Source organism: Quercus robur, chromosome 8 (assembly GCF_932294415.1).
Source record: "Quercus robur chromosome 8, dhQueRobu3.1, whole genome shotgun sequence".
Classification (NCBI taxonomy): Eukaryota; Viridiplantae; Streptophyta; class Magnoliopsida; order Fagales; family Fagaceae; genus Quercus; species Quercus robur.
In genome coordinates this window covers 18390007-18534185 of record NC_065541.1, presented here as the reverse complement: position 1 = coordinate 18534185, position 144179 = coordinate 18390007, and the positions used below count along the sequence as shown (strand labels likewise).

The window sequence follows — 144179 nt, the reverse complement described above, 5'->3', positions numbered from 1 at the left end:
GTCACTGCCAAATATCTGAAAATATTTAACAACAGGCTTCTTTCCTCTCCAAAGTTCATAGGGAGTTTGCTTGGAATCAGGTCTGAAATACACTCGATTGAGTGTATGGCAAGCAGTGTTAACTACTTCTTCTCAGAAGGATTTGGGCATCTTTTTATTGTGTAGCATAAAATGTGTCATCTCTTGAACAACCCTATTATTCTGTTCCACTATTCCATTCTGTTGTGGTGTCTTGGGTGATGAGAACTCTTGATATGTGCCTTGATCATTGTAGAAGGTAGCCAGCTTTGTGTTTTCAAATTCTCTTCCATGATCACTTCTGATTATGGCTATAACAATACCTTTCTCAACTTGCAATTTCTTGCACAAATATATCATCTTCTCAGGAGCCTCAGCTTTATCTCTCAAAAGCACAACCCATGTATATCTAGTAAAATCATCTACAACAACTAGAATATACTTCTTTCCACCTAAACTCTGAACTCTGGCAGGACCCATGAGATCAATGTGCAACAACTCAAGAGGTCTGGAAGTTTGAACTTCAGTTACAGACAGATGCTTGGACTTCACTTGTTTACCCATCTGATATGGTCCACATATGCACTTTTCTATCTTCTCAAACTTGGGCAAACCAATAACTGCATCACACTTGGAAATTTTCTCTAATTGCTTGTGACTTACATGTCCCAACCGTTGATGCCATAAGTCAACTTAATTGATCTTTTCACTAAAACACTTGTTGCTTATACTCTGTGTTATACCATAACAGTTGTTAGCTGTCCTTACATCAATACACATACAGTCACCTCCTCCATCAAGTATCTCACATTCATACTTAGTGAAGAGAACATTCAGTCCATTATCACAAATCTAACTGATGCTGAGTAAGTTAGCTTTCAACCCATCTACATACCAAACATCTTCAAAAACCGGCAACCCTGGAATGTCCACAATTTCGATGCCTCTGATCACAAATTTGCTTTCATCTCCAAACATGACTGTCCCAATCTTTCCTTCAAAGAGTGTCTTGAATAAAGCTTTATTTCCTATCATATGCCTGGAACAACCACTATCCAAATACCAAAGATAAGAATCACGTGCCTTTAAGGCGGTTAAAGCAGTAAAACATAAATAATTCTCATCACATGTAATTATACCAAGATGTTCAAGGAAAGATTTAACAAAAGCAACAAAAGACAAAAACAAGTAGACAAGATGGCATATTAGCAATAAGATCTTCCAAGAATTCATGACAACAGGGGTCAAGGATCAACTCTTAGATCAAATTATCTAAACACTAGAGCTAACCCGCTCTGATACCACTTGTACGTTTTTAGACCCCTTAAAACACAGCCAAATTAACCTAGTTAATTAGTCAAGTGATTAACTTAGGTAAATTATGCAGATTTAGGTTAACACAGATAAATCATATCATTGAAACAGTGCGGAATATAAATAGCACAATGATATGATAACTTAGGAAAACCAAACCGGTAAAAAACCTGAGAAGGATTTAACCTAGCTATCCTCAAGGTAAAACAAATCCACTATGAAAGAATTGAAGTTTACACAATAGCGACTTAGACCACTAACATCCTATTACTATCTCGAGTAGGAAACTTACTACCAAGATCATGTGACAGCTCCGAGTTCACAGACTACTTCTTTCTTGGATTCACAGCAAGTATAAGCACTCTCGCTTGTGTATCTTTAAGCTCTTGAAACAACAACTGAATTGATCACCAAGCTCTCGACATCAATCTTGAAATTGGAAACCTTAAGTGTGTATGAAGGAAAACACTTCTAAATCTCACAAAAAATCCACATACACAACATAAAGAGCAACCTCAAAACATGGTTAGGGTTTTTCCTTTTATACTTAAGGCAAAACATAAAACCCTACACGTCAAATGGGCTTGGGCTTGGGCTTGAGCTGAGTTGGAAAATTCTACAGAAAAACAATCTGCACGAGCTTCAATCGATCGAGTCTAATTCTCGATTGATTGAGCCAGGAAAATTTACACGGTAAATCCTGCAGTACACTCGATTCTAACTTTACACATAAACATACTTTGAGCAAGTCTAAAAAAAGTCTAAAACAAGACTAAACGTTTTGATCATGGTTTGCCAACATTACAATTGAAGTTCTAATACTGTTTGTTTTTAGACCCCTTAAAAACACAATCGGATTAACCTAGTAAATTAGCCAAGTGATTACTTAGTCCAAATTTCAGATCTAGGTTAACACAATCATATAATCATATCAATGTAAAATGCTGAATATAAAAAAACACAAAGATATGATGACCCAGGAAACCACACCGGTAAAAACCTAGGGAGGATTTAACCTAACTATCCTCAAGGTAAACCTGAATCCACTATGAAAGAATTGAAGTTTTACAATAGCAACTTAGACCACTAACATCCTATTGCTACCCACCAGTAGAAAACTTACTGACATGACCACGTGCAAGCTCCGAGACCACGAACTCCTTCTTTCTTGGATTCTCCAGCAAGTACAAGCACTCCCGCTTGTATATCTTTAAGCTTTTATTACAGCAACTGAATCGATCACCAAGTTCTTGACATAATCTTGAATCTTGGAAACCCTAAATATGTGTGAAGGCAACCACCTCTTGATCTTACAAAAGATTCACACACACAGCATAAGGAGCAACCGCAAAACATGGCTAAGGTTTTTTCTTTTATACTTAGACAAAACATAAAATCCTACACATCAAACGGGCTTGGGCTGAGTTGGAAAATTCTGCAAAAAAACATTATGCCCGAGTTTCGATCAATCAAGTCTAATTCTCAATCGATCGAGCCAGACAGAATTGCACAATAAATTCTGCAGTAACTCGATTCCAACTTTACATAAAACGCATACACTTTGAGCAAGTCTAAACAAGACTAAAACCTGCTTTGATCATGGTTTACCAACAATACAAATTAGAGTTCTAATACATTAGTTTCTAATCCTTAGAACCTAACAAATACATTTAAACCTAAAGTCTTAGAATCCAACAGTTATTTTTAACTTGCAATTGATCGTGTATGTCTAATGCTAACTTGTCTAAATTTAACTTATCTAAATTTTAGGGCCCGTTTGGATTGAAGGGAGAGGAAGGGGGAGTGGAGGGGAGCAGATCCACCACTGCTGATCCCAAATTACGACCATCGATCCCAATTAGCACCACCACTAACCCAAATCCATCACCACCAAACTTGAATTAGCACCACACTACTGAAACTAGATCCATCACCAACAAATCCGAAAATCATATTTCAACCACAAACTCAGACATATTTTGAACCATTAAACAACCCAAACCCTTACCCCATCACAGATCGAAGAAAAAGAGACTGAATGGGTGAGTCCAAGTCACTAACGGTGTTTAAACAACGAAAAATGTTGTTTAAACACCATAACATGCATTTCTACACACTTTTTCATTTATACATATTTCCACAAAACTTAAACAATGTTACTAGAAATCTCTTACCGAATAGGCCCTAAATTTTGTAAAACCCAAACAGAGAGAGCACCCGAAGAAATTAGGATGAGAGAGAGAAATGGCATGGAGCTCTATTGGGATGCTGTGTTTCTCCTTCCCTTTCATTTCCAAACAAAACACAAACCCACAAAACCAATTCTAATGGAAATTGTTATACTTTAATAGATACAAGGGATGGGAGCACGTGGTGGGTTTGGGAGCTGTGTTCATGTATCAGCTCATCAAATGTAAAATAACCCAGATCTCTATTTCAAGCTTCTTCTTTTTCTTTTCTTTTTTTGTGTTTTTCATGTACTAATCGTTTTGGTGCTGGTGGTTTGCCTTTTTTTAATTTGAGTTTTTCCTAATTTTTTTTTTTTTTTTATTTAGATGGTGATATGGCATTTTATTAAATGTCATTTTTTTTAATATTACTTTATATGGCACATAAGCTTCAAGTGTGCCACGCCGTGAACATTTTTCGTTAGAACACTAGCATTGGAGGGTATCAACACCCCCAGTTGCTATTTTACATTCAAAACCTCAAAATTGTTGCTCCATCTGGGTATGGATTCTTAAAAAATTTTAGAACTTGTGAACAGTTGGTTCTTATATATAGAACCAACTATTCACTTAGATGTAAAAAAATACCATTATTTTAATTGAGAAATATGAAGAAAGGAAAAAGAAATGAAAGAGAAGAGAGAGAAACATGATTTTTTATATTATTTGATGTTGTAATTTATATTATTTTAATGAGTTGTATATAAAAATAGAAACTGGGATGTTAGGTGAATTGTAAAATGAGATGGTGAAATAAATAAAATAGGTTTTGAAGTTGTAAAATAAAACTTTTTTGGAATCCCGGATGGGAATATTCTTAGTGGGTTAATAGTAAGAATCAAATTGACTGCAAGTTAAAAATAATAAAGACTAAATTGACTGTTACCAAAATGTAGAGACAAAATTGACTATAACCCTAAAACATAAGAACTAGAATAATATTTTTTCAAAAAAAAAAAAACAACAACAACAAAAATAATCATAAACAATAGCAGTGTTTTTCACGCATCTTTTCCTATATTTGTTTATACTTACATATATGTAGATAAATACGAAGTAATAAAAAGGAATTTGGAACGAGTTCCTACCTCGAAATTGTGGAATGAGACTATGGAGCAGAAAGTTGAATCCCCACTAATCGAAGACACACTACACTCCGGAGCAAAAAATTGAATCCCCACTGGTCGAAAAAATGCTACACGCAATCAAATCATCATCAGAAAAATTCAAACTAATCTAATCAGCCAGATCATTGTCAAAAAAGAATTTTTCTGAATGAAAATGCAGAAAATGAGAAGATAATTGCCAAAATGAAGTGGAAAATGCATTTTAAAGGTGAAATGCGAATTTTGAGATTTGGCGCATACTTAATGTGCGTTTAAATGTTGTTTATTTTGCTGAAAATTGAAAACTAAAAACAATAAAAAAATAATAATAATTTTTGCAACACTGTTCACTCTTTTAACACTATAGCTTTGCCTACTTGCACTGTTCATATCCCATGAACCTTGCAAGAGGTGCTGGTCAAGAAAAAAAAAAAAAAAAAAGGGCTGATGCAAACGTGAACGTGGAACGGGCAATCCAAACGGTGCTTTAGTGTGCACCGAAATCTCACTTGGTCAAAGGTTGACCAATTTGATGGGTAAACCCCTAAACACACACACACACACACACACACAAAAATAAAAGGGAAACTTTTTTTTTTTTAATATATATAGAAAATGGCAAGGAGATTTTATTTGGTGTAAAAATACACTAGTTTAAAGAGAGAGGCCTCGAAACTGCACACCCAAAAAAAAAAAAGACCGGATATTAAAGGTGAAGATTGTGCATGTAGCGCTAAATTTTTAAAAGAACAACTATTTTGGCTAGGGGTGGCAAAATTTGACATGACCCATGAACCCGATACGACTAACCCATTTATAAATATGCCATAAGTTGAGGCTAATCAGGTTCGGGTCAAATTTGGATTGACACAGTTGACCCATCTAATAAACGAGTCGTGTTTGTGTTCAACATGTAAACCAGTCTGACCCATTTGAATCGTTTAGCTTATAAAATATTCAAATTTGTTATTATTGCTTAATTTTTTGTTCTAATTATATGTTTATTACTATATTTATGGTTGTAATTGTATTTTAATTTTAGATATATATGGAAATTGATAGTAGGTTATTCAGATCAGGTATAACATATTAGTCAAATAAGTTATTAAATGGGTCATTTGTATTGACCTTTACATGATTTGTTAATTAAATGAGTTAAACATGTCTTGTTAGGTCGACTTGTTTAATAAACGAGTCAGGTTAGGATTGAGGATTCTTGACACATTTACTAAACAGGTCAGGTTCAAGTCAACCCATATAGTCGAGTACTCATAGCTCGACACAATACGAACCTGACCCCCATGAATATGAATTGCCACCCCTACTTTGGCTTCCTAATTCAACCAAGATACTTGATCCAGTCACAATGGACTTGTTCAGAGACAACCAAGTCTTCTCTAGCAACCCAATTTTTATCGGTGTAAGACCAGTATTGAGCCATGGGTAGTGCAGTTTTTACTTGAAATTTGGGATAACAAAATGCGAAATCACGTTCTTTATCCAATACCTCTTATTGCAATCAAGATATTAAATAAATAAGGGATAACTGTTAACATTGTATTTTCTCTGCCATTTGCATACCGGACTTCGGAAATTTCAAAAAATTCGTTTTCTCACTAAGAATCGTGGGAAAATCTAAATCATCATGTTTTATCTCGTTTGGATATTGGAGCATTCAAAGTGCCAATTCAAGTCAAATGACCAAAATACTCCCGATTCACCAAGAGTTGACCAAAAATCCAAATTAGTTAAAACTTCACCCAAATTACACTTTCTATGTTTTCATATCAAATCCAAGGTTTTTTTGGACTTTTCGTCAACTTTGACCAAATTTGACCTAAGTTGACTTTTTGGTGGCGATCGAGAAGTGACTTTTAATCCAACCGTCTGATCAAGATAAATCCAAGGTCGTTGCGAAGAATATAAAATTCCCTTTAAAACAACTACTCACAAGTCAAAATCAGAGTTAAAATGGTTCAAATATCATAAAAATACTCAAAATAGTGTCAAACACGTCAGTCCGCTTCTAAGGCCCACAACATTTTGGTCCGTGGTTTGATTTTCAAAAGCTCAGATGATCAAGAAACTAACATCTGTATTTTTCTAATTCCTGTGGAATTCGGTCAATCAAAGTTCGAGAAGACTTCCAGACAGGAGCCCAAAGTTGAAAACTAAAAAAGCACGCGAACTGAGAAATGGCGCAAGAGAGAAAGGAGCACTCAGAAAATTCTAAGTATATATTTTGATTCTCGAATTCTCCATCATTATTCTTGTTTGACTACTACAGAAGTTATAGACATACATATGCTAGGAGTCTTAATTGATAAGGTGTAAGACTTCCTTGATAATCCCTATCAATATGAACTCCAAATTAAAATCAAACTCTAGAACTCCCATATTTCTGATAGCCTATGGCCTATGTGCGCGCTCCATAGCTCATGGGTCGAGTAAAACTGACCTAGTTACTAGCACAATAGAATGCATGTGAAGGTCAAGTGACACCACAACATTTCATGCACAAACGTATAATCTGCAATCTTGTAAACATGTTGGTGAAATGAGAGCAGTTTGGTCATTCAACAAGTCAAAATCACTGCTAGTGTAGCTACCATGATGTAGTATGATTTAACTGGCAATTCGAATAGAGATGATTTCTTAGCATGCATCTTCCTCTCAAAAGTCTCACTATTCCTTTATGTACTAACGATACTGAAATTGATATTTCAATCAGTTAGTCCAGAATCCAGCAAAAGCTATCAAGTAATAGACTCTAAAGCTAAGAGCCAAAAATAAAATCTATATTAATTACCCTGTTGTAAAGGAAATAATAACAAAACTGATGCAGAGATTACATAATGGATTTGATGATTCTATGAAATTTCTATGATGTTATGGTCATGTAGATTGGAAGCCTCAGTTCCTTAGTCATACAACATTTTGGCAGATTGTGTTTTCAACTTTTTTCCTTCATGCTTTAAAGTTTTCTCAACACACTTCTCATTTTTAGATATAGCTTTTGCAATGGCTTTCATCTTTCGAGCATTCTTTGCTCTCTTCATTGGTCTTCCCTTCACCTTTCTGTTTAGAAAAGAGTCCCATGATTAGAGGAGAAATAAAGGATTCAAATAGCAATCACATATGAAACCAAAGGCAAGCAAGGAAAAGAATTAGAAACATTTGTCAATAAGTAGGTGAATGAATTTGTCGTCAACAGATTTTAATATTACCTTTATTTCTTATATAAATAAAAGAAAACATTTTGAATCCATACATCCATTAAAAAAAATAGTAATCAGACAGAGCACACACAAACATACAAATAAATAAAAGTCTAACAATTCAGGGCAAAAAATCATACCCATTTAAATGCTCATAAACTATATCATGCCAGAATAAAGGAAAGGTAACCCATGCATTTAAAATGTAAGATTAATATCCCACAAAGGTCAGAGATAGAAAACAACAGAGTTGCTACAGAAGAAAGCACACCTCCAGAATAGTCAGGATTCCTACTCCCCAACTTCAAAGGTGCCATATAATGAAGCAAAAATAACCCTAACACCAGAACTGGTTTTGGTTTGGAACTCTAAAAAATGGTCCCAACTCCCAATACACAGGGCATCAAAAGTCGTCCAAGTCATAACCAATCCAAGAAGTAAGCCACCATATGCTGTTAGACAAAGAATAAAAACTTAACAGAAACATTTTTTTATCCTATTCTCACATGGAAAAATTTGAAAGGCTCTAGAGATCAGCCTCTTCAATTAGGATTCATCCTCATCAAACTTCACAAATCTGAAGAAGCAAAACTAAGTGTTCAAGTTACCAAGTGATTCAGTGGGTTACACACCTCTTATCTCCAGAATTAGTGATTCAGAGGGTTACGCCTTGGGAGTGTGCCTAATTTGCTAGCTTATCAGCAAGGTCGGTTTGGTCAACACTGCAGCATAGGCATCTAGAATGTGATTTCTATGTGCCTCATGTGATGCATTTGGAGAGAAAGAATGCTTGGAGCTTTGAAGGACATGAAAAATCAATTTTAAAGCTGGAATTTAGCTTCTTTGGATCCATATATGACTGGAAATCAGCTTCAAGATGGCACTCTCTCTCTCTCTAATTTACTAAAGTTGATTGATCTTTGTAATTTTCATTAAGAAATATTGGTGTACCGTGTGTCTCATGTATACTTTCCATATACATGACTTGCACCCCTTTGCGCTTTTTAATTAATTATTTTCTCATTAAAGAAAGTTACACGCATCCGATGGGTCATGAACCCATAACCTTACCCTCTACCTTGCTCCTTTTTATTTTTTAAGTCAGCCTCTACCTTGCTCTTGCAAAAGGAAGAGGTGTCATTGATCTAAAACTCATTGTCTGTTGCAGATCTACACTTTCTTGACAACCCAGAAATTACCACCAATCTTTCACCTTTTACAAATATTTTATACAACAAGTTTTTAAACCTCAGACGCCTCCATATCCAAAAGTATGAAAACATTCAAGCATAATAAACAAATGCTTGTCAGCAAACTGAAAAGACATAACTATAGCATACTCCATGCATATCTCTCAAACATGTAAAGACATTATGACCTGGATATGGTGGTACATTCCTTATTACTGGACCATAAAAACATAGACTGACAGAAATGTCAACCAAGACCCATCTTTCTCTGCCCAAATTCTGATTGAAAAACCAGAATAAATTATCTAATGTTTCACCATATAATTAGTTAGAGCTCCTCTGCCTTGTATTGTTGACCGAAAATTAGAAACTATCAGCTGAGCAGTTAAGATTGAACTCAATAATAGTCTAGGATTACATGAAAAGATAAGAAGCTTTAACTGATATATACATACCCGTGTGTGTCAGTTTTTCATTGGTCAATTGGTAAGTTACACACACACACACACACACACGTATATATGTAAAAAGTTTTATTAGAAAAATAAGGAACACCTAGTACACAAGATGTCTACTAGATGTATATCACATCTAAGATTTAAGAGTACAATTATTATCAAGAAACTCTAAAAAAGTTCAAGAAAGAGAAACTTCCCAAGGCTGATAACGATTCAAATAGAGTTCTCAACAATAAGTTACACACATATGATGAGTGCTGAATTCATGACCTACCCCTTATCTCATTCTCTTTTTTTTTTTTGATAAATTTTTTGTGTGTATACAAAAGGCAGGGACGTAATCAACGCAAGATGATGACTCGCGCTTACTAGGAATTCCTTGTTGAACCCCTTATCTCATTCTTACTAGGAAGGAAGAACATATTGAACTAGAGCTCATTGGCACAGTTCCATTATATATATAACAAGCTTTCTATTTTCTCAGCAATAAGTTGCACACATATTATGAGCGTCGAATTCATGACCTGCCCAATATCTCATTCTTACTGGGAAGGAAGAACAATTTGAACTAGAGCTCATAACAAGGTTTCTATCATAACCCATCACTCTTAAATTACTTGCTAGTTGCTACAATTGGGGAAACAAAAATTCAAGATGCTAGTAGAATGGTACATATAAATATAATCCAAAAAAAAAAAAAAAAAGTTATAAATATAAAAAGGGTTTAAGACTAAATTACAATAAACCATCTAAAATTGTCAGACAACATAAATAGAACACAACACATACACAAATATAAAACACACATAAACATAGTACAAAGGATATTTCACAAATTTTCATTTTCCAATACTTACTTTACGTGAGCAGCAGAGGCTGAGATCTTAGCAACAGATTCTGACGTGTCCATTGCTGCAAAAAAAAAAAAAAAAAAAGTTTAAATTTTACTTCAGCAATAAAACTAAAATAGTATAACATAAATTAAAATTTCAAAAAAAAAAAAAAAAATTCGATGCTGGGAGTACCTTGAGGGATATCTGAAACGTTAACTTCGGTGGTGTCCATTGAATCGGCAGCGTTTCGCTTCTTCTTGTTCCTGTTCTTCGCCATTGTTCAGAGATCTGTCGAGGGTTTTTTTTTTTTTTTTTGGGTTACGAAGTTTAGGCAAAAACCCTAGCTTAATGAAAGGTCCGCAATGGGCTGAGCCCACCTTAGTACTTGCTGGGTTCTTAATTTAGAGCCCGGCCCGTTGTATATTTCATATAAATCCAAACCTAAATGTATTTTAATTTTAATTTTGGGCTGGGCTTAAGAGTTTGAAAGCCCAGGAAAAATAAGAGAGAAATGCAGAGGTAAAAAATGTTGGGGATCGTAATGTGTTTTGTTTACCAAAAACCCAAAAAAAAAAAAAAAAAAAAAAAAAAAATGAGAGAGAAAGACAATGTACAACTTTATTTTGGCTGATAATTATCAAAAAATATACCTAACATGAATTGAAGGGTCGGTTTTTGGTACAACCAATTAGCTGTGTAAGGTACTAAGGTCATCAATTGAACTGTTGAAGTGTCGATTTTTTTTAATGTAGTAAATATATGAAAAAAAAAGTTTTGATGAAAAGGTATTGAAAAAATGGTCATTCAACATTTCTACTAACACACTTTTTTTTTTAATGTACCATACCTACTCAGTTTTAATCTTTCATTTGTTATAATAAAATAAATATTAAATAAGACAGTATCTTCTTATATTAACAACTAAGATTAAGTAGGTACAATAGAATTATCATTGAAAAAAAAAAAATATATATATATATATATATATACACACATATTATTTAAATTTAAGGTCTACCTTCTAAGTTCAAATCACCATGACAAATTGTAAATTTTAAGGTAGGTGGTTCAATTTGGTCAATTTCTCCACTAAAAAAAATGAAGGGAAGAAAAGAAAACATTGATTCAATTGGTTTTTTTTTTTATTGAATATCTAATATAATAGAAATATATGAAATTGAAAATCCAACCATGGGTTTCAGTTCAACGATTAATAATTTCTTTGTTGTACACAGACTGTTTTACGAAATTTTACACATAATCTAAAAAATAACTAAAACTTTGATTTAAATTCACGATTTTCAGCTTGAAAATCGTATTTTTAAGTTATTGACTTATTGTTTTAATTGTTTTTTAGGTTGTATGTAAAATTGTATAAAACAGTTTATGTAACACAGTCCTTGCTAGTGAGCCGTAGCATGTACAAAACAGGCATTAATTTAACACGTCCTTCGCAATGGTTCCAACTGTGACCAAATCCCAGTGATATTAAAACTGGGCCATTTGCTATTTATAGTCACTCATAGAAACATAGCCCTCACACAATCTTGTTGGGGTGTCATAAATGATGTATATATCCACCAATACTATTTATGGTTTCAAGATAATTAATTTTGCATGCCTTAACGGCATGTGATTTAGGCTTTTAGCAAGTAACATTATTAATGGCCAGGCCAGATCGTGTGTCCCATCATCATAGAAATTATTGCTATGCAAAAACAGCGGCTACTTCCAACGTTTATTGGGGTTTTTCTTGTTGGCAATAACCGGCTAGGTATTTTTCATGGCCCCCATAGTTTGTTAGGTGTCACACATTCTGGCAAAGTTTTGATCTCAATTGGGCTCAGTCTTTTCGAATTCAAATGATTTATGATCAATTATGTGTTGACTACAAAGTTAATTGAGATTATTACACAAAGAAGAATGTTGGATACAGTAATCTAAAGTGGTTTCACAGTGGGCTCCATGACCAAGTGTGAAGCATTATCAAGCAACTATAGCATATTGGCCTTAATAGTTGTGAGAGTTGTAACTTTGCTGATTGATAGAGCAGGCTTGTTTTAAAGGGGAGCGCAATATAATATGTGGACCATTTGTCCATTTGCATAAAGAAACTACATTTTGGGTTTCTTTGGAAATGGGGATTGAACTTTGTTCTCGTTCATACCCTCTTTTCTTTGGCGGGCCCTGCTTGTCCTTGTATACAGTGCACGTTTCTGTTATGTCACACATCAAATATGTTCCTATCAGTAGAAATAATGGAAATAAATAGAAAATACTAACCACTGCGGGATGTAGCTTGATAGTAAAAGTTTTAGGATCGCTTCACTTGATAAGCGGTTTGAGCGACAATTCTAACAAGATCCATGTGATACACGTAGTATTATTTATTACCATCACGTAGTGTGAAGTCGATAAATCCACACAAGAAACCTATTTTTCATTTAGCAAAAAAAGAAAAGAAATAAATACTGAATTACCAGCTTATTATTATTATTATATCTTTCTTTCTTTTTCTTGTTTCTGCCATATCCTTGACTTGATTTTTACTCAAGCAGGATAAGAGAACTGAGAAGCCTAACTTTAGAGACTCATCACTTTTAAGACCAACTGACACTATCATTCCATTATACTCAGAAAAGCCAGTACATTGTCAGAAACTTCATCCTCCTTAATGATGTTCAATGATTGTAAGGTATCTTGGCACATGACAAAGGAAAAGAAGTGTTAATCTAAATTATCTAATTGCATTTACACATGCCCTGGTGTGAAAATAGTCCCCAGTCTTTACTTGCTTTTTGTGGCTAGCTAGGATTTCTAGTTCAATCAAAAACCTTAACTAGCATCTAGCAAGTAACAACTTTTACTAAAGCATGAATCCTAAATACCACAGATTGTTTACCAAATTGAATTGATGTGAATTTAGGGTGATTGGTATTGCATGAAAGGGCGTTTAGTCAAACAATTGGTGGGAAATTAAATAATAATATTAATAAAAACTCTCACATGAAGTAATTATTGGACCCCTTTTGGAAGGGGCATGATTACTTTTGTGTAATATTTTCTAAGGCTTTGTGTAACTGCCGAGAATATTGGTAAACTGGTTGTGATATTCCAGACAAAGCTTCTGGTGCATTGCCATTTGCCATGGGGTCCATTTGGAATACATGTTCATGAATTGGTCACTTTTCTCTAAAATGTTGCTAATCCAGAGGTTTTATCGTGCATGGCACTATTAGATTAGATTTATCACCTGCTAGATTGATTCATGAGGTTGATGCCCAAGACTTGGCGAGAATATCCAGTTTTTGGAACTAACACAGTTCATCGATTAAGTAAAAAGGTTTTTATAAAATAAAAAAAGTCATCATTTTTATTATTTTTCTTAGATTTCATACCCCTAATTATTGATTTTCTAATAGGCAGAGCAGAAACTTTGCAGAAAAGGCAAATTACCAATGAGCGCTGTTAGGAGAAATATTGTTTATGTAAAGGTCATACATGATTCTTCAATTACATATACGAATGATCAGTGTGCTATATACAGTTAAAAAAAAAAAAAAAAAAAAATTAGAAAGATTCAGTGTGCTAAAGTATAGTTCATTTCTAGTTTTTTGTAACTTTGTTACTAATGGACTATGGAGTATGGAGTACAGTTTGAACTATTCGACTCCCTATAATTAAAGGGTTCTACTTCTTTTCTTTTCTTTTTGTGTAACAGTAAAATTATGTCTAAACCCAACAGAACAGCTTTGAATGGTATAAATTACGTCAACATTTTCATTTAATTGGTGGCCTAAGTAAAGTCATGTATTATCTAAAATTTTAGATAGCCATGCCTAAAGTTAGATAGCACAGTGTTCAATTCATGGAAAGGTGAAGATGAGTTTTCATCCTATAAAGTTATTTATACCATTCGAAAAGATAAAACATATCTATGATAACGTGTTAGAAAAGGACAATGCATAACTTTGATTTCAAGATAAAGTGTATGGGAGTGTATATAAAATTAATAATAATAATATTAGAGAGAATTCAAAAAAAAAAAAAAAAATCAATGTGGCTTAACCTCAGAGATTTACATTGATCACTGAAAGCTATTGATGAAATCTTTACTATTAAGCTCCATATTACATTTATAGTAGGTTAAATCATATTATACCAAACCAAATTCTAATACTTGCATTTCAAGCAGTATTATAATTAATTTGTTTGCACTTCAATTAAAATTAAATACAATGAGAAGTTAAAAGTGTTACTTTCACAACATTTTCATAACACTTTCATAACAAATCCCGGTTGGCAAATTGCTACAAGTTTTTAATTTGAATCTATCACTAAAATTATTTTTTTACCCACTAGTAAAAGCATGTAACAATCTGCCACATAAATTTGTTATGAAAATATTGTAAACATAACATATCTCGGATACAATTAACCGAAATTAAAATTATATTATAACAAACTCGGCCTTCAATGGGATTGGTTCTTGATATCCTTCAGACCATTTAATTTTATTCTGAAAAGGTATTGCTTCATTAAATGTGTGGATGAGGGTGAGGCGGAATCTAATATATGACAATGACTTTGTTTATTCAATTTATATTTTAATTAATGTATTTTTTTATCTATTTTATTATACATTTAATTTTTAAAAATCTCAATTTCTTAGGTATACTAGTATAATTACAACTGTAACTTTATAAGATATACTTTCTAAACAAAATAAATTAATAAAAGTAATCTTTTGTGGAATTCTTGTCTCTTTTTTTCTCTTCTTTTTTTGGGTTAAAGACCAATTGACCTATGACTTCACAATAAAAATGTAGTCTTTATTGTATATAGAATTACGATCATTGCTACAACTTTTATTAAATGATGAAAAGGGAAAAGAGAGAAGGTTCTCGCGCATTCTAAATCCTAATCCTTATCAGAGACCATAGCACTAGTCACTGTTATCCAGAATATTATTCTAACCATGCAATCATACTAAGCATTTGTTATGCAAGTATGCAACCAAACCATGCGGGGTCACAATATCTTCTTTTTGCTGAACAAAAAATATAATGGGGTCACAATATCACAGCAACCAAAAGATGTTTTAGCAATGAAATTGGGAAAAAAACAGAGAAAAAGACCAAGCATTAAGTTCCAATGCCCCCGGGGATTAGGTGGGTTTTGCTCATTCAGACCAACCAGAGAAAAAAGTGGCTTTTCTTGTTGCTTCTGATTTGTTACAAGTTACAACTTGCTAAGGAAACAAAAAAATTCTCACAATTATTGTAACAACTCATCTTACAGCAAGCTATGAATAGTAGAGGTCAAATGGTGAGTTTACACCTTAACCATTCATAGCTCTCACATGACGAGTTGTAACAAAAATTGTGAAATTTTTTGTGTTATTACATTGCTCTTGATTTATTCATCTGCCGCCCTCCTTTTCCACCCTAATCATGGGGGGGCCACATTACCGTTATGATAATTTTCCTTCAATTAATTTATTAAAATTCTTGATTTGTGATTGAAGTTATTCAAATTACCGAATTATCCTTACCTGAAAACATACTAATAATTCAAACTTGGTCATCATTTCTCTATTTGAAAAGTGTTGTGCGAGTGAAATTTTCGTTATAGTTGGCCACCTGGCCTCATTTAGTATTCTCTTTACCTTCTTTTTCATCCAAAGAATGCTATTCTTTAGTATTTTTTATTCAATATATATCTATATTTTAATTTTCCACAACTACTTAAGTAGCTTGTTGTGGTATTGTAACATAATAAAAGTAGCGTCAATTATGAACATATATAAAAATTATATTACTTTAATCATATTTTCATCACCTTAACAAGTTGATCAAAAGTCAAAAAAAAAAAAAGGAAAAAAAAAAGACCATGATTAAAAATTAAAATATTTGTAGCGTATGGTGCAGGTAACAATGTGAAATATTTGTGTGTATCAAACACCTATAAAAAATGCAGTTGATGTTGAAGTCTAGAAGATATATAATATTCACAAAGTGCTTTATACACGCACACCACACCAAATAGATGACTGCCGATGATTGCTGCCATAGAAGCAAATTAATTAATGTTTTGTAAATAATTAACCACTACTGCCCTTTTGTTCAATCGTGTGTTGGAACCAGCATCTTCTTGAGCTTAAAGGTGGCTAACTAAATCAAGTATTCGAACTGATATATTCATCAAACTAATGGCCTGTTTGGATGAAGAGGGGGAAGGAGGGGAGTAGAGTAGTGTTGGTTAAAAAGAAGCTAATTTTGTATTAAATCTACTATATTTTACTTTACTCTACTCTCTCTCCCTCTCTCTCAATCCAAACTGACCATAAAAGACAAAACTTGAACTTAGACTTTAGAATACACCTAAACTTAAACTTTTCAAACTCACACAGAAATTTAAATATGATGACATTGACTTAATACCAAATGTTTTCAAAAACAAACTGTGAAATGAGCAGTCTAATATGCAGTTTACATCGAATGGAGGAGTGGAGGAGGACTTGTGTAAGGTCAAAAGCGGTTTAGTGATAAAGTCAAATCGAATTGGTGGTGGTGGAGTAGTAATTATCATTTTTTTTTTTTTAGTAAACAGTAGTACTTATTAGAACACACACGAAAATAATAATAATAATAATAATAATAGTGGTTTAAACCGAGTTTATAATACATTACATAACCAGAAGTACAATTACAAAATGGCATAACCTTTGTAGTTGTAGACTGAGGTTATAAACAGCAGACACTAGACACACACAACCAATGTGGGATAAGCATCCATATTTTTTTTTTTTGGTAAACAGTAATATTTATTAGAACACACACGAAAATAATAATAATAGTGTTCTAAACCGAATTTATAATATATTACATAAAAATAATAATAATAATGTTTTAAACCGAGTTTATAATATATTACATAACCAGAGTACAACTACAAAAAGGGTCTAACCTTTGTAGCTGTAGACTGAGGTTATAAACAGCGGACACTAAACACACACAACCAATGTGGGGATAAACATCCTTTTTTTTTTTTTGAGTAAACAGTAATACTTATTAGAACACACATGAAAATAATTATAATAGTGTTTTAAAATCGGGTTTATAATACATTACATAACTAGAGTACAACTTCAAAAAATTAACCTTTATAGTTGAGGTTATAAACAGCAGACACTAGACTCACACAACCAATGTGGGATAAACATCCCTAATAATTATCATTTGATTGATACATAATGTTATAAAAAATTCTAGGACTAACATAAAAATATAAATATAAATACAATTTTTGTCACATTTATATATGTTTTATGTGATAGATTGTGAGTGTTGAGTCCATTTAAAAGTGATATACAGTCAATTATAATTTGTCACGTAAGAGCGTTATGAATAAAATTGTGTTGATTTATGAGACAGTAGGTTACTTCCTATGTTTTCCTTCAAATGATTTATAGGATTTAGATTAAATGCAATTTAAATTTATCAGTTAATTTTTAAAGTTTAGTGTACAACACATAACTAAAACTAGTCTAATCCGCCAAGCCAAAACAACCAAAATTTTCAATTGACACACCGTTTTTGGAGTTTTGTAGGTCAACGATGGTTTGTAATTTTTCCAACCGCCAATGGTCGTTTGGTTGAAATTTGCTCCCTCAACCCACTCAATCCGATCTGCACACAATCCTACTTTGAGGTCTATTTCCAAATTCCAAATGACCTCAATTTGTTCTTTGATAGTGGGCTCTTTGTGGCAAGCTTTGACGAGGAGAACCTCTTCTAGTCTCTAGACCTACATGGACCTCGAGAAGCTCTGATCCAAACCCGATTGCCACAAACTCAGCACCCAAACTTGACAATGCGAGTGAAGAAGGAAAAGGAGATCAAAGCTTAAGAATGAGACAACGACATAGCAATTTTGTGGATGGGCTTCCTTCGGCTCGTGGACAATGGAGAATGGGGGAGACGATATTACGGGCAATGAAAGGAGTCAAGTTAGGCAACAATGGAGACCGTGTTGAGGGGAGGGGGCTGTCCAGATGTAGGTTTTGTGACTTTTTTTTTTTTTTTTTTTTTTTTTTACTGTTGAGCTTTCATAAAACATTTTCTACTCATGCAAAGTGAAACAAAAATTTCCACTAAAAATGCGAAGTTTTCTATTGATTAAGCCCGTTAAGGTCCTCATTTTCGTTGACTTTATTATTGTTTTTTTATTAAATACCAAAAAACTTAGAAATTTCCGTAAAAAAATAGAAGAAGAAAGAGTTACGAAGGGGGAGGGGGCACAAACAGAATAGAAAACCATAATAATAATTAGTAATAACAACAACAGCAATAAAAATAAAAATAAAATAAAAAGTCAAAAAAAGATTGTTGAAAATGAATCTATTCAAATTTCAAAGCACAAGACGATAGTGGAATGATAATTTGAGGTTGTCACGTTACGTTAGCTCCTTTGGGTTTTTTTTTTTTTTTGATAGGTTTTGGGTTTTTTTTTTTTGTTTTGGCTGAAGGTTGTCACGTTCGCTCGGTTTATTTGTCATGTAATAATAATGCATTAATAGTTAATACTACTAAAGACACGTATGCAGGATTTAAGACATAGGCTGCGATTGGTTCGATATAAATTGAATTTCGAGTGTAAAATGAATGCAAGAAAAAATTGATGCAGATCGGTTAAGGGAGAATAAAATATTTTAATATTTTATGTTGTTTTATTATTCCCAGTGGAATTAGGATTTATTTGCTTTTATAAGTTCAATTAAAATTTTTTTCCTCATTGAATTAGGATTTTAATTGTTTTTCTTTTTCTAGTTAAATTGCTTTTCCTTTCTCAAATAGAAGTAGGTTTATTATTTCTTTTCCTAAAAGGAGTAGGAGAAATTATGCTCCTATAAATACTCTTTAAAGAGAGGTTGATTATGTTATGCGTTGATTAATAAAAGTTTGTTCGAAATGTTTTCTCTATTATTTTGCCTACTAGCCTAGTGTTCTTGTCGAACTTAGGTTTCGTGGAAGAGTTGTAATAATTGTGTATTTTAAATTCTACTTCTACACGCCTACACTGCATCAAAAATGAATTCACGTAAGGAAATTAGAATCCAGGTGTTTGGGTGTGCAATGGAAAATAGTCCGGAAAACGATTTCCAGTGTTTGGTAACATTCTGAAAATGCTATTTTCTTACAAACTTTTCACATTTTCTCAACCATTTTCTCATCTTCCAAACAAATTTTATATCAGAAAATCCACCACCACCCACACACCACCACCCACAGAAAATCCACTACTATCCACACAAAACCCACCACCACACAACACAAAAACCACCAAAACACCACCACCCACACCACCACAACAACAACAAAAAAATCAGAGATCAAAGAGAGAAAGATTGAGAGATTGAGGGAAAGAGAGATCGGTCTTCAGCGGTGGCGACGATCTTTAGCAGTGGCAACGAGATCGGTTTTGGGTGGGTCGAGATTGATATGGGTCTTGGGTGGATCGGGTATTGTAAAGGGTGGGTTTGAGAGAAGTGTTTTGGTGGCGACGTGGGAGTGACGGATCGGAGATGTTAGAGGTGAGATGGGCTTCGCCAACGTGAGGGAGAGTTTTGCCTTGGTGTATCAAGTACATGCAGAGCTCAACGTGGGCGGAGGTGAGGTTAAGTGGATCGGGTACGGCGGCACTGCTCGTCGGAGTGTAGGGGACCTTGGACCGACGTCTACGTGTGGGGTGGAGCTACGTCTCTCTTGTTGGTGCGTGGGGTGGAGCTAAGGGGAGATGGGTTTCGGACCCCTGTGCTCTCTCTCTCTCTCTCTCTCTCTCTCTCTCTCTCTCTCTCTCTCTCTCTCTCTCTCTCTCTCTCTCTCTCTCTCTCTCTCTCTGTTTGTGAGTCCTGGAAATCATTTGAAGGTAAAATGAGGGTGTAATTGATTTTATGGCTAAAGTGGGTGATTTTACAGCCAAAGCAGAAATGATTTTCCGTTAACCGTATTTTTCGTAGCTGCCAAACACATACAAGGGTGTAAAATAATTTCCTGAAAGTGTTTTCAGGCGAAACAAATGCAACCGTAAACACCTAGTATTAACTCAATTAGGGGAAATTATTGTGTACTTCTAGAGTACCATAAATGTATACTCTCTCCTCTCACATGAATGGTGGGTCCCACTAATTAAATTCATGATGGGACTCATCATTCATGTGAAAGGGGACTATGCATTTATAGTACTTCGAGAGTACCTAATAATTTTCTCTCAAGTGGATGGATGTCATTTATAACATTTGTCTTGCTATCGCTAATCTAATAATGTAATGAACTAGGGGTGTTCGTGATGCGGTGCGATTTTAGGCCATTTTTAGCACCGCACTTTGCGGTGCGGTTTAGCTAAAATTATAATCGCACCGCACCTTATTTTTGTTGTCACATATGTGATGCGGTGCGGTGCGGTGTGGTGCAGTTTAGAGTTTAACCAAAATCATAATCGCACTGCACCTCATTTTGCAGTCACATGTGTAGTGCTATATATAAGATGAGATTTGAAATTGGTATATTTTTCAAATTTTGGGCATTTCCTACCCATCCCAAAACTAAATTTTCCATTTTTTGTTTTGGCCAAGTTTTAAATTATTTAGCTAATTTTTCTTTATTTTGGGTTGGCTTTTCTAGTCAACATTTGTTATGGTTATCAAACTTTTTTTTTTTTTTAAACTAGGGTTATTAAACTATTAATAATATATTTAATATTAAAAATAAATAAATATATTAATATATAGAGAGGGTGTGGTGCGGTGTGGTTTGTGCGGTTTTTTTTATTATAAAACAGCAAATTGCGTTACACCATGCGATGCGGTGTATTGTTACATGCGATGCGGTGTATTGTTACTTGCGGTCCGGTGCAGTTATGCTATTTTGAGGGCAGTTTTGGTGCGGTTTTTGCGGTTTGTGCAGTTTATACAGTTTGGTGAACACCCAGGATGTAATCTATGAAAAAGTGTTACATTGACAATATTTTCATAAAAACTTTTAAGTGGTAATTAAGTTGTTGGTTTTAATTTGAATGTATCATTGAAATTAATTTTTTGCTTATTAGTAACAATGTGCCACTTAAAATTTGTTATCAAAATGTTGTGAAAATGTTGTACATATAATATTTCTCATAACGAACTAAAAAAGATCAAGGAGAAAAAAAGCTATTATGTGAACATATCATCCTTATAGAATAAAATTTGCATAACTTGAGGTTGTCACATAAACCATATTAAATAGCAGGTGTCAAGAGTCTAGTATTATCTCTAAAATTCAAATTTCTCATTCTTCAATTATCAAACTTTTTTTAATACAAATTTAAATATGAGTTTTAATGTTTTATCATATGAATAAGTAAAGTAACACAAAATTTCAAAATTTTGATAACTTAACTAGCACTTCTTAGTGTATTCATCGAAAACATTGAATTTCAAATCCCCCGACTATTGATTTATGGAAAAAAAAAAACAAAATATTAAAAATATTTTTTACAATTGTTAAGATGATATATTGTGATTAATAATTAATAATTAATAAAGTAATATCAACAACAAATTTAGATGAAAATGATGTTCTACTGATCAAAACTTGCCAGTTACCACCTTAACAAATTTTTTATTAAAAAAAAATTATGTTCTCTCTCTCTTTATGTGTGTGTATATATATATATATATATATATATATTTTTTTTTTGTTATAGGCCTCTCCTCTCTTTTTTACTTATTTATGGGAATTATGTCCTCTTTGATCATATAGTCATCATACTTGTACGATATTTAGGGGAAAACATCCTTAAGTAGTATTCTAAATCTTCTTATAATTTAAATTAATAGCAAACTTTACAATATATATATATAATTTGTACTTGTATTTTATACCTATGAAAGCCCCTTTCATTTGATCATAATTGGAATGAATTCACTTAGATTATCATAACCATTGAACATGATTCCACACTCATAACTGTTCTATAGGTCCATCATCATAGTCAGTGGCGGAGCTAGGATTTTAGGTTAGGGGGGGCGAGATCAAAAGTCAAGATTGGAGTAAAATTAAATTGAAAATGTATTAATTGATATTAATAACAAAATAAATAAACAACTATATGCAAATGTAATTGTCGTCCACAATTACAATTTGGGTTTGTAAAAAAACTTGTTCTTGAGACTAAAAAATGTTGGTAAAGAAAGAAAAATTTGTTATATGAAACAAAGGTGTTATGAGTAGTTCTAGATCACAAATTATTTCACAATTTTTTTGTCAAAACCCTGACATGAGAAACTATGAGTGGTTAACCAATACTAACACATAAACCCACCATTTTTTTTTTTCAACAATCACACTTTGCCATATAACAATTATGACAAGAAGTTGGAAAAAAATTTATGTTCCTCGACTTTTTCAAGATGCTTTAGTGACTAGAGAGTGAAGGTAAATATTTTTTTTTCTCATAATTCTATTCAGGAAAATAGTGGTGGAGAAGTAGGCTGTACAAATGGTTTTATTTTATTATAATATTATTTAAGGTGGGACCCATTATTCTTCTAAAATAATTGCAGTGGGCCGTGGGAATGTGAAATGGGGGTTTTCTTGTGAAACTAATACACAGTATTATATTTATGTAAAAAAGCTGATTATCCTTGTGTATACTAATAATTATTACTTGTACTATATACAATACTAGTACTTAAGAATTTTGGGGGCGTCAGAGGGGGCATTTGCCCCCCCCCCCCCCCCCCCCCCCTCGCCCCCCCTTCCCTCCGCCCCTGATCATAGTCACAGCCTCAGAGGACAATCATATACTGGAGTTAAAACCTTATTGACTCCTTTTAATTTTTTAATTACCAAGAGGACCACCATCACCTTATATACAATATAATTTTTTTATTGGAATTTTTTTTTAGAAACAAACTAATTGTTAAATACACACACATAATTATTAGAATTTTTCAAGAGAATATATATGGTATAATTTTGAACCAGTTTTTTTTTTTTAACTTAAATATTTACTAAATTAAAAATAATTTAAACCAATTGTACATTCAAGAGTTAAGTCCTTTTTGAGTGTGTACCATATTTAAACACTTTTTGATGTGTGGGTTATAGTTGTTGAATAATATATTTAGAATTAAATCTTGATTATACAAAATGAATAAAAAGCTCACGGTTTTAAAAATTGGAACGGTCAAAGAACTGGAAAAGATATCAGTTCCCGATTCTGATTAGTTTTTTTTGTTGGTTTTCCTGATTTTGATCAACCCTGAAACTGGCTAGTCCTATATGGCTTTTAAAATATTGAAAAATTTCTTAATGTCTTCTTATAAAAAAGAATAATCACTCATCTTGTCCCATTTTGTTAGTATTGTTTAAGAAATTATACTCTTTAAGGGAACATTATTTAATGGTTTTTCAAGTTAAAAATATAAAAAATTTCAAAACTTTTTTTTTTTTTAAAGAATTCTACTCTCATTAATTTAGTCTATAATAAAAGAATGTTATGACTTTTTTAACTAAAGTCAGGAGTAATTTAGCAAATTTATCTATTTACATTTCTTTTCTTTTCTTTTAGAGATAGTTTCGATAAGAGATTTTATCAGTTGAGCTAACTTGAACTCATTTTTTATTTATATTATTATTTAAGGGGTTTCTCCTGTTTGGATTCCTCATTTTGGATGCCCAAAGTACCCTCATCCTATTCCCTTACAAGTTTTAAACCAACGAGAATAAATATGTAAAAAAAAACTGCCAACTATTGTCCTAAATTTTAGTTGTTCAAAAAGAAAACTACCAATTGTTTAGCATGTTGAATTTAAGATAATTGTGAATTACTATCTTAACTCCCACAAACAAAAATGCCCTAAAAAAAAGGAGCCCACTCTCCCGGACATAAACACAAATTCAATGAATAGTGCACTCTCCTAATTCTTCAATTTTCTTCTAAAAAAAAAAAGAAGAAGAAGAAGAAGATAGATCTTCACTTTTGACAAAAATTTCCTCATTCTCTCTCATGTTGGCCGTCCTTATTATTTCCTCTTCATTAGATTAATGGCCACTACAATGATGGTGAGTGTTTTGATCCAATTTTTTTCTACATATTTTTTAGACATTGTATATTGGCATTGCTGTTTTTGGGATTTTTGCATAACAAGAGATCAATGTGACGAGAGTATGTTATATTTTGTCAAATTTCTCAACAATGGTGGGTCTCTTATCCTATTAACACATATATCTCCTTTGCGCATTCAGTTCATTGGTGAGGTGTTGGCTGTGTAACTATGACTCTATTGTTTGGAATTGTTTGATAGTTGTCCTAATTGTTACTACGTTTTTTGATGCAACCACGCAGAACACGCTTGATGATACATCAAGTAGGGAATTACCAGGGCTACTAAGGTAAGTTACTACTTATTGTATGAATTGGCCTTATTTACAATGTTGTTTGACGTTGAATGTTATGCCTACTTGATGGTAAAATAATATTATTTGTGAATTTGGAATCTTTTTCTTTTTTTTTGTCTTCTTTTTTTTTTTTGTTAAATGAAAAGCATCCAAGATCCACGTTTGTTTTTGTTTGGATGTTGTTTTCGGTGTTGTTTTTTTTAATTTAATTTTATTTAAAATCTCCTTGCTGCTATTCTGCTTCTTCTACTCACGGCCATACAAACTCTATGGCCTGTAAAGTTCATATTAGATGTGGATCACTTTATCTTTTCTTTTCAGTTGTTACCCTTTTGAATAAGAGGTTAACTTATGATCATCCCTAACATTAGGAAGTCTTTTGAGTGTGTTAGTGTTGGAATTGGATCAGATAAGCATAGTGCTTATCTATATCCGTTTAATTGTATGGTGCCTGGGATTTTCGGGTTGGTAAAGGAGAGGAGGGATTTTTTGTTTTGTGTTAGTGAAGATGTAAAAAGGAAGGATTTTTGGGGTTCTATTTTGAAAGCTTGCTATGAGGTTACCTAAGGAACAGTATCTAAGTACTGTACCTAAGTCTTACTCTTCAATTTAAGCCTCACATGAAGTGATTGTTATCTAAGAAATTGTTGTAAAAAAATTTATTTGTAACATAAATTATATTTATCATTTGTATAATTCTATGTAAAATTCAATTTACATTTTTTTATAGTAATTATTAATTTACTACTCCATAAAAAATGTTACGTACCTTGTCTCAGTTTTAAGGGTAGCTGATATCTTTGAAATTTAAACTATTTTTAACTTTTTTATGGATGTGCAATAAGTGACTAACTATTAGGATTAAAACACTACATTTTAGGATTAAAATTGATCCATTTACCATAAAAGAAATATATTTGAAATTTAAACTCTTTTTAACTTTTGTTATGGATGTGTAGTAAGTGGATAACTTTTAGGATTAAAACAGTACATGTAGTTATCCACAAATGTGTATTATTTTTAAACTTTGAATTTGAAAAAAAAAAGGGTGGTCGAGTAGTGTTTTCTGGATAGAATGTGGGATTTTTAAAAAAATAGTTTAATTCAAAATTTTTAAACATGTACTTTTTCTTTTTTAACTTTTTATTATGGATGTGTACTACATTACTAAATTTTAGGATTAAATCACTACATTTTATGATTAAATTCAACTTGATCACTGTCATAAATAAATACTGATGAGTATTATGTGTGATGAAATAATTTTTCATCACACTCCTAGATTTTTTTGTAATTAAAAAATGTAGTAATTTCAAATTATAATAAATGTTCTAAATTAACCTTTACCCAAAAAATAGAAGAGCCTCTGAGCACGTGCATGAGCGTGTGCTCAGAGGCTAGTTATCTATTAAAATTTTGAACATAAATATATTTTGGAACATTCGAAAAATAACATAGAGAATCGAAAATTTAATAAAAGAATTTTATGACTTTTTAACTAAAGTCAACACTAATCTAGCAAATTTATCTACTAACTTTTTTTGGTTTAGAGATAGTTTCGATAAAATATTTTACTAATTGAGCTAACTGAAACTCATTTTTATCTATTAACTTTTTAAAAATAACTATATTTTGGGACATTCCAAAAATAAAATAAAGAACAAAAATTTAGGACATACAAAATATTATTGAATTCTGATTCCAATCTTATCTATAGAACACCCTATAATGCAAATAATTTTTTTCATTACCTATTCATACAAAACTCCCTTAATAAAAAGGGTGCTATTGCAATTGGTTGCCAATAATTCAAAGTTCCCTCCAATATTACAATGTCACGTTTAACAAATTTTGACTTTGATATAATTTTTTGTATATGTCACAATCTTTATTCTTAAAGGTCATTTTCATTAAAAAAAAAATTAAAATTTCAAAGCACTTTTGTCCGCATAAACAAAATTAAAAAGAAGAGGCGCTCAGGCATAGCCCCACGGTGACAGAACACATTTTCCTTATCCTTTAATTCTTCGAACGTTGATTGAAACAGGGCTGTTATGATTTATGACTTAGTGCCATTTATTTTATTTTATTTGTCCGACATCCGAAAATATTAATAGTAAATATTACCCTTAGACTATACTATATTTACATATGTGCCACTGAGGCATAAAAGGCATAATTAAGAACTTATTATATCCAATGTATTTATGTATTTATTTACTGGGAGGGACCACATTACCCTCCTATATGTGGTGCTTGGATTTTCATCTTCTTGTGCTTAGATATAAATGAAAAATTGCAGTATATTAAATTTTTTTTTTTACGAAATTATAATTTATTTTACATAGGTAATAAGGATATTGATTTTTTTTAAGTATTATGGATATTTTTTAAGCAAAACAAAATATATCAAATACTTTTTAACTTCTTGTATTAATATTTTTTATTTAAAACATTTTTTCTTTAAATATTCACAATTACTAATTAAAACATTTACTTTTTAATGGATAATATAATTAATTCACTTAATCTTCTTGTGATATAATTAATTTCACATAGTCACTTAGAAAAAATTTCAAGTATGATTTTATCAATTTAAATTTTGAAAATTTTGCTTTTGAAAAACATTGTACAAATATTGTTAGTCAAATTATGTTAGTGATACATGCATATGGAAAAGAATCTAATTATATAATCAAGGATTGTTATATTACATGTTTGAATGTCATTGTAATTATTTTCATTTTCATTGTCATTTTCTATTATTTCATTGTCTTCTAAGTGTGTGTTTGGGTTGGACTTAAGTTGCGTTGCGTTGCGTTTCTGGTTTTTTTTTTTTTTTTTTTTTTTTTTTTTTTCACGCGTTTTGTTTTGGAGTAATGCGGTTACTGTTCATTGAACAGTAACCGCAAATATTGACTTCCTGCAGTGAACAGTGTATATATGCACTGTTCACGGACCCACAAATTACACTTTTTATCAACTTTTTCATTAAAAATGGGTCCCACAGCACTATTCACACATTTAAAAATTATTTTGCTACAGTGTTTTCAGTTTTAAGTTTTCAGTTTCAGCAAAATAAGTTCTATCCAAACAGACCCTAAATCTTTTTTATGATTTCTTTTTTGTTCATTTGTGAAAATTTTATCTAAAAAATATGTTATATTTTCTATATTTCTTGCTAATAACAAAATCATCAAGCATTTATGTTTGATATTCAATTAATTATTATTATCTCTCTCTCTCTCTCTCTAAATTTTTCATATGTAGATTTATTTTTATATAATAAATATATAATTCAAAAATATTTTCAATTAAAAGAAACACTTTTTACAAAAAAAAAAAAATAATAATAATATATATATATATATATATATATATATATATATATATATATATAATAGGATAGGAATGCAACAAAAGTTAAACCATAGAAAAATGCAGTCTAATTTGTGAAGGAAAATATTGCAATTTCACTTAACAATAGAATCACCCAATAACCTTAACATGCTTAAGCAAAGATGGATTCAACATATAACTTGATGAATCAATTCTAACTAAACCAAAATGAATTTCACATAAGATTTATATATATATATATATATATATATATATTTAGGTGTAAAATTTAACAAAAAATAGATTTGTTTTATTAAAAAAAAAAAGATTTTCCTTTGCTAGTGGAAAAATTTTTTAAATCTAAGTGTGCATTTGGGAAGCACGTTTTGCGCTTCCCAAGTCCACATTTTGCGTTTTTTTTTTTTTTTTTTTAAAGCTGTGATTGTTGACTTTTCTCCCGTGACAGGACCCATAAACTTCACTTTCTAGCAATTTTTTCATAAAAATGGGTTCCACGGTACTATTCACACATTTAAAAATTATTTTGCTACAGTGTTTTTAGTTTTCAGCTGTATCCAAACGGACCATAATTTTCAATTTTGATTTGGTGTCATGTGTGTTTGCATGAGAGAGAGAGAGAGAGAGAGACTTTGGTGTCTAGCCATGTAAGAGATTTCATGGCCAAAATGTTTTTTTTTTTTTAGATCAAAGATAGAAAGCTTTATTGAGATAGCAAATATTACAAGCTGGACTATATAGCATACACAGTGGACCCCGACAAGTAAAACACAGGTCAATGAAACAAAGGCCACGAGTAAAACATACAACAGTGAAACGGCACACTAGAACAGAGTATACTCAAGTTGTTTGTGCTGCCATGAGGTGCTGGTAATCTGTTAGGAGACCCGACGCAACATCGTAGATGTGCCTTGGCTGAAGTTGAGTCCTTTCGAAGTAGAATTTGTTTTGTGCATTCCATAGAGCCCACACGATAACTGCCCAAGTCTTATGGTCTTGCTGGTTCAGTCTAGTTACCATAGTCCAAAACAATTTGAAGAAGTCTGATACATTGTTCGAACACTTTTGAATTAGTCTACTTGCCATGGACCAGACATTCCTAACAAAAGGGCACTCCCACAACACAGGGGGTCTCTAAGTGTTGGTGGCAAATTTGGCATCGCGTTTCGACCTTCACTTTACGGAGCTGCAAGTTGTCTTTTGTGGGTAGGATGTTTGAACAAGCCCTCCACAGAAGGGTCCAGACCTTAGGGGGCACATTCAATTTCCATACCTTCTTCCAAAGTTCGCCATGTTGCCATGCTTGTGAGTGCTCACCTTGTGCTTGATTTTTGAGTCCAAGAGCACTTTTATAGGCTGTCTTCATTGTGAAGTTTTGGGTGCTATTTTCCTTCCATACTAATTCATCACTGGAATTCAAATTGTTCAAGGGTACTGCCAGGATCTCTTGTAGAGTTGATGGAGCAAACAAGGCTTGAATTTTTTCACGGTCCCACTGTTTGGTTTCTTCATCGATGAGGTCCCTAACAAAGAGTCGATTTGGAGGAGAGCCCAGAAAGATAGGATCATGAGCTAACCATTTATGGGCAGCCACCTCAGTGTGGCGCCCATCCCCAACCCACCATCTAGTGCCCTTCCGGATAATTTCTCTAGCCATGAGTAAACTTCGCCACACATACGATGGATTACTCCCAAGTTCAGCCTCCATGAAAGAGAAATTCGGAAAGTATCGAGCTTTGTACACCTTATAAAATAGTGAATAAGTGTGTTTTATCAATCTCCAAGCTTGTTTAGTTAGCATAGCTAAGTTGAGAGCATGGATATCTCTAAAACTCATTCCTAGATTTGTTTTTGGGCTACAAAGTTTATTCCAATTGATCCAATGAATTTTTTTATCATTCTTTGTCTGCCCCCACCAATATTTTGCAAAGGTTGAATTAATACCGTCACACAAGGTCATTGGGATTTTGAAAATGCCCATTGTATACGTAGGAATTGCTTGAGCCACTATTTTAATCAGTATCTCCCGTCCTGCTTTTGAGATATACTTCTCCTTCCACCTTAGCACCCGCTTTGTAATTTTTTCCTTTAGCCCCTGAAGGTATGTACCTTGGATTTGCCAATCACCATGGGTAACCCAAGATATTTTTCACAATCAGTCATGACTTGAGCTCCCAATATACCTTGTATTGTATCTCGCACCTCTGCCCTTGTATTTTTACTGAAGAATAGAGATGTTTTATCCCTCTCGACCCGATGCCCTCTCATATTGCTCAAGGATGGTTATTAGCTGCTGGCATTCCTCAATTGATGCTTGGCAAAATAGCAAGCTGTCATTAGCAAATAGCAGGTGAGAAATCTGGACTCCATTCCTACATGATAAGATACCTTGTAATTGCTTCCTCTCCTCCACCCTTCGCAACATGGCTGACATACCCTCTGCACACATTAGAAACAAATAAGGTGATAAATGGTCGACCTATTTAATTCCCCTGGATGGGTTAATGAAGCCCCTAGGCTCTCCATTGATAAGCATGAAGTATGAAGCCGTGGTGACAGTTTCCATTACCAAATATACCCATTGTTCATCCAAGCCCAAGTATAGCATCATTTTTTCAAGGAAGTCTCATTCCACCCTATTATACGCCTTACTTATATCTAGCTTTATTGCCATCTGACCATTTTTCCCCTCCCACGATTTTGCATCCTATGCAACACCTCAAAAGCTACAGTTGTATTATTTATGATCAGTCTATCTGGCATAAAAGCATTCTGAACATCAGATATCATTTTTGGTAAAATAATTTTAAGCTGGTTAGCAAGAACTTTAGAATATATACGTGAAATCACATTGCCCAAACTGATGGGACGGAACTCCAAGAGGTATTGGGGATCATTTTTTTTTTTTTTGGATCAACACAATATAGGTGTAATTCATTTTGTGCAATAGGTGACCCGAATTTAGTACAGACAAAATAGCTTCAATAACATCAAGTCCAACTATATGCCAATATTTTTGGAAGAAGAAAGGGGATATACCATTAGGACCTGGTGACTTTGAAGGATGCATCTGGAAGAGAGCTTGTTTAACCTCACTAGCTGTGTAAGGTTGTAATAAAATATGGTTCATATTAGCTGTAACCCGTCTGTCCATTGAGTCGAGCACAACCTCCATATTTGCATTATCTGTATGTGTCGTTGTAAACAGCGTTTTGAAATAATTATCTGCCACTGCTGCAATCTCATTTTCTTCAGTACACCAGCTACCTACATCGTTGAATACCCCCATAATCTAATTTTTTTTCTTCTTTGTTGACTTGCCATTTGGTGGAAAAATTTTGTATTTTTGTCCCCTACTGGTAACCAAATTGCCCTTGATCGTTGTCTCCAGGCTACTTCCTCCTGGTAACAACCTATTTATTTCTCTTCTAACCATTTTGATCCTTTCCACCTGATCTCCATGATTTTGACGCGTTAAGTCCTCCAATTGCCTATGCTTCTCCTCAATTTTTGCTTTAGTATTTCCAAAAGCAAACTGTGACCAACCCATCAATGAAGTCTTGCAATTTTTAATTTTTTCAAATAGCCTAAACATCGGACTGCCATGAGGATTAGACCGGTTCCAGGCTTTTTGAATGACCCATTCACACTCAGGGTGTGCTGCCCATTTTTCCTCAAACCTATGGGGAATTTTTTTACTACGAACAAAAATATTTGGGCCATGAGTAGTGAGGAATATTGGGTCGTGATCAGAGTAAGAAACCTGAAGGTGTGTGACTCGGTAGTGAGGGAAAAGATCCCTCCATTCAATTGTTGCACAAGCTTAGTCGGACATATGCGTCGTCATGCCGTCCATTATTCCAGGTGAAGATGTTTCCAACATACCTAAGGTCAATCAAGTTACAATGGAGCAGAGTAGTTTTGAAAGCTTGCATAAAGGTATGTGATTTGGGTAATCTACCTTGTTTCTCCTCCGATGATAAAATCTCACTGTAGTCCCCGATACATATCCATGGCATTGAGTATCGAGAGTGGAGATGCCGCAACAAACTCCAAGTTTCATGATGATGAGATCAGTCTGGTTGGCCATAGAAACCTATTATTCTCCAAGGGGGACCCATGGGGCTGAACACAATGGCATCAATGTGATTCTGGGAAAAGGTTTGAACATGCAAGTCGATTTCTTCCTTCCAAAACATTGTCAATCCACCGCTCCTCCCCAAACTAAGAATTGTAAAAACTACTTGATACTGTAGGTCTTCTTTCATATTTCTCATCTCCTCCACCAATTTTTTGGTCTCCATGAGAAACAGAACCTTAGGCGCTTTACCTCTCATAAGATGCGAGAGAATTTTTACTGCTCGAGGGTTCCCAAGCCCCCAGTAGTTCCAACTGAGGATATTCGTTGTGATCGGTGGGGCTGTATCGCAGCCTCCACCATTAGGTATGATGATTTTGTGTTGCCAGCCAAAATCCTAAGCCTTTTTCTGTCAATCTCCTCCATCTCCGAATCTCCCTTAGGTTTGTCATTGTGTGCTCGTTCTTGCTTGCGAAACTCAGTCCAATCAGAGAGTCCAGTACCATATCAATTCGTGTTCTGCGAGTTATTTTTTTCCCCTTCCTCGACTTTACTGAGTCACATGGTGTATAAAACTCCTTAGTTGTCTCACGTGACTCCTTAACAGAGACGTGTGTTTGCTAGTCTTTAACTCCTTATCAGATATTGCTTCAATTATGTAATCAATAGGGACACTAATTAGATCAATCCCAAGAATTTTGGACTTATTGATGTTGCTATTATTCTTCATATCAATGGGATTTAAAGCTACTGTTTCAACATTAATAAGCCTTTCCATTTCAGTTCCTTGATTTTCGTGCTTGTCATGCTGCGCAATAACTTCTAAAATAACTCCCTGGTTTGGTTCTGGCTGTGGCGGACCCCTAGCATGTGTTTTGTCCATTTTGGTTTCGCGTCGGTTGGGTGGACTGGGTGGCTTCCTCCCTGAACTATCAGGCTTCCTCCTGTTTCTTGCTCATAACCATTCCACGTAAGGGAGCTCGCCCCCTTCATGTATTTTCTCCTTTGAACAGTCCTATACCTCATGGCCCAACATGCCACAGTTGTAGCACAGTCTTACGAGTCGCTCATATTTAAAGGTGACCTTAACTTCATCTCCCTCCTGACTGATAATAGGAGCCCCGCGACGAATAGGTTTGGTCAATGAAATTTCAATACGGATCCTTAAGAAACATGCTTGGTCGGATGCAATGGCCTTACAATCCACCTCCACCACATGGCCTAGACCACTCCCAATATCTTGGCCTACTTCTTCATTTATGAGGTCAAATGGTAGTCCCCAAACCTGAACCCAAATTGGTAAGACTAGAAAAGACATTGACCTCGCCGTCATGCCTTTTCCCATCTTATGAGCACCAGAAGCTGATCGTCAAAACTCCACGATCCATTATTCATAACCCATCTCAATTGGCTTTCCATGGTAAACTTAAATTGGATTAAGCCATCTCCAACGTCCACCATCTTCAAATCGTTCCCCATTTTCCACACCGACCGTAAGAACTCCTTCATTTCTCTTTGGTTAAGTGGTTAAGGGGTGAGAAACTTTCCTATAACACTAAGTGAATGTTCTGCAAGTGTCCTAACTCGATGGACTGGTCGGATAGTGATTGCTTCCCCTTCCTCTGACGTGAGTTTTATCCTCTCCATACGTTCTAAAATGTTAACAATTTATCGTGTGGGAGAGTGAATTACAAAATTCAAGGCCTTAAACTATTGGCAGAAGTTAATCATTAATCATGATTTGGGACACTTACAACATTTTATTTTAATAAGCAAGTTAGGATTGCAATTAGATTGGATTTTTTTTAACTCAAAATTTTGGGGCCTTATTATCAAGGGTAAGGGCCTAGCAATTTTATCCAAGGGAAAACCCCATAATTTTGATCATGGATTTTCAAAAATTTCATTGAAAATAAATTTAGAAGTCATAACAGTCAAAATAATATATCATATGCTTAAATCAGACCACCAAATTAAAAGATATAGTTAAATCGATGTATATGCATCCTATGATTAGAACTAGACAAGTGTGATTGTGATTAATTAATTGTGATCGGCCATTTAAATGATTACTTATGATTAAAAATGTGTCCTAATCCATTTATCTAGGCTTAGAACAAGGGTGCACCTGATAAGCATGGGATTGTTTGATTCTAATGGATTAATAATAAAGTTTTTTGTATTTTAATTAATTTTTTTTACAAATAAGTATATATTAAGATTAGATACTTATTAGAGATCCACTAGCATCATTTGAACCTAAAAAGGGTATATTTTGTGTTCCAAAGTTGGATAAAACTATATATAAATAAAACCCGTCAAAATCACAAATAAAATAAAGTCAAAGAGTCAAACCAGCACTCAGGGTCCAACTGCTATTCCTGGCTTTGAGTGCCAATCAAAACTTGCCACTTAAACTTTGAATACAAATCCTTTGTATTATTTGTTGAGTTCTGTAGGGACACGATTTTGGAGCCCAAACCCCTATTTTGTGAGTCTTGGTCCAAAAAGCCTAACACAATGAATTTTTTGTAGAGTATGGATCAAAGAACTAGATTTTAGCAAGTTAAATGGGGTATTGCACGGAATAAAGTAACACATAAACAAGAACAAAAGCCATTATATTGAAAGACCACACCATCTAATAGAGCTAAACACTTAGTTTGTATATACGAATCAATGCAGTGGGGTTCCTTTGCATGCTACAGTTCCCTCTCCTCCTTTTTCCGTCCCTCTCTTATGGGAGCTTTTACACATTATATAGGCATTTTCCGATCATCTAGGCTTTACACTTGTCGATCATCCAAACCTCCACTTGAGCATCTGTCCCATCAGACACCTCTTTTAATTCTTTGTGAGTTGCGGTAGCCAAGGTAGCACTGCTCAGGGGTCTTCTCCACATTAATGCGGCCAGGAAAGTAGCTGTAGTGTATTCAATGTGGCGGTGGCAGCTTTTGCTTAGATATTTTGTGTTTCCTTCCTTTTCACGTATTTAGGGGATGGGCTTTAGTGCTTAGGATGTCCTTTCGCTTCGAATTTTCAGTGTCCGAGGATAAATTCCTCCTCGGACCTGTTTTCTTTGTTTCCAGTGATGTTTAACATGAGTTGCTTAAGCCACGTTAACTCCTCGGATGGGTTGGTGTCCTCGGACGGGTCCAAGGCCCAACCTGTTATTTTAGGCCATAGTCCCCACAAGTTCCATTTTATATTTCACCAATCGTAGTATGCCATGTGTTTATTATTATTATTATTATTTTTTCATTTTAATTTTTTTAATAAATAAAGTCAAATAAATACATGATAAGTTATAATTGGTGGAGTATAGGGGTCCGTTTGGTTGGGAGGATGGAAAATTGAGAGGATAGAAAATAGAGGGAGGATGGAAAAGTAGGAGGATAGAAAAGTTTTTAGTTTTCCTCATTTGTATTTGGTTGAGAGGGTGGAAAAGTGGAAGGATGAAATTTTTTTTGGTTTGGTTGAAAATAAAGTTTGTATAAATTTACCATCATGTCCCTCTTAAATAAAACAAAAAATAATGCATTATACTTTTTTTAAAAATTGTGTATAGATGAAAGTGGACATTTCAAAAAATAGCATAAGAAATTATCCAAAAGTGTTTTCTTAAAAAAATAATAAAAAAATTAAGAAAAAAAGAAAAGAAAAGAAGGAAAAGAAGAACCCACCACCTGACAAAACCAAAGAAAGAAAAAAGAAAAAAGAAAAAACGAAAAGCCAACGTTACAAAGGAAAAGTCGAAGGAAAAAAAGGAAGAAAAAAAAGAGAGCCAGAAACATAAAAAAAGGTGGGGCAGTTTTGTTCAAATATTTTTCCCACTTTTCACTCCAATTTTCTCTCCAATTTGGAGAGATTGTATTTTGAAGGTGGAGGAGAGAAAACTTGTGGGCCTCACCACTTTTCTCTCCCCCTCTTCCTCTCAACCAAACAGTGAAAAATGTCATTTTACACCCTATTTTCCTCTTCTTATTTTTCATTCTTCCTGTTTTCATCCCAACCAAACATACCCTAAAGTCGAACATAAAAAGTGGAATAGATTATTTTATTTGTATTCTTCAAACTCCAAATTTGCCATTTTATGATTTTTTTTTTCTCAATTCATCTTGTGAAGCTTTTTGACTTGATATTCTATATATTTAAGTATTGGGGACTTTGAGTCTCACTCAAACTCATCAACCAAAACCTTTCCTCCTCTATAAATAGGGGGGGTTTACCGTTCAAAGCACACAAATTATTGGAAAACCAAAGAAATCTTTCAGGAACCCTCAATTGCTTGAATTCCCCGCTCTCCAAGGCTTAAAATCATACTAAATAACTACCCGATTTATCCTAAACACAAACATTTAGTGTTAGAATCATCTATCTAACCCTAAGTCAATAGGTAGAATTTTTCAAACTTTTGGTTGTTTAATCTTTATCCTTGCTTCCAAACGGTTAAAATTTTGCTGGTCTCTGATAATATGGACTAAATTAGGATCAAGCATGCTAAATTCTAATTCTAAATTTCAAATGTTTACATGTTCAAAACACTTTTTTTTTTTTTTTTTTCTTTTCAAGAACCTAGATGTCAGTCCAAGTTTAATGAATGACACGTTGATTATTTGTTTGTTATTATTAGTAATACATGTTGGACGATTGGGTGGCATGTCATGGTGATTGTTACCATACTTTAGAAGGTTGATTACATTTGTTGGAGTGGGTGGCTAACACCTTTCTACTTCATAAATTAGTCCTTAATCTTAGATCAATGGTTCTTAGATTAGACTTTATCATATAATTTTCATTTATTTTAATAATGCAACAAGGATATTTAGCCATGTATTTTTCTTAAATTTTACCTAAGTTCAAGTCCATGATATTTTACTTCTTTATTTTTTTTTATATTCAATGAAATGTAAATATATATTTTTAATTAATAATGTGATTTATTTTTTACATTATAGTTTTCTTATTATATTTCTTTCAATTAAAATAAATGGTGGCTCCAAATGTCCAGCCTTCGACCTATGGGGTCAAATATCGTTAATCAAATCTCCATAGTAAGCTCATATTATGTATAATTGTGATTGTTTTTAATTGTATCTGTACATATGTACAAGGCTACACACTAATTATAATAAGGAAAAGAAACATAACGTCATTTTAAATTTATAGTAAATGAGTAGGTTTGATTCATAATTACCATAATCTAATTGTTAAGAGACTTATGGTTCAATAACATTTTTCAAATTTCTCTCATGTGGGGACTTGCGTTTGAATTCCCCCTCTTCTATTTTGTTATAAGAAAAAATAAAACCATAATATAATTGAAGTGATGGTTAATAACTTATTCATTATAAAACTACATTAATCCTTCAATTTGTTAGAAGAATAAATTGATTCCATCTCCAAAAATACAAATTGAAAATGAACTTTTTGAGTAGCGAAGCAATGGTAATAAGTGATAAACACAAAAATCAACATGTCATAATAACTACTAAGCTAAAGGTCATCATTACATTAATTAATTTAATCACCTAATTTCAAGAATAGTTTATACTCCTCATTTCTCATAATATCCTTGCTACCTTCATTGCCTTAAGCTCTCATTCCTTTCTTCAAAGATTAATATAGTACTGCTGCATTGATGTTTAATGCTACATTTCCAACTTTGCAAGACAGATAAATACTTTTCTTGAGAGGAAAAATAAAGACAGATATAGAGTTTAATCTCGAGTTATTCAATTAATTTATCCTATTCTAATCCTTTTCTTGCGGTAAGAAATAACATAACGATTTTAATGCTTCTTCAAACATGAAACATTTATGTAAAATATTATTAACATGTGAAATTATGGAAAATAGAAAACTGTTGTATGTATCACACTATTTTCTTGAATAATGCAAAGCAATAAAGCAGCTCACGCACTTGCCAAAAGAGGCAACAGGTAGAAGATTTTGTTATTTATAGTTTCATACAACCCATCCTCCAGAGGTAGCTTTTGATCATTTTTGATGTAACTGCTATTTGGCTTGTCCGATTTTAATGTTCAAATGAAAAATTTGAATTTTAAAAAAGAAACCGTAAAAATCTGAAGTTCGTTTGGTACATGTGTTTAAAAATTGAAAATTGTTGTTTAAAAACATTTGTGGAAATACGTATGGGTGAAAAAGTGTGTGAAAATACATGTAATATTGTTTAAAAACTGAAAATTGTTGTTTAAAAACACAAACCAAACATCCTATCTCATAGGTTTATAGCTTAGTACTAAAGGTCATGGATTGTGTTATTAACCTTAAAAAAAAGAAATTCAACAAAAGTACAGTTTTATATAATTTAAAAATGATAAAACACAGTATTTTAAGTGCTGTTTCTTAAATTTCAGAACCTAAGACATTGTACCTATACCTAAGTTTTTCCATTTTAAAAATATACATAAGCTATAAGATGAACAAAAACATCTTTAATTTCATCCTACACCTCATCAAAACACGTGTTAATAACAAAAACAAACTGATTGCCCAAAAAAGAAAAGGAGTAGTTTCTCAAAAAGAAGAAGAAGAGAAGGGTACAAAGGGAAATTAGACAAGATTTAGTAAAGAACATACCAAATTAGTAAATATCTGCAAAATCCATGGGTAATCAAAACGACCCAATTTCCAAATTTGCAACAACTCTCAGCTTTTCAGGTCCCAACCCCCAAGTGTCTCTGTGCTACTTCTTCCATCCAGCCCAGCCTCTCAGGTCTAAAAACTCCTCTTACTTGCTTCCAACTTTTTTAAATTTTTTTTATTTTATTACAATTTATATATATATATATATAAAATTCTAACCCCTGTCAGATCCAAACGGTTTTCTCAAGAAACGTATGCTCATGTTCAACCCCACCTACCTGAAACAAAAAAAATTTGAATTTCTTCACGCAACAACAAAAACAGAGCAACGGCAACGAATCCCTCCTCAAAGTAAGTCCCCCACAAAAAAAAATTTGATTTCAAAAAACATAAAAAACAAAACAGTGGCCTTTCTTTGTGTTTTGTGTTTTGTGTTTGTGTTTGTGGTGTTGTTTACAAAAACAACCGCAACAGCTTTGTTTGGCTTTCATTTCTGTTTTCCTTTTCCTCTCTTCACAAGGTTTGTTTCTCTCTCTCTCAACAGCAAACAACCTTAACCTCTCAAAATCACTCTCTCTTTACCTCGTAACTCACGCTTTTTATTTTTATTTTTATTTTTTCATTTTCACTACGCTCCTCTGGATTTTGTTAGCCAAATGCGGTGCCTTTTTTTTATTTGTTTTCTGAAAATTTTTTTAAGAAGTGTTTTCAGAAAACAAGAAAAACAGTTTTTAAAAATTTGCTTTTCGTAGCAATTTTTATTTTTTTATTTTTACGTTGAAATTAGAGCTCTCAGGTATAATTTCTAACGTATCGTTTGGGATTAGGGTTTTTTCCTCCGACGAATGCAGGGATTGGTGTTGAATTTGAGCTTGTGAGAGAGCGGAATTCGGATTCGTGAAAAAAAAAAAATTTGTGAAAATTGGAGAATTCGGCGACGACGAAGATGGCGAGGAGCTCGTTGGAGGAGATGCTGGACTCGCTGCGGCGGAGAGACGAGTCCGATAAGCCGAAGGACATGCCGCCGGCATTGCCGTCTCGGCCGCTGTCGAGAGCTCGGCTTCCGTCGGCTCGCCGCTCTCTGCCGAACAACTTCAAGGTCGGCGACGGCGGCGGCGGCGGCGGCATGGGAGAGTATTCGCCGAGGGCGTTGAATGTGAAGGAGGAAGGGAAGAGGAAAGAGAGCGATTTCGGGACTAAGAGAGGGAGCTTTGGGAGCAAGAAGATGAAGAAAGATCAGAATGCGGAGTCGCCGTACGCTTTGGAGACCGTTGCGGAGGAGGGAGAGGGTGGTAGGAATGCCCGAAAGGAGGTTTCGGGTTCGGATCGTGGCTCCGCCGTGACGTGTGTCTCGCCGCCACCAACGATGAAGTCGAAGGAATTGGATTGGAACGATAACATTGGTTATTTCATCAAAAAGGTAATTGACAATGGTAAAAAAAAAAAAAAAAACTGAGAATGATTTGGAGTGATATTGTAAAATGTTTTAGTTCTGATTGATTATTTCTGATACTGTTAATTTAGTTTGGTAGCTGTGGTAAATGAAGTGGTAAGAGTAGGAGTGATCAATAAAAAGTGATTTAATTTAATTTAATTTTTTAATTTTTTTTTTTGGTTTTTGATTAGTGGGATTTTGTTATTTCATCAAGAAGTTGATCTAGTACTAAACGAGGTTAAGAGTTTTTGGCTGTACAATTAATTTCAAGAATAAGGCTGCTTTTTGTTACTGGGTCTTTTATTAATGGTAAAAGTCAGAAAAAAAATGTGGGGTTTTGTTGTGATTTATGGTGGGTTGGTTGGGCCTTGATGGAAAATACATTTTCATTTTGTCATTTTGTTTTGATGGATTGGTTAGTGCACCTAATGCAAAGGACACTTTCTTTCTAAGGGTATAACCCATTTGATATTCTGGACCAGCGTTGAGTCTGTTCCTTCAATAGGTTGAAAATTTAGCAATGATATCCTTGAATTCTTGTTGTGGTTTAATCTGTAGGATTTCTGAAAATGTGCATTTATGTTGAAAGTAAATTTTCTTTGCAGAAACTTCATGTTTGGTGTCAGCTCCCAAGTGGGCAGTGGGAGTCAGGAACAATACAATCAACTTTAGGGGATGAAGCACTTGTTTCACTCTTTAATGGAAATGTAAGTTTCTTTTTTATTGGTTGATTGAATGATGGAAGTGTAAGTTTCTTAAACTCTTACAGATAAAAAAAAATAGTTTCATAAATTTTTGCCGTTTCTGGAAATCTGTTTTAACCATCTTCTGTACTTTAGTCATTATGTTGTAATTGCACTTATGCTGTGTCATTACTTATTACCATAGGTGATAAAAGTGCTCACAGGAGAACTCATACCTGCAAACCCAGATATATTGGATGGTGTAGAGGATCTTATACAGCTTAGTTATTTGAATGAGCCATCAGTTCTATACAATCTTCGATACAGATATTCTCGGGATATGATTTATGTAAGTATGATATGGTCCTTTTGCTCATGCTTGCCAGTCAGAGTCATCTCTTTTCTCACTCTCCTTTGACAGTTTTTGTGGTTTTCTTTCTGTAGAGTAAAGCCGGTCCAGTTTTAATTGCAGTTAATCCCTTCAAAGTTGTACAAATTTATGGAAACGATTTTGTCACAGCTTATCGACAGAAACTTACAGATGCCCCTCATGTTTACGCCATAGCAGACTCTGCTTATAATGAGATGATGAGAGGTGGAAGAATCCATCTTTTTTTCTTTAATTTGTACTAGAAAAAAATGGTTTCTGAATTGTGCATGTGTAAATTCTATCTGAAGCCTTTTCTTCTTGTTATAATTTTATTTTGCAGATGAAGTAAATCAATCCATAATCATAAGGTTAGAATGTCTTCAATTAAGTTTTCTATTTACTAGGGGCTTGGTTATGGACATTTTCCTTACTGTTTTTTGTTTTTTTTTTTATTATATGTTTTGTTCATCTATTTTGGTCTCGATCTCATTTCAAATATTTCATTTGGTAGTCAGCATACAGAATAATCTTTTAATTGTGTTTCTTGCAGTGGGGAAAGTGGAGCTGGGAAAACTGAGACGGCTAAAATTGCAATGCAATACTTGACTGCTCTTGGTGGTGGCAGTTGTGGGATAGAGTCTGAAATACTTCAGACAAATTATATACTGGAAGCATTTGGGAATGCAAAAACTTCAAGAAATGACAACTCTAGCCGATTTGTGAGTTTCTTTCTTTTCTTCATTGCGGAAGGTTCTCTCAGGTTTATCACGGTTTATAGCTGAAAATTCCTGTTGGGAGATGATTGTTAAGGTTTTGCATTGATAATTAATGACTACCCTCAGTTTTCACAATTTTTAAATAGGAGAAGAGCTATGCAAATTGGTTTAATGGTATAAATATGTTGATTATGTTCTGATTTGTGCAGGGGAAGTTGATTGAGATTCATTTTAGTTCACTGGGGAAGATTTGTGGTGCTAAAATCCAAACTTGTAAGCATGTTTGATATTGAATAATTGTTGTCATGTTATGCTATTTTTGTGATGCATATCAATCGAGTTTACTGACTTAATTTCTGTTATAACCTCATGCTTACAAATGTCAACTTACCGACAATAATTATGGACAGTTCTGTTAGAAAAGGTAACCTGTTGCTCCATCTGAGTTCCTGGAACTTCTATATATATTCATGTTTCACTTCTGAACTTATCACTCTCCTTTGAGCAGTCAAGAGTAGTGCAACTGGTCAATGGCGAGAGGTCATACCATGTCTTTTACCAACTTTGTGCTGGTGCTTCATCAGTTCTTAAAGGTAGGACTTTTCATTTTTAATCATTCCACTCAAGTTTCTTAAAGTTTAATTTCTAGTTTGGCTGATTCACATTCCTTCAGCGTGCTAATTGTTATCCACTCTGACAAATATGGCTATATACATTGTATCGTTCCGGTAAAGGCCCCGAACCTTTTCCTGCTTTTATGTATTGGTTTGTTTATGGGAAATTTAGGGTTTCAGGTCTCTATGAAGTCATTGTATCATAGCCTTTAGCCTGTGTCTGCTTCTACATGTACTCTTGCCATATGACAGTTGGTATTCAGCCTACATGTACTCTTGCCTTATGACAAGCATTATCAAAAAATAAAGCTAGAACCAGCCATTGTGTTCCTCATTCTTCTAATATGCTCATTATTCATTTGAACGACTTTGTAGAGAAGTTTTTCTCTCATACTTGGAATTAATTTATGTTTTTCTTTGCAGAGAAACTGAACCTAAGAATGGCTAGTGAGTACAGGTATCTTAATCACAGTGATTGCTTGGCAATTCATGGTGTTGATGATGCTCGGAAATTTCATATGCTCATGGTAAGTTTACATGTAGTTGTTTTCGTCATTCTGGTTCACATTCCCTATTCCATTTCATTTTGTCTCCTAGTATCCTTATTGTTGTTTTCTTATTTCTCCAGGAAGCCCTAGACATTATTCAAATTAGCCAAGAAGATCAAGAGCACACATTTAGAATGCTTGCTGCAGTATTGTGGCTGGGGAACATATCATTCCAAGTGATTGACAATGAAAACCATGTAGAGGTGTTGGCAGATGAAGGTAAGATTTATGTGTTTGGCTTTGTGACCTTGATGAATGTCTTGCATGTAACGCTGTTTCTATATTGGCAGTGTCAATGGTAATGTTAGTTGTATCCATCAAAAATTATTTCTCTAAGTCCTAAACTGGTATTTTTGAATTGGACCTTTTGAGGTTTAGGAATCACATGGTGATATTTGAGCCGTGATAAGGTGCTTGGTACATATAGATGGAGGGCATAAGATTAATGTGTCAATAGCAGTTCATCAGTCCTCAGCAGAGTATGTTTGTTGCTAGACATGTAAATTTCTTTGGTTGGCTGCTAGAAATGTTGAGAGATCTAGAATCTGTGGTTGAAACCCTAAGAGGTGGTTCAATCAGCTAGGGACCAAGTCTCATGAAGTGGAGGTTACTAGTTTGAATCTCTCCTTCCCCTCCCTCTGGAGCCAAAACTTATAAAAAAAAGAGAATATCTATTATGATTGGAAGCTTAGAAAAAATTATGTTCTTATGCCAGTTAATATGAACAGAATGATTACTGTTTAGATTCCTTGGCTTGGACCTTAATTTTCTGGAGATAGATGTGTCATAGTGTGAGTTGAACTCAAACTTTGGAAAGCGCTAGAAGAAACTTTGATAGAGCAAAAGTAATGCTGCATGGTAGTGTTTTTCTTCCCCTCTCTTTCTTTGTGTCCTCTTTATTAAGATATGAAATATCTGTGTCCAAAAGTCTATGTTATCCCCTCTAAATTGGAAACTCCTGTTGTATTTTTTGTATTTACCTATGGACATTGTTTAGTTTCATTTTATTCGATCTAAAACTTGGTTTAAGCTGTCTGCTTTTTCTGTGTGCTGGCAAACTATACATGTATTCTTTAAAGAATTTCTTATATAAACTTACTTTGAAGTGACTTTTACTCACTTTTCCTTTTGGCAGCTATAACCAATGCTGCTGGGTTGTTGGGTTGCAGTTCCCAGGAACTGATGGTAGCTTTATCTACCCGTAAAATCCAAGCAGGCAAGGATAGTATTGCTAAAAGATTGACATTGCAGCAGGTCTGTTTAGCTCTCACTTAACAAGACTATCCCTCTATTCCAAGCAGATCTGAAATGCACTCTTTTGGGGTTGCATTCTTTTTTTATCTCCATTCTATTATTATAACACAAATCACCTGTTGTGTGACATGTGCCCATTTATTACCTCAAATTCAGGCGATTGATGCAAGAGATGCATTGGCAAAACTTATATATGCAAGCATGTTTGACTGGCTTGTAGAACAAATCAATAAGTCACTTGAAGTGCGCAAACAATGTACTGGGAGATCCATAAGTATCCTTGATATATATGGGTTTGAGTCATTCAAGGTATATGGTTTATGTTCATCTATAATTGATGTTTTTAGTGCAGTATATTCCCATTTGTATTGATGATATCATCTCCTCATTTTCAGAGGAATAGCTTTGAACAATTTTGCATAAATTATGCAAATGAGAGGCTGCAACAGCATTTCAACAGGCATCTATTTAAACTTGAGCAGGAGGTGAGCATATCAAATTATTGTGACTATTTTTCATTAAAAAACAATGCATATTTTAAGAATTCTTCTTTAATACAAAAGAATGAAGGAAGCATGGTAGTGTACACGGAAATTGAATTCATGGGTCAACATGTCTGCTCTCTCTGATGCTTTTTCTTGATTTGAGGGCCTGGTTTAAGACCCACATCTTTTCAATAAATAAATAATAACTTATAAAAAAAAAGTTATTCTTTAATAACATGATGCTTAAAGAATCACAAATGTTTCTTGTCATATATAGTCAACCCTGTTCTCTTAGTGGTGTTTGCTTAACTACAGATCTATCTGGAAGCACAAAGAGATATTTATTTTAAATTAGTTTTATTTAATTTAGGAATTCACTTGCAAATTTATTTTAGGTCTTTGTAGTTAATTAGGCTATTAGCATTATATTTCCTAGAGTCAAGGTTGTATGTGCAAGTGTAATAGTGAATCTATTGACCATCTTTTCCTTCATTGCCCGGTTGCTTCGGAGTTGTGGGATATGGTTTTTGGGTTATTTGGAGTTTGCTGGGTTATGCCATTTTCTGTTGTTGGGCTTTTGGCTTGCTGGCAAGGTCGTTTTGGCCGCCATCGTAATGGAGATATTTGGATGGTTGTTCCTCACTGTTTGATGTGGTGTATTTGGAAGGAGAGAAATAGTAGGTGTTTTGAAGACAATGAGCGTTCCATGCCCGATCTCAAGCTTCTTTTCTTTAGAACCTTACTTGATTGGTTCTCTATGTGGAGAAACCATCAGTTTTCTTCTATTTTGGATTTTCTTGATTTTTGTAATGTTCATTTTTGATTTGTTCTCCCCTGTATACCCCCGGTGTACTTGGGTGTCTTTCTCTTTTTGATATCAATGAATTTTTATTACTTATAAAAAAAAAAGGTTATTTTTGTAATTCAATGTGTGGGAACAGATCAGTTCTGACATCATTTAGAATTAAGTTTCCCTAGTTAATTAGAATTAGGGTTTTCCTGTCAGTGTTGGTAAAAGCGAGTGGCACAATTAAGCGCAAAGGCCTCTTGGAGCCTAGGTGCAAAGCGCAAGCGCGCGCCTGATTGAAGTGAAGTGCACATTTTAAAAAAATAATTTAAAAAAATTGAAAAATTAGTATTAACGAGAAATGTAACAATCAAATGATCATATAAATTAAAATAATTTTTTTTTTATATATAATTCATATAACATTCAGATATGCCCTACTTTTGCAATTTTAACACAAAAATTGCAAGTCAAGTCATTTTTTTTTTTTTTGGATAAGCTAGATATGAGTACTTCCATTTAATATCCTTTGTTAAATCTCCTATATCCATAATGACCTATGACTAATTAGTAATGACTAATTAGTAATATTAGTTAATAATTTAATCACTTAATGATTAACTCTATAAGAATTAGTCTGCTATGTTCAACATCAACCACTAAAGCAACTAAACAATTACCACGTATATTATATCATACGTTTTTTTTTTCATGAATGAGCTTAAGAATATGAGGACATTGCAACATGGTAATTGGTACCAAGGAGCTAGGTGGATTACTGTTTCAAGGAGAAAAAATAAAAATAGAGAAGAATTGGGAGGTTGTGGGTTGGTTTTAGGACAAGTTATACTCTTTTTTTTTTTATAAGTAACACTAAAAATATGCAAAATCAATGGTTTATATCAATAATGTCAAGATCCTATAGTTTTAATTCAGCTTTGAGCTTTTTGAAAAACGCACTTCTTTGAATGAGCCTAGCTTTTGAGGCAAAAAGCGCTGGAGCCTTAGGGCTTTGAGCTTTGAGCTTAAGCGCGCTTTTAACAACACTGTTTTCTATGCCAGTTAGATTTAGAGTTTAGTAGTGTATTTAAGCGTAGTGTTGTACTCCTATGAAGACAGATTTTTTTGAAGATGAATAAAATTTCTCTTGAAATTCTTCAAATGGTTTGGCGCTGACTCCTAGTGGTTTTCTCTTGTTTGGTGTTGATTACTAGGCTATCCATCTTTTATTTTCTGTCCTTCAGTTTCTATTTTTTCTATTGTTGCATCGTTTTGGTTTTGTCTTGCGTCCATTCTTTGAGTGGCTCTCACATACTTAGACTTTGTGAATGACAAGGATGGAAAGGAGACAATGAGTATAAGGGAAGGGAAAGGGGGAAGATATGTAATTTGACTACCATACCCTTCTCCTATATAATATCTTTTATTAGTTGAGGGGTAAAAGTGGGATTTCATACCAAGTAATAGGGGAAGTGAAGCATTCCACCTACTTTTGGGCGGAGTACAAAAGTGGGCATGGGATGGAATCCAACATTCCATTCTACCCGTTTCTTTCCTTTAAGATTCACCCCAAAAGGAGGAATTCCATTATCCCTATCCTCCCCTCCCCTTTAATAAAGGTTAAAAAAAATATGATCTCTAGAGAAGTCCATGATAAATTATTGCACACCCTAAAACACGAATGAAGATTTTTTTGTTTAATCACCCAGCAATTCTGACATTCCATGTGTGCATTAGGATTAGGATGTTTTCACGATATAGACATTTGAAATGAAGTTGACATTGATGTAACATCACGATCAGACTATGATGTGACTTTTACTTCTCAAAATTTAACAATCTCACTGTTTTTCTCTTGGTATAATTACTCCCTAGAAGAATATCCAGCTGTGCACTTAGTATATTGAACCCCTTTTTGTAGATGGAAGGTTCTGTGGGAAATAAAAGTAGAAGGATAGAAAAAGTAGGGAGGAGAGAAAAGTAGGAAGGATGGAGAAATATTAGTTATCCATGATGCGTGTTGATAGAATGGATGGAAAAGTTGAAAGATTGAAAATAACAATAAATTTCCTTTGTATGGTTGAGAAGAAGAATGGAAGGAAGGGAAATGCATTGTAATTTGTATTAAGTTATTGTTATGCCTTATCACATGAGAAATTTTTTTTTCCCATTATTTTTATAGTTCTTGAAGGTTTATTTCAATAACATTTGGACAGGATTTTCCTCCAAAGAAAGTTCCTCCAACCCATTACGTAGGAACTCAAAAGATTATCATGTACTTTTAGTCACATGACCTACGTAATGAGTATGCGGCTTATTTAAATGATCATGTTATATGATACTTGTGGATGGTCTTTGGAACTACTACATAATGGATTGGAGGGGATTCCTGCAACCCATTTCAGAGGAAAGCTTTGTCCATAACATTAATGATGCAATACAGCAACAGTAGATTGCATCTTACTTATCAAAAAAAGAAGAAGGTAGATTGCATCAATAAATGAATTTCAAAAAGCATGCCTCAAATCCATCAGGGAGTGTTATAATATATGTACAATGAGATATGTTTGTTTATTATTATGAATTAATTTATTTATTTATAAAGAAAAATTTCTTTCCATTTGTTTTAGCTTAAAATCTAGCTTATTTTCACTACCAACTTAAGCTCAGCATTTTAGAGCCTCACTTTTCCTAGGGGTAATTGTACTTTACCCAACTTATTATAAAAACAAAATAAGCCAATGAAATAAGTTCGTCCAAACTCAAGCTTGCAATAATTTTACAATGATATCTTCATACATACCCAAAAAAAAAACAATGGTGTAGGCATAAATAATAATGAGAAATTATATAGTAGGGTGAAATAATAAATTTTGATTAGGGGGTAAAATAGTAAATTTTGATTCCCCCCCTTCTTTTATTTTATACCAAACATGTGAAAGCACCCATCTTCTCTCCCTTTTCTTTTTCCTATTTTCCGTCCTCCATAAAATCACCCCAACCAAACAGGCTCAGAGTATCATTTACTTTTCACTTTTCACTGACTACATTTCATTTGTCGGTGACAATAGAGTGTGCATTTTCATTAGTGTTTTGAGGTGGACACTGCAAAAGTGGTGGGGAATGAACAAAGCTAATCATAATTCAACTTTTCTGTTTGTTTTCTTATTCCTTAGAACAAGGATCCTATGCTTTATCCTCAAATAAATTGTAGTTGAGGATTCTAGATGCTGACCATGAGCCCAATTTTAAATTTTAAATAATTAGGCATATGTACTTGAAGACATTCTGCAAAGTGTTGAGGGTTCTGTAGTGTTTCTGGTTAGACCAATTAATTTTGCAATTAGAAGTTCTTGTTTAAATTATCCTTCTTGACGTGCTTTTATTAGATTCCTTTTTGTTGTCTACTGCTTCAAATAAGCCTTCCTAACTAGCCATACGATATAATTTTTATAATGGCAATGTCTCAATTTCCTTGTTTATTTCAGGACTATGAATTGGATGGGGTTGATTGGACAAAAGTTGAGTTCGAAGACAATCAGGAGTGCTTAGATCTCTTTGAGAAGGTATTTCTGGGTTTCACCTTCGTATCATTCATGTGTTACCTTGTAGTCACAAGTTGTTTGGAACATTTTCAAAAATTTCTTTTGATTTGACTTTCTTAGTGTACCTTTTGATATTAAGAGAGTGGGTCCTTACGCCTTCTGGTATATGCCCCCCCCCCCCCCCCCCCCCCCCCCCCCCCCCTCCAACCCCCCCCCCCAACAAAAAAAAAAAAAGATTCTGATTGCCTTCATTTATATACTCTATACTGTATAGATATTTTTTCACTATAGCTTCAAAAAACACTCAGTCTCAGGTGCTGATGATGCGCTTATTATTTCTTCTTGATTTGTTTCTTCAATATGAAACCATTCTATGTATCTTTGTAGGTAAATCATTCACTTTTTATTGTGTGGTGGATTGTGCAGAAACCTTTGGGTCTACTAACTTTGTTAGATGAGGAATCAAATTTCCCTAAGGCCACTGATTTGACATTCGCCTCTAAGCTTAAGCAGCACCTAAATTCTAATTCTTGCTTTAAAGGAGAACGAGGCAGGGCTTTTAGCATACGTCACTATGCTGGCGAGGTTAGTTAATGCTCAGTTTTTGAGGAGGTTACCAATACTGTGTTTTATGATGATTTAACCTGCACTTTCCAAATTCTAATAGTGAAATTTGACTCATATGACTCATTTGAGTGTTGTGCCTATTTTGTGATAGCAGGGGTGAAAGTACTGTGTGTAAAGAAGTTAAATATCTTCTACTTAAAAAGAACTTATATATGAGTGTTTTTGGCGAACCATACAACCATATCTGACACTGGCATGATACTAAATTAGACCAGGCTTTGATTTATTTGAGTTTGTCTAAACCACACAGGAATCATGTTTTAGCTTTCTATGGAAATATGCTGCACTATTTTGAGGATACATAAATAGAATAATTAGAAACAGTTCTACATATTACAAAATAGAACAGATTTGGATTGGCTTAATTTGGTGGTTTATTAATACCCCATGTACTAATAACATGAACAATTACATTGTTACAAAAATGTGCAAGGGAGAATCTCCTTCCATTTTTTTTTTCTTTTCTTTTGCTATTCTCTTCCAAGCAACATCCTTCTCTAATTCTGCAAGTGTTTACATTGCAACATAGTCACCAGGAAAGGCAGAGCTTTCTAAAGCATTCATGCAAGATTGTGAACAAAGAAAGTCATTTTTCACTTCAAAATGTGTTTATTGTTTTTCTAACATTTGGAGTTCTATTAGGTTCTGTATGATACAAATGGCTTCCTGGAAAAGAACAGAGACCTGCTGCCCGCTGATTCCATCCGACTTCTCTCATCATGCAGTTGCCAACCACTACGGTTGTTTTCCTCCAAAATCCCTGACCAGTCCCAGAAACCAGCAAAGTCGTGTCAGATTACTGCATTGGACCCCCCAAAACAGAGTGTTGGTGCAAAGTTTAAGGTAAACATTCTTTTTTCATTCTTTTGAATTGTATGTATGAATAGCTTTAGCGTGCTTAAAATTAGAAGTGGAATTCATGGAATTTATAACAGCAGCATGTGACCATATGAGATGATTTAGGAATTATACTCTGTTTTGATATTACAGTATTTTTAGAAGTATGAAAAATACAAAATTTGTGGTACTATAAGTCAGCTGGAGTTCCTGTTGCAAAATCTCAAGGAATCTTGTGGGTTATTGTAGGGCCAACTGTTCAAACTTATGCAACAGCTTGAGAATACCACACCTCACTTCATTCGCTGCATAAAGCCAAATAGCAAGCAGCTTCCTGGCATATATGAAGAGGACCTTGTCATGCAACAGCTCAGGTGTTGTGGAGTTTTGGAGGTTGTTAGGATCTCAAGATCTGGATATCCTACTAGAATGGCGCATCAACAGTTTGCTGGAAGGTTGTGGGTTTAAACCTCCCTTCGTTCTTTAATGGTTCTTTATAATTTTTTTTTCTTAAACATATGCTTAATTCTTCTATTTTGCTGTTATATTTAGGTATGGGTTCCTACTTTCAGAGACCAATGCATCTCAGGATCCATTAAGTATGTCTGTTGCAGTGCTAAAGCAATTTAATGTCCTCCCTGAAATGTACCAAGTTGGTTATACCAAAGTGTATCTCAGAACAGGGCAGGTAATTTCCTCCATATATATGTGTGTGTCCTCTCTCTGTCCTATGTTGTTGATCCTCTGTTCCAATTTGTGATTTCCGAAAATTCTGGTCCTCTTTGAAAAGTCAATAAGCATAAGATTGATGAATTTCCTAATTTACCCTTTATTTGAAAAGTTAATATCCCTTTTTCATTAGTTTTATTTGAGTTTAAATTAAGGAAGGTACTTTTGGAAACTTATTTCATTTTATTTGAAAGACAGTGTATTAATTGATAAGCCCTTAAAAGAGTAGGATTTTCAAAATAGGACTGCAATATGGGGTAAAAGGCGTGCGTGTGTGTATATATATTAAGGTGTAGCTTTTGGAACAATTGGTAATTTAACATGGTATCAGAGCAGGAGATCCTGAGTTCGATCCCTAGCTTTACTCTACCTCCTATTTAAAATGTTAAATTCCCACTTGTTGGCCCCCCACTTATTAAGGGGAAGTTTAGGCCCATAAGTGAGGGGGAGTGTTAGACTTATGGTTAAGTGATTAAATTCACCATTTCCTAACAGCTTAAGCTTTTAGGACAATCGATAATTCAACAGTCTGCATTCTGCATAAACCTTGAAGCAAAACTCTAGATTGATTCAACTTTGTGGTTGTAATCAATAAGGTTTCTTTTCTTTGTTCTGAGTGAAAATAATTAGACTAAATTGGAGTTTTGATTTGTATCTGACACTAGCAAGCATCTTCGATGCTGCCTTTCCCAAAAGAAAAAGAAAGGGGGGTGGGGGAGTTGGAAAAGTCAATAAGCATAAGATTGATGAATTTCCTAATTTAGCCTTTATTTGAAAAGTTAATATCCCATTTTCATTAGTTTTATTTGAGTTTAAATTAAGGAGGGTACTGTTGGAAACTTATTTCATTTTATTTGAAAGACAGTGTATTAACTGATAAGCCCTTAAAAGAGTAGGATTTTCAAAATAGGACCGCAATATGGGGTAAAAGGCGTGCGTGCGTGTGTATAAGGTGTCTGCATTCTGCATAAACCTTGAAGCAAAACTCTAGATTGATTCAACTTTGTGGTTGTAATCAATAAGGTTTCTTTTCTCTGTCCCGAGTGAAAATAATTAGACTGAATTGGAGTTTTGATTTGTATCTGACACTAGCAAGCATCTCCGATGCTGCCTTTCTCAAAAGAAAAAGAAAGGGGGGTGGGGGAGTTGGGAAGACTTTCCTACAAAATTGCAAGAGAAAGCCATCTTCGCGCTTTGTCTATGAATATCAAGAACCATTCATTGAAACTCATAATTGCCATGGCCCATAAAGAGAGGTGATTTATGGGACAACTTACGACTGCTTCTGCTAACTAATGTCAGTCTGAATTATTGACTGTACCTTTTCTACAGAAATAATCAACAATCCCTATCATCCTATCAGTTAAAATCAAATGAACCATAAAATTGCAAATCAAGCCCCAAAAGCTTTTTTAAGTTGTCTTATGATGGTATGGACTGATTTTTATGTTTTCTACTTAGAAATTCATAAAATAATAAACAAAAAATGTGAAACAGTGCCCAAAAATTCTGGATTAGTTAGAACAGTCTACAATAAGAGGTGAACCGTAGAGTTTATATTCTTAATGTTTTGTATGTCTGAAAATAATTAAGCACTGTACAATGCTCATTCATCGCTACTAAAACTTGCCTTCTACCGGCAGTACTTGTGCTTCTGGTTCCATTGTTGTTGCCCCAATATTCAGCTGGCTTTATGGGGTCCCTGACTGTAAGGATGTCCATGAGAAGAAGGAAGATTAGAAGGAAAAGGCTAGAGTAGGAAAAGAAAAAAGTATTGGGTTGTTGGGGCATGGCCATTGCTGTGTTACTTGAAGCATGACTATGGAATGAAACCAATTTTAACATTTGACTGAAAGGGTAATCCGTCAAGTGAAATGAATATCTGTACCCTGGAACAGTTTTAACTTTTATCTTTCCATTTGAATGAGATTATTTTATCTAATAAAAAAGTGACTTATTCTAATATAATATTTACCTGATGCTGTTATTTCTTAATGGTTTTTAGATTGGTGCGCTGGAGAATATAAGAAAACAAGCTCTGCAAGGCATACTTGGTTTTCAGAAATGCTTCCGTGGTCACCAGGCTCGTCGTTTATTCCATGAACTCAAGGAAGGAGTGACAACATTACAATCATGTAATGCATGCGTTTCTTTACCTTTAAATGTTTCAATTGAAAGCAATTGTTTGCTCCTATAATCTTGTTCATGTTAAATTTATTCTGCACCTGTTTGGACTCTCTTCAGGGCCTTGTGGTTTTCTAGGCCTTATTACAGATATTTTTTCTGTAAAGTGCCTAAAATTCTTGAATTTGTTTCTTGAAGTCTGAATTGGTTTCAGGGATTCCTTTGATATTTTTGGATCTTTAGCTGCTTTTTTGCCCCGTACCTTCTTTTAATTAGAACTTTTGATTAAACTAATGGAACCAATGCAGTTGTTCGTGGTGAAAATGCCAGAAGGAAGTATAATATAATGATAACGTGTTCCACATCTAGTGCTCCTGAAACACTTGATGAATTGCATGCGGCTGTGCATTTACAATCTGGTAAAACTTATTTCGTTCATTTCTTTTGTGGCGGTTCAATTGCATACAGTTTTCTTATTGTTCATTTTCAACAATCATAGTAATACGAGGATGGCTGGTTCGGAGGCATGTCAATGGTATGCGTAATTTGAGGAAGGTACATCCTGAGAAAGCAAAATCCAGACGGAGGTCAAGCAGAAATATTTCAGAAGTTAAGGTACTCTTTTGTGAAGCACTTATCAGCTAAGATTTTTTACTCCTGTTCTTCTTTCCTTCTAGTAAAATGATGTCTGTAGCTACTATATCCACAGGTATAGCCAAGTGAACTCTTTCATCTATTTTAGTCCTTTAACTGTTATTTGTAGGTTGTAGAATATACATATATTTTTCATTTTAAGAGGTGTTTTCGTTTTTTATCACTTTCATCAGACCATGAAGTTTTGCTGGACATTTGGAACTGCAAGATTCCCATTATCTGGAATCTTTTCAATTTCTTGAAGCTGAATTTAGAAATTAGATTTAGTTTTCCCTTGATTCCCTTGAAGTGTGTTTTCTGAAAAAGCAAAACCAAGTTTATTGCCAATGAGTTTTGGCTCAATTGATACTTTGTCCACGCATAAGAATGGGGTGTAGGGTGCTAGTGAGCTCTAGCTCAGATAGTACTTCTTTTCCTATAATAATGGGTGGAGGATGAGGCCCTGGGTTCAAGACCAACTAGGTGTGTGTAACCTTGGCAGATTAGGGTAGATGAGAAGAGAGAAGACTGAAAGAGAAGACAAAATAGTAAAAGGTTTAGGGCTTACTTATTTAGTCCCTTCATTTTAGCATTTATTTATTTTAGAGTGATATTTTATTTTATGATTACATGAATACACAAGTTAAAACAGGGATAACAGGCCAATTATAAAACAGCCACAATCACTGACGCTAGTACTCCCTCTCATGAGCTAACAACCTTGTAAGGTGTCACTAGGCTAAGCATCTGAGAGAACATGAGGTGTGAAAATAAGTCTCAAATAAAATGACAGTCAATCTTGATATTTTTGGTGTGTTCATGAGGGACTAGTTTGTTAGCAACAAAGATAGTGGTGTGATGATCTCAATACATCTCCATAAAAATAGGAATAGTAAACACTTGGAGAAAATGAACTCAAAACATTTCTGAAACAGTATGAGGCTATGAGCCATAGCTCTATAGTCAACTTCAACATAGAGCAAGCAATGATATTATGATTTTTACTACACCAAGTAATTAGATTACTTCTAATAAAGGTACAATAGCTATAAGTACACCACCTATCAGAGTGACTACCATCCCAGTTAGTATCACTGAAACCAGTAATTGACAGGGAAAAGGAAGGCCTGTAAGAAATAATGTAAGATATGGCAAACAAACTCAATGAGAAGGAACATGCATATATTGATCAACCACACCAATGACATAAGTGATCTCAAGATCAACATCGGTGAATAGTTCACCATGCTCACCATCAAATTTAACAGTGGAGTTCATAGGAATATCAACAGGATGAGCACCTAAGAGCCTAGTTTCAGACAATAGATCAAGCACATATTTCTTTTGAGAGAGAAGGATATGAGTAATGGTATGATAAATCAACTTCCCAATTAGCTGTTGGAATCTGCCAACATCAGCAAACTGTTCACCCAAGAGCCCATAGGACTTTCACAGTAGAATCCATAGGAGTTTCAACAATACGAGAGTACCTAAGAGCCAGTTTCAGACAAAAGATCTAGAACATTTTTTCTTTTGATAGAGAGAGGCCCTAAAAAGAACATGCAACTTTAATTCCAAGGAAATAGTGAAGAGCACCCAGGTCTTTTGTATTCAGCTGTTGACCCAAATATCGTTTCAATTTAGCAATACAGATGCAGTCACTTTCAAAAATGAGAATATTGTCCACATAAAGAATCAAGACAGGTGCTGGTGGAAAATTGTGGTATACAAGAACAATATAATCAAAGGTAAAACATTGGAAACTGTACCCAAACACAACGAAACTAAATCTATCAAATTAGACATGAGGTGAACACTTCAAAGTTTCAAACCATACAAAAACTTTGACAGGTGACATACAAGGTTTTCACTATTGGCTACAACATATCCTGGCAGTTGATCCATGTACACCTCTTTTTGAAAATCTCCATCAAGGAAGGCATTCTTGATACCAAGCTGGTATAAAGGCTAAGAACAACTAATAGCAACAGAAAGCAAAATTCGAACATGATTGAGATGAGCAACATGATAGAATTTCTATATAATTAACACCATAAGTTGGTGTGTACCCTTTGGCAACAACCTTGCCTTAAGATGGTTAATAGAACCATCAAGAAGATACTTAACAGTCTAAAGCCAATGACAACCTATGGTTTGTTTCTTGGAAGAGTAGTATGCTATCAGGTTTGATTCTTCTGAAGAACACTCATTTCCTCATCCCATAGCATGTTTTCACCCAAATGAAGATAGTATCACCTTATAAGTGGGACACAATTGTAGGATACAAATGGAGTAATTGGGTTTAAGTTCAAGAACATTTACCTTGGCGTAAAGCAATAGGTGGGTCATTAGTGTTTGGAGTAGAGAAGAAAGTAGGAACCTTTGACAAGGAGGATGGAAGTATCAGAGTTATAAGAAACAATGTGCATGTCTTGAGATCTTTGATAAACTTACACTTTAGGATTAGATAAGGATACCAGAAGATTAGGAGAGGGTATTGAAGAATCCCCCCCATGACTGAAGATGAGATCAATAGAAAAATTCTAACCTAACGAAGAAAATAAGGTGGTGGATTCAGAAAATGTAACATCAACAACCACATAGTAGTGTTGGGAGTCAGAATTATGACAATGATAACCCTTATGAGCATGAGAGTATCCAAGAAAAACACACTTGCAAGGGGAAAGTTTATCCTGGCTATCCAAGCACAAGGAGTGAGCGGAAAGGGTGAGTGATTAGGATCTAAAAGAGAAAATATAGACTTATGACTCAAAACAATAAGAAGGTATATGAGTAATGAAATTCCATGTAGTGAGGACAACATCACCTAAAAAATGTTTGGGTACTTGCGTAGTGAATAATAAGGTGCAGGTAACGTCTAATAAATAGCGATGAGTTTGTTCAGCAACACGATTTTGTTGAGAGGTGTGTGCACAACTAGTTTGATGGATAAGACCACGATTATCACAAACGGAATTTATAACAAGTTGCGTATATTCTAAGGCATTATTAGAGTGAAGAATTTTAATGCACCTATTAAATTGAACAAAGATCTCAATATAGAATTTAGAAACAATATGAGGTAACTTAGATCTTTTCTTCATAAAAAATTACCACTTTATACAAGATTAATCATAGAAAAATATCACAAAATTACGAAATCCATTTAAAGTAGGAGTGCGTGACAGATACCATATGTCCATGTGGATTGCCTAAAAACTAAGGGAAATTATTGTGTACTTTCGGAGTACCATAAATACGTACTCTTTCCTCTCATCTGAATGGTAGGTCTCACTAATTAAATTCACGGTGGGACTCAGCATTTATGTGAGAGGGGGGAGTACGCATTTATGGTACTCCGGGAGTACTTAATAATTTTCCAATAACTAAGACGGACAACTATGACTACTACTAAAAAAAATTATGATGATGTTTTGCTAATTGGCACTTTTCACATTCAAGGTTAGACACGACTCAATGAAAGAATTGCAGATTTTAGTTTTGGTGTAGGACCTGTAGGTGAAAGGCAAAATTTTATTTATTTATTTTTTTTTGATAAGTAAAAGGCAAAATATAGAAGAACAAAATAGAAACCCTAGGCTTCACCACCTTAGGGTGCTTGGCATCACCACCAAACATAGAACACAAATGAATCAAAATCATCTATCCCACTCTCCCTATCCCATTCCATGCTCCACAAATCAAAATATGCCACTTGTCCACTAATTCCTAATTTTTTGTTATTTTATTTGACTTACCTAAAATAAATTTTAAAAAGAAAAAAAAAAAAAAATCCAATCCATTTGCAACCCCACCCCTAACCACCAATCTCAGCCCAACACCACTAACATGAGTTCGTCGGCATCATCAACTCCAGTCACAACCACCAAGTTGAGGTAGATCTGAAGTTGATTTGAACGCCCATGACCACCATTGTCATACGGTGACACCACTAGCAAGGAACCACCACCATGGTTTCTTATTCTGCTCTTCCGCTACTCAACTCCTCCAAAATTAAAAAGGTTTACAGATAATATATTTCTTAAGAAAGATTAAAATATAGTTGGAAATGTCAACTATTCAAATCAAAATTAAGAAGAATAAGGGGTCTAGGACTACCACCACCATGTTCTATTTAAAGAATCAAAACCTTTTTAAAGTTGTGTTCAGGTTGTGCTCCTTAGGGACGTTAATGGCAAGAAAACATGGAGTAGATAGAGGCAGTGGCTGTGGTCTAGGAATAATGAAAAGTCAGCAGTGATGTTGTTCGTGGCCATAACTGGAGTTGATGGCGAGGAACTCATGTCAGTGGGGGTGGGCGAACGTTGGTTGTCACAGTGGGGATGATTATGTGTTGGTTTATTTTTTATTAAAAAAATTATTTTAAGTAAGTCAAATAAAATAGTATAAAATTAGGAATCGGTGGACAAGTGGCATAAATTGATTTGGGGAGCATAGAGGGAGACAGAAAAAGTGAGATAGAAGATTTGGACTCCTTTTAATAGGCTCCAGATTACAATCAATAATAAATGCAAAATTATTTCCTTAATCATAATAAGGAGAAATAATCTGAAAGTCAACTTGTACAAAAAGAGAAATAATCTGAAAATATTAAAATAAAAGGTTAGTAGTAGTACATTCCCCATATGGAAACTGAGAATAAAAATCTCTGCCTATGCTCTGGTGTCCGCAATAATTTTTTCCAAAGATGAGTGACCCAAACGAAAATGCCACTAGAGAGGAGACACAACAACACTCATAGCTGAAAAAGTGAGGGAGAACGAGCCATCAGGATCCAGATAATTCAGGCCATCCTTCCCATGCTCCAAACCAATCATCTTCTTGGACTTGATTTTGTGAACGACACATGAAGTAGGATCAAAAGTTATAGAACAGTGTAAAGATTTAGTCAATTGACTAGTAGAGAGCAAATTAAAGGGAAAGTCAGGGACATAGTGACTAGATGCTAAAGATAATGACTTGGTGGGGTGAATAACACGTTTTCCAAAAATAGGTTGAGGAAAGCCATCAGTTAAAATTATATTGTGTCTTAAAGGATGCAAATTGGAAAATATAAATAATATACCAGATAGCTGTTTCTTAGTATCGAAGTCAATGACTCAGGACAGAGAAGATTGGGCTACACAGGTAACATTACCTGAATTACCTGTTGTACAATGGAAGAAGGTAGGGCAATAATTAATTTCTGAATGAGCTAGCTAGGTTGATAAGTGAGTGCATCACGAGAACCTGTATTAGGAGTTGTATGTCCATATGTCCAGTTGGAATAGAAGTAGACCGTGACTGTGTAGCATTATCGAGGACAAGATGCACAGAAATCAACCTTCTGTGTTTCGCCTAACAATAAGATTTAGTAAGATTGGTTCAATGACAATCATTACACTTGTTGTTACCATGTCCACCATTACGACCGTTGCCAAAAAAAAAAAACCACCAAAGGAACTACGGCCTCCATGGAAGCCATGACATTTACTACTATAAACTAGAGCAGAATATTCTAAAGTGGAGTCAATAGAGCCTCAGGCTAAGGATGAGTGCAATAAGGGAGAATAAGCATTGGTAGCTAAAGGTATGGTTTCACTAGCAAGAATCTGATTTTGAAACCTAGTAGATCAGAATCTAAACTAGATAGTAAGATAGCAATCACAAATTTCTCCCAATGTCGTTTTTGTTGCTCCAAGTTTGGAGTGAAGGGTTGATGCTATAGTAATTAGTTTCATCAATTGTTACTTATTAAAGAAAAAGAAAATTAATTTCATAAATTCTGGAGGGTATGGTAGTTCTAAGAAAATTATTTTCCAAACTACTGAATTTTTTTTTTTTTTTTTCTCATATATCTCATAAATCCAAGAAAACATTACTTTGATGTGATAAAAGATTTTGCATTAGAGTCTCAAATTTCCTTGGAAGAGTTACAAAATTCAACTGTGGTAGCAATCTGGGGTTCCATATTATGTGACATCCATCCTATAACAACAGAATCCTCACTCATCCAATTCTCATAAGTCCTGTATTTTTTGGCGGATTATCTGCAAATATTCAAATATTTTAATTTTTGTTTCCCATGTAGAAAAACTTTCAGTGTGCCCAATTTATAGTTTAAATATCTTAATTTCTTGGAGGTAATTGATTTAGGCACATCATCCTTTGGCAAGGAATGTTTTACCTGGTACATTACTATAGACTTTTCTTCGGGCATACCAAATACAACGAATCAAGAACACAATCCAACAAACCAGCCAAACTTCTTAAACCCAAGGAAGATAGAAATCTAAAAAATTGGATCACAATCACAGACCTAAACCAGAATACTCAATAGTTGTAGCAATCAGCCAGTACTTAACTTGTAGAGTGAAAACCGGCAATGTTACTTTGGGAAACACACTCCCACAGCAGGCCAAGAACCCGAGATTCATAAACCAAAGTGAAAACCACACCAAGGTAATAAACAACCAACAGTTAAAGTACTTCTACAGGCTATTCGGCCTTTATGGAGAGGATCCCAATCCCTAAAACATTAAAGAGTCTGCAAAATTGTTGATAGATAGAGAGGGTTGCATATTTGAAAATAGAAAAGAAAATAAACTCATATAAGATGGCTTCAAAGAATCACCACAATAATCAAGTGAGAGAGATGAGTCGGTCCATGTAGTCACTGGACATGGTTGACAGTACTGATGTCATCGAATCGGTGCTGACATCAGTATGGCTCTGTTATCTGACAATTTAGCGTCTTCTAGGATTGGATCGGTTGCTCTAATACCAAATTGAGTTGTAAACTTTGGAAGATTAGGGTTAGATGAGAATAGGGAGAAAAAGGTTTAGGGTTTAATCATTTTATGATTTTATCCCTTGACCACAGCGTATTTTATATTAGAGTGAGTGATAGATATATCATGATTACAAGAATACCCTTAAGCTAATACAAGGATAACAAGCCAATTATAAAATAACAACACAACTAGTAATTCTTAAGTACTCCCGGAGCACGGAGAATGATACTCCCTCTTTTCATATTTATGGTAGGATCCACTCATTAAATTTATAGCGGGGTCCATAAATGTGAGAGAAGGAAGTACCATTTATCCATGCTTTAGGGGTAGCTAAGAATTTTCCCCACATAACCACGTCCCTAATGTTTTTTTAATTATTATTATTTTTTTTATGTAAGCTTTGGTCCTTAGGGCTGGGAAAGGGGAGATTTGAACTCGCACCCTGTGTATCACATTCATTCTATGATAAATGGCACACTGCGTTACTTTGGTTTGCATTGACAAACCGTATCCTTGGCAAATGGGACTTTGTATAATGTATAACATGTTTCATATAAGTTGAATTACACAAGATACAAAGAAGCAACTGCAACAAATACTTATTTATTCCTTTTAATCTACATGCCTTTTGAAATTACAAAAATACAAGACAAAGTATGTTCTGTTTTTACTATTTGTCTGTAATGTTTGTCAACTGGGATGATTATAAAAGTCACTATTCTTGGCTGCACAGGATATACCACAAGAGCAGGCTCAGGTTCTGCCTTCAGCTTTGGCAGAGCTTCAAATGCGGGTTCTCAAAGCAGAAGCTACTTTGCAACAAAAGGAAGAGGAAAACACTGCACTGCGGGAGCAGCTACAACAGTTTGAGACAAGGTGGTCAGATTATGAGGAGAAGATGAAATCAATGGAGGATACGTGGCAAAAGCAGATGGTGTCTTTGCAAGTGAGTTTGCATGTTCATACATACATTCAAATCAATTACAAAAGATATACATATATAATATATTATTGGGGTACCGCCGCCCATGTTAGGTGAGTTGGTACTTCCCCAAGCCTTAAAGGCTTGAGGGGTTCATGGACCCAGGTTTGAGTGGTTCCGGGGTCGGGGTGGGGGGGTGGGGGGGGGGGGGGGGGGTTATACTGTTGATTGTCAAAATATATATATATTGGGGTTAACAAAGACAAAAAAGGGGCTGGAAGACAGTCAAAGATATTTTGGGAAAAATTGCAATTTGGATGGTAATAAATAAAGTCATTGTACTCAGATGCTAGGGTTTTAATGATAATTAAAATGCAGATGAGTCTGGCTGCTGCCAGGAAGAGCCTAGCTGCTGAAAATGCCCCAGTTCCACCTCGAAAACGCAATGCTTCTTCACCGCCTCAGAATTATGAGTCTGAGGATAACATGTCCATAGGATCTCGAACTCCTGGTGAAAGCACACCAATAAAATTATCAGGTACAATTCATGATGTTGGAGCAGGGAACAACACTAATGGTTCTTTGGATGTAGTCAGCAACCTGGTTAAGGAATTTGAGCAGCAGAGACAAACTTTTGATGATGAAGCCAAAGCTATAGTTGAGGTCAAATCAGGGCAGTCAGCTTCTACTGTAAATCCAGATGATGAACTTCGGAGACTTAAATTCAGGTTTGAGATGTGGAAAAAAGAATACAAAGTTAGGTTACGGGAGACGAAGACAAAGCTTCATAAACTTGGGCATCCAGAAGGTCGTCGGAAATGGTGGGGAAAGAGAAGCTTAAGAGCATCATAGTACTCTCATTTTAGATCATCTCTGGTGAAGTATGGACAGATGGAGGTATCTCACAAAATGATGTCAAAATACTGCCTATTTGCCTTTCCAGGAGCTGTCTTTGTTTGTATTTACAGCCAAAATATGGGTATTCCCATGGTGTGAAGCAGTCAAGGAAGAGTGTATATGTGCCAATTTTTGATACTCGGCAGATGTGTTCATAAGCTTGTGCATAGTCAAATAGGAATTTTTTGAGAGACTTCAGCCAGTAAGCCTTTCTTATTGAGTAGTTTAGTGTATTTGTGTATAGTCTATTGTCATTGATGTAATTTGACAATATTTTCTACTTAGAAATGAAGATATGGAAGGAAAGTGTTCATATTGCCTATCCTTGTGCACGAATTGCTTGTGGTCAGCTCTTTGAGTATCGATGTGTAAATATATACATATATTATCTTTATAGTGCAATCTATCTTCTTCTTCTTCTCCTCTCTCTCTCTCTCTCTCTGTAGTATTTAGCAAAAAGCGGAAAGTGCTTTTGGAATGGTCTTGAAACTGTAATAAATTTTTTGGTCCATTCAAACTTAATTGGGTCCTTGGCATTATGATTTCTCTTAGCCAATATATGAATAACCTTCATTTTGCGTCATCGTATTAAGGAATACCATTTTTTTCAGTTTGTTTAACTAGAGAAGACCAGCACTACCCGAAAATTACTAGCATTTCACACAAATGGAAAATTTGAAGTCTAAAAAAGACAGTAACTACACAAGGACTTCAATTGTATTTCATTCTCATGGAACAAGATCATGGCTCTGAAGCTCAATTTAAGATCCGGGCACAAACTTGGTGGCATAGACCCATGCATTGTTAGCAACAGGGTTGTCAAGATGGTCCAAGAGGTTCTCCAGAGGCCCCTTGCCGGTGACAATAGCCTGGACAAAGAAACCAAACATGGAGAACATGGCTAGCCGGCCATTCTTGATCTCCTTGACCTTTAGCTCAGCAAATGTGACAGGGTCATCAGCAAGGCCAAGAGGGTCAAAGTATTGGCCACCGGGATAGAGGTCGTTACCCTCTCCAACTCCAGGAAGGCCGTTGATGCGGAATCCCTCAACTAGACCCATGAGGATGACTTGGAAACCTAGCACTGCTAGGATGCTTTGGGCATGAACAAGGTTGGGGTTGCCCAAGTAGTCAAGACCACCTTCTGAGAAGATCTGAGCTCCAGCTTTGAACCATACTGGTTCTTTGAAGTCCACCTTAACCCATTTCTCAAGTACTTCTGGGGTGATGCAGCCCAGTGCTCCAAGCATAGCCCAACGGCCGTGGATCACCTAAATTTTGCACAACAGTGCAGCAATATCATCACCACCATATTTTAGCTGCTAGCTATAAGAACTTTATCCTAGTACTAGTGAGTACAGATTGCAAAGAACAACCATAAATTCAAGGATTTTCTGGTTATTGTACAAATTAATACTTCAATGAAAAGACAATAATTTCAGCCATAAAAAATCTAGGAAAAGAATATTGACTAACAATTCATGCTTCACATTTTTTTTTCAGCAGAAAGCCATATATGACACACTCAAGTCTTCTTGTAAATAAATTAGAGCCATCCCAAAGGATTCCTCCCTATAATTATCCGACGTGTGTGAGACGAAGACTAGACTCACCCTGGGATTAGTCAAGTGTTCTAAGTGCTACATGACAAGGAAAAATAAATAAATAAATAAATAAAAGGTATAGATTACCTCAAGCGCCCTGTTCCTGGCAAAGGCTTCGGGGTCAGCTGATAAGCCAGCAGTGTCCCATCCATAATCACCAGGAAATTCTCCTCTCAGGTATGATGGAGTCTGAGCTGAGAAGGGTCCCAAGTACTTCACTCTGTCTGGTCCATACCACAATTCATTCCCCTATTCATGTCACAAACAAAAACCAATTATGTTAGCCCCTCCACCAACATAAAATTTGAGAAAGTGAGAGAGACAAAAAGAGAGAGATCAGATGGGAAAGTACCATGGTGTATTTCCCAGTTCCCATAGGTACAACGTCTCTAAGAGAGTTGACATTGGTTCCCCTATTTTGGCCTAGAAATGGGGTTGGCTTGAGAACAGTTCTAGAACTAGCAGTTGCTGCCATTAGCGTTGATGCCATGACTTCCAAGCTTTCAGTTGTTTCAGTTGAGAGTTGAAACTCAATTGGAATTGTCGCCTAGAACTGTGTAGACAATTAAGGAGCCTGACTGTAATATTATGTATAGGGAATAAGGACAATCAAAGAGATGGGTGGTTATGAATGCAAGAGTGGGAAATTGTGGTGAGGAATGTGAGCTTTGAATCAACCAATCAGAAGTCTTCAAAAGATATTGACTCATATCTTTCTATCCACATTTTATCTAGTCCACGGGCCACCATACAGAGACTTCTTTCAAGGGAAAACATTGTGTCCAGTACATATGATAGGTATTTTATATCACATATATGATGGATCAAATTAATGGTGGATGTGACCGGATTTTAACAGTATGTTTAAGGATGCAACTTTTTTTTTTTTCTTTTCACAACTGGTATTACGATTTTTATAATTGATGTATAATAAAAGTGACTTCAGTGATTGAATAAAGTGAGAATGATGCTATATTAAATACAACAAATCATGTTAATAGTAGTGAAAAAAATTGCGATCCTTGCATTACTTGGATTTTAATGACTGTCAGGGCACGATGTATATATATAGTTGGTTAGACCCCGCCTAGCATGGCAAGATGAAATCAATATAATTAATAACACACGAGAATTATCAACTAATATATTTAAATCAATGGGGCTCTAATGGAGTTTGTAGGGTCTCGATTTACAGTCTAAACCCAAAACGTACGAGATATTGGCCCAATAAGCCTAATACAATAAATTTGTAGAGAGTGGGTCGAAGAACTAGGCCCTAATGAGTTGAACAATGGCTAGTACTGAATTGAAGGGTAATCAAACACAAAATAAGAGATTCTGATATCAATAGACTTTCAGTCCGAGGATGTCACACTTGTATATATTGATCACAATTGAATACAAAGACAATTTAGATTGCTACAGTCTTGTTTCTTTCTCTGCTCCCTCGCTTTTCTCAGGGAGGGTCTCTCACATTATATATCTCATTTTGGAACATCTTGATTCTACACTTGTTGATCATCTGAGCTTCCACTTGAGTACCTATCCCATCAGATACCCTCTCTGGCTTTCTGTGAGTTGTGGTAGCCAAGGTAATACTGTTCAGAGGTCTTCTCCACATAAATGCGGCTAGAAATTAGCTGTCATGCATTTAATGCGGTGACAGCAGCTTTCCCCTAGATATTTTTGGGCTTCATTCCTTCTTGTATGTTCATGAAGCATGTTCCTACCGTTGCAGCTTCTTGGAGGGTCATTCTACTTGTTGGAATACATATTTGAGCTGCACACACCACATTCGAGGAGTAACTCCTCCTCGGACTACTTCTCATTCGTTCCTTACTTATGAGACTTTAAATTGAGACCCTAAATGACTATTTGCCCCTCCTCGGACTATTCAGCGTCCTCGGACAAAAGCCCAAGGCCCAACATATTATTTTGGGCCTTTATCCCTACAGAGTTAATTAAAGTAAGTTAAATGTTTAAAAGTGCTAAGAGTTTTGTAACTCAATTGCTATTTTATAGTGTTTCTAATAGAAATGTCCATAATTCTTTTTTTTTTTTTTGAGGGAAAGATGTCCATAATTCAAATCCTCATTTCCCAGCTATCAAATTTTACAAAAAATAATAAAGGTTCAAAAGTGATTCATTTAATTTTATTCCTAATATGAAAAAAGTTTGAGCTCATTATTAACTAAATTATTAGTCATACTTGATTTGTTTTGTATTGTTTTGTTTTTTAACAAGTAAGTTTGACCTTGTTCATGAATCATTTAATTAACTTATATTTTTCTCATAACAAAAAATCATGAAAAAATTGTTTTACCTCTTCAAAAAATTTTGCTAATATAATAATTAGAGTACAATTAAAATCATATTATTTGAACTAATTTGATAGAATGATTTTATTTATGAACTTATAAGTTATAACAATTTGAATTTATATTGGATTTTTCATAATAAATGGTTAAAAATAATGATTTGATATCTTATAAATTTATTAATAAGTTTAGACAATCTAATTTTAAGCATGCACATGCAATTCGACTAATTAGTTTCTTATTATTATTTTTATAAAGATCTTCATTTCAATCTAATTTTAGACAATCTTATTATTAGTTTCTTATTAAGCATGCACATGATATCTTATAAAGATGCTTAAAAAACAAAAAACCAAAACAAAGTTCAAACCAAATGCGTACTTGAAGGGGAAAAAAAGTAAGAGTAAAAGTGCAGTTCACCAATTGAATAAACCAAAAATACTTTTTTTTTTTAAATAGAACAAACCTAAAATACTATTTATAAGCCTATTGGCTCTTTTGATATAGTTAATAGAGTTAATAGAAATAGAAATATATTAAAGAAAAAGCTGGAATTGGGTTGTTTTGTTTTGTTTTTGGTTTTTTTTCCAGGGTGTGTTTTATGGAGTATGAGTCTATGACCTCTCTTCCTCCATTCTTAATTTGAAGCTTTGCTTTGAATTGCCTTCCTCATCTTTTCTCTATAAAAGTGGCCTGATTGGGAAAGATGATTAGCAGTTTCGATCATTCAAACGACGGCGTACAGTGCAATTTCATATTTTCATTTCATAGTAGCATTATTAACAGCAAGAAGATTGCAAAAATAATAGATGTGGTGTGTGTGAGAGCAAAATTTCAAAGCAGCATGAATGAAACGACAACGTAAAGAGTAAAAATATTGCAAAAATCAAAATAATGCGGTGAGCGTGGATCGAACACGCGACCTTCAGATCTTCAGTCTGACGCTCTCCCAACTGAGCTATCCCCGCTATGCTACATTCTGCCGTTTTTATATATTTAATATTATTAACTTGAGTATGACATCCACAATTCGGATGCCAAGTCAGGGAGCCAAAGAACGGAAATTCCACTTTTGGGCTGTCCATAGCTCACCTTTTGCCATTTCTCCTGAAAATCTGAAACAACAAAAGGAACAAAACAATAGTAAGGGGATTACTGAAGAGTGGAAGAGATTCTTACAAAGCCAAAATTACAAATAGTTGATACTATAATTTTCTCTCCCCCCCCCACCCCCAAATTTTTTAAAAACACTCTAAAAATAAGTAAAATTAGAACTCACTCAATTTTTTTAAAGGCCTAGCCCAGTAGTAGCCCCTCCAAGAACAAAGCTTTGGCCCCCACCTCCAACACGTCATCCAAATTTGGCTTCCAAAATTCCAATTCTACACTTGTTTTGTCATTTTCCATTTCTTAACATCTCATATTTTTGTTTCAAAAAAAGAAAAAGAAAAAAAAAGAGAGGCATTTTTGTAAATAAAAAAAATTATAAACAAATCTATATTCCACGAGAATGTCTGCCTTTTGTAGCTCCACTTTATATATGTTTTTTATTCTTTTTTTTTCCTCAATAATATTAGTACCACATATTTTTACATATATTTTGTCACAATTGTCTCATGTGTTAGATTGTGAATGGTAAAGAGAAAATGGTGATCCATGTGATAATAATAGACAGCTAATCATAGTCTGCCGCATAGAATAATTGTGAGAACAAACAGCTAATCATAATATGCCATATATGACAATTGTGGAAAAATATGTGGTACATCATTATTTTTCTTAGAAAATATTCTTTTTCTTTTTCTCAATTCTCAGTACAGTTTCTTCTCTTCCCTAACATTACTTCTTTTTTTCTACTTCATCCTTTTTTTTTTTCCTCTCTTTCAAAGTGCACTCTCTGTAACTTCGCATCTCATCTTTCTCATCTTAATTTTATTTTTATTTTATTGTCCTTCTCTAACCTTTTCATCCTGCTTCTTCTTCTTCTTCTTTATTTATTTATTTATTTACACTCATCATTTTCTGACACCCTCAATCCCCCTCCTTTGTAAATCCACCACTTTTCTTTAGTATTCATCATCAACAAACCCTACTTTTTATTTGGCTTAGAATCAATATGATGATAGTTTTACCTCGACTCTCTCAAACACAAATTTTTAGTTCCACCCCTGATTACAAAGCACACTGGGTTGCCTCAACCAAGAAAATATTAGCAAAACTTGGGGGTGGGGAGGAGGGAACTTTTAAGGGACCCTTAAGCTAGAGTGTGAGTAGGGTGGTTAGCTTCCTTGTGCACCCAACTAAAGGAGATCTCTTCAAAATCATTCACAGTCAACTTTACAGCCTCTAGAAAATTCAAAAGCCTCCAAGAAAGTCACCTTTAATAGGTTATCATCATTACTTCTCAGACCCACTTCTCATCAATTTGCGAAATTTATGCATTCAAGCATACCAATATGGCAAAGAACAAACAACTTATACAAGTATACATTCATAGAAAAAAAAAAAAAAAAAAAAAAAAACAAGTATACAACTTTAACTACCATGTGGGTGTTAAGATTGAATGTAACGACCCAAGTAAAATGTCAATCACATTTGCAACTATACCCTAAAATATCTATTTAAATTGTAATTGGAGGTCTTTGTAAAAATTTATAAACCTAAGATTCGCCTAGTAAGCACTTAATATGGGATTCAATACATGTCTATTCAAGACAAACTCAAACAATCTAAAATCTAATTAAATCCACATAATTTGGGGTATCACATTGAATCTTAAGAATCTTCTTCCTCAAACCAAAAAAGAAAAGAAAAAAACAAAACAAAACAAACATTGGGATAATATTTGAATTAGAACACTCACATTGAGTTCTCCAAATCATTTTTTAGCCGGTTGGCACTATAGTTGGAAATTACCACCAAAAAAAAAAAAAAAAAAAACCCCTTGCATCAAGTTTTCTGTCATTGTTAAAAATTTTACCCAAAAAATTACCGAACACTGTAATTTTTGTATAGTCTTTTCTCTGTGTGTGTTGGTTGGTTGTATGTGCGGTTGTGGGTATGATTTTATAGTGCAGGCTAGATTATCAAATAGTTTCTAAACAGTGTTAAATTATATTATTCCTATCAAAAAAAAATATTATTATTATTTTTTTAAGAATAAAATTAATATTATTAAAATAAGGATAAAATACTATTTTGGTCTCTAAACTTAACCAAAAATTTGCTTTTCATCTCTAAACTTTAAAAATTCTTTTTTCATCATCACACTTTGTATATAGTTTTTTTTTTTAATAATAGTTTAGAGACAAAGTAGGGATAAAAAAGAACTTTTTGTTTCAATAGTTTAAAGATGAAAAGCAAACTGTTGATAAAATTTAAAGATGAAAAGTAAAAAAATGTCAGTAGTTTAGGAACAAAAAAAAAAAAAAAAAAACTTTTCAATTTTTTTGGGACTAAAAATAAACATTTTAAAGTTTAGGAATGAAAAATAAACTTTTGGTAAAATTTAAGTATCAAAAAAATAATTTATCCTTAAAATAATATATATTTTTTTAAACTTGGCATGTTGTAGCCTTAAAGCACGCGCTCACGCGCGCGTGCTCAGAGGAGTGAGAGTAGTCCCATCTCCTTCCAACATTTTGAATTCCTCCAACGGTCATATTGTTTTGAGGCCGAACACGCAATCCCAACCGTCCATCATATAAAAAAACCACACTCGCAAGTCGCAAGTCACAACCTTTAAAAACATAATAAAAAAGTCCACAAATCGAACAGTCCTCAATATGAGAACAAAAACGTCGTCGTATTCCAGCCTCAACCTCCAATCTCATTTTCTCGGTTTTTGTTTCCAACAGTGTAACTGTAAACCCAAGCCCAAAACCATTAGAAGGAAATGAAGGACATTACAGAGCCTCTCAGGCATTTCATCAAACACATAAATCTCTAACGTCGCAAGCCGGATATTCATATCCAAAATCTTTTCTTTATGTCACAGAAAGTAGAGGGAAACACAAAAATGGCTCTCAAAAAGGCCAATGATCACTGGTCTTTTCTGGTACTCTTTTTCTTTCTTTTCTCCTTTAAAGCTTTATTAATGGTTGTTGAATCTGCTTTCTTGATATTATTCTCTGGTACTCTTTTTTTGTATTCCTTTAGTGGGTTTTGAATGTTTTATTGATTACCAAAATGGGATTCTTTAGTTTGATCAATTGGCTTTGTTTATTAAAATTTGGTTCTTGATTTTAATCTTGGTTTTGTGTATTTTAACATGGGCCTGTCATTTTTAATATCTGGGTCTGGTTTGAAATTATCAGTTTCTAAGATTTGTGGGTAAAGGTCATGAGGTTCTTGAATTTAATTTCTTGGTACTATGACTTTTATGTGGGCTTTGTGTGAACTTGTTTGATTACACTTGTGTCTGGATTGAAATATTGAAAATGAGTTCTCTTTGTTGTTTATTCATTTTTCATTTCTTGAATTCTAGTTCTCTATCTATATGCGTCTGGAAATTATATTTCGATTGATTTGACCACGTTTGTATGGTGAGAAATTGTAGAAAAAGAAATTAAATTGAAGTTTCAAAACTGTAATTTTTCTGTCATTTTGATCCATAAGGATGCAGACTCCATAAGATCAAAGATATATGTCATTTCATTATTTTTTGTCACCTTATGTTCTATTTGGATCATGAAAAGAATAAGCATAGAAAGTGTAAAAATTTATCTAAGACCCAATTTCTTAAGCAATAGCAATTTCCTTTGCTTTCTAATTCCTCTTTTTGAGATCCAACTGGAATCTTTTATGAGAGGGCCAATATCTTCTGTTCATTTTTCCTTTCCACTGTGACATAGTCATTTTGGTTAGTTCTGAGACTGTCATCACATGTCTGTGCTTGATTACCACTCACAATTGTTTTGTGCTTGGGTGATTATTGTACAGGAAGAAATTGAGGCACCTATGTGGGTTGATCTCACTCTAGAAGATAACTCTAACCACCAAGACATGTGAGCTTTATATCATTGCTTTAAGGATTCCATATTTCTTTCTAGTAGTTTATGATCAAATTTAAATTATGATACCAATCATAGTATTCTTCTTGTTACTTTGCAGCAATGATGAGTGGTTCCACACAAGCCACCAGTATGTGTCATCTTGGTTTGCTGCATTCAATTGTTTCCGCAGTCCTGCTAAATTGACTTTGGAATGTAGTTGAAAGTTAGAATTCTTACCATTAAATTGAATTAATTTTCAGGTTCCACCAGTGTTCTTCTCGCCAGTTAAAATCTGCATTTTCTCGTTGCGGTGAGGTTATTATGACCTCAGACTTTGACTTACAGGGATCAACTTCCCCAAAACTTCCACCGTCAGTCTCAAGGTCAAGAGGCAAAAAGTACAGAAGCAAGAAATGGAGAGTAGAAAATCGTGAGTTCTTATTAAAGAAGCCGCATCCTGTCAAGGTTTTAAGTGAGAAATCTTCTTGGGTGGATTCCGGATCTAGTGAGGAAATAAAACCCAAATCAGGCTTAATAAATTCAAAGGGAAATTCCAGGTCGAAATCAAGTTTGGTCTGTGAAAGCGGTCTTACTGGAAATGCCATACTGAGTTGCTCTAAACCTGTGTTCACTTGTGGGAATCCAGCAAGTAGGTCATGTTCTATTGGAAACAAGGCTTCTAATAGCAATACATCAAGCACCATTACATCTCAGAGCAGTCTGCAGCAAGAGCAGTCATGTTCGAAGGGAAACAAGGCTTCTAAAAGCAATACGACAAGCACCATTACATCTCAGAGCAGTCAGCAACAGGAGCAGAAGCACATGGAGGTATCAACTCAATCATTTAGTCAAAGTGGTTTTTTGTCAGAATTGAGGATTAGTCTTAGGAAAAGCTGTGTCACTAGACAAGCATCAAGGGTGGAGATGAATAATGATAAATGTATGTCAAGAGGCCGAAAATCCTCATCTGGTGGCAAGTCCAGTGTGGGCTCATCATCAAACCCTTGTTATGAGGTTAAATGCTCAACATTTACATCAAGATGTCCCAAAGAAATAACCCCAGATAGCAGAAATGCAACAAGAATGACTACTGCAGCAAAGAACAAAATGAAAACTCTTAGTATATCTAAGGAATCAACTATTAAAATTGAAGAAGGGAGCTCCAATTCTAGAAGGGGAACTAGAATCAGTGTTGTAAAGCCAACTCGTCAAGAAGCTGCAAAACCAAAGGTGAGAAGGTGTCCAAATTTGAGACACTTGATAATTTGTGATGAAGTACACATCCAATTTTATAGGTACAATTATACACCAACAATTGGTTTTGTTGAGAAGTGTCCTCAATATAGAGATTGTTTGTCAAATATATCTGGATAACTGCGCAATGGGTACATGCATCTCAAATAAACCCACCCACCACCCACCACATCAAATTATGAGTACGTGCATGCACGTGGGTGGAATCTCCACTAAGATCTTTGCAATTTATTTATGGCATCCCATTTTATGTGGTGGGAGATTTACGATTTAAAAATTCTGTTTTTGTCATCAAGAATATGAATTATAGTGATTCTTTCAGGTTCAAAAGAAAACTCTACAAGCAAGATCTTTGCTGCCAATTAGAGTTAATGAACAACAAATGTTGTCTACTGCTGCAATAAAATCTAAGGAGAAAATGAGAGCAGGCAGGTTTAACAGGTTGTCAGGTGCTGGTAAAGAGAATGCTACAGGGAGAATGACTGCAAGCCAGAAATGCAGTGGAAATGGCATTTCTGCTGGGGTCATGGTAAGGGGTCAGAAAGGGACGAAACAGAGTGCTTCACAAAAGGGTGGAACAGGATTGGTGGGTTCAAAGGTACAGGTCTTAATTTTCTGTTGTTCAGGCTGATATTTGATTTTATCTTCTCTAAGAATCCTGTATTTTGCTCTTTTGTTCAGATCTTTAATATTAGTTGCAAAATGCACTCTTTTCAATTTTTATTAAGTTTAAAGCAAATATAGAACCTATTTTATCCCTCCAAAGAATTATTCTGTATGTGAGATAACTGCATTTATATAGAGCTTACACAAATACCCGATAGGGTGGTTCTACATTTAGACAACTTGATTAAGATAAAATTAACTCAAAATTAGCAAGTTTTGTTCCTAAATGTCTTCATTGGAGTTCTCATCCTCTACTTCGTAAAGTCATTCATGCATGTGACATACACTGATGTTAGAAATTATTTTTCCACTTACTCCTTATTCAAAGAATTACTTCAGCTTCTATTTGATTGCTCTTGTGCATGGGGTCTTACAAATAACAACAGTTATGGAGAGTTTATAGAATCACATCTATTTTGTGCATTGTTTTTGCATTCTTTAAAGTTACAAGGTGCTCATCATTTTGAGGTAACCTATTTTATAAGGAAATTTTAATTAGCTTAAAAAAAAAAACTAAAAACTAAAAAGACTTAACATTCTAGATTTGACTGGCCAACATATTGTTTCCTTTCCTTCCCACTCTCATCTTATAAGCAGGATTGAATAGCATAACAACCAGTTTGGGTTGGCTGGTTGGAAGGGTAAATATTGTTTCCTGCAGGCTGCAACTCTCTTTATTGTCTCTATTTGTTATGATTAACATGAGACTGTAGGCTTTGAAGCACTATGCTGTGTAAAATTCAGTTCTTCTTTTGATGTAGCATTCTTATTCACTTTAGTAATAGAAAATACCTTGTTTGGTATAGCTACTATCCACAAAAGAAATTTTGCTTGCCTTTATTGTTGGTAATGCAATGAAATATGTTAGTTGTTTTATTCAGGTAAGTGCATAAATTTGTTTAGTTATACTCACCATCCAGCGTCTGTAAAGTTATGTTTACCATAAAAATTCCTATATTCTGAACATGGTGTCCCCCCAATCATTTTAGCATAGTATCAAGAAACAACAGGTTATTTGTTAATTTTTTTGGTGGCAGTATGTACATTTTTCACATTTTTCACTTGAAATTTGATTTTTATAACTTCTTTTGAGCAGGAAAAAAACACTGATCGATGTGAAGTGAATGTCACCAGGAGGGTCTACCTTCGATGAGAGAGCAGTTCAGCACACAGCATTGTATATAGTAAAAACCTAACATCTCCCTTACCCCCACAGGGAACATGGTTGTATATAGCAAAACAACAGAGTTTTTCCCCTCCCTTTGCCTTGGATTTGGATGGTAAAATTTTGATTCTTTTGACTTTGAACTTCAATGACAATGTCTCTGATCTAGAGGATTCCCCAGTGCTTTTGTGAATGCTTTACATTATTTGTCATACATTACTTGGCTTTTGTATGCAGAATTTTAGTTTTCTGATTCTATTCCTTTTGATTGTCATATTCATGCCTGAGCCCACTGATTGACTTGAATACATTTAGATCCGAAAGAAATGGTATTTCTATTCGTTACAAATTATGATTAAGGAAGCTGGGTTCAGCTTGGTTTATGTCATTTTCTACCCACTTGTTAGGATGCATTGCAATAAATGCATTTCACATATCATTATCATATACTATATATTAAACATAAAACTTAGAAGCCGTGATTGCACCAAGTGGATATCCTCTTTAATTGCCAAGTGGTTATACCAAATTATAACAATTTTTAGATAGAAACAACAACTTAATTGTTGATATTAACTAGAAGTTGGGTTAGACGCAGTGTTTGGGCTATCCTACTTTATTGTCACATATATTGCTTTTAATTATAGTTTTACTGCTTATTTATTCTTATTATTATTATTTTTAATTGTTGTTATCAACCTTTTTTTAGTTCTTATCAACACAGTAGTAGAATGCCACATGCCTCTTTCGTGATTGCCTTGAAGTTAAATTTGACACAGCCCTGTCCCTTTGAAGTTCAGTGACAACTCCACCTCCAAGCTTAAGTTCAAAATAGTTTTAAGTGTACAAACTCCAATGCTTCCTTTACTGTCAATTATACCATCATTTATTAGAATCATATTGAAAAGTCTAGAGGCATAAATTTTCGTTGCGGATGACAATGGAGCAGATTCATATATGTACACAAGCAAAGTCTTTTGCTGCCCACCATACAAACAGGTTCCAATTGTTCTTAACAACTTTATGTTTGTGAATACACCAATTTTTATTTATTTTTTCTTTTGGGACAGAAATATTAAGAAACAGATCACGCATGAGATAATTATAGAGTGTTTCTGCACCCATCAACATCAACGATACCGATCACGCTTTACTTTTGCATTAATCGAATCAAAACAAATCCCTCACATTTCCAAATTCTCTTTAAATGCTTCAGTTCAAGATTAATATTGGTATAGTTCTGTTATAATTCAAACTAAAAGTATAGAGTTTTATCCTTCTCCAGCTATAATAATTTTCTCTCCTTCAACAGTACGTTCAAATTTTTTTTCCCTTTTCGTTTGTATTATGAATTATGAATTTTAATTTCTCTAATAAAAATTTTAACAGTATTTTATTTTATTTTTAGTTTGCGGTTTTTTTTTTTTTTTTTTAAATATATTGTGGAAGCAAGAAATTAATCCAGGTTTAATTACTTGCCTATAATCACAATTAATTTCTATTATGGGTTCAATATAATCCACAGTGGAAAATTTGAATAAGAACTAAACAACTCTTTGCTCTTGAAATTGTGTCAAGGATTTTATTCATATATTTTTTCTGTTACATTACTCACTATGTGTTTCACTCATCTCTTTCTTTTCTTCTAGCTCTCGAAAAACTTTTAAAAAAACTGTCATTATCTATTTGTCTCTTTCTCTTTAATACTCTCCCTTCTTCTCCTTTTTTATCTTTATCCTTTGCTTGGTTCTCTTCATTATCTTCTCCACCATGTGCAGGGACGGACTTAGGATTTTAAGCTAGCGGGGTTAGTAGGGGCCGGAGTATAAAGAAAAAAAAAAAAAAAAAACTTCAAATAGGCATCCATATAGTATTTAAAAATTATAAATACAAAAAATCGTTATTTTTAAATACATTAAGATGCAATCATCTACCAATAAAGATAAAAACAAAAACAAAATAGTGTTTTTTTTTTTTTTAACACTAGGCTAGCTAGGATTTTTTATTTTTCTTTTGTTGAAGTTAGAGCATTCACAATGGTGGTGCTAAAAATTTTAGCTTTTAGCACCTCAAAAAACTATTTTATCTATTTTATCACCTCAATTTATAATACACACAATATCAAATGTTCTATTTTTTTCTCACTTTATTCAAAATAATATAACCAACTCATTAAGATAATAAAGGAAGAGAGAAAATTTAAGTTTTTTAATTGAACAAAGAGATATAATCTTAATAAAATATTGTATTTTATTTTTAACAACTTGCTATAGTCAACTAGTATTTATACCAGTTTATTGTAGTTGCAAAAAATTTACCTTTAGCTTCTCCTATAAAACATGATTTTTTTGGTTCTTTGGTGGTAAAATAGTGTTTTTGCTGAAATACAATCACCATTGTGAATGTTTTTATTGTTTTTGTTAAGTTTTTGGGTTGAATAGTTGCTTTTTGGGTTAGACTAGCTAGGTTGATTGGGAAAAAGGGGGCCTAAGGTTTTGGAAGGGGGCCCAACTACAAAAATAAAATATATAATAACTATATAAAAAAAAAATTGGACCCAGGGCTCGGGCCCCCACTTGGGTCCATCCTTGATCATGTGCTATAGCAGGTGTCCCATCAAACTCTTCTTTTTCTCAAGGTTATGATGAATAAAGACTTTTGGGAGCTTGTCTTATTCTGATAAGTTATTTGTTGCATTATTGTGACTATATTAGGTGGTTTGTTATGGATTTATCAAGAAGATCCAGAGAACACCCTCGGATATCACGCATACCTCGGAAAGATTCCTTAGTAGCTCGGAACATGGACTGGTGTGGGTAGTATAGTCAATAGGCTTTTACCTCAAATGACTTTCGTGATTTACTCACTCGAATCAAGGGTGTTGGGTCCTGTTAGGTTGGATTCTGAGGTTGGGGACCTTGGGGAGGTTTCCAATGACTTCTTGTTTTACCTTTGGTCCATACTTTGGGATATGTGCCCTTGTAAGGAGGCTCCATAACTCGGAAGGACACATTCTGGGCCCATTCTAATCTAAAGCCCAATGCTTATTTGGGTTTTATGTGCCACCTCCCTACATATATATTTTTAGGAAACAAAAACAAATATTAAGACTGCATAATAGTATTTTTATTTATGGTAGATTTTTTCTTTACCCTTAAATTCATTGTTTGTTTGGAGGCTGTAGTTTTTTTTTTTTTTTTTTTTTTGATACCCAATAAACATCATTCATTCATTAAAAGAAAGATAGTAAAGACAAAGTCTATAAAGATAAGTCTGGCCTTAGCCTATAGTAATGGACTGGGAAGCAAGTAATGATATGGGCCAAGTACAAAATATCTGCAATAACTTCCCTAGGGACAAAGATAAGAGTAATGACTAGGCCTTGCTACTGAAGATGGTCCAACTCTGATATGAAGGTTTGCTCAAGCCAACTTGGGTTCCTCCTCTGATTGCAAATCTGTGCAAGCCTCTTGGTATTGCAAAGAATTAGCATTTTCAAGAATCCTAGCTTCTTGGACTTGAAAATAGCCTCTTTCATAGCTTCCTGAGATGACTGATAAGATGATTTCCCTCCATTGCTCTCCCCGCCCTTCAGAATAATAGCACCATCCATTGTTTTCACCTCAAAAGCCCAGCCACTCCTTTTAGTTTTCCTATTTCTGAAAGCTGTTACCTTGATGATGACTTGCCATCCTTGGTTAGTCGGCATCTGGTGTAGGAATGGCAACGGGTCGGGTTCAGGCCGGGGATTTCTATATTTGAACCCCACCCGCAGGCTTACTACTGTAACCTGAACCCGGCTCGTTTAATAAACGGGTTTTTTTTCCCACCCCAAACTAGCCTCGTCGAGCCCTTGCAGGCTTGTTGCTCATGCCTAGCCTAGCCCAGCCCAAAATCAGAAACAAAAATTTTGATTTATGATTTTTCGGCCCAAAATTACAAACACAATCACAAACATAAACATAGAAATCGCAAACACTGATTTCAGATCTATGATTTTCCCTTTCAAAATCACAAACCAAACACAAATTTCAAATTCTAAAGTGGTGGGCCTTGCTTATAGTGTTGGGCTACTTCCTGTTGCATTAGGCCCAAGTTTTCTGGATAAGGGAGTTGGGACCGGTCCAATTGCAACACAATTTGGTCCGGCTTGTGTGCAAACTATGCCTTGTATGCCAGGAACATATTTACGGCAGACAGAGCTGTTTCAAATAAGTTGTGGTAGATAGACATTGTAATAATAACAAAAATAAAATATCCTGGCTACTTAACAGAAAATGACCAAATGATCCCTATTCAAGAAACATAATCATAGTAATAATAATCACTTTTGCAAAAAAGAACAAAGGGAACAAATGGTAATATATATGGATTAATCAAAAGAGAGAGAGAAGTCAGATTAAATCTGGTCCGCAGCAGTAAAACCAGAAAGGAAAGAACGTTTCTTCTCAACGCAATTAATCTCCCAAGAAAGTCTTGCCGTGGAAATTAACTACCTTGAGGGAAACGGACCTGAACGGTCGATGCACAAAGGGCTCCTTTCGGTTTAACAGAGAGCAGGATTTCGTGAGGGAGAGAGGGAATCAATCTATTGGTGCATGCCTGTCATTCTAACTCTCTATCTATTTTCTTTTTGGTTTTTCTCTTTTCTTTCTTTCCCTCACACTCGTTTCTTTTAGCATCCTAGTCTACCTTTTCGAATTCCTATTTCTCAGTTATGGTTCCCGTTGTTGTTGTCCCCCCCCCCCCCCCCTTTTGTTCACGGCCAGGGTCTCTTTTTAAAGTGCTTGCCGTAATCAGATTTTATTATTTTAGCCCTTAACTTCTTTTGTCTGGTCTGGGTGTACTTGCCTACCACCACTGGTCCGTCTGTGTGCCACCCTCCCATCACCAGACAAAGAAGGGTATTTTGTTTGTTTGTCTGCAGTGGCACCCTTTCCTGCTACGGTCTGGGTTCTTTCTCTCTCCCTATCCCTCATGGCATGAACTTAGTGGTTCCAACTCAGCTTGCTTCTTTCGGGTAGTATGTCATCCCAGCAAGACACTTCCCCCAAAAGAGCCTGAGCAGGAACCTCAAAAATAGATTTTTCCCTTCTCCCTACCACCAAACCATGCCCTCTTTCCTCTGATCCACAACCTCACCATGCCCTATATTGGCTGGGTACAGGCTGGTGGTGCCTGGGCTTTGTGCGTGCCTCCCTTCCATGTGTGTCTAAAATCTGCCCGCTGCTCATTTGCCTGTCGTGGTTTGGAGGCTTGCCTTCATAGTCTGCCGTCCGTTTTCTTTGACCTTTTATGTGAGCTGCTTTTTGATTTCCCGCTCCTCTTAGGAGCTGGGCTTTATTTGATACTGGGCCTTACATTTCTTTCGGCCCATTTCTTGATTGCCCTCATTTCCTGTCATATTATTCTGTCATTTCTGCTGTAATGACTCAATCCTGGTGGGCCTCTTTAGACCAGCCGTTTACCCTTTCCCCCAGTGGCTTGGCATGACCATTGGTTTTCCTACTTATGGGTTCTTGTGTCCCTTTTGTTTTTTCTCTTGGGCATCCTTGGCCCATTTTCTCTCTTTGAGCTTCCTTGGCCCTTTTACCAACTTCATTGGGCTTCCCTAGCCCAATTACCTTATTCTCATCCTTGGGGTTTATGGGCCTGCCATTAACCCCTTACTTTCTTTGTTTGCATTACTTTGGGTATAATGTGGCCATTTCTCACTTTTCTATATCATATACTGCCCATGAGTATGCTATTTCTCTCTTTCCGGGCTCCTTTAAGCCCACTTGCCTCTTCAAGGCTCATTTGTTTATTTCGTGGGCCTGTGATCCATTATTCCTGCCGCTTGGGCCTAATGGTTTTTCCATCTGTTTGCCAATCCTTTGCTGCTCTTGTCGTTGAGCTTTCTTCTTTCTACTTGGATTCTAAAAAATGACCCTTAACACAGATATATGATTTTCATTTTTCCCTTTCAGAAATCATAAACAGAAACACAAACTCACATGATTGAGGTGAAATGAACCCAAAAAAAGAAAGAAGAAAAAAGAAAAAAAAATGGAGAACAAGGTGGAGTGAGGCCGTGTCACGCTTGTGGGCATGGGCGAGGAAGATGAGAGGGGTAGAGGACTGTGCGACAGTGTGAGATTGGCGACGGCGAGGATGAAATGGAGTTGAGAGAGTAGATAACTTGGGATCGGTGACACTAACAGAGCTTGGGATGACGGCAAGAGTTGGACTGGCGGTGAGAGAGTTGGCCAAAGGTGAGATTGTGATTTGTGAGTGAGAGAGTGAGATTGTGTGAGTGAGATTGAAGAGAATAGAGATGAGAGAGGACAGCTGTGTGAGCTGAAATGAAATGAGGATGAGGAATATAAATTTTAGGGTTTATAACAATATATATATATATATATATATATATATGAGGTTATTTGAGGAATTATCAATTATATATATAACTGGGTCGGGTTGGGTCCAGGTTTGGGCCAAATTTTTGTAAAAACCCAGACCTGACCCGGATCTGGCTTAGGTTTTTTTGTTTTAAAACCCAAACCCGACCTTATTCTTTATCGAACCAGGTAAAACCCAGCTCATTAGGGTCGGGCCGGGCCGAGTACTCGTGGTTCGGGCAGAAATTGCCATCCCTAATCTGGTGAAGGTGATTTAAAAATTTGGGATGCTGAGGTTGATCTTTTTGGAATGCTTTCCGGTACCTACAAGCAAGAGATTGAGCTGTTGGCATAACTTTCATTGGGTTTAGGGATTTACCCTGATGAAGAACCTTATTTCGATGATTCCAAATAGCCCACAAAATAGTGCAAAGGGATTGAAGGAAAAATATTCTATCATTGTTCCTAATGGCATTATGCAGAATGGAAGATGTCAACCAGAAATCAATCGAGTTATGGACTAAATCTAAGGTTCTAACTTCTAAGTTGGAGCCATGCCAAATAGCTCTTGCAAAAAGGCAGTGCAAGAACAAGTGGTCTATTGATTCTTCCTCTTTATTACACATAAGGCAAAGGTTAGAAATTCTCATACCCTTTGTATTTAGTATCTCAAAAACAGGTAGGCTTCCATGTAAGATTTTCCAAATAAAAGTCAAAATTTTATAAGGGAGTTTCACTTTCTAGAGGAGCTTCCACACTTCATGGGGTAACACATGGCTTCTTTCTTCTTGTCTTTGATGAAGCATTGAGTAAGCTTTGTAGACCCTATAATCTCCTAAGTTTGAGTGTCTCCATAGGAGCTTGTCTTCCAAGCGAGTGGTTCTAGGAAGAGGGATTTGTAGGATTTCCTTGTTGGTGTGAGGCTGATATAATTTCCTGATTAAAGTATGATTCCAAGTTCTTGAGTTTTGATTGATGAGATCTGCCACTGTACCATCCAGAAGGTTGTTTCTTATTAGATTATGATTTGAGCATTTAAACCAATCTGGATGAGTAAGGGGAATTTGATCACCATCTCCAATCACCTAACGACCCTTTTTCAAGGAGGCTAGACTTGGATTAGCCACATTTCTCCAGATCCATAAGTGTTGAGGTTTAGTCTTGTGTTCTTTTAGGGTGGTCCTAGGGAAATATTTAGCTTTGTATGTTTTAGCAAGAAGGGAATTTGGAGATTGCTGTAATCTCTAATATTGTTTAGCTAAAAAAGCTTGGTTGATAGTCCTAAATTTTTTCAGGCCTAGTCCCCCTCTACTTCTTGGTTGGCAAATTGTGTCCCACTTAATTAGGTGGAGTTTCTATTTCCAACCTCATATCCCCACCCAAAGGATCTAGCTATAGCACCAAGTTTATTACATGCTACTTCAGGAACTTTGAAGCAAGAAAAAGTGTACAAAGGCATTGCTTGAAGCACAGAAGATATCAAAGTAGTTCTACCAACCTAAGATAAAAGCTTAGCCTTCCAACCTTGAAGTTTTCCTCGAACTTTATTTATAATGTCCTGAAAATCAGCCATCCTCTTGCCTCTTAGTTTGAAGTTTATACTTAGATACTTGCTGGGGTTAAGAACAAGGTTAACTTGAAGAGAGAGTGCAAGGGCCTCCTTTACCTCTTGGGGAGTGTTTGGAGAACAAAACAAGTCAAATTTATCAAAATTGATACATTGACCAAACACTGCACAATACCAAAGAATAGTATTCTTTAGGTTAGTTGGTGTTGTCTTGTCAATTTTGAAGAAGAAGGAGTCATCAGCAAAGAGAAGGTGAGTGAAGGGTCCATTTCTGCCTATTGTGATTCCTTTGATCTTCTTTTGACTCTCATACTTGGATAGGGCAATGGATAAAATATTAGCATAGAAAAGAAAGAGATAAGGAGAGATAGGGTCTCCTTGACTTAGACCTCTAGAAGGAGTGAAGGTTTTAGTTAGGCTGCCATTGATAAGTAAAGAATATTGAACAGAAGTCACACATTCCATAATCCAATCAATCTATTTATCACTAAAGTTCATGGAAAGGAGAAAAACCTTAAGAAAATTCCGGTTGACTCTATCATAAGCCTTGGACATGTCAATTTTCAAAGCACCATATCCTATCTTATGATGTTTCTTTTTCCTTAGCATATCAAAGATCTCATGTGCCAAGAGAATGTTGCCTGTAATGTTCCTACCTTGAATAAAAGCCTTTTGGTAAGGAGTAATAAGAGTATCCATAAAGTGTTTAAGCCAAGTTACCAAAAATTTTGAAATGATTTTGTAGGTGACATCACAAAGACTGATGGACCTAAAGTGAGCTACCTCTTTTGGGGTTTTGATTTTAGGAATGAGAGAAATATAGGTCTGGTTGAGAGATTTTAGAAGAGTACTAGAGTGGAAAAAAGTATGGACATAATTAAAAATGTATTGCCTTACAATGCTCCAAAGTTCTTCATAGAAAAAGGCTAGTATGCCATTTGGACTAGGGGATTTTTGGGGCCCTAGTTGAAAAGCTACCATTTCAATCTCCTTATTAGACACTGGCCTATCTAGATCAATTCTCTGGATAGAATCAAGCTTAAGAACTTCAAGGTTTTCCAATTCTTTCATTAGTTCTTGTACTGATCTTGTACTTGTTTCACTATATTGTTTTTTGAAATGATCCATCATGTAATATTCAATATCTTCTAACTCCTTTAATTGGCTCCCATCATCTGTTCTAATTTGTAATATCCTATTCCTAGCTCTCCTTTGCTTGACTAGAGTTTGGAAGAATGTTGTGTTTCTGTCTCCCTAGATAATCCAAGTACTCCTAGCCTTTTGAGCCCACATAATTTCTTCCTTCATCATCAGATTTTCAATATCTTCCCTAAGCACTTTTTCCACTCTGATATCCTGAATAGTCTTGATTGAATCCTATAAATCTTGCAAGGTCTTCTGTTTATCTCTTATCTCTTTGTCCACTTTTCCAAATACATTTTTATGCAACTATAAAACTCCTTCCTAACATTCTTTAGCTTTTGGTAAAGTTGAAAAGCTTTGGATCCTTGAGAGTAAATACTCCAAGCATTTTGGACCAGAGTTTTACACCCTTCATGAGTTAACCACATTTTTTCAAATCTGAAGGGTCTCTTCCTAAAGGGTTGTTGAACCTTAAAATCTAGGATAATAGGACCATGATTTGATCTTAGGATAGGAAGGTTCCTTAGAGCATAGTGTGGATTTGAAATGATCCAATCTACTGTGGCAAAGGCTCTATCTAGCCTTTCCATGACAAAGGATTCATCTCTATGACCATTCATCCAGGTAAAGTGTAGCCCTTTTGCTTGAAGATCACAAAGACCCAAATCAAATAGAGTTTGTCTAAAAGCCTTTGCACCTTCTATTTTCCTATGACTAAAACCAAATTTATCTTCCTGAGATAAGATCTGGTTGAAGTCCCCTATACATACACAGTGTTTGTGAACTAAATTCCTAATATTCCTTAATTCACTCCACACTTCCTCCCTTTTAGCATGATTTGGATGTCCATACACAAAAGAAATGGATAAAGGGGTACCTTTCTTGTTAATGAGATCCGCATGCAGAAGATGTTTTGAGCTGTACAAAATGCTTAAGTTTTGACTCCTCATCCATCCTAGCAGCAGACCACCACTCATGCCTTCTTGATGGACCTCCTAGCCATGCCAAAAACTACATTTCTCGAAAATTGTGACTCCTTTTTCTTTTGCTAGCTTTGTTTTAAAAATATAATATCTAGCTTATACTCCTGGGCCTTTTTTTAACATTGTTGAATTGCAAAAGGGGTGCCCAGCCCTCTATAGTTCCAACTTAAGACCCTTATGGCTGCGAGGGAAGCTGTTGTAGGCTAGCTTCCCTAAGCCCTTCAGCTTTCTCAACATCAAAAGATGTCCTATGGTCAGATACATCAGAAACATCTTGGAAGTGGTTGCCTTCCCTTTCAAAAGAAACCACATAGCAACTTCTGTTTAATGTTTCTCCCAAACTTTCCTATTTTCTTCCTGATTCTTTTCCTTGAGCTCAGTCTTGATGTGTCTCCAGCTAATGTGTCCCCACCTTCATTACACCTGAATGTTCAATTAGTGTATAAAACACTATGAACGTTTAGACCTCCAATAAACAAATTACCAATTCAAGCTTAATATCAAACAATTAATATGCGGAATATGAACATAAGCTTAATACAAAATTGATAAACAATATAAACCAAATAAAAACACATCCACAACAGAAATTAAATGGCAAAGATTAAGGGAAGAGAGATGCAAACACAAGGACAACACAACGATGTGTTATCGAAGAGAAAACCGAAGCCCTCGGTGTAAAACCTTTCCGCCGCCCTCCAAGCGGTAAATAATCCACTAAAGAATGTAGTTGGGATACATGAACAACAAAAGACCCTCCAAGCCTAATCTACCCAGTGTACCTAAGCCCTCCAAGCTCCTACTCCAACGAGGTTACGCAGAACTTATTTCTTCTTTAGCTTACCGGATTTCGCTACTTGACCATAGCATCAACCAATATGAAATTGGTCCCTTCTTAACTGCTTCCTAAAGCACCAAATGGCCTTCTCACAGATATGGGTATGGTGAGAAAATGTTTTGGTAACGTACCTCTCAAGGATGTAACAATGGAGAGGAAGAGAGTAGAGGAATTTGAAGAGTCTCTATGTGAAGATTGTGGATGAATCAATCTTGTTTTTCTCTAGGGTTTTTCTCTCAAAATTCTCTCTGGAAACTCTCTATATTTCGTGGGTATAAGGGTCTATATATAGTGGGGTGAGAAAGGAATGCGAAGAGTCAGTTTTTCCCAAACAGGGTGGTCTGGCGACTTGGCCTCGCGATTGGACTGAGTCGCGAGCTAACGGCTTGGCCAGCCTGGGACTTTTGTCCTGTAATGCAACAGCTGACATGACTCTTCAGCTCCCCTACATGCTTCTCACGTGTGACAGCTTTGGCGGCTTGCTAGTCACGAGTCAGCCGCGAGTATCTGCATCCTTGCACAATCTTGAGCATTTCTTCACACTCTCTCACTCACTACCCTTACATGATTCCCACCCAAATACAGGGTTACTAATTGTTAAAGTACAAGCAAATTTGGCACGGAATAAAGCCAACAAGATGGTTGATAAAATTCAACCTTACAACACCAAAAGTCTGATGTCAAAATTAAGGGAGGTTGGTTTATATCGGATAAGGAAGGGCCAGGTCCTAGAGTAAGTAGCTTAAAGGGGTCTAGATGTCTTTCATTTGTTTCTTCACTGTTAAATTGAGTAGTATCTAATGGGTTAGGTTGAACAGGCCCATTGTGCTCTTCTTGAGGATTAATCAGTCTAGGCCCATCACATGAGTCTCCCAATTCAAATCTGAATCTCCCTCTATTAACTCTTTGTACCAACGACTCTATGTAGGAGTTAGGGGACTCAGGTATACCACCCTTATCCCATCCCTGGCATTGGACTTCAGGTCTATCTTCATTCAAGCTATCTAGGTTGGACATGATTGCTGTGGTATCACTTTCAGTATCCGAAGCTTCAAAGTGTGGCCTGGTACACTGACCAATAGTTATAAAAGGTCCACTACCTTCAATCAAGGTCCATTGAAGGTTTAACTCCTAAGGTGGTTGCCATGTTGGCTTTGATGAGAAAGAGGCATTATGATTTCTGTTAAAAATTTTAAAAGACACTTCACTATTTATTTAGTTTTTTTTTTTAATTTATTTTATTTATTTATTTTATTTTTATTTTTTTATAATGTATATATTTGGTTTTGAAAACAACTTTTTTTTTTTTTTTTTGAAACCGTTTCTGAGAACAACTTTAATTTACATGATATTGTGTAAATTTAAATTATATTTTATTATTTTATTTTTACTATTTATTTTATATTAGTTCCCTCATATCTCCAAATTATCTTTAAATGTTTCAATTCAAGATTAACATAGGTACTGTTCTGTTATTATTCGAGTTAAAGGTATAGTGGATTTTTATCCTTTTACGATTATACTCATTTTTCTCTCCTACAACAGTTCGTTCAATTTTTATTTTTATTATTTTTTTCATTTGCATTATGAATTATCAAATTCTAATTGCTCTTATCAAAATTTTAACAGTATTTTATTTTACTTTTAATTCACGATAAATATATATATATATATATTTAAAAAAAAAAAAAACAGATATTAAGACTGCATAGTGCATATTAATCAAAAAATATTCTGCTTGCCTATATCTTTCTAAGTAAATAAACTAATAGTATTTTATATACGGTATATTTTTCTTTACCCCAAACTCTTTGTTTTGATGTTGTAGTTTAAATTACTAACATAATTTACTTTAAGGCTTTGTTTGGGAATTCATAAGAGAATGAAATGGAATGAAATAGAATGATTATAAGGGAATGGAAAGTATTTAAGTAAGAGAAATGAATAGAAAAGAATGGAATGAAATAGAATTAAGTAACCTTGATTGGATGTTTTAAAATAAAGGAATGAAAATGAATGGAATGTAAGTAATCTTGTTTGGGAGTAACATAAAGGGATTGGAATGAAATCATTTTATGACAATATTACTATTAGACCCCTATTTTAAAATAAATGGTTGAATATATAGGAATATTTTAGGAGTTTTAGTAAAAATTCATTAAATCTAATTTCATTCCCTCCCATTCCTCCCAATTTTGGGAGGAATGTAAATTTGAGGTTTTAAGGGAATAGAGAGGAATGAGTGTTCCCTCTTACCCATTCCATTCTCTCCCACTTAAACTCCCAAACAAGGGAATGGACTTTCCATTCCCTTCATTAAAACTCCCAAACAAGGGAATGGAAGAATATTCGAAAATTATTCTTTTCATTCATTTCCATTCCATTCCATTCCCTTCTCCCAAATGAGACCTAAGTGAAGCTTTATTACCAAAAATTAATATTTATATATAAAAGCAGAGACATCATGATGGAGAGTATGAGGTCTTGCCATGTGGTGCTCTAATTTTATATCTAACCTTTTTAACCTCTTTTCACTAACTTTTCTTTTTACTGTTACCAAAAAAATCACGTTAACTTCTTTTTACTATCATCTAAAAGATGACCTGTTGTTGAAAATTTGACCAAATTAGATCAAACCTTATGAATAGCCAAGCCCACTTATTCCCTTACATATTATGACCCAAGCATGATCCTTTCCCACGTGTGGATGAAAGCCAAGACCCCAACCCACTTACAAACTCTCTTTCTCCTCCCCCACATGTAGATGAAACCTGAAAGCGAAGACCCTAATTCACTTAGAAGCTCTCTTCCTTCGTACAAGCTTCCCTTCAAACTACACACACTCTTCAACTTCTTTGCAAACAACGGTTTGCAGTCCAAATTCAATGATCCCATCTAACCAAACCAATGTTCCTACTCATTTTTCAAGTTTAATTCAGCCCTTCTGTGTAAACTAATAGAGATGTATGGTCAAGGAAGATATACAATTACTCTAAAATAATTATTAAAAAAATGTATAGTCTAACCGTGACAATCCCACCACTCTATTTTCTCTTCCTCTTCCAAAACCTCTCTCTCTCTCTCTCTCTCTCTCTCTCTCTCTCTCTCTCTCTCTCTCTCTCATATTTTGAGTGGTATATTAGGATTCCCCAAATTGAAGACAATATTCAATCTTAAAAAATGGGTTACACATTAGAAGGATTGTCTTCTAAGATAATGAGTGCTTCTCTTGTTGCGTTAAAAAAGATGTCACATGATATGCGATATGGCATAGTCACCAATAGTCATATTGCATTCAACTATATTCATATTAAATTTTGAGTTGTCTGCGATGCTATGGTACTAGATCCATCATGAGGATAAAGATGATCATAAGATGTTGACAAACAATTGAAATACTGTGGTCATATATTTTGATAGCATTTGTCCCTTTTGAAAATGTAAACAATTTATGAGATTCTAGCCACAAATAATTTGGTATCCCATATGGTAGAAACTAGAGAGGACTATAAAAACTTTTAGTTAGATGCATACTTTTTTTTTTTTTAAGTCTTCCTGTAGTATTTATTGTTTCAGTTTGAGATCAACATGCTTTTAGGCAAAGTTTTCCTGTACATCGCATGGATTTTTGACTAATTTTAAGGCGAAAAACACATTTTGGTCCCTACATTTTCAACCGATTTCCGTTTTAGTCCCTAAATTTTTTTTTTTTACCGCTTTTAGTCCCTGCCGTTACATCAAAAACGGATATTGCAGACGTGGCAAACGGTAAAGTTAAATAATAATAAACTAATATCCACGTGGCCTAAATTAATAATAAAAAATATTTTTTAATGCCACATCAGCATCTAAATTAAAAAAATTAATTTATTAATTTTAACTAAATAAAAAAAATTAAAAACAGAATTAAAAACTAAAAATCTTATGAATTGAGATCTAAGTGTGCCTTGAACAAGAACAACAAGAACACAAATCCAGATCCAATAACACAAACCCAGAAATTATTTAAAAAAAAAAGAAAAAAATCCATTTCTGATGTAAAACTTATTAATTTAGGCCACGTGGATATTAGTTTATTATTATTTAACTTTACCGTTTGCCACGTCTGCAATATCCGTTTCTGATGTAACGGCAGGGACTAAAATGGAAGCGTTTCTCAGGAGAGGGACTAAAAGCGGTAAAAAAAAACTTTGGGACTAAAACGAAAATCGGCTGAAAATGTAGGGACCAAAATGTATTTTTCACCTAATTTTAATAAAGAGATTAACTTCTGTTAGAGCTGGCGCAAAAGTTTACGCCACCAATAAATAAATGCCACGTCATCACTTTGCTAAAAAATCAATACATAGAACACACAATCATAACTCAATTACAACCTGTTTGGATAAGCGTTTGCACCACGCAAACGCACGTTTTTGAATCAAAAAGCAAAATTTCCATCTTTTGGCATTGCGATTTTTTAGCGATTGCGTTTTCAAAAATGCCAAATTTGGTGTTTTGGAAATGAAATACAGTTGAACTTTTTCAAAACCGCAATTTTAAAAACTCATCACAATCCAAATTTGAAGGGTGTCAATACCTAAAATATCTTCAAAATTTTGCTTAATGACAAAATTATTGTTTAATGACAACTTGTACCTGCTACTTCTCATTGTTCTCTATGCAAGTTGCAGAACAACATCACAGCAAATCTCCAATGGTAGCTATTGACACACTGGGTAGAGGCTTCTAGACCTAGTGTACCCAAATCGCATGTAGCATTATATATTGGAAGTAGAAAGAAGACGCACTGGCAGAGCCTCAATTGCACCATCTGCAAGCTCAATCACCACAAATAGAGAACGCCATTGCTGCAAGCTCTTTCTTTCTCCCTCTCCCGTTAATTTTTCACTACGTTATTTGTGATTTGGGTTTCAACTTTTCAACTCTATTTTGTTTTTGTGGTTTAGAATAGATGGTAGGCCTGATTTGGGAAAGTTATATTATTATTGAGTGGTGAACAGCTATAGTGGTGAGGTGACTGTATTGGTGAACAGCAATAGCGGTGGGGTAACTATAATCTGACTATAGTGGTGAGGTGACTGTATGAGTGTACTTTGGTGTTAGAGTTGTGTCTTATTTTGGTAATTTACGCTCAAACAATAATTTTAGACAAATATAGATCAATTGCTTAGTTGACAATAGAAAACTTCTTTCTCAATGTTCTCATAAGTTTTGCCAAACAAGAATACAAGACAGACCTGAAGAGCTAAACGCCTAAACCTCAAATCTCATTTCCTCCTCTCCACTTAGCACCGGAGCTCCATACGCCGCCACACTTATCATTTCTGGAGCTAGGGCCGCCGCACCGAACCTCAAGGTTTGTTATTTCCCCAAATTTTGGATTTCGAAATTTTAAAGGGTTTGAGTTATTTTTTAGATATCAATCACTTGATTTGGTAAGGGTTTTGTTGATTTGGTATGGATTTTGCTAGATTTTGGTATTTTCACGGGTTTTGATTGAATTCTTAAGTGGTAGGTTCAAACCCTAAAAAAAATCTGATTGTTTTTTTTTTTTTTTCCCCAGCTAGCCTGGGTTCTTATGATTTTTATTTCTGCTGTGCTTCCTTTTTAAGTTATGAAATTTTTTTGACGTTTTCTATGTATTGTGGATCCCCTGTATTGCTCTGCCCGTTGTTCTTTTGAAAGGATTCATCTAGGGTTGATTTGGATACTGTTTATTTGGATCAAAATTGAAAATTGAAAACAATTAAAAAAAAATAAAAAAGTTATTGTTCACGCATTTGGCACTGTTCATAAGCCTAAAATCACTATTTATGGACAATGAAAAGTGCCAGACGCGCGTCCAAAAAAAAAAAAAAGAGGGCAAAAAAGGCAACGCAAGAAACGCAATACCCAAACGCCACCTTAGTTGGTAGAATTGTTCTTTATAGCTATATAGGTTGATTAAGCCAATCAAGGTGTGTGACCATTCAAAGATAAGTGTAAAAGGTATTGAGGCCAAAACTCAAAACCTGCAAAACATGGGTTTCTGCACAATATTTATGGACTAGTAGAACCTATAGTTTTATGTCACTTTTAGTCCACTGAATCACAACCCCAACAATCAACAAAAGCCAAACCATCAATAGGACTGTACTGAAGAGTACACATTATTGTAATTGAGAGGGCTGTAAGTATTTTATTTAAGTAGAATAATTAAAATATAGGAAAGATTCGGCCTATATTCTTAGTTCATTAGCCCCATCATATCAGGACAACCAGTTGGGTTTATCACAGCTGGCCTCGCATGTTGGCTTGCTGGGAGTCTTTCAGTAAACTCAGTCCTGCTTCCAGAATTTGCTATAATGGCATCTGCATTGGCAGATCTATGTTAGGGCTAGGGAGCAAAATTCTAATAAAATATTGTGTGTGTGTGTGTGTATTAAGTATGTATAATTTTTTTTTTTCAAAATTTTGATGGACAAATACTTTTAACAGTTACCAAAAATTTATCATATCCAAATTGATGTATTTGCTCTGTTTAACTTTCTTTTGGATCAAATTTTCCAAAGTCTGCATACTATATCCCAAGTATCCTATATTATCTTGGATTAACCATTGGTTGATTTCATATGTATGTCACTTTAATTAAGAAAAAGTGGTTCTAGCTGAGTTAATTTGAATTTGAGTTTTAATTCAATCTAAATTAGATGTTTGTAATTAGATGTAAGTCCATTACTAAACCCACTTTTGTTTATTAACTTGAGTTATTTCTTTATGCTAGTTTGCAATAGGGAAGACTGAAGTTGGAGTAGTTATTAGTGTTGCTGGAAAGGACTGTTGATAGGACGCACTGAAAGCATTGTCATTGATTATGAACATGAAAGAGTTGTATGATACTATAATCTATCCTGGACAGATATTTCCTACCCTTTACCACATTGAAGTTATACATGGTTCTAATTAGAAGAATAGAGAGTATTGTAATGTAAAATTAATTTCAAAATTTCAAAATCTCGATCAAGATTTAAATTCTCTAGCAAAATTTAGTTTTGCTCAAGCGATTTAAGTTCCGCTCCAGCAAAGGACAAGCAAACTTTCTGTAAAGACCTTGCTTGAGTGAGGGATAAGTGAGACTTTTAGTCTGAATTTTTTTTTCTATTATTGAAGAATTTACTCAGGTAAGAAGGGTCGTTCGCTCAAGAAACAATTGCAAAAAAAAAAAAAAAAAAAAAAAAAAGTGTTTACTAGAAAATTTTGTAGAAAAACAAGAGAGCCTTAGCAACATTTTAGAGTGTTTGTTTCAACATAAGTGACCTTTAAAATGTGTATTTTCTTAGGCAATGAAGGTATAAGTCACCTTTCAAATGTGTTTATTATTATTATTATTATTATTACAACTCTTCATTGCTTATAAATAAACAACCATATTTAGGGGGGGGTCAAATTTTGCTTTCCATATAATGAAATTCACAAAATACTCCAATTTTGTTATTTGTAGAATCTTGATTAGTTGTATTTAGGAGATGGTTAGCTTGCAAACCCATTAGCAAACTTATTTGATTGGGGACAGTTATGAACATGCACATAATCCAAATATCATACAATAGACCCTTTACAAAGTTTAAATTCTATCACACACATTCAAAGAGGTGAGGGAAAAAATATAGCAACATATTTTAGAATATAAAGATCAAACCTTTCATTTACTTTTACTTTTGTAAACAGATGAGAAGGCAATCTGAAACCTTGCATTCTTTCAAAGATTCACACGATCCAAACAAATCACAGCTGTACAGGATGCAACCAGACCTCAACTTCTATCTAAACTTGATACAAAGTTCTATATTATTTAACCAGAAAGTTATGAACTTTCAATCAAGAAAATCTCAATCAATCCTTTTTTCTTTTTTTTAATAAATTCTTGATTTGTTAGGCATCATGTTAAATCCCCTACATGTATGTACAGAGAGATAGACTTGACATTAAAAAAGACACTGGCTAGGCTCTAAGATTTTTTCAGTTCAAGGGATTGAGAAAGGACCCCTCTAGCATTGTTAAAATCAGAAACAGCTACTCCTCTCATTGAAGTTTTAATGTTTAGATCGATATGACATTCATTTGAAGCTACAAAAATGCAAGCCCCATGATCATGACAGCACAACTGTTCTCTGAACTACAGAAAAAATCACTTGTAGACAATGAATGATATAGATTGAAATCATTATATGCAGATGTTTAACAAAAACCAAGTGTTGCACACCCCAAATCGAATCCATTACATCCAGAGAACAAAATAATAAAATCAAAATGGCCTGTACACAATCAAAACAATGATAAGACAAGTTCATGAACAACACATGGCTGCTTCTATTCACAGCATCCCTTTTCCAATTTATTTTAAAAACAATACACTAACACAACATCTTGTAAAGGTCTTCTGATCAGTGTAGTCATTTGCATTTCCCCCAAAGCAACTCGGATATTAAGATCATACGTTTCCAAGTCAAGTAAATCAATCTTGTTTGCTCCCTTAATACCAGCAATTCCCATGACCTATTAATGCAGAGGAGAAGATGTGAGCAAAAGAATTTCACAACACCCTTAAATTAACACACACAAAATCAGTGCTATTGCTATTAGTATTGGGAAAAAAATAGGACAATGAACCATTTACAAGTTTGAGAAAATCAAGGAATTACAAACACAACTCACACAAACCTAGGAGATTTGAACTCATGACTTCACCTTCTAAACCTTATATATGGGGTGGGAGAAGGTGTTATCGGATCACAACACACTGAGCATATTATGAGATGCCAACGACAATGATAATGTTACACAGTGAATTAGACATGCCAGAGATATATCATATCTGAAACAATGAATAAATTATAGGTATTTGCCAAAAAACAGTTCTAATAAATTTAGCCAAGATCCTTGTAACTCAATTAGTGACTCCTAGTATTCCTAAAGGTGACGTCCAAAGTTCAAGTCTCCCTCCCCCAACTATTGAATTATAAAAAAAAAAAAAAAAAAAAAAAAAAAAAATTAAGTAACTAGGAATAATTCAGTGATAAACTGGCATCTTATGAATTCAAGAGGCGATTACAGTGGAAGACAACAATGTAGCTATTCAACATGTGAAAAGAAAAACCATTTGTACACTAATCAGTTCAACAGTTTCTCACCCATATTTTTCCTGTTTTTGATTCAACACCCAAAGCCTATTATGAATTTACAAGGAAGCGTGAGTTCAAACATCATTCATATGGGTGAAAAAGGTTTCATTTGAAAAGTTTAGATGGATAGATAAGCTGTCAACAACAAAATTAATAATAGTGACAGAAAAAAGATTGAACCACAAGCTAAAGTTAGCACCATTTACTAAAAGATTTAGAAAATGAAGTACTAGAACATATATTCTCCATCTGATGTTGTCAACTTGTCATATTTTTCAACTCCACATAAAGAATAATTCAACTAACTAAATTATTCCTTCCAAAAGAACAACGGGCAGAGCAATACAGGAGATCCAAATACATAGAAAGCCTAAAAAAAATTTCATAACTCAAAAAAGAAGCACACAAAAATCATGATTTTGAGCCGAAATAAAAATCATAAGAACCCAGGCTAGTTGGGAAAAAAAACAATCATATTTTTTTTAGGGTTTGAACCTATCACTTAAGAATTCAATCAAAACCAATTCAATCAAAACCCGTGAAAATACCAAAATCCATACCAAATCAACAAAACCCATACCAAATCAAGTGATTGATATCTAAAAAAAACCCAAACCCATTAAAATTTTGAAATCCAAAATTTGGGGAAATAACAAATCATAAAAGAACACACCTTGAGGTTCGGTGCAGCGGCCCCAGCTCTAGAAATGACAAGTGTGGTGGCGTATGGAACTCCGATGCTAAGAGGAGAGGAGGAAATGAGATTTGGGGTTTAGGCATTTAGCTCTTCAAGTTTGTCGGGCATTTCAGGGTAATTAACCCTCATTTTCAAACATTATAATTAGTAGGTCATGTCTTCAAACTATATTTTTTACTATCGTCTCGAGTCTTTAAGACTCGATTTAGTGCCTATAAATCGAGTTTTTGAGACTCGATTTACATGGGTTGATCACGTCTGATGTGATATTTTTTTCCACGTGGCGTCTACATGGAAATCGAGTCTTAGAGACTCGATTTATAACCCATTTTATAATTACATACCCAGAAGACGCAGAAACAGCAAAAACACAGAAAGAAAGAAAGAAAGAGAGAGAGAGAGAGAGAGAGAAGAAGAAGAAGAAGAAGAAGAAATGGAGATGCAAGCTGTTGCCGACCCACGCCGACCCAAGCCGTGCTGCCTAAGCTGCGCGACCTAGGCCGTGCTACCTAGGGTCATGCTTGCCCAGGCCGCGTTGCCTCCTATCTGATCTGGGTCTCTAGATCTTTCTCTCTCTAATCTGATTGTGCTAGATTGCGTTTCTTGGATTTCTTAATTTTTTTTTTTTTTGGTATTTCTGGGAATGGCTGAGAGACTTGAGACTTAAATTTTTTTTTTTTTTGGTTTATAAATTGAGTCTTAGAGACTCGATTTCCATGTAGACGCCACGTGGAAAAAAATACCACATCAGACGTGATCAACCCATGGAAATCGAGTATTTGAGACTCGATTTATAGGCCAAAATCGAGTCTTAAAAACTCGAGATGCTAGTAAAAAATATAGTTTGAAAACGTAGCCTACTAATTATAATGTTTGAAAATCAGGGTTAATTTCCATTTTTCTCCGATCTGTCGTGTATTCGTTTTTGTGGATTGTCAGGTGTAATTGAGTTATGATTGTGTGTTCTAATGTGTATTGATTTTTCAACAAAGTGATGACGTGGCATTTATTCATTGGTGGCGTAAGACCTCACTTTTGCGCCATCTCCTGACCGAAGTTAATCTCTTTAATAAATTGAAATGCTACTCTAATTAAAACTCAATTGTTGAAAATTTTAAAAGACGCTTCACGGTTTATTTTTAATTATTTTTTTTTATCTATTATGATACTTTGTTTCTGAAAACAAGTTTATTTTATATGACATACATTTATGATATAAATTCTAAGTGTATGTGTCTAAAACTCTTTCATAAGAACTTCAACCTTAACCCTCACTCCCTACACCCTACAAACATTTATACTTGTAAAATTGACCATTATGCCAAGAACATGCGATGGTAATTTATTTTATAGTAAATCCTTCGCATTTCCAAATTCTCTTTAAATGTTAAAAATTTAAATAAAATACAACATAAATAATACGCCAGAGAGAATTGGGCTTGCTCTGTGTGGGCTTCTAGAAAGTATAGGCATCAACAAAAGTAAAAAGAGAAATTATTACTCTAGATCATAGTAGGAGTAAGCAGCTTTGCATTAGTGCGCCTGAATGGCACAAGGTTACCTTCTAACTTCACAATGAATACTAGTAAACTCACGTGACACAGAAAACAGAGTGTAAAGATGCCTTGGGAGTATGATTCTCCATTGCATAACTTCTATTAACGTAAAGGCATGCTGCTAGAAATTGATATTTTTGGAAGATCGAAAAAATAAAGATATGAGTTAGCATGTTCTTTGGTTCTTTCATGTGAATAAATTAGTATTAACCCCTATACAGAAAATCTGGCTATTTGAATTAATTGTAAAATGCAAGCAAGTGATTCAGAAAATTAAGCAGATTGGCCAAGCTGAATCTTGTGAGTGATAGGATTTTCCAAATGGAATTTGATCCATAAGTCAATTTCAACTTACTCAGACCAGATTCCCAATTAAAAAGTTCTCATGCTGTCTCCAAATACATTTGATAAGTAACCTTGCTCTAACTACATATTTTTCTCTCATTTCACAATTTTTGCTCTCAATCCAAAGAAACCCTGCACTCTACTTCAATTATTCCAAAAAAAAAAAAACAGATTCAGTACTGTCTCATTTTACAAATAATATCCCTTAGCATCATTTACTATACAAGCTCAAAATTGTACAGAGACAAACCAAGCCAGTGGGCATAATAAGCGTAAGCTAGAAATCAGATCATATGTGTACCAGCATATCATTGCGGTTCATAACAGGAAGACGAATAAACACTTCAATTGAAGACATTGAACTAACTGCTGCCACTGCTCTGAAATATTTAGCTCATCCTACAATTCTTCATGAGATTGATCAGAAGAAGACTTCCACAAAAGTGTGAACAATACCAAACATTCCGATAACCAGTATCTCATGAAGTAATACCAAACCTTGTTAATTGTTACCTTCTTAAAGCACCATAATTTCTTGTCACCTACAAACAAGGAGGAGCAATCAGATCCAACCATGTAATTTCAAGGATGGAGAAAAGCCACATAATTATAAGAGATGAATGAATAAGAATGTGGTAAAATAACCAGTGGACTAATTGACATTTCTGAAAAGTCCTGGTAAATGAGAGCTGAGCAATGTGTCATTGGACTTTTTATTCGCAGGTTTAAAAATTCTCCTATAACATATGTTGCCGAATGACAGTGGGCTATTGAAATGATATCATAAGGTGGATCCAGATCCCGTGTATTGCACGGGATTATGGATGGTCAAGATGAAAAGTTCAGCCCTCCAATCAGATAATTTAACCTTTTACCTTCTCTGATAGGATGGCTCATCTCAAGTCTCAACCATTTAATGGGTATTGCATCCCGTGCAATATCCTAGATATTGCATTGGATCCTTGACCAAAATACTAAACGAGAGCACACATTCCGATCATCTAATGTCAAGGGAGAATTCATAATTTTTATTTTATTTTATTATAGCTAGAAGATTTTCAACCTCAAAAGCAGAAAGCAGCATTCAAATTGCACACTGTTGGATATATATTCAGTTAAAAATCTTGCAAATAAAAGAGACTACCAAAAAGAAAAAGTAAAACCAACCCGAGGTTGAGACTTATTTAATCTCTTCACTGCATCATCATCGTCATCGTCATCATCTTTGCTCATGAGCATTCTTTGAATCGTAGTATTATCTGATTTCCTTCCCCGCTTAGAGGATTGTGCAGAACCTCTACCTCTTCCTCTGGGTGCAGCCCTTTTACGTCCTTTCCCTTGTATACTTGCAGCATCATTTTCCTGGGAAAAAAATGACAGTTTAAATCTAAACAATGTGTATATTGAGAAAGTATATGCGTCTCAATTCTAAAAAGTATAACCAATATGTCAAATTATAGAGACCTCGTGTGCATTTGGGAAGGAATTATAAATTAAAATTATTTCACTATTCAGCTTATTTTTGCTACTATTCATGAGTCTCGCTGCACTTTTTGACACTATTCATGGGTCCTACTGTATTATTTCAACTAACTTTTACCTTTATCTACAGTCCTTTCAGCAATAATTTTTCAGTTTCAGCAAAATAAACGGTATCCAAACACACCCCTCATATAATTAATTTCAGAATGTAGATAAGAAAAGCAATTTGAAAGATATGCATTTAAGATCAATATTTGTAATAGATAAATGTACTGCTGACATAAATGTATCAAGTCAACAAATAAAGAATCCATACACTGTCATCAACTTCTTCAATTCCATATTTCCCAGCTTCTTCACTCGAAGCAGAATCCACATTATCCTCGTCATCAGCAATACTTTGGACTGCAGCTGTTGCAGCAACTGATGCAGATCTGCAATTGTAATCTTACTTAAGATGCTACACTGGCAACATGAAAGTCTAATGTTTTTAATGAAATATATATCAGAAGGTGCAGCAGATGTCTAGTTGCATACATTCAATAATTCACTCTTTTCGATACACTTCATACATTCCTTTCTAATAAAAGTGGCTAGGTAAGAAACTGCCTCTTTTAGACATTATTCTAACCCCCCCTGTTCTCTAATTCAAATCTTTAGAAGAGTCTCTTTCAAAATCTTAACTATGATGTGCTTTTGGATGATTCTCCTTTATGCTAGTCGTTTCCCATTGTCCAGGCTTAGGATTCACCTCATGCTCATCAACTTTAATGAAGAGAATGTGGAAGTGACACAAAGAAAAGCAAGTCGGATAAATTAGACGGGATCAACTGCTTGCAATTTTAACACTTGAATATAAAGGAATTTCCATCTTTGTTTCCTTTCTTGCTTTCCCCATCTAACTTATTGACAATATTTGTGGGTGACACAACACCTTCATGAGAGAGAAAGAGAGAGTAGTATAGCTTAATATTAAGGGGAGAAATTAAAGGTTGGGTTGTGGAGAAGGCATCAGTTGCCAATTCGCCACTATGTTAGATCCTAGACCAATTTTTCTCATCTCTTACAGTGATTGACATCCCCCAAGCTTCACTTCTTTTAAATAAAATATCGAATATAGTTAATCTCTGATGCCAACATTTTTTTTATAAGTTTTGGCCCCAAAGGGAGGAGGGGGAACAGGAGATTCAAACTAGTAACCTCCACTTCATGAGGCATTGTCCCCAACCGATTGTCTCTGATGCCAACATTTCAATTACCAAACAAAAGCCAGGCATCTTGCATTTGAACAGCCTCACTAGGAAAGAGTATAGCAATAACACATGCCATTAATACTTAGAAGTTAGAACATATTACCTGCATATTCACCTATCCTTAAGTGTAATTAGACAAAAAACTTGCAGCTGGGTGTATGAGATTGTACCTAGTGCACAAAACTCCCACTTTTTGCGGGGTTTGAGAGAGGTCTTGGTAGGAATCTTACCCCCAATTTTTTTTTTTTTTTTTGAAGAGGTTGATTCCTGGATTCAAACTTGCGACCTATTGCTTTGGGTGGGAAGACATTAGCCATCGCACCAAAACTCTACCTCTGCAGCTTAGCGTACAAGGGTTTTTGAATTTCGAGTTACTTTGTTGGCATGAGGATATTCCTTAACTTCTAATAAATTAGCATTCATATTATCAAAATTTAGGTCCACTAGTAACCTTTCAGAACGGCGGAACCCTAAAGATGCATCAAGAGTTGTCTGCTTCAAGTTACTGGCACCTCTGCCCCTACCCCTTCCTCTTGTTGAAGTTTTACTTTTACCAAGTTCAGTTGCATCACGAGACGACCTAGATGAACCTCTCCGACCTCTGGTAGTAGACTTTGAGCCAGATAACTGGGTTGTGTCTTCATCATCACTAAAAGAAACTGCACTTCCAAGTCCGGCAGTACTTCTGCTTCTGGATTCCTACATGAAATTGAAAACACAAGCTTAGAATGGAGAGAATGGATGCAAATATACAACCACACACCCCCCCGGAAAAGAGAAAGAAAGAAGAACGGCCTAAAGAGCTTCCAGCATGGAATTAACAAAGTCAACGAAGTGGACTGTAATAAGAGTTACCCCAAGAGACTGAGAAGTGGACGTGAATTGTGCGGTTTCTTTAGGGCGTGCAGACCTTTCCTTGACGCGTTCCTACACAAAAAGATAAATATGGTTATAAGCAATATGAAATTTTGCATGATGGTCAAGCTATTTAGAAAGTGACCCTCCTTACATGCCCTTGTGATTCCTGAACAGCACCCATGTGAAAGAAGAAAAATATTGTTTCGACAACATACATAAAATGAATGCATTTTTATTCTGACCCATATGTACCAACTGTAGCTGTAACAATAGTTGATTTATTGCCAAAAGGTTTCATGGGGCTTGATAAATTATCAATGTCCCAAAAGCTTAAACCATTAGGAAATGGAGAATTCAGTCGTTTAACCTATTATTCTAACACTTCCCCTCATGTGTGGGTCCATACTCCCCCTTAATAAATGAGGTCCAACATGTGGGGTTTTTAATTTTTTAAATGGGAGCTAGACTGGTGACTGATTTGAACTCAAGACCACTTGCTCTGATACATGATAGACTACTAATTATCCCAAAATTTTAAACTATTAAAATATGGAGGATTTAATCATTTAACCATTATTCTAATAGGGCCTAATGTGGCTGCTAAGCCTTTAACAATAGCCACTCCATTAGCCCCAAAGTCAGCAATGCTCTCCAAAAAAATCGATGGAATCAGGTAGGTGATATTTTGACTAATATATATATATTATTTGACCTTTAATGTAATGATAAATTTTAAATATAATAAACTTAATATTCTTGCCTCCAAGCACTCTCCAACTTTAAGAATTAAGTCTTCCTCTTCAAACTTTAGAGTATCTGCATCCTTGGCAATTTTGTTCTGTGGAGTAGAAAGTAATTGGAAAATTAGTTTAAAAAAAAAAAGAAGCAAAAACAATAAACGCTATCATTTGTATATTGATAAATTGATAAATCAAAAATTAACCTTAATTCTAAAAGACTCCCTTACGCGTAGGCTCAGACTTCTCAATAAGGGGGCCCACAATGTGGCATTTTAACATTTAAATGGAGGAGAACAAAGACTAGGTTCAAACTTAAGACTGCTTGCTATGATATTATGATAAACAACACTTGTCCCAAAAACTTAAGCTAATAACAAATGATGAATTTAATCACTTAACATATATGATATAAAAACTCAAGATTATATTTGATATTCTTAAAAGCGATTATGATATCAACACAAGATTATATTTGATATTCTTAAAAGCGATTATGATATCAACACAAGATTATATTTGATATTCTTAATAGCGATTATGATATCAACACAAGATTATATTTGGTACTTACACGTGTTTCTTCAAGATTGTAGCGCAAACAAGAATAGAAAGCCATTTTGTCATCCTTGTTAACAAAATTTTGTAATGCAACGGCCAAATCATTGACCGGAAGGATTTCCATTTTCTGCACAATCATAAATTACCATGAGGCCTAGACTTGTAACAAAATAAAACCTACCATACAACACATAAATATTTCTATTGTCATTTCCAGTTTTGTTATGCAAGTTCCATTTAGCCTACTGGCCCAAAGAGAAGATTAAATATTTTAATAGAGCTTTTGTCTGTTGAAGATGTAACCCATGGTTATAGCATATAATTGGAATACATGCCTATGCGGCTATGCTTCAGTAAAATTCAGTTGAGATTTCAAGAAATTTAATATATTATGTATGCAAACCATAGGCAATGAAAAAGGAAAATAAAATTTGATGGCTCAGATACCAGATTATTTTCAGCAACTAAAGCTTCTATATTCTGCTGATTTAATTCTTCTGGGCGAAACCGTTCAGAATCATCAATTTTAGCTACATCCAAAAAGAACTAAAATTATACCATTTCCAAGATAATAACTTTGGACAATTACATAAATGTAAAAAAGGAAATGCAAAGCAGGTACAAAATATCTCAGACGGAAATTTAACACAATTTAAAGCTTCAACAGATTTTGTGTTAAGATAATGCCATCAGAATCAGAACCCTAGTCACCAAGTAAAGTTAAAAAGTGTATAAATCAACTATGTAGCCTGGAGCAGTTTAAGGACTACATTGGAAAGGAACCCTAATCTCATTTGAGTCAAACTTCTTACATTCAAAAGGAAGCCAGCCGCAGGAAGCACAGAGAGAATTCCATACAACTTGACCAATTTGCATTACTAATCTCCCTTCAAATTTGTGAACGTGCACAGTTACTCATTATATTAAAAATAATTTGGGAAAAAGGCACTTTCCCTCCTTTATGTTTGGGGTAGTTCACAATTCCCCTCCTAGTGTTGAAATGAACCAATTTCCCCTTCCATGTTTGGAAAATGAGCAAATACCCCCAATTTGTTACATTCTCAGTTAAATTCAATGAAATCTTTTGAAGAAAGTATTAGTCGTACACCACAAGGAGGATTGCATTGTTTTTTCTTGGAGTGGAGAGTATTTGCTCATTTCCCAAACATAGTGGTTGGTTTCAAAGGGGGTGAATTGTGAACTAACCCCAATGGATGAAGAGATAGTGGAGCATTTGTTGTTGCATTGCTCTATGGCTAGAGAATTGTGGGATATGGGTTTCACCATTTTTGAAATCCAATGGGTGATGCCAAGAAGGGTTGTTGCTTTACTTCATTATTGGCAAGGCCACTTTGGGTGGCATTGGAGTGTTGAAATATGGAAGGCTATTCCACCTTGCTTGATGTGGTGTATTTGGAACGAAAGAAATGCAAGAAGCTTTGAAGGGTGTGAGCAGAACATTTTAAAGCTAAAAGGACTTTTTATGAAGTCCCTCCTTGAATGGATGACAGCTTCTGGGATGTTTTCCTTTTCTAGTTTATCCAAGTTTATTGATTTTTGCAACTATAGATCTTAGCTTGTTGAGTTGATAGTATACTGCCAGTGTACTTTTTAAATTTTTTAATAAAATTTTTATTGCCTATAAAAAAATAGAGGGGGAAAGTACTTTTTCCCCAACTATTTTTTAAACATACACACACATACATGCACATGTGCTCACACACAAAGTTTCGTAGGACAGGACTAATAGGCTCTGATACCAAATCTTATGCAAGATGCCAGGATCTTTAGGAATTTAGCACTACAATTAGGTCTCTTATGGGATGTTGGTTGGATTTGATGTAAAGGGTTTTAGGGCTAATTAGGTATGAAAAAAAATTAGATCTTGACGGCTTCAATGCTACTGAAATTAGGAACCAAGGTTGCACAGTTTTCTGGATGCAGGAACACTATTACCATGAGAAATTCCTAATTATCAGATATTTACACAAGAGATGGTTAAATCCAACCCCCTCCACACCCCCCCCCCCCCCCCAAAAAAAAAAAAAATCTTCTAAGAAACCATAAATAAATAACTATGCTTCAATAGTTTGAACATTTTACACAAAGTGCGAAAAATTTCTGACAGATTAATTTAATGGGAAATTGATTCACGGAATATCAAGTGAAGGTTTTGACATCATAAAAAATAAACTATATCTGGGTAAAAGACTACTGTTGAAATTCTCATTTAGCATAGGATTAGTTCATGAAAGTTTATCAAATGCGGTAAAACCTGGACTCACTTTACACTGTCGCAGCCATGTTGCTACAAACTGATGTGGGAAAGTTTATGGGTAGCTGGACAACAGTGGAACCATTTGGAAGACAATCAAATCCAAAACTTCAACTAAGTCCATGAAACATGTGATTTTTTAATCCCAAAGTGGAACAATTTTTTATTTATTTTTTGGATAAGTAATAAGAATAGTATTAATCATGAAGAAAAAACGAATAAAGCAAATACAAGGTGTTCATGATGGTGAACACAAGAAAAAGCAACAAACAACAACAAAGATAGAAAAAGCAACTTCAGGGACAATTCTAAGGGAAGTAAGAAACTCAATGATGGAAGAACAATTTGAAGAACCCCAACACCTAGACCAATCAAAAAGTGTACTTTGGCATAGAGCTTGTAACTAAACAAGTGAATTCTCTTTAGCCTCAAAAGAGCGCCGATTTCTTTCCATTCAAACAACCCACATCAAACAGCTAGGAACCATATTTCATATATCCAAAGTAAATTTCCCCAGCCAATAACTCCAATAAAACACCAAACTCTCCACAGAACCTGGCATGACCCACTGGATCCCGAATACTTGTAACATTTGATCCCACAAAGAGTAAGCTATAGGACAATGTAGGAGAAGATAATCCACAGATTTCTCATTACAGCAGCACATACGGCACTGATTTGCCAAAGAGAGACCTCGGAGCATCAGATTATCCAAGGTAAGTATCCGACCATGAGTTGCTGTCCACATGAAGAAAGCCACCCTTTTAGAAACCTTAACTTTCCAAATACCCTTTTAGACCAGTTATTGTCCTTTGTTTTGCTGGCTATTATCCTTGCCATTTTTTATCTTATCACTTGTCATCACTATCACCCATTTTCTTTATGAGTCAATGAAATCAAAGGTTTGAAGATGAACTAGGACTTTGTAATTTATGGAGGATGTCAATGGATTCTTGTTAGTCATGTTGTTACTTTGGAGGGGTAACAATTTGAGGCTCTGGGGGGGACATTTGTAGTGTAGTAGGCTTGTTCTCATTGATCTCTTTGGATCTGGAAGTAATGCTGGAAAGTATTGTGTTTGAAGTGAGCTCAAGTGATGGGTGGCCCTGGCTTTACCTAGGTTAAGATAGTGCACCTAAAATTGCATTGATATATATACCCGCAGCATGTTTTGTGTCGATCTCACACCATAACAACATATTGTGGTACCATACCTACAACTATAATTCAAAATAATATTTAGACCTCCAAAACAAGACAAATCAAAACATATCCTAGAAATGCATAAAATATAGATGAATTTACATGAAACTTGATAAACTACGTTGTCCCAAAGCTTAAAGTGTTAAGAAATGATGAATTTAATCATTTATCCACTATTCTAACAAAACCAAAGTGTCAAGAGTGGGTAAATAACAACTTTTACATAGATGATTTGAATTACCTTCACTGCGACCCTTTCTTGAAGCCTTTGAGAAGATAAGAATGTCTTGGGGATTTGCGACCTAACAAAACTTAAGAATTAATACTCTCAAATATGTTGCTCAAGATAAATCAGCATTAGTACACTGATCTATGATGACTGGTGATTGAAGGTACCTTCCCCACATACTTTTGCCCAAATCTTTGAGGATTTATTGTCATAAACCCAGAGTAATCTACCTGCCAAATCAACCACAAAAATTATAATGCCACAATGAGGCTAATAAAACATTTTGCTATGCAAAAAACACCCATTATCATCCACAAAAGGACTGTAATGGAATTTAGACACGGAAATTAATTAAAAGATTTAAAATCATTAAAAACATGCTAGTTAAATTATATGTGTGTGTGCGCGCGCATGTAGAGTTAGGATCAAGTTAAATTTCAAGTGTAACTTTAAGTAATGTTACATTGCATAATAAATTTTTATTGGATTAATAATTTGAAAATCCCACCATTAGATTACATGCTCTCTATATTGAATGTTCTAAACATGCATGCCAAATTTTGTGTCAATCAAATGTTATTTATTATTCGATCCATGAAATCATCTTTTATGCATGATTTTAAAATACAGAAACTTGAAACTTAAAAATTTGATAGATAATATAGTTATTGATCTTTGGTCATTTTGGAATTTTGCAAACATAGAAGATATAAGAAGAAAATATAATCCAATGGTGGATTTGTCCAATTCACATCCACTAAAAAATATTAAGTAGTGTAATATTACTTAAAGTTACGCCAAGTGTAATTTGAACTCAATTGATATATGGCAATGAGACTAGCTAAACGGCCAAAGTATAGTGGAAGTGGATGTATATCTATCAAGGATGTGAAGATGGATGACTAACTGAAAAAATTAAGATTAAGAATCATTGATGGAGATGGTTGGCCAATAACTGCTGAAGAGTAACATAAGCATAGGCACAAAAGTGCTAATTGATTTGATTTGAAAATGAAAGGATAGAAGACACAAAAACCAAAAGTAGAGGCAATGAGAGAAGACACATAGCCAAGTAGTCAATAGAAAATATGGCTCTAAATAAACCTCAATGGCAAAACAAGGATTCATGAATCCCACCATAAAGTGGGAGTCAAGGCTTCTATTAAACATGATAGTAGAAACACTTCAACACTTCAAATCAGGACAATGACACATGCAGGTTGCAATTGTTCCATAGGTGAAGAATGGGAATTGCATTTTTTTTTTTTTTTTTTGGCAAGAGGAAAAAGTGATGTTCAGATGCGTCAATTACCTTTAATGGTGCTATCATTTAAAAATAGACGCAGAAAATACCTTTATTCGGACCAATGGAAGTTTGAGCTCTGATCTGTTACTAGCCTTTTTACTAGATTTCTCAATTAAATTCCTGACCTGAATAAAGTCAAAATCTAATAAAAATCTTCATAAACAAATAGCACCTTGCAACCCCAAAAAAAAAAAAAAAAAAAAGGACAGGAAAATTGAAAAGGTATAAATCAATTGCTAATATGAGGAACTAATAAATACCACTTTGTCCAAGTGTTCGAGAATTGAGTTCTGATCATTGGGATCAATGTCAGGTTCATCCTTCAATATGATCTGCATTACAAAGATTTGGGTAATTACTAAAATTACTACATATATGAAAAAAATGACACTGACTTACCTCTGTATACTCAAAAGGTCTCACTGTTGTTAAAGGTATCTTAGTTGGACGATACTGGTTCCCCTGTATCATAATTCATCAATATCAAAAAGGCATTAGGATTTAAAAATAAGTGATAGAAACTGCTTGTCAAAAATATATTTGAAGTTTTGTCCATGGACAACCTTAATTTCTAAAAGAAGCACATGCTTCGGCTTTGATTCTCCATCAATTAGTGATGTTGCAACTGAAGAACCTGGTTGTGTAATGTGAAACCCCATCCCAGGAACTTCCTGTGGAAATCAAAATCCACATTGAATTCATTCAGACACAACGAGAGAGAGAGAGAGAGAGAGAGAGCAACTACGGGGAAAAGGCTATCCATTCTGCAGTACCTGAGGGTCCACAAGACATTCATGTTCATGTCCCCACACAATGAAGTCAAGGAATCGTGGTAAAAAATGCTCATTTATTGCGTTTTTAGGGTTGGTCTTTACTCTGCAAACCACATTAGGAGAAGATCAATATTCACATATAATGAAGACCGAGAGTATTATAATATAGACCATGTAAGTGTTCAAAGGCTGAAGAGTTCAACAAAAGCAACCATTTTTTACAATACATGCTCTCCAAAAAAACACACAGACACCTGTTCTGATGAAGAACTAGAATGTTGAACCAATCTGACACTTGACACCCTTCTTGAGCTTCAGGCCGCATCCATTGTACAGCATGTGGTGTCTGCACAAAAAAATTGTAAACCAACAATTATCTCAGCATACTTGAAGTCACCAATCAAAAGATGGAATGAAAAAATGTGTTGTATAAAGTACCTGAAACATTCTATTTAGCCGTTCATCTCTAATGTTTCCAAGACCATAGAGAGCTACAGCTGTTGAACCCTACAATTTGTTAGGAGTTATTAGTTGCACAACAAAGAGACTTATCTACCAAGTCTGATGCTAATAAAATACACTGACAAACCTTTCTGATAAGAATAGGGTGAAGAGCAATTTGACCAACACCAGAACCCCCAAGAACCATTTTCCCAAAATAGTTAACAAGATTGCAGGCTGAGAGAATGTCCACCGCAGAAAGGTTGTCCTGTCACAGTCACACATAAGGAACACAATTTCATGGTTTGAAGAACTGAAGAAAACACAGTCTAGGAAGATTGATCCATGTATATAATTATCAACCAAATTGAAGGGCAGAAAGCAATGCAGCTAGGTACGAATTATTAGTTTTCCTTGATGCATTTAGACAAAACTGAAGAACTGAAGTAAACACAGTCTAGGAAGATTGATTCATGTATATATTTATCAAACAAAATGAAGGGCAGAAAGAAAATTTCTTCGCGGCTAGGTGAGAAACATAAGTTTTTTCTTGATGCATTTAGAAAATACTGCCAGCAATAGAAAGTGCAGCTCCATCAGTGTTCATTTCAACTGCCAACATGCTGTAATTAATTATTTCAAGTTAAAACAAGTAAACAACAAATCCAAGGCCTAACTGAGGTATTAAGAAGCCCCTGCCCCTACTATTTGGCTTTTGAATATGCCACACCTCAGTGTGCCAGAGCCAGATCTTCAGTTAAGCCATAAGTTATCCGAACTGAAGTAAGAATGAAGGAAGCTGTCTGACTGCTTTCTTGATCCGGTCAACCCATTTCAGGATGGCAAGCTCATATTATGTTTCTCCTAGAGATAACAAATGGGGTTAGGAAAATCCACCAAATCAGGGTTCCTCACTCTATTTTCAAGAACAGTAGATATTTCTCTGCATGATCTCTAATCTTCCCACCAAAGGTATTGTGGATGAAACAAAAAAATGCAAGTCCTTGGAGACATTGGCATGTAATTGATGCAATTTTCATGGGAAACCATTCGCAAATTTGAAATCTCTCTTTGTGTCTCCCTTTTCTTTATTTTTCATACCCTTAAAAGAAGGACACCTCCTGTTGTGGTTCAAATTAAAATACTTTTTTTTTTTGTTCTGTACTGATAATATTTGAACTTAAGACCTAGCCTAACCCCATACTATACCTTCACCACCTAAGCCATGGCCAAAGGACAAACTTATTTGTGGGGAACTTGAACCCTGGCCTTTGGTTCTACCCTTACTAGCTACTATAATTGAACTTTACCAGAAAGCTAGCCTATATTTGCAACAGATTAAGGTTGTGCTTAAAACAAAAGGGATGTTAAAAATCATATAAAAAAATCTGGTGAAAACTGCCTTATTAGTATTTGTGCTTATAACATACAAAATAGAAAATAACCTAAAGCATTTTACCATAACATCCATACCACTCCAGCAGGGTCATCATGATTTCCATGAATACTGAATACTGGCAGGCCAACATTGAAGTGGGGATCTTCATAATTTACATGACCAAATCTGTTAAAAGTATCACATTGTTATGAAGTGAAGGGTGCATTTCAAAGCAGATTCTTAAATAAGAAAGTAATAATAATGCTTCTGACATAGACGCACATGCAACAAATACAACAAATACATAATATTTGTATTGTGTACAATCCTCCCTGCGTGTGCATACAGAACATGAGTTTACTATGATTAACTTCACATGGGAAAGGATTAGCTAGAGATTTTAAACAAACACAACTCTAAGGGACAACAATTTTTTTTGTTTTTTTATATAAGGAAAAGTTTTATTAAAATGCAGAAAAAGGAAGATTATCATACAAAGAGAATCTGATGCCCCTGGGGAAGAGGGGGGGGGGGGGGGTGTCAGTTAGACTTGCAACATTTTCACAGGTAGCATGATTATACTCCTAAACTTAACTGTACAGTGAGGCTTGTTACTTACATGGCAGGAACGTATTTAAGAAGCTAGATGTGAACATAGACATGAAGCTAGCAACCATAAGTCAAACATAATACACACAAAGCGAGAACCAAAAAAAAGAAAAGAAACTCAACAATTTTTATTGAGTGTTAAGCAAGTGCACATTATGTCATTACGTATTTGGGAAATTCACAGTCTGGTCACTAACGACTTGGAACTGCACTGGCTGATTATTGAGGCAATGACGTCGGAGAATCTCAATGGCCTTGACTAATGTTGTCCTTGAGGGCTTATTCTCATGAAAAAGATCACCTCCAAGGAGTAAGAAATCAACCTGATAGCAGATAGGCATCAGTGAGTAGTCTCTGATATGTACAGATAAATACTAAGTTATATACTTGGCTACGACAATATCCCAGGAAGAGAAATGATTTCCACCAAGCCAAGCTCTCTGATACAGATCTTTTATTCAAATTTAGACTTGAAAATGAAAGGAATTTATCATCTACCAGAAAATTTAAAAAAACTTGTACAAGAGCAAAAGTGAAAGAGCAATGTTTCAAAATTTCCTGGAATAAATTGAAGAGTGGCTAAATAATAAAGTTGGCTTTGGAAAGATGAGCAACATAGACAAATATTAGTAGGAGCAGGCCCTTCTGCTAAAGATAACAGGTACCAGCTTTTGGAAGAATTTACAAATTAGTCTGCATAAAATACACAAAGAGGAGGTTCACTCCATATGAAGAAAGAATATTAGAAATACCCTCTGCCCCCTCCTTATTGGGTTGATAACTGATAAGTCATTCATTTTCAAGAAAAAGGTGATAATAGGCCATAACCTGCTACCTGCTTTTGCTCTGCTATTGAGCATATCTCCTCAAATGCCTGGAAAGAATCATGTCGCCGTATTTCATCCTTCTCCATGTATCCCAGATGACAATCTGTAGCAACAAGTACCCGAAGTGTATTGCTGATCTCCTCCCTGAATCAGATTAAAAGGGTCCAACTGAATAAGATTTTCACTTCAGCTATGTTAAATGATAACTACAAGGCTAGCTGCTAGCAAGGTTCTCATTATTGGACAAGACAACACATGAATGGGTATATAATGTATGCCAAAGGGACATACTGTTACAGACCTACTCACCAAGTGCATCCAATAAAACAAAAAGAACTTCCTCCATTAGAAGTTCCAAAGGGAACTTCTATGTAAGTAAGTTTGACGAATAATGCAACATGAATGATGTTCTCACTTGTGGTAATTGATTCTAAGTGGCTATTCTATACTGGGTAATGAAGAAATTGTTAATCTTAACTCAGGCTGAAACAGGTGAAATCACAGGGCTACTGCACTGCAGGTACACGCAAAGAATGTACCATAATAAAAGGACACTTCATTTCACCACATATAAAGAAGAAGAAAGACCAGGGACCCTATATTTTATAAGAGAGTAGTTGACGTATTAAAAACAAGATAAAATTGTCACACTAATGAACATCAAAGGTTGTGAAGTATCAAATTACAAACCCAAATTCCAAATACAATAGTAGTAAATTGAAATGGAATTCTTGAATCATAATTCTAGTGAGAAAATACTTTCGGCAACATTATAAATCAAGTTGTCTGAATATACAACAAAATGAGCAACACCTGATGCTCTGGAAAATAGGCATTCTTCAACTGTTCAACTCCTTTTCAACATACACTCCGTTTACAAGATCCAGTAGAATGTGATTTAATCATCAAAATTGATAGCACATAATATATACAAGCACAAATCAGAAACTATCTTTTTAAACTAAGAAATTTTTAGGACCACTAAAGAAATTATTGCAGAAATTGGAACATAGAGCACACCTCCTAATGCAAGGAAAAAATTGCTTTAAAATTCTCACTTCATCATTTATGACTGTATTAACAGAACAGATATATAATGGTCTTACACTTATACATTTACAAAAGAAAAATTCATCACAAACTCACAATGGCCATCACAAATTCACCACATTATGCTCTGATTGGTTGCAAAAACAATGTTTCATAAGACAAATTGACAAATTTTCCACTAATACTTGACTTTTTCTATTTTATACATAATTTAGGAAACCAGATAACAAAAATCTCCTTCAGACATAGCCTAGCACAACAATTTGGCTTAATTTAATGTGTTTTTCAAAAAATTTGGAAGACCCATCAAAATATACAACAATTTACATACAACAATAATTGTAAATCGCTAAAAAGCCTTCTTTTTAAACAGTATTTCTCAGTAAAAATACAAAGTAGAAGAAAAAACAAGTTTTACCTGGACAAGTCTCCCATGGTGAATGATTAGCACCGCTTCAAACCCAAAATTTCAGTAACACTATGTAAAATGATAGAGCTACACAGTAAGAGGGAGAGAGCAATTTGAATTAGTATAATGAAGTAGCCTCAAAATTTGGAAGTAGTTTAACACTAAAAAAATCCAAATCGAAACCCTAAAAAACGCAGGAATCACTCGAAGAACTTATATAACGTCAAAATCCGATCAGGGTAAAAAATTTAAAATTAAATTTTAAAAATGGAATAAAAAATAAGAAAAAAAATGTAAAACCCTAGAATAGGGTTTATCGGCATAAGAATTATGAAATTACCCGGAAAAAAAAAAAAAGAAAAAAGAAAAAAAGTGAGGGGTTATTGTGAGAGTGACAATTGTAGGCACCGCACCGTTTTTAGGTTGCTTAGAAATTGTAATGGAAATGAGAACTCAGAATCTTACAGAAGAAGATTCAACAACTCAGAAAACCAAGTTTTCTTTTCTTTTTTCCTGTATTTTCTCGGAGCCAAACCGGGAGTAAGGTTTTAGAGGCGAAGGACGTACATTGATACGAGTTGCCTCAGTGAGTTCGGGAGAGAAGGGAACGCCAAAAGCTGGCGCGGAATTTTAAAAGAGCAGACTATAATAGAAGAAAACGCAAGCGAAATGGAACACACTCGTTTCGGTCGTTTGTGGGATTTTGGACACTCCGTTTCGAGTGAGTTGGCAAAATCTCGACCTTATATTTTTTTTCATTTTGGAATCGTGACCTTCAAAATGATACTTTTGCCGCATCACATTCTTCACTCTACAAAAATAATTGTTTGTAAGGTGCGAGAAGGGACAAGGATAAGAGTGGGTTCAAGGGCGGAGCTATAGCATGGCTTGGGGGGTCAATGCCCCCAAAATTTTAAAAAATTATTTTATATTATGTATAAGTATTAAAACTTTAATACTTATAGAAGCTGGCCCCTCAAAAAAAAAAAAAAACTTTAAATATTTAGCTACAAAAAATAAAAGCTAGCCCCTCCAAATGTTTGAGTTAGTCCAATAATGCTCTTAAAAACCAATAGAATTTGTCAATTGGTCTAGTAGTTATAGAGACAAGGTAATTTTTGTTTTCTCTAATTCATTTTTTTTGTACATATTTAATATCAAATTAAATAGCTTTTGTATACTCATTAGAGTTTAAAAGATGATAAGTTCCCCTAAAAAATTATCTTGCGAAAATATATATTTGAGAGTTGTTAATTTTATATACAATATATTTATAAATTATGACCTACTCTAGTATAAAAATATTAATGTTTATATGTATGTATATACATTTACGTATATGTAGGATAGTTTATCTTGACTTGAAACTAATATATTAATACCAAAATTTGGCCTCCCCCAACAAAAAATCCTAGCTCCGCCCCTGTCAAGGTTCAAGTTTCTAAGAAGAAGTTTTACATACCTATACACTTAAACTAGTCGCTAACCTGTGCGATGCACGGGAAAACTATTGAAAATAAGATTTTAAAAAGAAAATTTTATTAATTTTAGTTTATATCGAATATTTTTTTTATGGTAGTTTAAAATATTATTTCAAATCTTCATTTCATTTTATTTTTGTTGGAATAACTTATATAATTAAATGAAATGCTTATAAATAAGACATGACGTTAATAATGTACCATATATAGTTAGCGATTATTCAAGATATCATTCAAATATGACAATTTTTTTTGTTTTAAAAAAGAACAATATTAATGCATTGAAACGCAAAATACTATATTGTCCAATAGATATTACAACTTTAAAACTAAAACATGAGTAGTGATTTTTAATGGACTGGGGTAATAGCACAACTTTTAATAGAAAAAAAAAATATGATTTAAATTTTTTTTGGAGTAACACTATAGTAAAAATGCCGAAAGGAAGCAAGAAATTTCACTGAAAAATTCTACAAATACATTTGGGTTTTTTTTTTTTTTTTTCATTGAGCAGGTACATTATTGTTTAGTATAGTCTTAATACATGGGGGATGCTCCTCCATCCAATATATCATTGTCTAGCAAACCCAGCCAGTTCTTTGCTTCAAATGCTATCTTCTCTGTTGGTCCGTTTGTTCAAGGAAAGCCACAAGAGAAAAAAATATTCCTAATAGAAGAACCAACTACCAAGTAGTCTAACATCATTAAGGATGTGGCTAATGCTCAAATTTGTAGGTCCAACTGACTTTACTTCATCTACTGAACTTTTCACATTCTACCTCTACTCCATAAAGCCCCAAATCCACAAAGGCCATGTACACCCTTCAACAGGCTATCTAGACTGATTATTTCTCTAAGCTTCCATATATTCCACAGCAAGTTTACAGGTTGTTTGCACCAAATCCACTACTAACTTCAAAGTTTCATCTACATGCCTTTGGTTTCGATTTGACATAATAGCCAACCTCCACCGCAACTAATACAATCAACTGGATTGGTTAAAACAATATATCAAATACTGGGAATATAAAAATACAAAACTTGGTATTATGTATATGATACCGTTGAAAGATTTAAATATCATTGCAGGCTTCCTGAATTCCACCCATCACAAAAGCCACGGCTTACATCAAATTGGCCTTTGAAATCTTGATCTCCTTTATCCCTGGAACCTGGAAAATCAAATTTCTAGACTAATTGAAAATTTGTAAATATTTCCAACTATCATCAAACAATGAAATTATTATATCTTTTCAAGAACAAAAAGGAAAACAAAGACCAAACGTTCTATGTAGCAAATTTGAAACCTATCACCAAGAAAAAGAATTAAACCTATTGGAAATTCATTAATTGGTACCAATGCAAGTAATTAGTTCGCTAAAAGGCTCATATTAATAACCAAAAAATAAAAAAACCATCTGAAATATAAGATCAAAGTTAAATCAAGATGATTAAATACCAAAACTTCCTCCTGCTAAGGCGAAACATTTAGCCATAGCAACCTAAAACACCAAAAGTAGATCACCCATATGAACAATTGAAGTGGAGAGAAAGAGCAATATATAGAAAATAATAACAGAGTAAGTAGGTCTTCAATTGAAAGTGAATACTCAAAAACTAAACACAATAATTTTATGAAACATACTGTGCCTTTTCTATGACTTAATTTTGTCATGATATATCCCTCCTTAAAATAGACAATATTCAATGTTGTCCACCATTCAAATTTGACTAATTTGACTAATTTAAATTTCAAAGTGCTATATCCAACCAAGAACCATAAATAAAAATTAGAGGGAGAAAGGCCAGTTTAAGTGCAGAAAAAATAAAGTCCTCCAAAAAAATTCGAACTCATGTCAATAGCAAGCATAACCTCCCAAAATTTTGGGCTCTTTTTTTTTAGCAAAAAAAATATCCATTTTCAATGCACTTCTCAAATGATTGGCTCAATCTAAAATACAAATATAATGTACAATAATAAGCTTATAAATTGAGGACAGCTCCCACTGTTCAATTTGAAGATTCAACTTAAATCAATCAATTGGTAGGACAACCCAAGAAAAATCAAAGAATTAACACTACTTGTTTTATGACTTTGAGGAAAGAAAATATATTGATGAGTAGATAATGGTGACGATGAGAGAATAAAACTTTATAAGGAGAATAAAACTTTATAAGAAAAAAATAATATGAATAAATTACTTGTGTATGCTTTGAAGAAGAAAAATAGAATGAAATATATTAATAAAAATAATATATAAATTTTATTATTGATGCAACGATTTCTCTAATGTTAAAGTGAAAAAATAATATTCACTCTCACAACTCAAAACGTTTACTTAATATATTATATCATCCATACCATCCAGCCACCACTTTCATTCCGGGTGATCATCTCTAACCACCCTCTGAAATTTTGTGGTTGCCTATGTTTCTTGCCCAACACAAAATTCTGCACCCCACCATTAAACAAAACTTCACAACTTCGCAGATAATTCTTGTCACATTTAGAGATCTCAAACCAACCATTTTCATTGTAGAAACCAAAATACACACTCAATAGTTCCACCACTATAAACTATACAACAAACTGAGCTATAGCAAATCTTGGTAACACAAAATCTCATAAAGGATTTAAAAGTATATTCCAAGAGGAAAAAAACAACAAATTTTTAATACAAATAGTTAGAGTCTACCTTTTAATTTGGAGTATGTAAATGTTTTCTTAAAGAATATAATCATATGAAACTTGAAAGCAAGTTCAAAGAATAGGTGTAGTACATAAAAGCCAGTCATTCATTTAAGTTGGAGAAAAAAAATCCATTCTGGTTCAATTGAAAAGGCATTAAAAAAAATGACAATCATGTTTTTACATCACACAAAAAATGACATTGAGAAATAAGGCCAACAAATACATCTCACCCTGATTAAATCAACAACACAGCATCACATTCCCTACTTATCTTCCTCCTTACCACTCTCCATGTATTATGACTTCTAGAACAACAACAAAAAATCACTTACAAATTTTATCAAACAGCTTGTGTACGTGTAAGAAAAACAACACTTAATGAAAAGAGAGAATTTTAAAAAGAAAAGAGAGTACCATGTTGCAGCAACACCAGCATCAATATAACCAAGGCCTGTGCAAGCTCCTTTGTGCCTAAAAATTGAAAACATAACTCCAAATTAAAAGGTACTATGACACCTCATAAACAGGCAAGTTTGGTTATGAATTTAAAAGATTAAAAATCTATAATATGCCTTTTGATTTTGCATAATGATAAAGGTATTCGTTAAAGCTTGCTATTTGTTAAGTCTCTCTCAACCCTCTCTCTGAATCTTTGCCTCAAATTTATAATATCTAATACCATGCCCATCTTGCATAATCATATATAAATGAGTTATATAACTCTCAAACAACTATACTAACCAACCCCGACCTTCAAAAAAAATTCCAACAGAATCCAAAATAGTGGCAGCCCCAACATAACATTTCGTAGGCTATCATATAAGACAACCCAGAGATTATAATAATTTATAAAAAGGGAAAACCAATGTAAATGAAGACGACAATAACACTATATATCAAACCATAGCCTTTCGTAAATTGTTGTAGCTGAATTCTTTTAAACAGAGAACAAAAGGCATATTACAAATGAATCTGAGAACAAACACCTGAGCATTCCAAACTTGTTCAAGAAATACCACAAATGAATTGGCAAAGAAGAATCAAAGAACAAACACCTGAGCATTCTATCAAACACATGTTCAACAATCTCAAACAACTATACTAACCAACCCCAACCTTCAAAAAAAATTCCCACGGAATCCAAATAGTGGCAACCCCAACATAACATTCCATAGGTTATCATATAATAAGACCCAGAGGTTATAATAATTTATAAAAAGGGAAAACCAATGTAAATGAAGATGACAGTAACACTATATATAAAACCAAAACAAACCCAAAATTGAAATCAAATAGAAGAATCCCAGGAAACAAAAATCCAATAAAAATTGCATAACCAAAAAAAGGGAAAAAGAAAATCCAAACAAATGTAAAATGAAGATGAGAAAAACACTATATATCAACTAAAACAAACCCAGAAATAAAACCAAATAGAAGAATCCCAAGAAACCAAAAATCCAATAAAAATTGCATACAAAAAAAAAGGGAAAAAGAAAATCTAATTACAAAAATTTCATGATTCTTCTTTGCCATAGATTTGAAAAACAAAGGAAGAAGAAGAAAACGTAGAAATCTGCAAAGAAAAAAAAAAAAAAAACTTATATCCAAAGCAACCCACAACCATAAACCAACAAAAAGTCCATGAAAACAAAAACAAAAAAACTTAAATCCAGAGCAACCCAGAGCCACAAACTAACAAAATTCCATGAACAATTGAAGCGGATAGAACATGATAGGCTGGATTGAGTGACGATGGAGAGGCAAAGAGAAATCGATGCAGTGGCGGCGGTAGGATCTGAGTTTTGGGGTGCAAAAAAACATTTAAAACTCCATCATAAAACAATCAAAAATGAAACCCTAAATCATATATTAACAACCAAAATTATAGAACAAAATAAAAAATTTACCACTAATGTTTGCGGAGAGAATCTGGTTTGAAAAAAAAAAAAAAAAAAAAAAAAAAAAAAAACAAAGTATTAAGGATGAAACCCAGATTGTGCGAAGGGTGTTTGGTTCAGTTGAATCCACCATTAGATGAGAACGAAGAGACAGAGGAGGAATCGTCGAATGGTTAGGAAGGAAGAGACGTTGTGAGAAGAGAGAGTTATAGAAGGAAAATAGAGATGTTGTGGGTTAGACGTGAAGACTGAAGACTGAAGAGGGAGTTGTATACTTGTATTAGGGTTCTAAATTGATAATAATAAAACGTTAAAAAGAATTTTTTTTTTTTTTTAAGTGACGTAAAAGCTGAAGGAGGAGTTGTATTATTGTATATGGATAGGGAGTTAAATTGATAAATTCTAATATAATAAAACATTAAATAGAATTTAAAAAAGAAAAAGAAAAAGTGACTTGGAAAATTGTGGAGCTAGCAGAAGTTTCGGTTATATATATATATATATATATATAGATTAGACAAGAATAGAATTTCTATATTGTATTAAAAAAAAAATGACGCTTTTTATTTCACTTTGAAATCAAAATCTCACACCCCTCCTATCAAAAAAAAAAATTCTTACACCCCTAAACATGCACAACATCGGACAAACATAAATTATGATTTGTTTTTTCCTAATTAGATGTTTGTATGGTAATCAACAATTTAAGGAATGGCAAATCCTAGAAGAGACATGATTTTCATACGACTCTTTAACTAACTTTCACAATTTTTATAAATACCTTTTTCAGATCTTAAATTCTATGTTTTTTTAATGTATTTTTAACCATGAAAGTAATGACTAATGAAGTGTATAGTGCCCACATAAAAGAGTCAACCTTAGGTGGATGAAGTGACGTTTTTCAAACCACAGATAAAAAAAGTTAAAATGGCCAAAATTTGTCTTTATTTTTTATTATTTATTTTTTTTGAGAATCCAATCTATAATGTCATTATTAAATCAAGAAAGAGGTATATCTACCAATACAAAAGAGTTGATATCTGGTGGAACATACTCCATCCAGATGGTTGAATCAAAACTAAATATAGCCTTTTTTGCTAAAGCATCAGCTACAGAATTTCCATTCCTATAGTTATGAGAAAAACCATATCTTCTTAAGGAATTGACATAGAACATAGTGTCTTTTAAGAGATGACCATAAGCAGATTGAAACATATCACCTTTTTGAAAGGATTTGATGATAGTTTCCGAGTCTCCTTCCAAAATGGACTCATGGAGACCTACTTCGTTGACAAAAATGGTAGCACGCCTTGCTGCTAGTATCTCTAAACAGGTAACTGAAGGAGGTTGTGGGATTTTATCAGAGAGAGCCGCGATGATTTCGCCTGCATGGTTATGTATTACCACACCCAAGCCTCCCTTGTCTATGAACATGGCCCCATCAAAATTTGTTTTAAAACTATTGAAATCTGGAGGCTTCCACTTCGCTACATTTGCGTGAGACTGCTTCTTTGGGAGCTTGCTGACCGGTTGCTAATGGAGTGTCAGGTACCTTTTTGCTTCAAATGCTACTCGGTTTAGAGGGAGAGCTTCCTCATTCAGCCTGAGTTTGTTCCGCCTAGACCATAGGAACCAAGCAATGGTGATAAAGCATCCCATACCTGCCGAAGAGAGGCACAATTTCAGAGAGCATGGAGGACAGATTCGGATTGGGTTTTGCATTGTTGGCATGAGTTTTCTGCTATAATTTTTCAATGCATTGAATTTTCTTGCGTTGGCAGCGCATTTGAACAAGCTTTCCATGTGAAATGCTTGATTTTTCCAGGTACATCAGCTTTCCACAATTGCTTCCAAAAGTCATGAGTCTTGTCTGAGTTTGAGGTTGAAGCCACTTCTTTGTTTTCTTCTGCACACAGCCACTTATACCCCGTGCTTACTGAATAGGAACCATCTCTGCTCCTTGGCCAATATAGGATGTCAAGTTGATTGATAAGTACCAGTGGAATGGACTTTATTTGCTTTGCTTCAAAAGGCAAGAAATTATTGTCGATGGTGTGGGAGTTCCATCCATGTGTGTGTGGGTCAATTAAGGCCGAGACAGTTGCTGATCTAAGTGCAGGTGATGGGGGTTACCACTCGACCTTGTGACTCCCCAGGCAGCCAATTTGATCCATAAATCTTGATTTGAGAACCATCTCCAACTCTCCACTTAGCACCCATTAGGATGAGCTTTCTTGCATGTAAAATGCTTCTCCATACAAATGACCCAAATTTCACTTTTGCTTCAAACACACTACTATTAGGAAAAAATTTGGCTTTGAACACTTTATAGAAAAGTGAATTTATGTCATGCACTAGCCTCCACACTTGTTTGGCTAGCATAGCTTCATTGAACTTGCAAAGATCTTTGAACCCCATGCCTCCCTCCACCTTAGGCTTACATAAAGTCTCCTATTTTTTCCAATGTATTTTTCTCTGGTCACCCCTTTCCCCCCACCAAAATTCACGGATCACCACTTCAATGTCTCTACAAAGACCAACCGGTAAGCGAAAGCAATTCATTGCAAATGTGGGGATTGCTTGCACCACTACTTTAAGGAGGACTTCCTTGCTGGCTTGTGACAATAATTTTTCTTTCCACCCTTGGATTTTTCTCCACACCCTCTCCTTGATGAAATTCAGGCTGGCACTTATGTTTCTTCCCACCACTACTGGAAGGCCTAAATATTTTTCATATTCCTTAATCTCCAGGACTCCAAGAAAATTTTTTATGTCATTTTTTGTTGTCACAAGCACAACTTTGCTAAAGAAAAGAGTGGTTTGTTGATACGTTGCCCGGAAGCTTTCTCATATAGGTCTAAAATTCCTTGGATGGCTCTTATATCACTTATCTGGGCATGACAAAATAGCAGACTATCATTAGCAAAAAATAAGTGGGAGATTTTTGGACCATATCAGCAAAAGAAGTATCCCCTAATTTTGTCTTCATGCACAGCTTGTTGGATGAGAGAATTTAGACCTTCGGAGCAAATCAAAAAGAGATACGGTGACAAAGGGTCGCCTTGTCTGAGGCCTTTTGAAGGGACAATGTTCCCTTTTGGTTCGTCATTCACCAGGATGGAATAAGTGACCGTGCTGATGCATTCAGAAATCAGATTCACCCATCTTCCATTGAAGCCCATTTTTTCCATCAATTGTAAGAGGAAAGGCCACTCCACTCTATCAAAAGCCTTGCTTATATCAAGTTTGGGCACCATAGGGCCAATTTTTCCTAATTTCCTTGTTTTCATATGGTGAAGTGTCTCAAAAGCAACTGATATATTATCTGAAATCGCTTTGTTAGATTGGAAAGCACTTTGAGATTCAGATATAATATCAGGTAATATGACTTTTAAACGATTTGCTAAGACTTTTGAAATAGGCCGAATTTCAATTACATGTTCAGGACTTTTCACTTTTGGAATAAGAGTGAGATAAGTGTGGTTTATACCTGTTGGAATATGAGCTAAGTTGAGGCAAGAGAGCACGGCGGTAGCAACATCACTTCCAATATCCTTCCAATAGTGTTGGAAAAAAATTGGGGGCATCCCATGAGGACCTGGGGCTTTTAGCAGTGCCATTTGAGATAAAGCTAAGTCTACCTCTTCCCTTGTAAACTCTCATCCAAGGAGGGTGTTCATCTCTTCGGTAACACTCCGCTGGACTTGCTGCAATATTGAGTCAATTTCACAAGGATTTGACATAGTGAATAAGCCCGTGTAATATTCTACCAATAGGGCAGCAACTTTCTCATCCCTATAGCACATCTCCCCACTTGAATTTCGAAGACCAAGAATGTTATTACGGCGAAATCTATGAGAAGCTCGACTGTGGAAATAGCTAGTATTTTTATCCCCTGATTTTAACCAGTGAGATTGAGACCTTTGATGCCAAAGTTTTTCCTCCGCCACCAACAATCCATTTATATCGTGTTTCGGTTGTTGAACCTGGACAAAATTTTTATCCTGTGCCGCTACCCTATCTGCTTATTTCAGTTGCCTTTTCTTCTCCGCTATTTGTCTTGTGATATTGCCAAAATTTTGCTTACTTCAACGTTGCAAACTTGATTGACATTTGTTTTCTAGCAACATTTGTCATAGGAAAAGACCCAAAGTTTTGCCTCTAAGTCGTGTGGACTGTTTCATGACAACCTTCATCATCCAGCCAAACCTGTTCAAATCTCCAAGGGCGTTGCTTGCTGCTTGGGATGCCCATGGGGTGAATTATGATGGGTTTGTGATCTGAGGTACCATACTCAAGAGTAAGCACCTTTGATGCCGAAAATAGGTTCAACCAATCTTGTGTAACTACTGCCCTGTCAAGCCGTTCCCAAATTGTATTGCCATTCTGATAGTGCTTGTACCAAGTGTACTTATTTCCCATGTATCCCATGTCAGTGAATCCACACTCGTCAAGAATGTCTCTAAAGTCCTGCATTTGCCCATTTGGTCGAGGTCTGCCACCTAATTTTTCATGAGATTTTAGAATCTCATTAAAGTCACCAGCACATATCCAAGGAAGGGATGATTTTTGATGAAGCCATCGCAATTTATTCCATGACTCCTATGGTTTTACATCTCCGGGAAGTCGTAAAAACCTGTAAACCTCTAGCTATTTTCCCTTCCTTTGTTTATGATGACATCAATGTAGTTCAGAGAGGAATTTTCCACCGATAATTCGACATCTTTTTTCCAGAACAAAGCAAGTCCCCCGCCTCTCGTAACTCGGGAAACTCCAAAAGTATCTCTAAATTTATTACGTAATTCAAGTAGCCTAGCTTCATCCAGCCATGTTTCGGCTAAGAACACAATTGTGGGATCTTGTGCTTGGACTATGTCACCGAGCTCCTGAATTGTTTGTGGGTTTCCAAGCCCATGACAATTCCAACAAAGTAGACCCATTGTTCATGGCGGGGCTAGGATGCAACCACCGCCAATCCAAATTCAGATTCATGGGAAAGCACTCTTTTTTTTGTTTGGTTGATCTAGATCATCTTTTGTTATGAAGGAGCGTTTGTGTGGGAGAGTATTTGGTTGAGGTAGGTTTTTTTCTTGTGGTGGTCGTGGGATTCTTTTCTAGGTTTTTGGGACGTTACTAGGGGTACACGGGTTGGCATCAGGGTTAGGGAAGGAGGCGTGGTGGGTCACGTGATCACTAGAGTTCAATGGTTGACTAGAGTCCACGTTTTACTCTACTACTGTTGCCCTAGTATCTGCGGCAATTACTCCATGATTATTGCATTTATGGCTATCAAACATCATTAACTCCTGATCAATTTCAAGCAACATATCAGTAAATGATTTTCCCAATCCATTTGTAACGTTATTCCCCCTTAATGTAGAAACGTTTTGGGTGTCATTAATGCTGATATGAGGTGTCGTTTGTGTTGTGGTAGAATTTTGAGTTACCAAAGTAGGGTCTGTCGGAGTTTTTTTTGCTTTCAGGCCTCTCTCTTTTTTTAGGGCTTCATAGTATCTAGGAGCTTTTATCACTGTCTTCCAAGGCATGACAAAAGGGGAAGCTCAAATCCATGGCCCATATTCCCTATCTTCAGGAGACAAGGAGCCATTGCTTTCAATCCATCTGTTACAGTCTTTATCAACATGGTCCAAGCAGCCACACCAATAACAGAGGATTGGTAATCTTTCATATTTGAAGTTAACCCAGCCTGTTACACCATTCTCTAGAGATATTTTCCTCCTGCGGCATAGAGGGATAGTGACGTCCACCATAGTTTTTACTCGAAAGTAATGACCTCCATCCATCTCAGAGAGTTTTGTTTCCTTACACACTTCACCCACTGTAGTGTAGAGCTCCTCGACAACTCCCCTGTTTAAGAAGGGTAATGGGATATCATGTACCTGAACCCACATTGGAACTTTGTTGAAGTTAAGTTCTGTAAAGTTGTGATTTACAAATATGTATTTTGCTGGCTTTTATTCCGTGTCAAATTTGATTGTAAGTTTATTCAATCTTTTGTACCCTGTATTTATTGTGGGATTTGATTGTAAGGTTTGTGTGATAGAGAGAGAATGTGTGAAGACTCAAGCAATTGAAGCCAGAAGATTTCTCACGGGTAGCTCGCGACTAAGTATCTTGCGAAGTGAAGTATGTGTCTTGCACATGACTGGAATGCGAATAGTCAATACAGATGAAGACAGTTGTGTTTCGCAAGTAGCTCGCGGGTAAGGCCTAACCGCGAGACACCTGCAAAACATTTTGTTCTGCCAGACTGTACTATCTGATACACACTTTCTGTATCCACACTATTTATACCCTCATTACCCACAAATGTTAAAGAGTGCTTTTGAGAGAAAACCCTAGCCAATTACCTTGAGAGTTAGAGATTATCATACCCATATATCTCTACACATAAGCTTGTGGATTTCTTCAACTCCTACCTTTCCATTTCCATACCATTGAAAGGTTGATAGCCCAAACACTTACCACACCCTTTCAGAGTGTCAAGTGAGGTTTTGGTGTTGCTGGGAAGTATTGGAAGAAGCCAAGGATGGCAGATGCAACATAGAGCTTGTTGCGGGATCCGGAGAGCTAGACAAGACACAATTCCGAGAAGCCTTGTTGGAGTAGGAGCTTGGAGGGCTTAGGTACAACGGGTAGATTAGGCTTAGAGGGTATCTTACTAACCCATGTATCCCAACTGATTGTCTAGTGGATCGATTATCGCTTGGAGGGCGGCGGAGAGGTTTTTCGCCGAGTTCTTCGGTTTCCTCTTCTATAACACATCGGAGTGTTATCTGTGTTTGCATTCTTCTTCCCTACTCTTTTACATTTCTTTTTACTACTATGTTTATATGAATATGTGTTTGAGTAGCTTGTTTGTTTATCCGCTCGCATTTACACTATTCTACACTTAGAATTAAATTAGTGTAAAATCTATCGAGTCGTAACTTTGATTTGGGGGTCTAAACAGTTCTTGTGTTCTAACACATTTTCGAGCTTTCAAGTTCACTAATTGGGGTTGCATTGTGATAGCGACATAGAACGACCAAGTGCTTATCAAAGCTCCAAGGTTGGAGTGATAATATCTTTTTTGCCTCTTCTTTATTGTCAAAAACAAAGAGGAGGATATGGCTTCCTACTATACGAACCTCAAAGCCATTTTTGGAGCGCCACAATGGGTTAAAGTTCCGAATGACTGCTTCTGTATTGAGTGCCCGCTTTGTGAAAAATTTTGCAGCCAAAATTGTTTCACCAGTAGATCTGTCTTTTGTCAATTTAAGTGTACCATCCTTTCTTTCATTCAGGGACAGGTTACTCCAATGTTTCGTTATCCCTTCCATAGGTTGAAGACACTCGTGTTTCCCAAAATCCCAAAGAAAAAACCCAATAAAACCCTACGATAAACTGTGTTTATCTAGGGACAAACAGCCTTACTTGAAGGGACAATAGGTTCTACAATGAAAGAGAAGCTTTGGAGATTCCAAAACTTTTCTTACTAGAAAGAAACTTTTATTTCTTTATACTCTAGATTATAAAGGGAAGGTTTTTATTTTATTTTATTTTTTTAATTGAGTTTAAATTCTATCATATATTTAGAGCCCCACTAGAATCTTACTATAGTTGGAAAATATTGCATAAAATAATTTACTCTTATGATTCTATAAACAATAACAACAGACAAAACAAAAATTTTTAATGCATAAAATAATTAAGAATAATTAAATACTATTTATAGACCATACGATTATAGAATGATTAATGCAAAACTAATCCATGCTAGTTTTTGATAACATCTCTTTAAGACAACTTTTGTCCCACACTATTTCCTTAGTGGTGTTTGAGACTCATGAATATTTGCCTCCCAAGATGCAATGATCAACAACACACAGAAAAAACACTACAATTTCCATGCACAACGCTCAAAATTGTGTCTCTCTCTTTCTCTTTGATGACCATGCATGAAGGCAGAAATTTGACTAAAAAATGAAATGAGGGATTTTTTTTTATAGACACACTTGCACCAATTCATAAAATGTGCAACAGTGAACAAACATATTGTTTCATTGCATTCAGATAGCAAGAATAAGCATACACAAATTTTTTTTTTTAGTTAATACTGGATGGAGTGGACCTAGCCCACACACATTCACATGCACTTGCATGTCAACCTAACCCGGCTCGCCTTGACTTAGAGCACTCACAACAGTGGTGCTAAATAACTATATTGCTATTTTTTAGCATCATTGATCACAAAAGTAGAGCTACAACAGTGGAGCTATAGCCAAATTTTTTTGCTTCTCAGTTACAGTGCACATCTAAATATAGATGTGCACTGTAGCTTAATGGTAAAAAAAAAAAAAAAAATTATTTTATTTTGTGTTCACACTATGGTTAGAATATTTTAATTTTTTTTTTCTTTCTCCTCCTTCCCCATTTCTACCCGTTGCTCCTCTCTCCCCTTAGTTGGTCCTCACACTCTTCATTTCTTCCCATTGCAAGCTTCAATTCCTCCACTCATCGCCGACCCAAGCCCCTGCCTAGCGCCGACAACGCTGATTGATCTTTTTGTTCTCCGCCCTTATCTCTCTGCTATCTCATTTTTCCTCTACTCTGTCTCTCAATCTTTCTCCATCTCAAATACCAAGACCCATGATCGCTAGTGCTGGGTTTTGATTTTGTCGCCGTGATTAACAAAACAGCGTTGTCACCGTGACTGGGTTTTATGTTGATGGGTTCTATTTTTATTTTGATGAATGGGTTTTGATTTTGTTGATAGTTGATGAATGGGGTTTGTTGATGGTTGATGAATGGTGGCTGGGTTTCTCTGGTTTTGTGGTGGCTTTTGGCTAATTTGATGGTTGATGATGGGTTCTATTTTTATTTTGATGAATGGGTTTTGATTTTGTTGATGGTTGATGAATGGGGTTTGTTGATGATTGATGAATGGTGGCTGAGTTTCTCTTGTTGATGAATGGTGGTGGTGGTGGTGGTGGTGGGTGTGGTTATGGCTGTGGCTGATGGTAGAGGTGGTTGTGGTTGGTGCTGTGGATGTTTTTTGGGAGTGGGATATATTATTTTATTGTAGGGGATATATTATTTTATTGTGATGTTTATATTATTTTATTGTGTTGAAAACTAAAATAGATTCACTGTTGCATGTGTGTAGGTAAAATAGATAAAGTAACTTTTGGTAGAGCTAAAAAATTAAATTTTTAGCTCCACTGCTGTGGATGCTCTTAATAAGAGCAACACGCACATACATGGGTGGAAGAACCATTGGCTAGGTCATTTTCCTTCCACTAAGTGTGAGTTTGGATAGCGGCAGGAGTGGTGTTTTGCGCGTTTGCCTTTTTTTGGTTGGGTCCCGTGCACTATTCATGGGACCCACAAATACGAAATTCAGCAAATTTTTCTTTAAAATTGGATCCCACGTTACTATTCACATATTTAAAAATTATTTTGCTACAATATTTACAGCAATAAGTTTTCAGTTTTCAGCAATAAGCGATATTCAACTAGACCCTAAAGTAGAGTGTCCAGCCCAAAAACCAACTTATAAATCCATCCAAAGTTATTTCCTACGTGAGACATAAGAATTTTGCCACTTTAAATTATGGGACAATTGATCACATGACGTTAATATCCTCACAAAAAAGAACACATTCCAACTTGAACTTGCCTAAAAGGATTTGTGGACTCCATTTTAATTTAGGCTTAAAAATAACCACTTAAACACTTGCTAAACTTTAACAACTACATGATATTTCTTTAAATGGTAAAATAGAAAGCTTTATAAATTTCATATTTAGGAAGAAGAAAATTACATGTTACCCCCTAAACTATATCCCTTTTAAACTTATCCCCCTAAACTATGATAATACACACTTATCTCCTTAAACTACTACTCATGTAACACTTTCTACCTTATCCCATGGGTAATAATTTAGAGAAGTAAATGTATATTCTCATAATTTAGGAGGATAAGTGTAAAAAGAATATATTTTAAGGGGGTAAAGTGCGCATTTTTATAATTTAGAGGTAAGTGTAAAAGGATATATTTAGGGGGTAAAGCGTAATTTCCATTAAAAAAAATTGAAGAACAAAAAGAAATCATATTTTGTTAAAACTTTTTTTTGTGCATTACATGGGTTACCTATTAGCTTCTACATATATATCTGTTTTGTATTAGATTGAGTAGCAGCGTTGATGAACTTTTGAGTCTTTACATGAAATAATCGCGAACAAATGAGCGTAGCAATTATAATTTTTTTTATATAATAATAACGACCATCGCAATTATAATTAGTATAACTCTTCTAGTAAAAAGATTACTACCCTAGCTCTCCCCAAATTTCAAGGTCTAGTTTATACGCATGCGACATAACAAATAGGATAGAAGCAACTGCTAAATATTCTGAACATTGATTGATGATTCTATTTTAGTTAAATGAATTATGACCATGAGTCCATTATTTCCTATTCCTAGAAACTAAATTTGTTAAAACAATTGAAGGGAAGATGTCAATGTAGGAAATTTCTGTCTGAGTTATTAGAAAAAGAAAATGGGAAGGAAGAGAGGGGGAGAGGACTTGTTAATATACGGTTGTGATAGGTGATCACGTCATAATATATTGCATCTTTACATATGCAATAGCCCCACTTAGTGAATTGTGTTGCTTCAAAAATGTGTTGTTTTGGTAGAGAGAATTGGTTTTTGGGTAATGTTATAATTCTTGGATAATATGTGTGCGTTTGGATTGCGTTGGGGATGAAAATTTTTTGCGTTTTTCTGAAAAAATGGTGGGTCCCACAGTACTGTTCATGCACTTTTTGGTACTATTCATGGGCCCCACTGTACTATTTTAACTATTTTTTACCTTTATCTACAGTACTTTTAGTAATAAGTTTTCAGTTTTAATAAAATAAGAGGTATTAAAAATCACCCTATATATCTGTTTATTAACCTATAAGTCTATTACTAGGTGTGGGGGAAAAAAGGGTGTGAATAATGGCTAGGGATGTGCATGGGTCGGGTTGGGTCGGGTTAAGGAGATTTTTTGACCCAACCCACCATGGTGGGTTAAAAAAAATTCAACTCAATCCAACCCATCACATAAGTCCAACTCAACCCAACCCAACTCACATGGGTCGGGTTGAACCCATGGGTTGGAATTTTATTTATTTATTTCTATTACTATTAAATTGAGCAGATATCACACTTGCCACCTGAGTTTATAAACAAAATATAAGGAGAGGGCCAGACAAAGACAAACCTACAAAGCAAGATAGAGAGAAAAGGACACAGCAAGTCGGCAAGAGAAAATATTGTAGAGTAAGAAATAGACCTGTAAGTTGAGACAAAGCAAAAACGTTTAAAAATTAGCCAAAAGAAAACTAAGAAATCAATAAAGTAAAAGCTAAACATTGATCAACCACGACAAGAGAGATAAGCAAATAGAGTGAGAGTGAGGAGAGAGAGAAGCCAGAAAAAGAGAAATAGAGAAAGAGAAAGAAACCCAAGTACCTGCACCTAACATCGGAAGAGAGGACCACTAGAGTAAGAAAGAGGCCTATGGTTGAGACAACGCAAAATCATTTAAAAATCAGTAAAAAGAAAATTAAGAAATCAACAAAGCAAAAAATAAATATTGATCCACCACAGTAAAAGAGATAAACAAATAGAGTGAGTGAGAGAGAGAAAATATTGAGAAACTTTACCTAACACCAGAAGAGAGAGCTACCACCGGAAAGATAGAACCACCGCCGAGAAGGTGATGATAGTTGATGGACAGTAGTGGCTCAATAGAGGGAGAGAGGGTTAGGGTTCAAAAGAGAATGAAGTAGGAGAGGGGAGAGGGGAGTGGGAGGTGGTACATTAAGAGAAAAGGTTCTAGGGTTTGTGTGAACTAATTGGTTTTTATATAGGATAGAAAGAGCTAGTTATTTTTTAAAAAATTATTAATTATATAATATATTTAAATATATGGGTGGGTTAGATCGGGTTTGGCGAGTTTGGAATTTTATGACCTGAACCCAACCAGACCTACTATTGAAAGAAAAATCTGTAACCCAACCCAACCCACCAAACCCTAAAAACTGACCCAAACTGACCCAACCCAGCAAGTTGGTTTGGATCGGGTTGGTTTTGGCGGGTTGGCTGCACACCCCTAATAATAGCTTATAAATACAGGAACTCTGATTTGAATTTGAACACAATAAAACCTCTTTATAGGCACAAGGCTTAACTTCTATGATCACCACTCGGATGAGACTGCCATCCAAAAGAGAGTAATAGGATTTAGATGTCTAAGGACAATTTTCTCTCTTAAAACAAGCAATAGATTTTATTAAAGTTATTGAGCGATTTGAATGAGAGAGAAAAGAAAATCGAAGGAAATATTTTACGTAGTTTGGCCAAATGGTCTATGTCCATAGGGAAAGTTTTTGATGACTACATCTTTCCTATTTGACTTCTTTTACTTTTTACAATGAATCCACTATAGAGTTTATTAATAATGCTACCACACATTTTTACAAACACTACTATCATATATTGTAGATTGTGAGTGGTGAAGAAAAAATGGTGGGTCCATATGATTATGACAAACAACCAATCATAATTTGTATAGTAGAGTTTGTGTGGTACAAGCATAGACTAACCTTAGGCTTAGGCTTAGTTTGTTTATTTTAATAATACACGGGCGTGCAGTAGGTTTGCGCCATAAAAAATGGTTTTTTTTTTTTGGTAAGTGTTTGGGTTGCTATGTTTGAGCCAAAATAAAAGTGGGATCCACACATCCTTTGAGGTGGGTTTGAGTTGGAATGTGTACTCCTCCATGAAGAGATTAATGTCATGAGGTCACTTGCCCCAACTGTTAAGAAGTAAATGAAAATTTGGTTCCTAAACTGCCTATTTGAACACAATTTAAATGGTAAATACCTGAAAGTTGAAACCCATGTAGCAAAGGAAAGAGAGAATTTGTGGCTTTATATGCCAATGTGTTGGACAGTGGATTAGTCCTTAGGAGATAGACGTCTAAGAAACTCAAAGCTCCAGCATGAGGGGCAAAATATGTCTTAACTCTTAAGACATAGTGTCAAACATTAGTCTTGATTATAGTTTAATCATTCAACATTCATTTTGTCTGTAAGTTTTATTTGTTAAATTTTAAGGATGGCATATAGGTGTAATCCTTTTTTTTTTTTAAATTATTTTTATTAGAATGGTGCATGCGACCATATTTGTAATTTTTTCTACCATAATGAGTAGTTAATGTTATTTGTGATTGTATTGGCCCGGGTGGGGGGTTAGGTTGGCGTGAGCGTGAGGTGTGAGCAGGGTCTTGTTTTTGATGAGCAGTGTCTTGTTTGTCCAATATTAACTATTATTTTGTATTATGTCTCTGTTTACTTTGTGTATCCAGAACATAATGTAACAGTGTGTCTATTCGCCCTTACACTAGTTAGAATTAGTGCAAATTTGTCGGAGAAAATGGGCAAATGCCCATTTCAAAAAAAAAATCCAGCATTTTGCCCCATTTTCCAAATTAATTAAGGAAATACCCTTCTTTTGAAACTCGATTTTCTCAAAATCAAGTTATAAAAAAAAAAAAATCTGGAGCCCTATAGTGGCGTTTTAAGGAGTCTATAGTGACGATTTAAAGATCTATAGTGGCGTTTTTTAACTCGATCTCCATAAAGTCGAGTTACATGCAATTTTTTTTTCTTTTTTTTTACCTATAACTCGATTTCATAGAAATCGAGTTACAAAACACCACTATAGGTCCTTAAAACGTCACTATAGGCTCCTTAAAAACGCCATTATAGGGTTTAACTCAATTTTGAGAAAATTGAGTTTCAAAAGAGGGGCATTTCCCTAATTAGTTTGGGAAAGAGGGCAAAATGCTGGATTGTTTTTTTAAAAAGGGCAAAGGCCAATTTTTTCCCAAATTTGTCTATAAATTGGAAGTCACTCATTTCATGCAGTCAAGTTTTGCACTCATTTTCAAGTATAATAGTCTCAATTGAGAGAGAGAGTTTTATTCGCTATAAGCGGAGAATAATGTGTTTCTTTTGTGTTTTTGTTGATCATTGTATCCTAAGAGATAGAAGTCCAAGATACTGAAAGCACAATATCAAGGGTGAAATTTGTTTCAAGGACATATTGTCAAATACTTTACCAGATTTGTAATTATAATTATACATTCGTTTGGTCCATATGTTTAGATTCATTTATTCACATCAAATCAATTTATTGTTCTTGTTTTAAAAATCACAAAAGTAAAATTATTTTATATATTATATTTAAAATCTAATATTTCTAACAATTTTAACTTAGATATTTTAAAGGGTCGCATGTAGATGTAAAATCTTTATTTATTTATAAGGCGCATGCATATATATATATATATATATAGATTGTGTGTGGGGATGAGGATCAAAGGTAGTTAATGGAGGCAGCAAGAGTAGGTCCGAGGAGAGGAACTATGCGGAGAGGACTTGTTTAACTAGTAAGGAGTTCCAGATGATGCTGTTGATGACGATGCCATGGGTTCCTACTTGACCTCGGGAAGGCCGAGAATCTGGAATGAAGGAAACATGGTGCAATCCCCTAGGAGACAAAGGTAACTAGGTTCTGAACAAGGAAGAGAAGAAAAAGGAAGGACAAGGTAGCTATCCTCTCTGCATTAAATATATTGCAACCACTTACTTGGTCGCATTAATGGGGAAGTGACTATGAATAGTGGCCACACAGCTGAAAACTTCAGTGTATAGGCTTGCTAGTGAGGCCTTGATGGGACAAGTATCAAGAAAGTGAAATCCTAACCCTCCAAATGTAGAGTCCAAATGCATTCTGGCTAACTATATAAAGCCAAGAAACATCTGAATCAAAAAGAGGACGGAGAAAAGGAAACAAGAGAGAAAGAGAGAGTGGAAAGAGAGGTGAACTGACCAACTGTAAAACCCCTCCTCAGACTAACCCAAGGATAAACACTTAATCAATATAGGGCTTTTCTTTCTTTCTTCAGTTTGAAATCCACATACTATAAACTGATCCGTTCATTACTTACTGTGTTGGAGTCGGGTACTAAAAATGGCGATCTTGCTTTCCACCTCTAGAAATATGTTGTATGTGCAAAAATAACACATCAGCATCCACGTGTTTCTTTTTAGCTGTCCATTTTTGCCCGTCACAGATTGTATGATTAAATTTGGGGAGAGTTCATGATAAGGTGATTTTATAATTTTTCTACCATAAGGACTAACGAGTAGCTACCTTTATTTTTGATTATATTGATCCAAGTCGGGTTTGTTGGGAATGAGCGCGGGTGTGGGTTCTTGTGACTGTGAGTAGGGCCTCGTCTGTTTAGTATTAATTATCTTTTAATTTTGTGTATGTTGCGCAACCAAAACATAACGTAACACCTTCTCAAAAAAAAAAAAAGAAGTAACAATGTGTCTATTCTCTATTGCACTTGTTTTAAACTGGTGCAATTTTGTCTGTGAATAAGAAGTCCCTCGTTTCATTCAGCAAGTTTTGCATTCTCATTTTTATGTATAAGAGTCTCTAGAGAGGGAGAGGGACGGTTTCATTCTCTGTGCACGAGGATTTATGTATTTCTTTTGTGTTGTTGATTATTGTATTCTAAGGGATAGACATCCAATATACTCAAAGCACCACTATTTGGAGCAAAATTTGTCTTAAGGATATATTGTCAAATACTTGCCTAGATCAAATTTGCATTAATCATTCTACATTTGCCTCGTCCATGAGTGTTATATTTTTTAGTTTTATTTATTTACACTAAATCAATTTAGGCAAAAATACTATTTTGGTTTCTATTTTTTTTGGTTCACTATTAATTTGGTCTCTACATTTTGGTAGTAGTCATTTTAGTCCCTAATATCATATTTGAAGCTTGCAAGTTCAAAATAGCAAGGACTAAATTAACTACTATCAAAATATAAAGACCAAACTAATAGTGACCCCAATATAAAGACCAGAATGGTATTTTCACCATAAATTTATTCTTTTTATTTACAACATCATAAAAGTAAATTATTTTATGTATTATACCTAACAGTTTGAATCTTTTAGGCCATTATATTTGTAACATATTTAAGTTATATATTTGTTTTTTTTTTTTTTTTTTTTTTTTTTTTTTTTTTTGAGAAGAACTTATATATTTGTTTTAAGGGTAGCATGTAGATGTTAGATTTTTTATTATTTTTTATATGGCGCATGCATGTATCTAGACCATTTGATTAAATTTGGGAAGAGCTCATGGTAAGGTGATTTTATATAATATTAGTAATTTTTCTACTATAAAGTATAAAGAGTAGTTAATGTTATTTGTGATTGTATTGGTTTACTTTTACATTATGTTAAGTTGAGATGTAATCTCATCAAAAAAAAGTTGAGATGTAAAGTTCCCCGGCCAGCCCCCAACGGCCCAATAAAAAGTTGTGCCCCCATCAACATCTTCACAAGACAATAACTATTTTAATAAATTTAATTTCTAACACTGGGAAATAGTGGATTAATTTAAAGAAAACAGAAAGTGTGGGGTCAAAGAATTTGACAACCCCGGCCCACTTTATAATGAGCCCAAGACCCATGCTGAGGAGGGAGAAATGGCCGAGGACGGACAAAGAAAGCCCAAATAGCCTAGAAACGTTGCTGAGGATGATCCTGCTCTCGGCATCCCAAACCCCAAGAGGAAAGAACAGCACGTCGGCAAAGGCAGCCTCCTAGAGCGCCCCCAAGAGAAGGACAAGTACAGTAGGATACCTATGGACGTATGGTGTAGGAACAATTCAAGGGGAAACTGTCACCTCCGCATTGAATGCACCCAACTAACGTTCTGGCCGCATTAATGAGGAAATAACCCTTGAACAGTGCGGTCTTGGTTGCCGCAACTCACAGAGGGTTTGGGAAGGTGGCTGATAGGACGAGCACTCAAGTAATGACCTGCATGATCAGTAGGTGGAGGGCCAAGATCGATTGGAAAGAAGTATATAATGTGAGAGATCCTCCAAGAATGAGGGATCAGAAAAAAGGGAGTAGGAGGAGAGAAAAAGGAGAAGATGGTAGCAATTTGCATGATCTTGGAAACCTCTGTAACCTAGTACTGAAGGAAGAAGAAGAAGAAGAACACTAAGTTCCTCGGACGAAGCGCTCAAGGACAAAATTTCATACTTTAACCCATATCCTTGTTACTCAGTTCATATATAATCGTGTTTAGTTGTTGTAGCCTAGACTAAGACCTAGTTCTTAAACCCATTCTCTACAAATTTATTGTATTGGGCTAGTTGGGATTGAGACCATTCATCCAACAGTAGAAGTGCTCGAACCCAGTCCCTACAATTGGCGCCGTCTGTGGGAAGAATTTATGTGTTAGTAAGGGCAACAATTAGGCATGGTAGGATTAGGCCCTTATCAAGCAGGCTCCTATCAGCCCGAACCAGCCAAATTCCAACAATAGGGTAACTTTCCTAACCCCAAACGTGATTGAAATGAAGAGAATGGAAGATGACAAAATAACAACTGGGCCCCACAACTAGAAGAAGTTAGGAGCCATATGTCTTAAAAACAAAACGATAAGCGGGCCATGCAGTGAGAGATAGACAATTTGAAGAGAAAACTGCACCATGCACAGCAAAGGTGATCTTGTTCTAGGCTTGACATGCCCTTCGATGATGAAAGTGACGATGACTATAGACAAAGATCGAGGACTCCCCTAAGTGAGACATTTTCTCATGAAGAAGAGCACTACTAGAGGCGTAGGCACAGAAGCCCATCTCCTAGGGGCTTGGGAAATGATGCCATGAGTAGGGCATTGGATCAACTCTCCAAGTCGCCTTTCACGCATCATATAGAAGGGGCCATACTTCCTCAACGGTTCCAGCAGCCAACCTTCGCCATTTATAACGGTAAAATAGACCTTGTGGAGTATGTGAGCCAGTTCAACCAAAGGATGACCGTCCATTCTAAAAACGAGGCGCTAATATGCAAGGTTTTCCCATCTAGCTTGGGACTAGTGGCGATGAGGTGGTTTAATGGCCTAAAGATGAATTCCATAGATTCGTATAGGCAGCTGACCCAAGCTTTTGGCTCTTGCTTCATTACAAACAGCAGAGCTCCTTGGCCTTTGAGTGCTTTGTTGTCGCTATTCATGCATGATGGAGAAACCTTAAAGGCCTATTCGGATAGATATTAGGAGACGTACAATAAAATGGAAGATAATTTTGACAATGTCGCCATTATCACCTTCAAAAATAGTCTCCTAGCCGATCACGGCTTAAGGAAGTCTCTGACCGGCAAGCCCTCCACCAGTATGCGCCAACTGATGGATCAGATCGATAAGTATAAATGGGTGGAGGAAGACCAGTTGCAGGGTAGAGGAAAAGAGAAGGTTATCCTTCAGGAGAGGAGGGATTTCAGGTCGGATCGGTATAACAACAACCGCCCGAGGAGAGATTTCATAGGGCAACCCGGGACAACTAACACACAGATTGTCAATACTGTATTCCAAGAACCAGTACATCAGGTGTTGGAGAAAATCAAGAACGAGCCATACTTTAGGTGGCCGAATAAGATGGCGGGAGAGTCCTCGAGGTGCGATCAGAACTTTTATTGCCAATACCACCAGGACCACTAACATACCATGGAGAACTGCAGGAATCTCTGGAACTACCTGGACCAGCTAGTTTGGGAAGGAAAGCTAAAGCACCTTCTACACCATTCCAGTGGTCATCAGGGCCAGGCCCATCAAGAAGCCAGGGGGGATGTTGCCCTAAGGCCACCCGTAGGGACGATCAACGTAATCATGGCCGCACCAGGAAGAACAGGCACGCACCCTTCACGATTGTTATCGATGGCTTAACTGCCTACTGAGGAGTCCCAACCAAGGCCGAAGAGGGCCAGAATGAACTTTCGTCCCATCTTGAGTTTTTCAGAAGAGGACAAGATTAGAACCATCCAGCCCCACAACGATGCGCTATTGGTCACTCTTAGAATCGGGGACTACGATGTGAAAAGAGTGATGGTGGATGGCGGCAGTGCGGCCGATGTTATGTACCCTGACCTCAACAAGGGGCTAGGATTAAAACCAGAAGATTTGATGCCCTATAACTCTTCTCTGATGAGCTTTGACGAGAAGCTTGTCCTTCCAAAGGACATGATTAGGCTGCCCATTCAGACCGGCCCAGAGATAGTAGAGGTGAACTTTATCCTGGTGGACACTTACTCTCCCTATACAGCCATCGTCGGAAGGCCCTGGCTCCATACCTTAGGGGCTGTTGCCTCCTCGTTGCATCAGAAGGTGAAATTCCCGTTAGGGGACCAAGTTCTTGAAATCCGTGGTTGCTAATCCACGGTAAGGTAGTGTGTGGTGGCTGCCGTCTCACATCGGCTCGATGCGAAATCCTTGGCCTCCACTGAAAGAATTTATAGCAATCAAAGGCCCCGGTTTCGCCCCTTGACACAACTGATGGGGAGGCGAAATGCGAAGATCTATAGAAGGTGGTTATTGGCGGTGACCCGGAGAAATTCTTTCGGGTAGGGGCTCAGCTGCCCCTTTAGGAGAAGGTGGAGCTGATTGGGTTTCTCAAAAGAAATATTGATACATTTGCATGGGATGCCTACGATGCTTCTGGGATTGACCCAGCCTTCATCTGTCATCATCTCAATGTCAACCCGACCATTACTCCTAAGAAGCAACCACCCCGTCGCCCGTCAAGAGAGCATGCCGATGCAATTAGGGATGAAGTGGCGAAGTTTAAGCGTGCTGGGGCTATCAAAGAGGTCTTTTACCCCGAATGGTTGGCCAACACTGTGGTGGTCAAGAAGAAAAGTGAGAAATGACGGGTTTGTGTGGACTTCACGGACCTAAATAGGGCGTGCCTAAAAGACCCGTTCCTTATGTCTCGGATAGACCAGCTGGTGGATGCGATAGCAGGCCATCCTCGGATGAGCTTCTTAGATGCCTTTCAAGGCTATCATTAAATACCACTAGCGCTGAAGGATTAGGAGAAAACAGCCTTCGTGACACCAACTAGGAACTACCACTACAAGGTAATGCCGTTCGGTTTGAAGAACACAGGATCCACTTATCAACGGATGATGACAAGAATGTTCAAGCCACAGTTGGGTAAGAGCATCGAAATCTATGTTGACGATATGGTGGTGAAGAGTAAAGTGGTGTCCGAGCATTTAGGGGACCTCGGCAGCACCTTTGGCGTCTTAAGGAAGCATAAGCTGCGCCTGAACGCTTCCAAATGTTCATTTGGCGTGGGATCAGGCAAGTTTTTGGGCTACATGGTTACCTACAGGGGAATTGAGGTTAACCTCGACCAAATTAAGGTTATAAATGATCTAAAACCACCGCAAAATGCAAAGGAGGTCCAAAAGCTTACTGGAATGATCGTAGCCCTCAATTGATTCATTTCCAGGTCGGCGGATAGATGTAGACCGTTCTATCTCTTGATCAACAAGTGGAAAGGGTTTGAGTGGTCCGAGGATTGTATTGTGGTCATCCAGCAACTCAAGGAGTACCTATCTCGGCCACCTATCATGTTCAGTCCAGAGGCCGATGAAGTTCTGTACGCATATATTACTGTGGCACCCTATGCTGTGAGCTTGTGCTAATACAGGATGACAATGACCTTCAAAAGCCAGTCTATTACGTGAGCAAGTCGTTGCATGAAGCTGAGGTCAGATACCTACCCCTGGAGAAGGCCATACTGGCTGTGGTCCACGCTACGCGAAAGCTTCCCCATTATTTCCAAGCCCACACAATGGTTGTTCTAACCCAACTACCCTTGAAGTCTGTACTTTGAACCGTTGATTACACTGGAAGGATTTCCATATGGAGCACAATTCTGGGAGCTTTTGACATCAAATACATGCCTCGGACCTCTATAAAGGGCCAGGTCCTGGCTGACTTGGTGGATGAATTTGCTGAACCACTAGTAGAAATAGTAGCAAAGGAGCGGAACATGGATGGAAAATCGGTTGGAGTAATCTTTACGCTAGGACCCCTATGTTGGAAGGTGTACGTTGATGGCGCAGCAAATCAAAGGGGGTCCGGAGTGGGGCTAGTCCTAATATCTCCTGAGAAAACTATCATAGAGAAATCCCTGAGACTTGGGTTCTCGGCCACGAATAACGAAGCCGAGTATGAGGCTTTGTTACAAGGAATTGCCTTGGTGCAGAAAATGAGAGGAAAAACAGTGGAGATGTTCTCGAACTTGAGACTAGTAGTGGGCCAGGTAAAGGGAGAATTAGAGGCCAGAGACGCAAGGATGCTGAAAGTTCAAAAACGTGTACAAAAACACTTTTGAACGTTTAGACCCCCAAAAACCAATTTAATCAACACACGCAATATGTTAAACAATAGTGTGCGGAAACTTAACATATGCTATAACATGGTATTGATTAAACAACTATCTAAGCCACAACAAAATAAACCACAGCAGATAATGTAAAGGCAGAGATAGAGAGGAAGGAAGATGCAAACACAGCGATAACACCAGATATGTTATCGAAGAGGAAACCGAAGACCTCGGCGAAAAACCTCTCCGCCGCCCTCCAAGCGGTAATCAATCCACTAGAAAATACAGTTGGGATACAAGGACAGCAATAGACCCTCCAAGCCTAATCTACCCAATGCACCTAAGCCCTCCAAGCTTCTTGCTCCAACGAGGTTGCGCCGAACCTTTTTCTTTTCTAGCTTTCCGGATTCCGCTACTTCACCGTAGCATCAACCAATAAAGATTGGCTCCTTCCTAACTGCTTCCCAGAACTCCAAACGACTGTCTCACAGAGATGATAATGGTGAGAACCAGGTTTGGTATAAAGGCCTCTCAAGGATTTGACAATGGAGAGGAAGAGAGTGAGGGATTTTGATGAGACTCTAAGGTAGAGATTGTGGGTAAAACAATCTGGTTTTTCTTTAGGGTTTCTCTCTCAAAATTCTCTCTGGAAGCTCTCTTTCAATCGTGGGTTAAAAGGGTATTTATACTGAAGAGGAGTGGAATGCGAAACGTCAGGTTTTTCCAAAACAGGGGTGGCTCGCGGCTTGACCTCGCGGCTTGACTAAGTCGCGAGTTCCAGTCGCGAGTTAACCGTATGGCCAGTTGTCCTGTTTTGTCCTGTAGTGCTCCAGCTAGCATGACTGTTCATCTTCCAGCATGCTTGGCACGTGTGCAGATTCTGGCGGGTTGAAGCCGCGAGTCCAGTCGCGAGTCCCAGCCGCGACTCTCTGTTTTCTTGCACACTCTTGAGCAATCTTCACACTATCTCACTCACTACCCTTACAACAATCCCACCTAAATACAGGGTTACTAAATGCTGAATTACAAGCAAATTTGGCACGGAATAAAGCCAATTAGATGGTTGAATAAATTCAACCTTACAATCTCCCCCTTTGGCTATTCCGTGACAAAACCCTAAAACAGACTCTAGACTTAACATGTGAGTTGGGAACAGTTGATCAAAACTCACTCACACCTAATTCTAGAAGCTGTGAAGCACTTGAATCATATGAACATAAACTCCTGAAACACAACAATACACCATGATCATTGTAAGCAGAAAATTATTAATGCATATGAAACAGGCAAAAAGAGATCAAGCATAAGATGGAGTTAATGAACAAACCATGGCTTGATCAACCAAGTGAACACCACAAGGTAGTGATCACAGTGTTCATTCACACTTGGAATGAACACAAAGACATACAAGTTAACAAGCACGAGGCAAGACACTTGTATGCTCAACACTCAACCAATGCATAGCACACAAGGCATATGCATCTAGGAACAATCCTACAAGGGCACAAGAGTGACAGTACATAAACCACAATGCTGAACATTTAGATTTAAAATACTGATTTCACATAGCATAAAGGCTGCACTTAAGCATGGTACATACCACAAGGCCTACAAACTATGCATAAAACATAAACCCTCAAAGCTTACAAAAGCATATGGGTACAAACTTACAAATACCTGAATAACATCAACAAACATATATAAAAGTTTATCCAAGAGTATATGAGGAAAGTTAGAAACAGTTATACACCAAAACACAGTGTATCAAAACCAAAATAACCATTAGTTTAGAAGATGAGACGAAAGCAAAAATATGTGTGTGTGTGTGCTCCCCCTATCACTATGCACACTTCCCTTTGAACTTTTTCTCCCCCTTACTGAATGCTCTCCCCCTTTTTGTCACGAATAGCTAAAGACTCTCATCCAACTTCCGTTGAATCTCATCTAGCTGAGTCTCCATAGTCTCGAGGCGCATTTGGACATGGTTGTTTGTGGAATAGAGAAGTGCCACAAGCTCATCAACTCGTTTCTGAATATGCTCAAGAACACTGCCAACTCTGTCAGAATGAGAAGCAGTTTGTGCTTGCGGAATACCAGCCTGTGAAGCTTCAGGAACAGCACGAGATGTAGAGGTGGTATGTGCAGGTGTCTCTGAGTCAGGGGCAAATGAAGGACCCGGAGAGATGTGAGCATGTCTTGGTGATTTGGAGGAGTGACTTCTGCTTGCTTGAAGAGTGAACAAAGAAATGGGACGTTGACGAGTCAACATTTTACCATCTGCAGGAGGAGTAATGCCTGCATTAAGGATGAGCTTCATGACGAGACTGCAAAATGGAATGATTCCTCGAGCTGTAGATCGACAAGCGGTCTTCCTCAGGTTGTAGTAGATGTGAGCACATATATCAATGGGGGCTCCGGTAATGAGATCACACAGAAATATAGCTCTCCCAAGATTGATGAATGTAGTGTTGGACAATGGGTAGAGGTTGGTGAACATGATCAACTTCAGTGTGGTCAACTCAGGTGCAAACTTTGCGGTGCTGATGGAAGTTCCTGCACTAGACACCTCATGATCGTGTCCTAGGATTTGTAGAATTTCCCCAACCTCTGGATTTCGTTCATCATAGGGAGTTAAGTTCACATTCTGAGGTCTGGTGATGCCGAGAAGATCTGCGATGGAGTCTGGGGTAACACTAAACTCTGTTCCTCTGACCCAGAAAATGAGGATAGGTCCAAGATCAGATGCATTGGAGAAGCATTCCTTGACCAGCTCATCCATTGGATCATCAAAGTTTTCGAACAAGTTTGCCCAGTCTCGTTTCTCAAAGATTCGAGGGATGAAAGTAGTCCCTAAGGTGTTGAACTCTACGACCCGCTCCACTATAGTTGTTGACTTGTCAAACACATTTGAGTAGGCGTGTGAGTTTAGGGGAACTCTGAATCTATCCTCATTGGGATCTTGAGATGCTTGAGATGAAAGACGAGTCCTTTTAGCAACTGGGGTTGCTGGTTCGTCAGAAACAATGTCTTTACCCCTGGATGATCGACGAGACATCTGCAAGAGAGCAGACCAACAGAAAAGAACCAAGCAACAATACCCCACAAAAGATTGTCAACAAGATTCAGTATAAACAATATTTCAATATAAAAACCCAGACTGAATATAGTGCAGACCCAAACAATCCTTCCAATAAACCACAGAAGCACAAATCAATACGTGCATCAAACTTGGTGAAAGTGCACCAAGACAAAGAGAGACGCAACAACTGTCATTGAGACAGGTTAACATGACCATGATATGTAATAACAAACAGCATATGAATATTTAGAACAGATAACAAACATCACTCCAACAGAGACATGAACATGGGGAAAATATTTCAATCATGAAGAAACCTTAACATCCACACATCAATATTCAGACAAGAGTAATGAGTAAGTCACATGAACACCAAACCCATTTCAGAAAAGATTCTCAGATTCAAAAATCAGCAAAAATTCAGAACAATGAAAAACACATTGACTGCTCAGCATGAAAACGGGTGAGAACAATATCAAAAACAGGATACTCCAAACCCATTACACATAGAGATAAGAATAACGAACACAATACCAGTCCAAACAGTAACAGAAATATGCAGGAAAAAGAAACTGAGATTGAAAAATCAAAAACCATACCTTTTCTTGATGATTTGGAGAAGAAATGAAGTACCAAAAGGGTTTGAGAAATGGATTCACGAAGAGGTTTGGGAGAAAACAGCAGTTTTTAAGAGAAGGTGAACAGTTACAAAAGTTCGAGGGAAAACTGAAAGAGGTTTAAAAACTGCTCCTGTTTCTGCAAAACACGCGAT

General features: G+C 35.4%; 8 protein-coding genes and 2 non-coding genes across 18 annotated transcripts; 4 read left to right on the top strand and 6 right to left on the bottom strand.

The window, feature by feature from the left end:
* Positions 1–7427: 7427 nt before the first annotated feature.
* LOC126694886 (uncharacterized) lies at positions 7428–10713 on the bottom strand. The gene is made up of 3 exons (XM_050391417.1): positions 10558–10713; positions 10390–10444; positions 7428–7744 (listed from the first exon to the last, which is right to left on the bottom strand). The coding sequence occupies exons 1-3, from the start codon at positions 10640–10642 to the stop codon at positions 7588–7590; spliced, it is 297 nt and encodes a 98-aa protein (XP_050247374.1). The 5' UTR covers positions 10643–10713; the 3' UTR covers positions 7428–7587.
* A 28160-nt stretch (positions 10714–38873) lies between these two features.
* On the top strand, positions 38874–63173 carry LOC126694884 (myosin-2). 3 transcript variants are annotated; one of them, XM_050391414.1, is made up of 26 exons: positions 38874–38983; positions 39082–39204; positions 39681–40273; positions 40894–40995; positions 41177–41320; positions 41416–41566; positions 41682–41709; positions 41892–42060; positions 42267–42330; positions 42468–42481; positions 42566–42650; positions 43095–43198; positions 43300–43438; positions 44355–44473; positions 44630–44782; positions 44869–44958; positions 49234–49311; positions 49717–49875; positions 50560–50760; positions 51004–51209; positions 51307–51442; positions 53489–53618; positions 53916–54026; positions 54107–54222; positions 61768–61980; positions 62335–63173. In XM_050391414.1, exons 3-26 carry the CDS (start codon positions 39800–39802, stop codon positions 62806–62808), a joined length of 3660 nt encoding a protein of 1219 aa, XP_050247371.1. In that variant the 5' UTR covers positions 38874–38983; positions 39082–39204; positions 39681–39799; the 3' UTR covers positions 62809–63173. The 3 variants fall into 3 exon arrangements, with proteins under 3 accessions (XP_050247371.1, XP_050247370.1, XP_050247372.1); XM_050391413.1 differs by lacking the exon at positions 38874–38983 and having other exon boundaries at positions 39047–39204; XM_050391415.1 differs by lacking the exons at positions 38874–38983; positions 39082–39204 and adding an exon at positions 39237–39373.
* On the top strand, positions 45036–45144 carry LOC126697958 (small nucleolar RNA snoR100). Its single transcript, XR_007646330.1, has one exon. It is a non-coding gene; the product is annotated as a small nucleolar RNA snoR100 (small nucleolar RNA).
* Positions 63174–63490: 317 nt separating the features above from the next.
* LOC126694885 (chlorophyll a-b binding protein 13, chloroplastic) lies at positions 63491–65043 on the bottom strand. Its single transcript, XM_050391416.1, has 3 exons — positions 64810–65043; positions 64545–64706; positions 63491–64124 (listed from the first exon to the last, which is right to left on the bottom strand). The coding sequence occupies exons 1-3, from the start codon at positions 64945–64947 to the stop codon at positions 63615–63617; spliced, it is 810 nt and encodes a 269-aa protein (XP_050247373.1). The 5' UTR covers positions 64948–65043; the 3' UTR covers positions 63491–63614.
* Positions 65044–67670: 2627 nt separating this feature from the next.
* Positions 67671–67743, bottom strand: TRNAF-GAA (transfer RNA phenylalanine (anticodon GAA)). Its single transcript has one exon. It is a non-coding gene; the product is annotated as a tRNA-Phe (tRNA).
* A 2798-nt stretch (positions 67744–70541) lies between these two features.
* LOC126694883 (uncharacterized) lies at positions 70542–75034 on the top strand. 3 transcript variants are annotated; one of them, XM_050391409.1, is made up of 6 exons: positions 70543–70832; positions 71717–71781; positions 71888–71917; positions 72030–72999; positions 73346–73621; positions 74786–75034. In XM_050391409.1, exons 1-6 carry the CDS (start codon positions 70764–70766, stop codon positions 74840–74842), a joined length of 1467 nt encoding a protein of 488 aa, XP_050247366.1. In that variant the 5' UTR covers positions 70543–70763; the 3' UTR covers positions 74843–75034. The 3 variants fall into 3 exon arrangements, with proteins under 3 accessions (XP_050247368.1, XP_050247369.1, XP_050247366.1); XM_050391411.1 differs by lacking the exon at positions 71888–71917 and having other exon boundaries at positions 70542–70832; XM_050391412.1 differs by lacking the exons at positions 71717–71781; positions 71888–71917 and having other exon boundaries at positions 70542–70832.
* A 22430-nt stretch (positions 75035–97464) lies between these two features.
* Positions 97465–113732, bottom strand: LOC126694881 (double-strand break repair protein MRE11). Of its 5 annotated transcripts, none has more exons than XM_050391406.1 (23): positions 113332–113731; positions 112928–113005; positions 111468–111603; positions 110798–110955; positions 110119–110209; positions 108794–108913; positions 108643–108711; positions 108459–108550; positions 108205–108307; positions 107995–108102; positions 107831–107893; positions 107692–107763; positions 107479–107556; positions 106293–106355; positions 106138–106198; positions 102866–102948; positions 102432–102545; positions 101881–101958; positions 101118–101189; positions 100714–100961; positions 99326–99443; positions 98695–98889; positions 97465–98069 (listed from the first exon to the last, which is right to left on the bottom strand). In XM_050391406.1, exons 2-23 carry the CDS (start codon positions 112942–112944, stop codon positions 98037–98039), a joined length of 2172 nt encoding a protein of 723 aa, XP_050247363.1. In that variant the 5' UTR covers positions 112945–113005; positions 113332–113731; the 3' UTR covers positions 97465–98036. The 5 variants fall into 5 exon arrangements, with proteins under 5 accessions (XP_050247363.1, XP_050247362.1, XP_050247361.1 ...); XM_050391405.1 differs by having other exon boundaries at positions 113384–113731; XM_050391404.1 differs by having other exon boundaries at positions 113486–113731.
* A 6256-nt stretch (positions 113733–119988) lies between these two features.
* On the bottom strand, positions 119989–120423 carry LOC126695980 (uncharacterized). The gene has a single exon (XM_050392770.1). It carries the CDS (start codon positions 120421–120423, stop codon positions 119989–119991), a length of 435 nt encoding a protein of 144 aa, XP_050248727.1.
* Positions 120424–122648: 2225 nt separating this feature from the next.
* Positions 122649–123929, bottom strand: LOC126695979 (uncharacterized). The gene is made up of 3 exons (XM_050392768.1): positions 123788–123929; positions 123199–123491; positions 122649–122975 (listed from the first exon to the last, which is right to left on the bottom strand). The coding sequence occupies exons 1-3, from the start codon at positions 123927–123929 to the stop codon at positions 122649–122651; spliced, it is 762 nt and encodes a 253-aa protein (XP_050248725.1).
* A 13992-nt stretch (positions 123930–137921) lies between these two features.
* LOC126695978 (uncharacterized) lies at positions 137922–138365 on the top strand. The gene has a single exon (XM_050392767.1). It carries the CDS (start codon positions 137922–137924, stop codon positions 138363–138365), a length of 444 nt encoding a protein of 147 aa, XP_050248724.1.
* The last annotated feature ends 5814 nt before the right edge of the window (positions 138366–144179 follow it).

Excerpts from the sequence above, each read along its gene's own strand:
- LOC126695979 (XM_050392768.1), bottom strand. The coding sequence starts at position 123,929 with ATGGGTCTACTTTGTTGGAATTGTCATGGGCTTGGAAACCCACAAACA. Across the intron at positions 123,492-123,787 it reads AGCTAGGCTACTTGAATTAC|GTGGCAGACCTCGACCAAAT; the intron begins GTAATAAATTTA and ends ATGAAAAATTAG. Across the intron at positions 122,976-123,198 it reads GCCCTTGGAGATTTGAACAG|GTTCAACAACCGAAACACGA; the intron begins GTTTGGCTGGAT and ends AATTTTGTCCAG.
- LOC126694885 (XM_050391416.1), bottom strand. The coding sequence starts at position 64,947 with ATGGCATCAACGCTAATGGCAGCAACTGCTAGTTCTAGAACTGTTCTC. Across the intron at positions 64,707-64,809 it reads GAACTGGGAAATACACCATG|GGGAATGAATTGTGGTATGG; the intron begins GTACTTTCCCAT and ends TGACATGAATAG. Across the intron at positions 64,125-64,544 it reads CCAGGAACAGGGCGCTTGAG|GTGATCCACGGCCGTTGGGC; the intron begins GTAATCTATACC and ends TGCAAAATTTAG.
- LOC126695980 (XM_050392770.1), bottom strand. The coding sequence starts at position 120,423 with ATGTTCATAGACAAGGGAGGCTTGGGTGTGGTAATACATAACCATGCA.
- LOC126694884 (XM_050391414.1), top strand. The coding sequence starts at position 39,800 with ATGGCGAGGAGCTCGTTGGAGGAGATGCTGGACTCGCTGCGGCGGAGA. Across the intron at positions 44,959-49,233 it reads TATTTAAACTTGAGCAGGAG|GACTATGAATTGGATGGGGT; the intron begins GTGAGCATATCA and ends TGTTTATTTCAG. Across the intron at positions 61,981-62,334 it reads AGCAGATGGTGTCTTTGCAA|ATGAGTCTGGCTGCTGCCAG; the intron begins GTGAGTTTGCAT and ends ATTAAAATGCAG.
- LOC126694881 (XM_050391406.1), bottom strand. Across the intron at positions 108,308-108,458 it reads CTAGTTCTTCATCAGAACAG|AGTAAAGACCAACCCTAAAA; the intron begins GTGTCTGTGTGT and ends TGTGGTTTGCAG. Across the intron at positions 98,890-99,325 it reads TTGAAGAAGTTGATGACAGT|GAAAATGATGCTGCAAGTAT; the intron begins GTATGGATTCTT and ends TTTTTTTCCCAG.
- LOC126695978 (XM_050392767.1), top strand. The coding sequence starts at position 137,922 with ATGAACTTTCGTCCCATCTTGAGTTTTTCAGAAGAGGACAAGATTAGA.
- LOC126694886 (XM_050391417.1), bottom strand. The coding sequence starts at position 10,642 with ATGGCGAAGAACAGGAACAAGAAGAAGCGAAACGCTGCCGATTCAATG. Across the intron at positions 10,445-10,557 it reads CGTTTCAGATATCCCTCAAG|CAATGGACACGTCAGAATCT; the intron begins GTACTCCCAGCA and ends TTTTTTTTGCAG. Across the intron at positions 7,745-10,389 it reads GCCTCTGCTGCTCACGTAAA|AAAGGTGAAGGGAAGACCAA; the intron begins GTAAGTATTGGA and ends TTTTCTAAACAG.
- LOC126694883 (XM_050391409.1), top strand. The coding sequence starts at position 70,764 with ATGTCACAGAAAGTAGAGGGAAACACAAAAATGGCTCTCAAAAAGGCC. Across the intron at positions 70,833-71,716 it reads ATGATCACTGGTCTTTTCTG|GAAGAAATTGAGGCACCTAT; the intron begins GTACTCTTTTTC and ends ATTATTGTACAG. Across the intron at positions 73,000-73,345 it reads AAGAAGCTGCAAAACCAAAG|GTTCAAAAGAAAACTCTACA; the intron begins GTGAGAAGGTGT and ends TGATTCTTTCAG.